Source organism: Mytilus galloprovincialis, chromosome 10 (genome assembly GCF_965363235.1).
Source record: "Mytilus galloprovincialis chromosome 10, xbMytGall1.hap1.1, whole genome shotgun sequence".
In the NCBI taxonomy this organism is placed as follows: Eukaryota; Metazoa; Mollusca; class Bivalvia; order Mytilida; family Mytilidae; genus Mytilus; species Mytilus galloprovincialis.
This window is the reverse complement of record NC_134847.1, coordinates 40142753-40286931: the sequence shown is the minus strand read 5'-3', so window position 1 is coordinate 40286931 and position 144179 is coordinate 40142753. Positions and strand designations below refer to the sequence as shown.

The 144179-nt window shown below is 32.5% G+C and overlaps 4 protein-coding genes and 1 long non-coding RNA gene across 5 annotated transcripts; 4 read left to right on the top strand and 1 right to left on the bottom strand.

Annotated features, from left to right (window-relative positions):
• The first annotated feature begins 40960 nt into the window (after positions 1–40960).
• LOC143047558 (uncharacterized) lies at positions 40961–52388 on the top strand. The gene is made up of 7 exons (XM_076220635.1): positions 40961–42052; positions 43758–43884; positions 44784–44955; positions 45327–46323; positions 46896–47013; positions 48710–48876; positions 49979–52388. The coding sequence occupies exons 1-7, from the start codon at positions 41100–41102 to the stop codon at positions 50082–50084; spliced, it is 2640 nt and encodes an 879-aa protein (XP_076076750.1). The 5' UTR covers positions 40961–41099; the 3' UTR covers positions 50085–52388.
• Positions 52389–65529: 13141 nt separating this feature from the next.
• LOC143047557 (uncharacterized) lies at positions 65530–69419 on the top strand. The gene is made up of 2 exons (XR_012969597.1): positions 65530–65673; positions 67950–69419. It is a non-coding gene; the product is annotated as an uncharacterized LOC143047557 (long non-coding RNA).
• Positions 69420–74357: 4938 nt separating this feature from the next.
• LOC143049481 (uncharacterized) lies at positions 74358–92462 on the top strand. Its single transcript, XM_076223098.1, has 13 exons — positions 74358–74489; positions 75667–75713; positions 77347–77381; positions 78722–78766; positions 79282–79362; positions 81572–81679; positions 82045–82179; positions 83046–83135; positions 84005–84073; positions 85135–85221; positions 85725–85805; positions 90104–90126; positions 91354–92462. The coding sequence occupies exons 1-13, from the start codon at positions 74453–74455 to the stop codon at positions 91698–91700; spliced, it is 1185 nt and encodes a 394-aa protein (XP_076079213.1). The 5' UTR covers positions 74358–74452; the 3' UTR covers positions 91701–92462.
• Positions 92463–96602: 4140 nt separating this feature from the next.
• Positions 96603–98890, top strand: LOC143049149 (uncharacterized). Its single transcript, XM_076222896.1, has one exon. The coding sequence runs from the start codon at positions 96628–96630 to the stop codon at positions 97807–97809; it is 1182 nt and encodes a 393-aa protein (XP_076079011.1). The 5' UTR covers positions 96603–96627; the 3' UTR covers positions 97810–98890.
• A 2174-nt stretch (positions 98891–101064) lies between these two features.
• Positions 101065–127296, bottom strand: LOC143047556 (palmitoleoyl-protein carboxylesterase notum1-like). The gene is made up of 13 exons (XM_076220633.1): positions 126206–127296; positions 118386–118438; positions 116394–116495; positions 113067–113127; positions 112330–112382; positions 111844–111946; positions 111279–111467; positions 109320–109420; positions 108396–108576; positions 107689–107736; positions 107236–107346; positions 106165–106370; positions 101065–102243 (listed from the first exon to the last, which is right to left on the bottom strand). Exons 1-13 carry the CDS (start codon positions 126460–126462, stop codon positions 101948–101950), a joined length of 1761 nt encoding a protein of 586 aa, XP_076076748.1. The 5' UTR covers positions 126463–127296; the 3' UTR covers positions 101065–101947.
• Between the last annotated feature and the right edge of the window lie 16883 nt (positions 127297–144179).

Genomic DNA, 144179 nt, shown 5'->3' with positions numbered 1-144179 from the left:
AATGGAGTGCGATGCAAGTCAATGAGGTTTTTGCTTAGGTCAATAAATCGGTTTAAAATATCTATTATCAGTGCGCATCCTATGCTATTTAATCAATCTCAGCTGATCTTAGGAAATAAACACATCGCTGAAGTCAGATACACAAAAATTACCTTAGCTTTTCACATGTGGTAAAAAACTATAAGAAATTAGGTATGTTTTGATTTTCATAATCAAAAGTCAGGTCATAAATTACGGAAAACGCCCATTTTTAAAGTTTACGTCAAAAATTTAACTCACTGATCAAAAAGAAAATCACTTGATGGTTAATTTCTTGAGCGAGCTTAAGTACCAAGTAAACATAACTACGGTCGATTCTAGGAATCTGCAGTTTTTACGGTACATTCCCACTTGGATGCATGTGGTGTAACAACAGGTTACAAGTTGTGATACTATAAAAATGGAGAATCGAAACTCCAAAACTTAAATCAATTTGTGCTTTATAGACACATGAACGTATATTGGATGAATACATTTATATTCTGTGACCTTTTATATATTTAACTCATGTTTTTACATATTTATATTCTAGATTATTTAAAATGTATACATGTATTTGATCTTGACCCAATATTCATAAAAAAATATGCATAAAAGCCTGATATTTTAGTATTGGTATTGTCATCTGATAAAGTCATGCCGATTATAAGATGTACAGTTTTTTCTGCTTTCAAAATCTTTCTGTTTGAACCCGTCGACCTGGAACTTATCAATTATTGGTAATATTAATTATTTGGAAAACTAAAGGGCCTGGATTGGAGTATTTTTTAATCAACAGCATTGTCCTATATGATTTATCAATAAAGTTGAATTCTTTGATTCTCTGTTTTACGCCATTCCGGGTAACAAATTGGAAAATGTACCTACATGTATACGTCTTATTCTAAGTCCAGATTTTTAGTCTGTCAGATGCGGAACGTACAGATAAGGTACCTGTAATAGGTAACAGGTTAATATACTATTGGTCTCGGTATCGGATTCGACCCGAAACTTGTTAATTGTTGGCAATATTAATTATGTGGAAAACAAAAGGGTCTGGAGTGGTGTAATTTTTAATCAACATCATTGTCCTATATTAGCTATATATAAAGTTGAATTCTTTGATTTGTCATTTTTACCCCATGACGGCTGACAAATTGGACCTCGTTATTTTAGTATTATAGATAAGGAATTAAAGATTGGTCTTAGGAAATTGTGTCACTCCGAATTCCATAAAAAAATATTATTTCCTAAATCTCGATGAATTAATCATTCACTCCCGGTCCCTATAAGTGTAAATATCACATTACCACGAAAGTAAAAGCTCTTTCCCTTATTTCTGCAAAAATAAAAGCACAAATCCGATGTCCAGAAAAAGGGATGCTTCTGTCCCTCTAGGAAGACCATACTAATAAGAAACACCAAGGAAGGACTTTAGTCAACTTAGGGACGACATCAAAAGTTCAATGTAGGATAAAAAAAAACTTAATTCACATAGTTTTTTCACTGACCCCCCCCCCCCCCCCTCCCCCCCTTCGTAATTTAATTTGGGAAAAATTGATTTACCTGTATGGATATAGGTAAAATCGATTTTGGATTAACAAAACTTGCAGCAATGTTGACAACCCCCCCCCCCCCCCCCCCCCACCCCCAAACTATTCGATTTAAGTTTTTTACCCTACATCGATCTTTTGATGTCTTCCCTTATTATTTTCGCCATCGCGTTGTCTTGCATTCGATAAATCGATCATTTACTCCCTAACCTAATAAAAACTATGACGTTCTGTTTACTCCGACTGCTTGGGGGATCTATAACAGCTATGACGTATCGACCGTTGTTTGCCTTCAAACTACGGTTAAACCTGTACAAAACTTATATTCTGAATTCTAATTAGGAGCAATTCAACCAATTACAATACAAAAGGAGATCGAAATGGTAGGGTTCAACATACGGTCAAAAGACAAGGGACCATCCATGTATACCATATATCAAGCTCCATATCGCCTCGAGACTAGACAGGCGGAGAAGATATGCAATAGAGACTATCAAAGGTCTGTCATAAACATAACATAAGTCCATAAAGGAAACGTTAAAAACGAAGAAAAAAACTGACGAGCTTTTTGACTTTGGACAGTTCAACAAACCTATGGTGGCCGGATGCGGCCATTTCGCCTTTTCGCGTTTTTGCGTTTTCTCCTTTCACTTTCACGCGAAATCGAGAAATCGAGAAATCGGGAAATCGGGAAATCGAGAAATCGAGAAAGCGAAATCGAGAAATCGAGAAATCATGAAAGCAAAAACGCGAAATCGAGAAATCAAAAAATCTGGAAATCGAGAAATCGGGAAAGCGAAAACGCGAAATCGAGAAATCTATTTCATTTCCCGTTTTCGCTTTCGCGTTTTCGCGTTTTTGTTTTCTTGATTTTTCAATTTCGCGTTTTCGCTTTCTCGCTTTCCCGATTTCCCGATTTCCTGATTTCTCAATTTCTCGATTTCGCATTCTCGATTTCTCGATTTCCCGATTTCCCGATTTCGTGATTTCTCGATTTCGCGATTTCGCGATTTCGCGTTTGCAAAGTGAAAGGAGAAAACGCGAAAACGCGAAGGGCGAAATGGCCGCATCCGGCCACCATAGTTTAGAAATAAACCGTTATACCGGTATTATGAACGACAATAACACATGGACAAGTATTGTTATATTAGGTGATTATAGTACCATAGCAATGAATGCGTACAATTATTGCAAGCCAGCTAAAAGTACTTAGTATAAAACTGCTGCTAATGATAAAGCCGTCCTCGGTGAGTCCTGCGATGTTATATCTAGTATGTATGTAGTTCTACGAATATTTCATATATCAACAATACGAGCTGTGTTATGATATATGTTCTTGTGCAATGACTAATTCATACATTTGTTGTAAATAATACTGATGAAAAGAAAACTTTGTGTTATGCTATAGTATAGCGGCTTCTTAAAAAATTGTGCACTAACTGCTACAAGCATGAAACTTGGCACAAACCTACATCTAGTATTTCTCTCTGATTTCAGATAGGGAGGCAATCTGAAAAATTGCCCCACTTCCGGTAAAATTCAATATTGCGAACATTATACTGTTACTGTGCTTATCCCTTTTTTTTTTTTTTTTGTCTATCACAATTCCAATTCCTCAAATAATGTACCAAATTGAATTCATCTCCACAAACGGATCAACTGGTGATATAAAGCGATAAGAAGATGTGGTATGAGTGCCAATGACACAACTCTCAATCCAAGTCACAATGTGTAAAAAGCAAAACAATATAGGTGAAAGAACGGCCTTCAACACGGAGCCTTGGCTCACACCGAACAGCAAGCTATATTGGGCCCAAATAATTCAATCAGGAAAACCAAAAGTCTATTTTATAAAATATATGCTTACCATCCATCTTTATTCATTTGATGTCTGTGTAATGAAACGACAGTAAACTAATCACCCACTATAATATAAGGCACTGGTTAAAAAAAGGTCCGACTGACATGAAAAATTCTATCCGAATGACATTTCTTCCCCAATTATTAGTTCTTACAATTGTTTAATTAGTCAATAATTTATTTTGTTTTCTAACAGGAAGTTATTCTGTAATTGTAAGTGGGATAATTTTTTCTATGATAATTACTGATCTGCTGGCATTAAAGGGAAATAATTTTTATTCGGTTATTAAAAAAAAAAAAATTGAAGAAACCAGGCTGATGATATTTTACGACTAACGCAAGTGTTGTCTACAAAAAAAATCACCAGTAAGGCAAATTGAAGAGCACCGATCAAACACAAGTCCGAAAGGTTTCACCTAAAACTGATCATAAGTAATCTTATCCTCGGGGTAGAATATACTTAGTATTTTAAACAATTATATTTTTTTGCGCAGTACATTTATAATTTTGGCCATATGGATGATAGTTCATGGCTGTTGGTGGTGCCCTCATAATTTGAAGAAGAATCAGCATGATTTATACAACTTTGAATAAAGGCAACAGTAGTATACCGCTGTTCGAAATTCATAAATCGATAGAAAAAAACAAATCCGAGTTACAAACTAAAACTGAGGGAAACGCCTGAAATATAAGAGGAGAACCACGACACAACATTATAATGTAACACACATAGAAACGAACTAAGTTTAGACAAAATCCGATGAGAATAACAAATATAACATCAAAACTTTCATGAATTTGGGATTGACAAGTACCGTGACACGTCTTATAGTAAGTGTTGCATTGATATGTTTTCCGCAACAGGTTTTTTTTTCAAAATTTAAATCATCTTATAAATAAGTTTCGGTGTACTTTTAAAAACAAATAACCTTGGAAATAATATATAGAATAAATTACTTATAACATGTAAATATGAAGGAAGTTGATAGTTGATGGAACAAAATTTTGCTGATTTTGATATAAATTATTCCCTTTATTATTAGCAGAGTAGTAATATATAGCTTGAAAACAATATATCGCAATTATTATAACGCTTTTGAGTAGAAAAAAAAGCTATAAATTATTGACCGACAAACCAATGTGTTGATCTAATTATTAATAAAATTTATTTAGAATAGAAGTTTTCAGGTCAAATTTTGACCTTTTTTAAACCAAAGCCTCATATTATACTTAATCATAATTTTGATAAAGTTCAAATTGCAGTATATCAAACTTAATCAGCGATAAGTTTGTGTGATATGTAATAAATCTATTGTATATAAATATTGAAAAGATATAAAACAACAACAACAACAACAACAACAACTTAAGAAATTAACAACAACAACAACAACAACTTAAGAAATTATTTTGAGAGACACATATTGAAGAACAATGTTCTGGTGCAAAAACCAGAACGTGTCATAGCATTTAATTTTTAATTATTGTGTTGATGATATATCTCATTTTACTTTAAAACCTTGTCTTGTGATATTTTTGTGTAATATTATATAAATCTATTGTATATAAATGTTGAGTAATTGAATAAAGATAACAAAAAAAAGTTGTGCAAAATGGTAAAGTTAGTAAACAAACTCTATTGAATAATCACAATAACGAGGACCGAATAGATAGCAGATACAATGAACAAACACCAATAGTGTCAAATCTTATTTTTGAGATACAGTTTTTCAAATGTGACGTCATTTTTGGGCTGTTTCAGAAATTCAAATGTGACGTAATTTTTGTGCCTTTTCACCACTTCGTATGTGACGTCATTTTTATGACTTTTTGCGTTAAGGCCTGGACTAAGTCGGGTGTGTCTATTTTCTGTATTTTTTGGTCTTTGTATTATGTATTCCGGTTTTGTTTTCTGTAATTAGTTAAGACTTCAGTTTTATCATGTATATCTTTTATATTCATTTGATAAAATTTACTGTTTGCAATAGCATAAATTGTTCTAAATAATAAGGATGTTCTTATCACAAGCAGAAAACCCTAGCCGTATTTGGCACAACCTTTTACAACTTTTGATCCTCAGTGCTGTACAATTTTGTACTTTTTTGACTTTCGAACTTTTATATCTTGGCGTCACTGGTAAGTCTTGTGTGGACGAGGCGCGTTTTTTGGCGTATTGAATTTTAAACCTGATGCCTTTTGTTATCTATTATTCATGTGTTCCGTTGCCTAATACGTTCTCCTATTTATTTGTATTGTAGTCCTGTAATATTATGTTGTCATTTTTATGTTATATTTAACATTGCCATTAAAGTGCGAGGTTTGGCATTCCACAAAACCATGTTCAACCCACCATTTTTTTCTTTAAAAATGTCCTGTACCAAGTCAGGAAAATGGCCATTGTTATATCATAGTTCGTTTCTGTGTGTGTAACATTTTTACGTTGTGTTTCCGTTGTGTCGTTTGTTTTCTCTTATATTTTAGTGTGAATTCACATTACTATGAGACGTGTCACGGTACTTTTCTATCCCAAATGCATGTATTCGGTTTTGATGTTATGTTTGTTATTCTCATCGGATTTTGTCTAATGCTTAGTCCGTTTCTGTGAGTGTTACATTTTAATGTTGTGTCGTTGTTCTCCTCTTATATTTAATGCGTTCCCCTCAGTTTTGGTTTGTTACAGCGATTTTGTTTTTGTCCATATATTTACGAGTTTTGAACAGCGGTATACTACTGTTGCCTTTATTTATGAAGTATATGTTATAGTTATTGAATAAAAATTGCGAAATCGCATTCCAGCAAAGTGATGCATACCTCCACATACAATACATCATTTCGTTTGTTATATAACTTAGATCAATATGTCTGATCTTAAACATAAATCTATAATAGATAGGTTTGCACATAATATTTATCGTTTATAACGATAATTTTATTAATGATAGAAACAAAAACGCTGAGCAAAAACGTAGACAGATTGCAATAGTTCTTTATTTTCTCACAAATTTGCTTCGCTTAGCATATTCTGTCTAAGTTCAAATTACTTTCCGAAGGTTGGTCGGTGTGATGTGTAACCTTGGGAATTTTAACGAAAAATAAATCTACAATACGGAAATAAATTCACAAGAAAGAAATTTACTTGATGAACTTCTAGAAACAGGTAGTTCACATTAAACTAAAAGGCGAACAAGATTAATTTGAAGAGACGCCAATTGTCTTTCTTGACGTAGACATAAAGTGTAACGACCATTCTTCTGTACTGTAAAAATATGATCTATAAATAAAATCGAAGAGATTCAACAAAAATATCGATTCAAAATTCACAAAAAAAAATTATTGGACGGATTAAATATAACTACAATAACAAATCCAGGAAATTGTGTAAACTGTATAAAAGTTATAAAATAATGTTGAATTAACTTATCTAACGTTAATGTCTGTCATGTCCGTTTTTCTTTTGGTGTCTTAGAGATATACTAGGCCGTTGCAGTGGCTGATACAGAGAGGGTTCCGAGGGTTGGAACCCCCCTTTTTTTTTGGACGATCAATGCATTTGAATAGGGATATATAGTTGAACCGCTCCCCCTTTTTTGAACGATCAATGCATTTGAATGGGATCATATAATTTTACCCCCTTTTATCCTTGGTTGGAAACACCCTGGATATTCGGTAAGGAGTTTACTCATGGTAGAAGTCGCACCATGACATGTAGTTGCTTTAATCCACACCATTTGATCTCTGGTGGATAATTGTCATATTGACAGGAGATACATTAACTCTATCAGAAATGAACTTATGAGTACGATATTTAATGTTTCAATGAAGTCTTAAACATTTTATATCAGTACAGAATATAACCTGTATTATATGGATTATTGAAGTTCTGCTCTTTCTCCTTTCTCAAACTGTTGAATCAAATAAAGAGTAATTTAATACTCATGGCAAAGAGGACTTTGAAATAAAGAGCAGCTTTAGAAATATCTCTGTTCAGAAAAGATAACTATACATTTTTTTTTTTATAGAAACAAGAATTTCATGAAATGCTTGGAAGGCCTGGTACCTTTTAAAAACGGTGGAAATTACACAAAACTTTCAAAAAATAATCCAATTAAGCAAATTTAATTCTAGTGAATCAATGGGAAATAATTCCCAACAAAGCCAACAATAAAAAGTTAGACGTTTAAATTGTGCGTTTAAATGACCCTGTTGTCAATTTCCTTTCAAAATCTGTAAGGTCCAAGTTCTATATAATTGAAACAGATGACAGTTCATGAAATATCTAAAGATGTAAATCTTTGGGTTAGACAAGAACCACTTTTCCGTACTTTTAACCTTGGAATTTCAAAAAATGGAACAAAAAAGTTGATCGAAAAAAAGCAGTCAATTTTAAGTCATTTCATATAAATCTTATAAGATTATGGAACACATTGTAAACAAACAACCACCTTTATATGCCAAAATACCACCGGCTTGTTTTGCTTAAAATAAATCATGACAAACACAACTTGAAAACAAGATAAGGTATATCGCAAGATAATTACATAAAAAGCAAAAAGTAAATAATTATGCATGTACAAAAAATATCTTAGAAACTTGTAATGTCTTTGAAGCTGGACTTTTTAATGATAATATTTGAAAAAAACAATATTTCCATAAAACGTAGGAATCTTAGAGTAAAGAGTACAATAATTCTGATTCACACATACGTGAATAGGACGCTCAAAAAAGTGCAGGGCATACAAATTGCCCTAAAAATGGTACCTTAGCCATATTTGGCACAACTTTTTAGAATTTTGGGTCCTCAATGCTCTTCAACTTTGTACTCGTTTGGCTTATTTTGATCTGAGCGTCACTGATGAGTCTTATGTAGAAGAAACGCGCGTCGGGTGTCTTAAATTATAATCCTGGTACCTTTGATAACTAGTAACAGTGATGTTCTTGGTGAATAAAAAAGGAGAATGACGAAAATATTGAACTCCGAGGAAAATTCAAAATTTAGAGTCCCTAATTAAATGGTAAATCAACCTGTATGAATATTTGTGTGGTGTGAGAAGTATGAGAAATGTGTTTCAGAAACACTTTTTTAAAACAATATTCTTGTGCAAGAGACTGAATTTGTCATATTTTTGATTATTGTGTTGATGGTATATGTCATTATACTTTAAAAAAGAGGGACGAAAGATACCAAAGGCACAGTCAAACTCATAAATCTAAAACAAACTGACAACGCCATGGCTAAAAATGAAAAAGACAAACAAACAACAGCACACACGACACAACATAGAAAACTAAAGAATAAACAACACGAACCCCACCAAAAAACTAGGGTGATCTCAGGTGTTCCGGAAGGGTACGCAGATCCTGCTCCACATGTGGCACCCTTCGTGTTGCTTGTGTTATAACAAATCCGGTAAATGGTCTAATTCGGTAGGTCGCATTCATGAAAGGGAAGGGGAACACATTGTGTTGTGGTAAAATATGTGATATATCTATTGTATATAAATGTTGAATAATTGAATAAAAATAAAACAAATTTAAAAAAATGTAAGGATTATTATGATACTGTAGTCACTACACTTACTATCTATCACCGAGGCAAATTTCATGAAATGTTATAATTAATGTAGTATCAGTTAATGAGCTAGAGGAGATGATTTCAAACTGCGGTGTGTTTAACTATTAAAGCAATTGATATATGAGACAATATCTGAAAAAAGTCTAATTTTTGGCAATAAGAAAAAACAACAAAAATGTCTTTAGACCCGGTATTTTAATAGCACAAATCAAAGAACACACATTGAGGATCTAGGAACTGTTGTCTGTAATTCAAACAATTCTTAAATGTGGTATCAATGGCAATTTTAAAAATGGTACAAAAATATCTAGTTCTTTCCTGTTACCAAAGTAAATCAATTTTAAAAAGTTTCTAATGGGAATAAGGAATAAGTTTAAGACACTATTTGTGGTTTACTAGTATATCCTGCAATAGTTTATCGAATGCCAATTATTTATTTTAGCATTTGCAATACAAAAGGTTTAGAAATATACTAAAATATAGTCAGATATGTTGGTAACATGAAAGAATCTTGAGTAACAGGACATAGTTGGTAACAGATCGGATTTTTTCTCAAAAAAATGCTTTATTTTATAGTTTAAGAAAAATACATCACTTGAAATTGGTCTCAATTGGAAGATAACAGCAAGCAATGTCATTTATCCTTTGAAACTGTATTTGCAAGATGAAAAATCTTCCTAGGTAATGAAAAAAATCTAAAATAAAAAATAAATTCCTTTCTGTTACTATCTACTATACTAGAATTGCACAATGTTCTCTGCTGTTATCAATAGCAATAAACCTATTTTTAATTCAATATACTGTATATTATTTTGAAATTTATTTAATATGGTGATGATAACTTATATAAAATGAAATGGTTGGTATATAGTAGATTAACTTTTTGATTCATCAGTGAAATTGTCTTGAACTTCCTTCCTGTTACTTATTATGGTTATACTGTTACTTTTAATCAGGTAACATGACAGAACGTAATAGAAAGGAATTACGCAGTACTTTTTGTTCATTTACTTGAATTGTGTTGAAGTTTACTTCCATCTACATATCAATTTGATACGATACTATAAAACAAAACACGTGTACTGTTATAGTACTGACAATGAAATATTCTCAAAAGGTACATTAAAAGGCTGTAACAGGAGAAAACAACAAAATTATTTTTTTTCCAAATTCTGATCTTTAGGGAGTTCAGATTTTTCAAACTGGCTGCTATTCACCTAAAAATATGGATTCATACATTCAGGAAATGATGCTCTTCACGTTACATAACAAGAAACGTGTCCACAGGTGGAACAACTCAGCGGTAACAGGAGGGAAATTACCCCCGGGGACAGCACTTGAAAGACCTTTAAAAATGCCAAATTTTCTTAGTTTTAGAAATAAAATAATTTTAGTTATAACAAAATCAGATCAATAATGGTGAAGTTCTATATATAATCGATCAGATTTGTGAAAATCGGAAGGCTGTTTACTAAATTTTGATATTCTTTGAATGATTTAATTTTCAAAAATAGCACGGGACAATGATTTTTTTGGTGGTCGACCATTTAAATCATAATAATTTATTAGAAGAAATATTAAAAAGAATGTTTATTTGGGTGCAGTTGATGCATTATATACTCTAGTTAATACTAAAACTTAAAATTTTCCAAAAAGATGCCTGAATAAAAAAAATAATTGCTGGTGAAAGGTGGGACATGGAAATTAGACTTTTTCAGATATTGTCTCATATAGTAATATGCCAAACCCTAATAAATAAGCATGTAGTAACAGTGACTCAATGGATACCATATAGCAATGTCCATACACCAATATTGTTAAACAAATCAAATATATGAGATAAAAAATGAATTATAATTCCCTGTTTCCTTATAGATAATATTACGATAAAAAAATTTGCAAATTGATGCATACCTCCACCTACAATTAATCCTTTCGTTTGTTATATAACTTTTTTCTCGATCTCTTGTAAGCTATATAATCATTATGTCTGATCTTAAACATAACTCTACAAGAGATAGGTTCTCACATAATATTTATCGTTCATAACGATAATTTAATTAATGTTAGAAAAAAAAAACGTAGACAGATTGCAATAATTCTTTCTTTTCTTGCAAATATGCTTCACTTAGCATTTACAGTCCAAATAACTTTCTGAAGGTTGGTTGGGTGTGGTGATGAACCTTGGAAATTTTATCGAAAATACATCTACAATACGGAAATCCAATGGCAAAAAACAAAATTACCTGATGAAGATTCTAGAAACATGTCGTTCACATTGAAATTGGCATCAAACAAATACACGACAACAGCTAACTATAAAAGATTGTATTGAGACTAATAAAAGGAAGAAACATAACTATAGCTACAGGGAAAAAATGTATTATGTGCCTGATCGAAAAAGCGGACAATATTAATTTAAAAAGACGCCAATTTTCCTTAAAGGCGTAGAAATATATAGGAAAATCTAAATGGAAACGTTTGGCAATTCTTCAGAATCTGTACTGTCAAAGTCTGTACAGTAAAATATATAGAAGAGATTCTACAAAAAAAAAATGTTTTGGTATAAATTAGGCGTTTGCATAGTTTGATATTTTGTCATGCCAGGATATTTTATGATTGAGTTTACTCCATGTTTAAGCCGTATGGTGTCACATAGATTCTTAAATCCGCGAAATTGGGTCTCTGATGTACACCTGCCACTTTGCAATTATACCACATCTCTTTTTTATACATGTATATATATATATATATATATATATATATATATATATATATATATATATATAAATGCGTTTTGTTAGAATATATTTTTTCACTCATTTGGTCTTTTGGAAAATGTTGTTTGTGCTGTATTTAGAACTTTCTACAACGAAATTTGTTACATGCACAGGTATATAAAAATTGCAGTTTTTATCCAACGCAATCATAGGTTGGAACGTTGTTTTCAATTTTAAATAAACTTGTTTATATATTTATTTCGTTTGGGCTTGTATTATATTTTTTACGGCTCTGGTTTATATAATCCTGTCATCCTAGTTTGACTCTTTAAAATTCAATTGACCATCCTAAATTGAGGTAAATTAAATGACCTTCCAAATACTTTTCGATCCCTAACATCACTAAAGAGACATTAATTGTCGAAATCCGGATTTGGTGTAAAAATTAAAATTTAGCACCTCATGTTGTGGTTTACCATCTTTGCCGCAAGTTTACTGTTTTCTGCTTAGTTTTAGATTAATAAAGAGATCCGTTTTGTTACACCTTGAGATCAATTTATTTTGGCATCGTCAATGGCAGTCAGCAGGGTTTAAGACCATCAGTTGTTCGAGCTGCTGGTCAAATGCGTTTTATTAGAATATATTTTTTCACTCATGCATATATATAGAAATTTAAAGCTCGTTGTCCATAGTAAATATGATAATGAGGTTAAGATAACTTCAAGATACAAGATATAAATACCCGAAAAATATTAAGCACTCTGGTAAAAATACTATTTACACATTGAATCTAGCAAAACGGATAATATGGGTATAACACCAATTGGTCTTCAACTTCGTACTTGTTTGGCTTTATAAATATTTGATATGAGCGTCACTGATGAGTCTTACATAGACGAAACGCGCGTCTGGCGTACTAAATTATAATCCTGGTTCCTTTGATAACTATTGGTACGTAGATATCTAATGTAACAATAAAGAACAATAAAAGCAACATTTCAAAGCAATACAGAATATAACCGATAACATATAGACATATATTAGTTCATTTAACTTCTAATGGCGTTGTATAGTTTCCTAAATACAAGTATAGCTCAATTCATAAAATGTATGCAATTATGCCCCCGTCACACGAGACCACGATCGAACCACGCTCACTACACACACTAAAATAAATTCAGATCGTGGCGAGGTAACGGTATGAGCGGTTTGCAAATGTAGAAATTGTATTTGTTTTCACGATGCTACTACGTCCTTATAAGGTTTCTATAACGATTATATCGCCACGCTTGCTCTGCGACCTCACTACGACAATCACGATCTTACTACGCTCATCAAGTTCACTACGACCATACCACGATTCATCCGATTGCAACATGATCTTACCATACTTCTGCGACTATAGCACGCTCTTACCCCGACCATTCTACGATCTTACTATATTCCTACCGCGATCTAAGTTACGTTCATACCGCGATCTAACTACGCTCTCAGCAATAACGTCAACATCATGTTTCATATAATACTGTTCAATTCCTTCTAATCGTCATTAATAATTAATACGTAGAATTCTCGAAAACAACACAGGTATGCCAACAAAATCTACCAGAACTCGTGGCACTGGTGGTAGGGGTAGACGTAGAATCAGAGAGGCCTCTGTAATGAATCCTGATCTAGTAGGGATGTCGGACCAACCAATCCAACCAGATCAAATGACGATATTTTATTGTACAATAGTGGGAATGATACAGATGTATCAATATAGAAAAGAAGATGTGGTATGATTGCCAAGTAGACAACTCTCCACAAGAGACCAGAATGACACAGAAATTAACACATATAGGTCACCGTACGGCCTTCAACGATGAGCAAAGCGTATACCGCATAGTTAGCTATAAAAGCATTAAGGCCCCGAATAACAATGTAAAACAATTCAAACGAAAAACCTAACGGCCTAATTTATGTACAAAAAATGAATTTTTATGTGACAATGACAATGGTCATGGCTAGAACTCGAAATTTTCGTAGTATGAACGTAGTCAGGTCGTAAGAGGATGAGGACGAACTTACTGCACTCTCGCTACGCTTCTACTACGACCTGATTTCGCCACGACCACACCACGATTGTTTTCAACATGTTCAAAGTTGGCCACGCTCATCAAGATCATGATTACAACACCACGACCGTACCACGACCGTACCACGACCATACTGCGATCTACACTATCGTACTACGATCGTCAAATTTTGCATTTTTGTTAGAGATCGTAGTGCAATCGTGGCCTAGTGTGATTGTGACTACAATAATGGTCATGTTTTGTAGACGATTGTCCCAAATGATTGGAATTCGTGGTAGCTTTGAAAAATGAAATAAAAATCCCAATACGGACAAAGATAACCCAGGCAAACTTAGTTCTTGTGAATAAAGGGGAATAACTAGTGATAAACCCAACAATATAAAGTTAACGATTAAGTTTGTGCGTCTGAATGACCCGTTCATCATTTTCCTTTCAAAATCTGTATGGTTCAAATCAACTACAGAAGAAGCAAAAGTTTACAAAAATAATTAATGAAATACAAATTTAACTTTTGGTAAAACTAGATTTATTTTCGTGTACTTTTATCTCGGAATTTCATATATGTTATTTAAAAAGAAGATCGAAAAAAAACACAGTAAATTTTAAGCCATTTAATATCAATCTTGTAAGATTATGGAACAAATTGTAAACAAACAACCACCTTTATACACCAAAATACCACCTGCTTGTTTTGCTTAAAATAATTCATGAAAAACACAACTTGAAAACAAGATAAGGTATATGGCAAGATAAATGAATCAAAAGTAACAAGTAAATAATTATGCATGTACAAAAAATATCTTAGAAAGTTGCAATGTCTTTGAAGCTGGACTTTAAATTTAATGATAATATTTGATAAAATATTTTCAATAAAACGTAGGAATCTTAGAGAAAAGGATACAATCATTCTGATTCACACGTACGTGAAGACGACGCTCAAACAACAGCAGTTCATACAATTTGCTGTGAAAATGGCAACAGTGATGTTCTTGGTGAATAAAAAAAGGAGAATAACAAAAATACTGAACTCCGAGAAAAATTCAAAATTAAAAATTCCCTAATTAAGTGGTAAAATCAACCTGTATGAATATTTCTGTGGTGTATATATGAATGAGAAATGTGTTTGAGAAAAAACTTTTTAAAAACAATATTCTGGTGCAAAAGACTGAAGGTTTCATATCATTTTATTTTTTATTATTGTGTTGATGGTATATGTCATTATACTTTAAAACATTGTTTTGTGGTATTTTTGTGGAATATGTGATATATCTTTTGTGTATAAATGTTGAATAATTGGTTAAAGATAAAATGAAGTACAAAAATGTAAGGATTATTATGATACTGTAGTCACTACACTAAGTATCTATCACCGTAGCAAATTCCATGAAATATTGTAATTAACCAGGTTCAACCCACCATTTTTTTCTTAAAATGTCCTGTAAAAGTCAGGAAAATAGCAATTGTTATATAATAGTTCGTTTCTGTGTGTGCTTCATTTTAATTTTATGTTTCTGTTGTGCCAAGTTTTCCTCTTATATTGGATGCGTTTCCGTCAGTTTTAGTTTGCAACCCAGATTTGTTTTTTTCTCAATCGATTGAGAATGAATTTCGAACAGCGGTATACTACTGTTGTATTTATTTTGGTATCAGTTTATTAGCTCGAGGATATGATTTCAAACTGCGGTGTGTTTAACTATGTATTAAAGCAATTGATATATAGTAACAGACCAAACCCTTATCAATAAGCATAGTAATAGTGACCCAAAGGATACCATATAGCAATGTCCATACACCAATATTGTAAAACAAATTCAAATATATGAGATAAAACATGAATTTCAATTTATTCAATAGATAATATTACGATAAAAAAAATCTTGAAAATGGATGCATACTTGCACATACTATCAATCCTTTCCTTTGTTATATAACTTAGGTATAAGTTTTGTCTAGATTTGTAGTATGTTATTTAATCTTTATGTTTGATCTGAAACATAAATCTACAATAGATAGGTTCTCACATAATATTTATCGTTGATAAAGATAATTTTATCCAAAACAACGTAGACAGATTGCAATAATTCTTTCTTTTCTTGCAAATATGCTTCGCTTAGCATTTACAGTCCAAATGACTTTCTGAAGGTTGGTTGGGTGTGGAACCTTGGAAATATTTACGAAAATTAAATATACAATACGGAAATCAATCCGCAAATAAACAAATTTATCTTATGAAGTTTCCTGGTATCCTGGAATCCGTTTGTATTACGCTACACTCAAACAAAGAGTAGTAGTCAGCTGAAAACCAGCTTAGTTTCCTGAAACATGTCGTGCACATTAAAATTGTCATTAGACATATATAATTATACCGCTGTCCCAGTAGGCCACGATCGCACTACGATCTGTGAAAAAAATGTAAAGTTTGACGATCGTAGTGCGATCGTGTAGATCGCAGTAAGGTCGTATCACGGTCGTGGTGAGATCTTCAAGATCGTGATAAGCGTGGCAAGCTTTGAACATGTTCAAAACAATCGTGGTGCGGTCGTGGCGAAATCATGTCGTAGTAGAAGCGTAGTGAGAGCGCACTAAGGTCGTGCTAAGATCGCAAAGGTCGCTGTACCATCGTAGCGAGAGCGTAGTGAAAGCGTGATTCTATTCAGAGAGACTGCGCTACGATCTCACATCGATGTTATTACGACCTCACTACGACCATCACGTTCTCACTGCGACCCAACTACGCTTTTACTACGACTATACCACGTTTACACCACGCTGTTAAAGATCAGAGTATGATTCTAGCACGCCCATGTCGTTCTCGTCACGCTCTTCTTACGACCTGACTACGTTCATACTACGACCATCATGCTCTTAATCATTGTCACATAAAATATATAAAAGCTCACCAGGTTTTGTTAGTCTGTATGTAATTTGAACCTCTTGTCCTTTTTCTCTAACGGCTCGACCTAAGGTCGTTAGTTTTTTCTCGTTTGAATTGTTTTACATTGTCATTTCGGGGCCTTTTACTGCTGACAATGCGGAATGGGTATTTGTCTCATTGGCAATCATACCACATCTTCTTTTTTTATATTGACACATTTATGTCATCCCTGATATCGTTCACTTACACATCGTCATTTGAGCATGATGGACCAGCAATAGGTTTGCGATTCAGGTTGGATTGGTCGGTCCGACATCTCTGCTGAATCAGGATTCATTACTATCAAAGCTCCCTCTGCCTCTATCACCCTACCACCACTCCCAAGTGTTCTTTTATATTTTGGTGGCAAGACATGTCGTTTCCGACAAATCTACGTATTAATCAGAAATAGAAAGAATGGAATCGTATTGATATGGAACACGATGTTGACGCTATTGCTGTGTATTGATTGCGGTATGAACGTAGTATAATCGTGGAAAGAACGTGCTATAATCGCAGTAGAAGCGTGGTAAGATCGTGTTGTAATCGGATAGCTCGTGGTATGGTCGTAGTGAAAACGTGATAGGCGTAGAAAGATCTTGATAAGCGTAGTGAGGTCGCAGAATAAGCGCGATGAGAACGTGGTATAATCGTAGCGGGTTCGTTGTAGAAGCGTAATGAGGACGTAGTAGCATCGTGGAGGCAACGAAAATATACATTTTCATGCAGCTTATACCGCGACCTCACCTTGATCTGCATTTATTTAAGATCGTGTTGAGCGTGGTACGATCGGGGTCTAGTAAAGCAACATATTACATATTACAAAAAGAGATTGTTTAGAGACTAATGACAGGAAGAAACATATATAAAAGGTATACCTTATCTGAAAAGCGGACTAGATTAATTTTAAGAGACACCACTTTCCTTCATGACAAAAAAATAGTGAAAACCGTAACGGAAACTTTTGGCAATTCTTTAAAGACTTAACCATAACCTTAATTCTTTCCGCACCAGAAACCGCCTAAGATTTCCACGCTGATATTCCACCCATTTATATCTTGTTCTGATGTTCTAGTCACGTTTTAACTTGTCAATCCGTGTTGGTGTATGAAATTTGTTACCTTCCCGTCTAGTTCTCTTCTTGTCCGGAGCCCATTGTAGTACTACACTGCTGTTGTCTCTTTCACGCCTCAATATGTGTTCTATCTATCCGTCTACTGCTGATTTCATAACTGATGTTTCTGGTGTTAGCAATTTCATTTATTGTCTATTTTGTCATTTTATTTTTAGGATATTTAGGAATAGATTACCTTAGATGTATTTGGCAAAACTTTTAGGGATTTTGGTCCTCAATGCTCTTCAACTTCGTGCTCTATTTGGCCTTTCAAACTTTTATGGATTCGAGCGTCACTGATGAGTCCATTGTAGACAAAACGCGCGTTTGGCGTAAATACAAAATTTAATCCTGGTATCTATGAGGATTTTATTTACTACCACTGGGTCGATGCAACTGCTGGTGGAGTTTAAATTTCCCGAGGATATCACCAATCCAGTAGTCAGCACTTCTGTGATGACATGAATTATCATTGGTATGGTCATATTTATAAATTAGCTGTTTACAAAACTTTTGAATTTTTGAAATACTAAGGCTTTTCTACATCAGGAATAGATTACCTTAGTTGTATTGGGCAAAACTTTTAGGAATTTTGGTTCTCAATGCTCTTCGACTTCGTACTTTATTTGGCCTTTTAAACTTTTATTGATTCGAGTGTCACTGATGAGTCTTTTGTAGACGAAACGCGCGTCTGTCGTATATACAAAATTTAATCTTGGTATCTATGATGAGTTTATTTAGGCATAGATGTTGAACAAGATTAAGTTACCTTAAATTTTCTTCTAGGTTTTTGAGTTTCCAAATTTCACCTCCATACAATAATACAGGTCTAACCAATGATTTATGCAGGTGTATTTTTTTCCGGCCAATTCCTCTTGCAAATTGTTTTAATTCTAAGGTGATCTAATCTAATGAAATGCAAAACTTTGGGTTAGACTAGAACCGTTTCATGTACTTTTATTTCGGAATTTCATTTATGTTAATAAAAAAGGTGATCGAAACAGGCAGTAAATTCTAAGCCATTTAATATCAATCATTCAATCTTATAAGATTATGGAATAAATTGTAAACAAGTAACCACCTTTATATGCCAAAATACCACCTGTTTGTTTGCTTATAATAATTCATGAAAAACACAACTTGAAAACAAGATAAGGTATATCGCAAAATAAATACATAAAAAGAAAAAAGTAAATAAATATGCAGGTACAAAAATGTATAAGAATGTTACAATGTCTTTGAATCTGAGCTATAATTGATTATCTTTTTTTTAATAAACGTAACAATCTTGGAGAATATTTTACAGTTATTATGAAGCATGATTATGACATTTAAACAAGTACAGTTCAGAAAATTTGCCCGTTCTTGGTGGATCATTCTTACAGAAACATCCATCTATTATCATCTGCACTTGCATTTAATGACTCGATGTTCAAGGTTTTAATGGAACTTAGAATTGACAAACGAGAAGGGTATTGGTGTCCAACCACCCGACTAAAGAGCACTAAACAGCCCATTGCTACCAGTGGGTCTTCAACACAGGGAGAAATCCCCACCCACCGGAGGCGAGCTTTGAACAGCTGGCCCCTTACAAAATGCATACTAGTTCAGCGAAATTTTACGTCACACTAAAATCCGAAACATATAAATGAACCAAAATTTTAAAAACATACAAGACTAACAAAGGCCAGAGGTATCTGATTTGGGACAGGCACAAAAAAATGAGATCTTATTCGTGGAATAAACGAACACACAGGAATGCAAACAGTAAAACTCAGTTTTATAGAAGCCGGAGTCACGCACATCACATTTCTTGTTCTTTATTTATATCTCCATAAGTTGAACATTCTAACATGTAAATCATTAAAATTAGAAAACACAAATTGATCTTCTTATCAGGAGTGATTATCAGTTGAATCTACTTTTTGAAAACTTATGAATTGTCGTATCTTTGCAAAACCAAGATATTTCTTTCATGTTTATATTGAATGTTAGCTGGGACTATCATACTAATTATATATGTTATTATAATAGTCCCAGATGTCAGTGTATTTATTTTGTTGTTATTTTTATTCTGCTAAAGTAAGTGACTTAACAGATTAATCATACGTATAAGGCACCAAAATCGAGCACTTAAGAAATTTCGTTTAACATTTGTCATTCAGAGGACAGGAAATGTAATATGCTGGCATCTTGACTGAAGAGCCTGACTCGCTCACCTGTATTTTTTTATTTAATTGTTTCATCAAAGTTTTTCTTTAGCTTTTTTTAATTCTTAATGTATTATTGTTAAGTGTGTACAAGAAAACATTAAGGGGATAATTGACAATTTTTATCATTTGACTTATTAATTAATAGATCTTACTTTACTGAACATTTTTACTGTTTACGGTTTATCTTTATATGTAATGATATTCAAGAAAATAACCAAAGAATGCAATTGAAATTTCCCTTAAATTATCAATATAGGGGTAATAACCTAACTAGAGGCTCTCAAGAGCCAGTGTTGCTCACCTGATTCTACTTTGTTTTGGGAAATCATGTAAAAATTTACAGTATATTTCAATCAATAAAGATACATACATAAAGGTCTTCATCCGCACCTCATAAGAAACATTTATGCCATGTTGGGCTTCATTCCAATCAGTACTCCTCTAGAGGAAGCATTTGTATGTATTTCCCATAGGGTCTTATGTTAAACTAAGTTCCTGCTGGTGGCCCTCTTCGATGATGGTTTGGCTAAAAAGTAACAATATTTGATCAGCACTTCATAAGGAACAATCATTCCATGTTTAGTTTCATTCTATTCGGTACTTTCTCTAGAAGAAAACCTTTGTATTAATTTCCCATAGGGTCATTTGTTAAACTTGCTCCCCGGGACCTTCTGGCAGCCATCTTTGATGACAAATCAACTACAAAGTTACAACACTTGGTCAGCGCTTTAAAAGAAACATTTATAACATGTTTGTTTCCAATCCATTTAGAGATTTTCGAGATGAAGACATTTGTATATATTTCTCATAGGGTCCTTCGTTAAACTAAGTCCCAACGTTGGCAGTCATCTTGGATGATGGATTTGCTACAAAGTAAAAACACATTGACAGCACCTCATAAGGAACATTCATCCCATGTTTGGTACTATTCTTTTCTGTATTTCCTCAAAAAAGACTTTTGTATGTATTTCCCAAAGAGTCCTATGTTAAACTAGGTTCCCGCTGGAGGCCATCTTGGGTTATTGATCGCCTACAAAGTTACAACACTTGGTCAGTATCTCATAAGGAACATGCATGCCATTTTTAATATCATTCCATTCTCTGGTTCTCTAAAAGAAGCCATGTGTATGTATTGTCCATATGGTCCTTGTTTTAACGAGGTCCCCCGCTGGCGGTAATCTTGAATAATAAATCAGCCATAAAGTAGCAACACTTGGTTAGCATCTTATAAGAAATATTTAGGCAATCTTTGGTTTCACCCAATTCAGTGGTTCTCTAGAAGAAGATCAAGATGTAAAAGGTTTTAGAGCAAGTGAGCTAAAAATTAATTATCCAATTTGGCTGAAATTTTCAAGGGAGGTGGATCTTGTCCTAATGAACATTTTAACTCATTGTCAGACTTGCTCAAATATCTATGTTTTAGGGATATAAACCAAAACCCACATATAGGCTGCATATTGTAAATACAGCTGTTTGTCAAACAACGCCTTTTTGGGGAGATATATAATGTTCATAGATATGTTAATTGTTAACGTACTAGTTCACATTTATGAACTCTGTGTTTCATCTCATAGAGACATCACTTGGGAATGTAACCAGTATAGAAAATCATGGTAACGCCTACATTTTAATTCTTAAGAGGTCCAAAACTGGAGGTAAGGGTAGTATAAAATTTTAGTATAGGTTTAACCTCTAAGAAGTTCAGGGCATATAATTGTTGAAAATATGCCGCACAGCCCTATATGTTGACCTTTGAATAAAAAAAAAGTAGTGCAAATTAACATTCCGTGTTGATATAATTTTTCACGGAACTTTATAGTAAAAGTGTCACAATTTTAGACGCAAAGTTCCTATGGGAAATTTACAGGATTGCAACCTATAACTCCAATGTTGTTCTATGTTTTGCCATGGCATCCATTTTTCTCATGAAACATTATATAAAACACAAACTTTATACTAGATACCCTATTAAGCGTAAGTTTAGATGAGTAGCCTCATAGTTTCAGCACTTTAGTTTTAGAGTAGAAGATTTTTTAGAACTAACAATCATGATGAACAAATTGTGTAAAATTGCCTTCAAAGGGCAATTCAACTCCTGAATGGTTCAATTGACAATTTGGACATTTTTGACTTATTTTTAAATCTTACTTTGCTGAAAATTTTTACTATTTACAGTTTATTTTTATCAATGATAATATTCAAGATGATAACAAAAAAAAACTGCAAACTGTCATTAAAATTATCAATTTAGGGTCAAAAATCCCAAAATCGGTTATCTGATTCGTCTATAAAATTCTAGTAGGAAGTTCTTGACCTAATAAACACCTATACTCCATTCCAAATTTGCTTTAAATGCTTTAGTTTTTGAGATATAAGCCAAATCTGAATTTTACCCCTATGTTATATTTCTATCCATATGGCGGCTATGTTTTTTCTAACGAAACAGAAAATAAAACAAAAAATTTATACTAGCTACCATAAGGATCATTCAACTTAGGTTTGGTTGAAACTGGTAAAGTAGTTTCAGAAGAGAAGATCTTTGAAATAGTATTAAAGATACACCGGACGGACGAGGGACGACACCGGACGCCAACTAATGGCAAACGCTAACATTTCCTTTTAGGAAAGTTGAACTAAAATAAGAAAATCGTTTGCCTTTAACTTTTGACCTTGATTTCACGGGAATTGGCCTTCCCGCGAAAAATACAGATGGTAGGTATGCCTTCGAGTGTGTATTTGATATAACCGCATGTTAGATGAGGATATCTAAAAATTATGCCTTATGACACTTCAATCAATTAATATGTCTGACTTGGGAAAGGTAAATTTTGAAAAAAATGGTAGACAACTCTCCCATGTCAGTGAAAAACAGAGGTTTCACATAATAGAAAGCTAAATAAAATCGATTATACGTTTGGTGTTATGTACGGAATTATGAACTTGGAGATACTGCAACAAGCGAATAAAAATTGAAATTAGATGCAGAGGATATTTCGTGAACGTGGTAAATCAAAACCAACAAAATAGTTACGGACAAACAAAAACAAACATAAGATGAGTCAACCCATTTCCAACTGATATTTACAGTGTGTTCCTTGTGTTGTGCTGTTATTCTATCGTCATAGGTAAGGAGAGGGTTATAAGCGTTGAGAAACATGATATTAACCTCGTCACAGTTTTTATGTGCCTCTCCCAATTGCAAGTCAGGATGCTGTAATCAGGAGTTGTCGGTGGTTGCTATTTGTTGAAGGCTAACAGTGACCATTATAGTTGGATAAATCCACTTCATTTGGAATCTGATAGCTGTCTCTTTTGCGCAAACTTTTTTCAATACAGAAAGCTTAAGTTTACGCAATACGAACTAATCTACCTCAATATATATTTCTTGTTGATATTGTTATGATATAAAAATATATATACATATATATATCATGTATTTAGTTAAAGTGATGATACAGTTTTGGTACGTTTTTCAAAAGTTGAAAAATGATAACTTATTCCTTGTCAGATTAGAGCTCTAAACTTTGATGATTCAAATTAGATTTAACAAATAGAGTTATTATTCTTTGTACTGATTTTCTGTCAGCCTATAATATGATTGGTCCTTCATGATAATGAATGTTTTTGTGTTGTGTTTTTAGCATTTGGTTCATAAATTAATGCTTTATTTGTTATTTGACATTTAGTGAGATATACTAGTATACATTATATCATTTTAACACTAGGTCCGGTGAGAGCCGTGGAAAGATTGCGAAGTTTAATGTACAGATATCACAGATAAATATATAAAAATCGCTATTTCTTAACATATACGGGAATGATACACAGCCTTAGGGCGTATCGGGAAATTAGTTCTATCACCCAGAAAACACCAACAAAAGGTAGAAAAAACTGGTTATAGTTTACACGTATGCATCAGTCATTATAATATTTTAATATTATAAACATGTAAAAAATGGTGTATATTTACATCATGGTATTTTGTGCTGTACAAATATACACTACTAAGAATTTACCCACGTTTGTTTGGTACATTTCTTACCTCGTACATATCAGTATTGTTAGGGAAGACTAAAAAATTATAATGTTATACTTTCTATGAATTCAGTACTGATTTCGTCAGTACTGTTTCAGTACTGATTTTGTCAGTACTGATTCCGTACTGATTTTGTCAGCACTGTTTCAGTACTGTTTTCGTCAGTACTGTTTCAGTTCAGTACTTTTAGTGTATAGATTTTATTAGTTCTGTTTTTGTTCTGATTTTTTCAATTACTGTTTTTAGTAAAGAAGTACTTTTAGTGTTTTTTTTTTTATTTATTTTTTATGCATATCAAAAATACTATTAGGTGTTTAGTTATGTATAGCTGTATTAGTTGATTTAGTGTGTATATATAGGAAGATGGGTATGAGTGCCTCCATCCAAGAATGGAAGTATTATATTGACCCTGTCAATATAATACTTCCATGATCCAAGTAACAATCTATGAAAGTAAACCATTATATAACTATTAATAAATGTGTCTTTAAGTGATGCATAAAGCCAAAATATCAACAAAAAAAATAGCTGTTGAAGAGATGGGCCTGAAGCAAAGCAAATCAGAACGATTAATCAGAGTACTTAACATAGAAGCTGGTTAAAACCTTGAAAAAAATGCGCAGCATTGTACTAAAAGGATATTTCTTTTTAAATTCATAAGAAACCTCAAACTAAAAATAATAATGCATATATTTTTTTATAACTCAATGGATAGTTTACATTATAAAACTTATGTACATATACTTTTTTCTGAAGAAAATTCTTTAATTTATTCATATTTAGAAGAAGTTTACTTTATTTTAATTGCTTCCTTCCTTCCAGGAAGCAATTCCCCCGACATATTTTCCGTATGCAAAGTGACCTCAGTGTGACCCATCTCGTAAAAATCCGGTGATCGCAATACGCATGGATTAACTATTATCTGACTTTACATGTTACCCACGTGCTCAATTTCCATGTTTTTGTTGATTGTTGACAAACAGGTGACAATCGTTAAACTTCGGCTTCAAAACACGAACTTTATATATATATATATATATATATATATATATATATATACAACTCGTCTAAACATCAACCCAACAATGTTAGATCTGTAAATTTGCTTTCGCAAATTTTTGTTCTTTCCTCGCCGGGATTCGAACCCATGCTTCTGTGATATCGTGACACCAAATCGCCTGCACTGCAGCCGTCCCGCTAGACCACACGACCACCTGGGCTCTACAATAATAAAGCTTTCAGTGGCCGTGTGTTACCTTTCCTCGTCAGTTTTAATCTAGCGGCGTACTACAGTACATGATATATAAGGCATGGAGATGTTATTGTTACAGATCAAAATTTTACAAATTGAAAACTACGTTCAAACCTATGATTGCGTTGGATAAAAACCGCAATTTTTATACGTGTGCATGTAAAACAAATTTCGTTGTAGAAGGGTCTAAAAACAGCACAAACAACATTTTCCAAAAGACCAAAAAAGTGAAAAAGTATATTTAAACAAAACGCATTTGACTAATAGGTCGAACAACTGATGTTCTATATATGTAATTAACTGGCATATTTTCAAAACAACACTGACCGATTGAAAAAAAATTGACGATTATACGAAATTTATATACATAATTTCTATGCTGTATAATACTTTTATATGCATATTCTATATTAAGAGTGCGGAGCATATTAAAAGTTCTGCGCTACACTTTCATATGGTGACTCTTTCTTTTTTTTTATTGAGCTTTTCGTTCCCATTTAAAATGCGGTGTATTTTTTTGGGGAAAACCTAACCACGCCCGTTTGTTTCTTTGTTGTTGTTGTTGTTTTTTTTTTTTTTTTTTTTTTTTGTTTTTTTTTTTTTTAGCATTAGTCATATTTTGGGGTATAATTGTCAGGAAAAGCCATGATTATTATTTATTTTTTTAAATGTAAACTGGTTAAAAAAATTTAAATAATGTTTTATAGTGTGCATAATTAATTTGTTGTGTTTTATATATATAATATTATTTATTTTCATATCGTTACATTACTGATATTTCAGGATTCTATTATTTTTTGTCTGTTCGGAAAAATTGATTATTGTAATTTACCTGGACCACACGCTTATACTGATTGGTAAGCGGAAGAAGGGATCCCGTAGACCGCCCTACGTCACGATTCATGAATTATGCATATTCTATTTATAGGCTATTTATAAACGATTCTGAAAATACTTATTCTAAAAATAGAATATTCTCAACATGTACAACTATTAAAAAAAAACAATATAAAATCATTAACTTTCATAAAACACGGTGAATTTGCTTTATTTTTTTTTTTTTATCACATGAAAAAAAAAGGAAAATGTACCGCATTACAGTAGCATATCATGCATATATATCATTGTGCAAATATATATATACAGATTCCGTTTTAAAATACACATGATACATTTCATATAGATATGATCAACAGTAGTATTTAGTGCCTTAATTATGTTGTAAAGACCTGCAAATATCACATGCACGTGGTCTTATGGCTTTGGATATACTATGGAGTTACTAATATTTTTATTATCCGTTTAAAAGAGTATTTTTATGTAGGCAAATTGAAAAAAAATGTAGCTTACACATGTTAAACATGTTACACGTACTAAGGCTTTACAGGAGTGTGAGAGGGTGTTTAAACTGGTCTGCGTTTAAACAAACGAATCTGTAATCTGACCCCCTGTTGTCTGACCATTCTACTATAGCTGGACGTTCTATATAGGAACCATTGTTACTTGTTTACAATAAAGCTACTGTTAGCATGGTTAAGGGCTTTCTACATGATCCCTTGGTCGTTCTACATGATCCCCTGTAGTCTGAACCTCATATATCTACTACAGAACGTTCTATAGGATCCCTTATATTGTTTGTTTATCATGTATACACTAAAGGACGTTCTACACATGCTACAGGATCCCTTGTTGTCTGAATATTATATATCTACTATAGTATAGAACGTTCTCTATAGGAACAAGTTTTTGGTCAGGATTCTTCTGAAAAAGCTCATACCAAATTTATGAAATATATTTTTGGTGTAAACAGAAAGTCAAGTTATATAGCTGTAATGTCAGAGATTGGTAGATTTCCTATGTATTTTACTATAATTTTATCAATGTTAAAATATTGTCATAGACTGGAACGTTTGAAAGAAGGATTATTATTTGATGCATTTATATGTTGTAAACATACAGTTACATAGTTCTTATGTAAATACATGGTATTCTATAGTATAGATTATATTCAGAAAGAGATTGAATTACCAAATTTTGACCAATCAATTGTTTTTTTTATGTCAGTATGTTAAAAATAAACTATGTAAAAGATCTTTCATATTTTGGAATAAACTGAAGCATCAAACCATTAACTCCGAAAAAGGGAAAACATTGTTTAAAGAAAGAAAAATATTTAGAATTACAGGACTTCAAAAAAAAGACAGTCAATTTGTAAATTAAGAATAAGCGCTCATTTAAAAATTGTGACAAACAGATATTCAAAAAAAAACATATAGAAAGATCTGAGCGTCTTTGTTCTAATTGCTCATTCGGTAAAGTTGAAGATGAGCTTCATGTTTTATTAGAATGCCCTCTTTATGATATTCAAAGGGACGATTTTTTCCAAGACATTTCTAACAATTGTTATTATTTTATAAATTTAAATAAATCTTCTAAATTTTTATGTCTCTTGACCCAAGAAAATGTTACTCTATGGAAAAACTGGGCTGTTATATTGGTGACTGTTTTGAATTAAGGAGATCAGGTATGAACACTGACACTAAGTCAAGTAAACAATTTGAGAATAAATACATATATAATGTAATTTTATTATTCTTTTATTCACAATATATATGTGGTTTTTGGCTTGATTCTGACCAATGCTTATATTCCAAATATATATGTATATGCCTCTATAATTGTTGTTGTTACCAATTATGTAAATCAATTATATCTGATTTTATGCCCTTTATGGGCCCTGTAATTTTGGGAAAAAATATATATAGGATCCCATATTGTTTGTTTATAATGTATATACTAAAGGGCGTGTTCTCCAGATACCCTGTTGTCTGAACATTATATATAAACTATAGAACGTTCTATAGGATACACTATTGTTTGTTTTTGATGTATCTACCAATCTAAGAGAACGTTCTATAGAATCCCCTGTTGTTTGTTGTTCAGGTTTATGGTATAGGGCGTTCTGCAGAATCCCCTGTTTTCTCAGCATTATTTTCTACTATAAGACGTTCTATAGGATCCCCTGTTGTTTGTTTTTCAAGTGTATACTATAGGGCTTTCTACAGTAACCCCTGTTGTTTGTTTATCATGTGTATACTAGAGGACTCTCTACTGGATCCCTTGGTCAGTCTGTGGGATCCTCTGTTTTCTCAACATTATATATAAACTATAGAACGTTCTATAGGATACCCTATTGTTTGTTTTTGATGTATCTACTAGGCTAAGAGAACGTTCTACCGGATCCCCTGTTGTTTGTTTTTCAAGTGTATACTATAGGGCGTTCTACAGGATCCCATAGGCGGTCTACAGGATCCCCTGTTTTCTCAACATTATTTATCTACGATAAGACGTTCTTTAGGATCCCCTGTTGTTTATTTTTCAAGTCTATACTATAGGGCGTTCTACATGATCCCCTGGACGGTCTACAAGGGTGCCCTGTTGCTTATGAAAATTATGCATTTAAGATAAGACCTTCTAAAGGTTCCCCTGTTGTTTATTTTTCAAGTATATACTATAGGGCGTTCTACAGAATACCTGAGCGATCTACAGGATTCCCTGTTTATAAAAAATATGCATTTAAGATAATACTTTCAATAGGTTCCCCTGTTGTTTGTTTATCATGTATATACTGTAAGGCTTTCTATATGATCCCTTGGTTGGTCTAAAGGATCTTCTCTTTTCTCGACATTATTTATCTACAATAAGACGTTCTATAGGGTCCCCTGTTGTTTGTTTTTCAAGTGTATACTATAGGGCGTTTTACAGTATCCCCTAGGCGGTCTACAAGATACCCTGTTTTCTCAACATTATATATCTACTATATGACGTTCTATAGGTCCCCCTGTTGTTTGTTGTTCATGTTTATACTATAGGGCGTTCTACAGTATCCTCTGGGCAGTCTGCAGGATCCCCTGTTTTCTCAACATTATTTATCTACTATAAGACGTTCTATAGTATCCCCTGTTGTTTATTTTTCAAGTCTATACTATAGGGCGTTCTACATGATCCCCTGGACGGTCTACAGGGTGCCCTGTTGTTTATGAAAATTATGCATTTAAGATAGGACCTTCTAAAGGTTCCCCTGTTGTTTATTTTTCAAGTATATACTATAGGGCGTTCTACAGAATACCTGAGCGATCGATCTACAGGATACCCTGTTTATAAAAATTAGGCATTTAAGATGATACTTTCAATAGGTTCCCCTGTTGTTTGTTTATCATGTATATACTATAAGGCTTTCTATATGATCCCTTGGTTGGTCTAAAGGATCTTCTCTTTTCTCGACATTATTTATCTACTATAAGACGTTCTAAATGGTCCCCTGTTGTTTGTTGTTCATGTTTATACTATAGGGCGTTCTACAGTATCCCCTGGGCGGTCTACAGGATCCTCTTTTGTTAACAAATTATGCATCTGAGATAGGAAATTATATAGGTTCCCCTGTTATTTGTTTATCATGTATATACTATAGGGCTTTTAAGAAGCCTTGGGCGGTCTGCAGGATCCCCTGTTGTCTTAACATTATATATCTTCTATAGGACGTTCTATATTGTTTTTCATGTTTATACTATAAGATTTTCTATAGGATCCCTTGGTCGGTCTGTCGGATCCCGTTTTTTCTCAACATTATTTATCAACTATAGAACGTTCTATAAGGCCCCCTGTTGTCTGTTGTTCATTTTATACTATAGGGCGTTCTACAGGATCCCCTAGGCGGTCTACATGATCCCCTGTTTTCTCAACATTATATATCTACTATATGACGTTCTATAGGGCCCCCTGTTGTTTGTTGTTCATGTTTATACTATAGGGCGTTCTGCAGAATCCCCTGGACGGTCTGCATGATCCCTAGTTTTCTCAACATTATTTATTTACTATAAGACGTTCTACAGGATCCCCTGTTGTTTGTTTTTCAAGTGTATACTATAGGGCGTTCTACAGGATCCCCTGGGCGGTCTACAGGATCCCCTGTTTTCTCAACATAATATATCTACTATAGGACGTTCTATAGGGTCCCCTGCTGTTTGTTGTTCATGTTTATACTATAGGGCGTTCTACAGTATCCCCTGGGCGGTCTACAGGATCCCCTGTTTTCTCAACATTATATATCCACTATAAGACGTTCTATAGGATCCCCTGTTGTTTGTTGTTCATTCACTGGGCGGTCTACACGATCCCCTGTTGTCTGGACATTATATATATACTAAGGGACGTTCTATAAGACCCCCTATTGATTGTTTTGAATGTTTATACTATAGGTCGTTCTACAGGATCCCCAGGGCGGTCTACAGGATCCTCTTTTGTTAAAAATTATGCATCTGAGAAAGGAAATTCTATAAGTCCCCCTGTAGTTTGTTTTTCATGTATATACTATAAGGCTTTTATGATCCCATGGGCGGTCTTCAGGATCTCCTGTTTTCTCAACATTATATATCTACTATATGACGTTCTATAGGGCCCCCTGTTGTTTGTTGTTCATGTGTATACTATAGGGAATTCTGCAGGATCCCTAGTTTTCTCAACATTATTTATTTACTATAAGACGTTCTACAGGATCCCCTGTTGTTTGTTTTTCAAGTGTATACTATAGGGCGGCTACAGGATCCCTTAGGCGGTCTACAGGATCCCCTGTTTTCTCAACATAACATATCTACTATAGGACGTTCTATAGGGTCTCCTGTTGTTTGTTGTTCATGTTTATACTAAAAGGCGTTCTACAGTATCCCCTGGGCGGTCTGCAGGATCCCCAGTTTTCTCAACATTATTCATTTACTATAAGACGTTCTAAAGGATCCCCTGTTGTTTGTTTTTTAAGTGTATGTTATAGGGCGTTCTACAGGATCCCCTAGGCGGTCTACAGGATCCCCTGTTTTCTCAACATAATATATCTACTATAGTTGTTTGTTGTTCATGTTTATACTATAGGGCGTTCTACAGTATCCCCTGGGCGTTCTACAGGATCCCCTGTTTTCTCAACATTATATATCCACTATAAGACGTTCTATAGGATCCCCTGTTGTTTGTTGTTCATTCACTGGACGGTCTAAACGATCCCCTGTTGTCTGGACATTATATATATACTAAAGGACGTTCTATAAGACCCCCTATTGATTGTTTTGAATGTTTATACTATAGGTCGTTCTACAGGATCCCCAGGGCGGTCTACAGGATCCTCTTTTGTTAAAAATTATGCATCTGAGAAAGGAAATTCTATAAGTCCTCCTGTAGTTTGTTTTTCATGTATATACTATAAGGCTTTTATGATCAGTTGGGCGGTCTTCAGGATCTCCTGTTTTCTCAACGTTATATGTCTAAAAAAGGACGTTCTATAGGGTCCCCTGTTGGTGTTGTTCGTGTTTATTTTATAGGGCGTTCTACCGTATCCTCTTTTGTCTGAACATTATATATCTACTATAGAACGTTTTATAGGATCCCATATATTGTTTGTTTATTATGTATATACTAAAAGGCGTTCTACAGGATCCCCTGTTGTTTGAACATTATATACTTGCTATAGAACGTTCTATATGATCCCCTATTGTTTGTTTGTCGTGTATATACTAAGGGGCGTTCTACAGGATCCCCTGGGCGGTCTACAGGATCCCCTGTTGTTTGAATATTATATATCTACTATGGGACGTTCTATAGGTTAGACTGTTGTTTGTTTTTTATGTATATATTAGAGGGACTTATATATATGCGCCCATGGGCGGTCGATATGATCCCTTGTGATTTAATAGTTTTGTATCTGTATAGGGCGTTCTATAGGATCCCCGGGGCGGTCTATAGGCTCCCATTGTTTGGTTATCATGTATTCACTAGATTTATCTACTAGAGAGCGTTCTATGGGATTCCTTGTTGGATCTATAGGATCACCTGTTGTGTTATAATCGTGTATCTGCCATAGGGCGTTCTATAGGATCCCCTGGGCGGTCTATAGGACCCCGTATTGTTTAATAATCGCATATTTGCAATAGGGAATTCTTTAAGATCCCCGGGTCGGTCCATAGGATCCTCTGTTGTCTGTTCAACATGTTTCTTCTAAAGGGTGTTCCATAAAATCCCAGGGTCGGTCTAAATGAGCCCTGTAGTTTTTTTTATCATGTATCTATTTGAGGGCGTGATATATATATATATGCTCCCATAGGCGTTCTTTATGATCCCTTGTTGTTTAATAATTGTGTATCTGCTATAGGGCGTTCTAAAGGATCGCCGGGGCGGTCTATAGGATCCCCTGTTGTTTGTTCATAATATATCTATAACAGGTTGTTCTATACGATCCCCTGGGCTGTCTATAGAATACCCTTTTTGGTTGTTCATCATGTATCTATAACAGGTTGTTCTATACGATCCCCTGGGCGGTCTATAAGATCCCCTTTTGTTTAATAATCCCGCATATTCTATAGTGCGTTCTATAGGATCCCCGGGTCTGTCTATAGGATCCCCTATTGTTTATACCTTGGCGGTCTATATGATCCCCTTTTGTTTAATAATCGCGCATATTCTATAGTGCGTTCTATAGGATCCCTGTGTCTGTCTATAGGATCCCCTATTGTTTAATAACCTTGCATCTGCTATATATATATATATAGGGCGTTCTATGTTATCCCTTTCAAAGGTCGAGGGGGCATATTGTTATTGGTTGTTTTTTTTTCTTTTTCTTTTCTTTTTCCCCATAATTTTATTGTCCCGACAAATTCTCGGAAAAGGATAGACACATTCATCTTTATAGATTATGGATAATGTAAACCATTATATAAAGTTGTGCTTTTTAATAAGGGGATGGTCCAAGATGGTCTCGATTACTATAAACACTGGTCAACAGTATTTTTTTAAAATGTTTTTTGTATATAATGCTAGTATTCCTGAGCATAGAACCATGATATTCAATATACAAAGTAGGTGTCAACAATTTGTATGATCCTCAGAATTACATGTACAGTAGGTAGTTGTGTTTTTTTAGTATAAATTTTATTTCAAAATTGCTGACGGTAACCTAGCAATGGCAAGGTCGTCTGGCAACTTGACAACAGTATGACATCCGCCTTTGCTCGCAATGGCAATTCTATTTGTTTTCGTATTCTTATGGATTTGTACAGACAGGAGAAAAGAAATTGACCCGTCTTTTAATATCCCTTTCCGATATATTGATGATGTACTATTAATGATAATAGATTCAATGAGTATATATGGCAAGCCGTTTTACTATTTATGCTAACTTCAAGATAGCTCATATAATATATCAGATATTTCAAATGATATATAAAATATCTCTCTCATATATAATATACAAGATATCTCATATAATATATAATATATAAGATATTTTATATAATTTACTCTTTATAAGATGTATCTTATCAACTTTAAAAGATAGCTTTTATACTTTATAAGATATCTTATCAATTCAATAAGAAATATTATACACTTAAGAAGATATATTATAAACGAAATGAAAAAAAAAGAAACGAACAATAACAATATAATATGCCCCCTTTGAAAGGGATAACAAAGAACGTCCTATAGCAGATGCACGACTATTAAACAAGAGGGGATCCTAAGACCGACCCGGGGATCCTATAAACCGCCCAGGGTATCGTATAGAACACCCTGATATAGATACATGAACAACGAACAGGGGATCCTATAGACCGCCCTGGGGATCCTATAAAACGCCCTATAGCAGATACACGAATATTGCACAACAGGTGATCCTATAGACCCAACAGGGGATCCCATAGAACGCTCCCTATTAGATACATGATTACTTAACAACGGGATCCTATAGAACACCCTATAGCAGATACACAATTATTAAACCACAGGGAATCCTATAGACCGCCCAGGGGATCCTGTAGAACGCCCTCCAATAGATACATTATGAACAAACAACAGGGCTCCTATAGACCGACCTAGAGATTCTATTGACCGACCCTGGGATTTTAAAGAACGCCCTATAGCAGATGCACGATTATTAAACAATACCAACCAACAGGGGAACATATAGACGGCCCAGAGGATCTTACAGAACGTCGTATACTAGAAACATAATGAACAAACAGCAGGTTATTCTAAAGACCGCCCCGGAGATTCTATAGAACGCCCTTCAGCATGCAAATACACGACTATTACACTACAGGGGGTCCTATAAAACGCCCTCTAGTATATACGTAAAGTAGATACATGTTTAAAAAAAACAGGAGAAACTATAGAAGGTTCTATCCTAGATGCATACAAATCAAACAGGGGATCCTGAAGAATATATAATGCTCAGACAACAGGAGATCATGTAGATGGGCCTATAGTATAAACATGAAAAACAATCAACAGGGGATCCTATAGAACGTCCTATGATTGATATATAATGTTGAGAAAACAGGGCATCCTGCAGACCGCCCAAGGGATCATAAATGCCCTTTTATATATATATAATAAACAAAGAACAGGGGAACCTATAGAATTTCCTATCTCAGATGCATATTTTTTTTAACAAAAGGGGATTCTGTAGACCGCCCTATAGTATAAATATGAAAAACAAAGACCAGTGGAACCTATCTCAGATGCATATTTTTTTAACAAAAGGGGATTCTGTAGACCGCCCAGGGAATCCTGTAGAACGCCCGATAGTATAAACATAAAAAAAAACAATCAACAGGGCATCCTGTAGACCGCCCCAGGGGTTCCGGTAGAACGCCCTTTAGTATATAAATAACAAACAATCAATATAGGGGATCCTATAGAACGTCATATAGTAGATATATAATGTAGAGACAAAAGGGGATCCTGTAGACCGCCCAGGGGATCCTATTGAACGCCCTTTAGTATATACATGATAAACAAACAAAAGGGGATCATGTAGAACGTTCTATAGTAAATATATAATGTTCAGACAAAAGGGGATCCTGTAGACTGCCTAGGGGATCCCATTTAACGCCCTTAAGTATATAAATGATTAACAGACAACAAGGGATCCTATAGAACGTCTTATAGTAGATAAATAATGTTGAGAAAACAGGTGATCCTTTAGAACGCCCTATAGTATAAACATGAAAAACAATCAACAGTGGGTTTTATAGAACGTCCTATAGTAAATATATTATGTTGAAAAACAGGGATTCCTGCAGACCACCCATAGTTTCCCGCAGACCGACTTAGGGATCATATAGAAAGCCCTATAGTATAAACATGAAAAACAATCAACAGGGGATACTATAGAACGTCCTAAGATAGATATATAATGTTGAGAAAACAGGGGATCCTGCAGACGGCCCAAGGGATCATAAACGCCCTATAATATATACATAATAAACAAAGAACAGGGGAACCTATATAATTTCCTATCTCAGATGCATATTTTTTTTTAACAAAAAGGGATTCTGTAGACCGCCCAGGGGATCCTGTAGAACGCCCTATAGTATATAAATGAAAAACAAAGAACAGGGCAACCTATAGAATTTCCTATCTCAGATGAATATTTTTTTTTTAACAAAAGGGGATTCTATAGACCGCCCAGGGGATGCTGTAGAACGCCCAATAGTATAAACATAAAACACAATCAACAGGGCATCCTGCAGACCGCCCAGGGGATCCGGTAGAACGCCCTTTTAGTATATAAATAATAAACAAACAATATAAGGGATCATATAGAACGTCCTATAGTAGATATATATAATGTAAAGACAAAAGGGGATCCTGTAGACCGATCAGGGGATCCTATTGAACGCCCTTTAGTATATACATGATAAACAAACAACAGGGGATCCTGTTTAATGTTCTCTAGTGAATATATAATGTTCAGACAAAAGGGGATCCTGTAGACTGCCTAGGGGATCCTATTGAACGCCCTTTAGTATATAAATGATTAACAAACAACATGGGATCCTATAGAACGTCTCATAATAGATAAATAATGTTGAGAAAACAGGTGATCCTTTAGAACGCCCTATAGTATAAACATGAAAAACAATCAACAGGGGGTCTTATGGAACGTCCTTTAGTACATATATCATGTTGAAAAACAGAGATTCCTGCAGACCACCCAAAGTTTCCCGCAGACCGCCCAAGGGATCACATAGAAAGCCCTATTGTATAAACATGAAAACCAATCAACAGGGGGTCTTTTAGAACGCCATTTAGTACATATATAATGTAAAGACAACAGGGTATCCTTTAGACCGCCCAAGGGATCCTTTAGAACGCCCTTTAGTATATACATGATTAACAAACAATAGGGGATCCTATAGAACGTCTTATAGTAGATATATTATGTTGAGAAAACAGGGGATCCTGTAGACCGCCCTATAGTATATAAATGAAAAACAAACAACGGGGGATACTTTAGAACGTCTTATACTAGATATATATTTTTAAACAAATGGGGATCCTGTAGACCGCCCAGTGGATCCTGTAGAAAGCCCTATAATATAAACATAAAAAAACAATCAACAGGGCATCCTGAAGAACGCCCAGGGGATCCAGTAGAACGCCCTTTAGTATATGTAGTCGTACTTCCCATGTATTTAAATAAACACAAACACGTTGATAGGTCTTAGGTTCTTTATTTCATCAGAATTGATGTTAATATTCTAACAAAAATGACCCTCAGATGTAGTGCAAAGGCCTTTTCATTAACTGATTGATTTGAATCAGTTTACATTCTGTTTCAATAATATAACCTTATAAAAGAATATGAAAGTCATAGACTATTTCAATATCAAATTTAAGATATAACAACTTCCAATAGAGCTGAAGAAAATGGCTACCACTTCATATGTTCATATAAATATTTTAGCCAAGTGACCAGAACAAAGAATAGTTAAACAAAAGATTCCCGCCTAAATCATACTGACCAACAGAAAAGATATAAACAATAAGAAATGTTCTACCTGAGTAAACTAGCATATTACAAATTATAATAACTGTAAATAGAATATATCCAGTATATATTCTAATAACATAAAATCTTAAATAACATAAAACATAAAAATATAGCTCTACCACACATATAAATAATAAACAAACAATATAGGGATCCTATAGAACGTCCTATAGTAGATATGAAATGTAAAGACAACAGGGGATTCTGTAGACCGCCCATGGTATCCTTTAGAACGCCCATTAGTATAAACATAAAAAACAATCAAAAGAACGTCCTATAGTACATATATTATGTTGAAAAACAAAGATTCCTGCAGACCGCCTAAGGGATCATATAGAAAGCCCTATTGTATAAACATGAAAACCAATCAACAGGGGGTCTTATATATAGAACGCCATTTAGTACATATATAATGTAAAGACAACAGGGGATCCTAATGACCGCCCAGGGAATCCTGTAGAACGCCCATTAGTATATATACTTGATTAACAAACAGTAGGGGATCCTATAGAACGTCTTATAGTAGATATATTATGTTGAGAAAACAGGGGATCCTGTAGACCGCCCAGGGGATCCAGTAGAACGCCCATTATTATATAAATTATTAACAAACAATATAGGGATCCTATAGAACGTCCTATAGTAGATATATAATGTAAAGACAACAGGGGATCCTGTAGACCGCCCATGGTATCCTGTAGAACGCCCTTTAGTATAAACATGATAAACAAACAACTGGGGATCCTGTAGAATGTTCTATAGTAAATATATAATGTTCAGACAAAAGGGGATCCTGTAGACTGCCTAGGGGATCCTATTGAACGCCCTTTAGTATATAAATGATTAACAAACAACATGGGATCCTATGGAACGTCTTATAGTAGATATATTATGTTGAGAAAACAGGGGATCCTGTAGACCGCCCAGGGGATCCAGTAGAACGCCGTTTAGTATATAAATAATAAACAAACAATATAGGGATCCTATAGAACGTCCTATAGTAGATATATTATGTAAAGACAACAGGGGATCCTGTAGAACGCCCTTTAGTATAAACATGATAAACAAACAACTGGGGATCCTGTAGAATGTTCTATAGTAAATATATAATGTTCAGACAAAAGGGGATCCTGTAGACTGCCTAGGGGATCCTATTGAACGCCCTTTAATATATAAATGATTAACAAACAACATGGGATCCTTTAGAACGTCTCATAGCAGAAAAATAATATTGAGAAAACAGGTGATCCTTTAGAACGCCCTATAGTATAAACATGAAAAAACAATCAACAGGGAGTCTTATAGAACGCCATTTAGTACATATATAATGTAAAGACAACAGGGTATCCTTTAGACCGCCCAAGGGATCCTTTAGAACGCCCTTTAGTATATACTTGATTAACAAACAATAGGGGATCCTATAGAACGTCTTATAGTAGATATATTATGTTGAGAAAACAGGGGATCCTGTAGACCGCCCAGGGGATCCTGTAGAACGCCCTATTATAGTATATAAATGAAAAACAAACAACGGGGGATACTTTAGAACGACTTATAGTAGATATAGATTTTTAAACAAATGTAGACCGCCCAGTGGATCCTGTAGAAAGCCCTATAATATAAACATAAAAAAACAATCAACAGGGCATCCTGTAGACCGCCCAGGGGATCAAGTAGAACGCCCTTTAGTATATTAATAATAAACAAACAATATAGGGATCCTATAGAACGTCCTATAGTAGATATATAATGTAAAGACAACAGGGGATCCCAGGGGATCCTGTAGAACGCCCTATAGTATAAACATGAAAAACCATCAACAGGGGGTCTTATAAAACGACCTTTAGTAGATATATAATGTTCAGACAACAAGGGATCCTGAAGACCGCCTCGGGGATCCTGTAGAACGCCCTTTAGTATATACTTGATTAACAAACAATAGGGGGTCCTATAGAACGTCTTATAGTAGATATATTATGTTGAAAAAACAGGGGAACCCGTAGACCGACCAGGGGATCGTGTAGAACGCCCTATAGTATATACTTGAAAAACAAACAACGGGGGATACTTTAGAACGTCTTGTAGTAGATACATAATGTTGAGAAAGCAGGGGATCACACAGACCGACCAAGGGATCTCGTAAAAATTCCTCTATTAGATACTTCAAAAACAAACAATAGAGTATCCTATAGAACGTTCTATACTTTATATATAATGTTCAGACAACAGGGAATCCTGTAGAACGTCCTTTGCTATATACATGATAAACAAACAATATAGGAGATCCTATAGAACGTTCTATAACTATAAATATAAGGTTCAGACAACAAGGGATCATGTAGACCGCCCAGAAGATCCCGTAGAACGCCCTAATAGAACATGTAGCTTCATTATAAACAAATAACAGGGGAAACGAAGACCAGCACCCCCACCCCCACCCCCACTATCACCACCCCCTCACACCCTGTAAAGGTAATGTCTCGTTTCTAAGAACGTGTTAGCTACATGTTTTTTTCTCAATTTGCCTACATCAAAGTACTCTATTAAGCAGATAATAAAAATATTATTAACTCCATCATGTCCATAGTATATTCAAAGCCATGGGATCACGTGCATGGGACATTTTCAAGTCTTTACAACATAATTAAGGCACCACTACTGTGTGTAATATATACTAGTATGTGAAATATCATATATATCTTAAAAAGGAATATGTATTTGCTTAATGAGGGCACAATGATATATGCTACTGTAATGCGAAACATTTTCCTATTTAAGACACCATTTCACATTGAACGTGAAATAATTTCTGTCATGAACGTTGCACGAAAAATAAAGACTTTAAGGTGAACCTTTTGTGACTGAGTCACTGTCCTCTTGTATATATGAAGTCTTTGTTTTACTTAATATTCCCTATTTAGTGTGTACACATTTATGATATAAATAATTTACAGCTTTTAAAAAAGTATATAAAGATATTCTGAACTTTAAAAATGCAAATAAAGGAACAACATCATTGGTCTTACCGCCTTATCATTTCTTATCACGGAAACAAAATTATATCAATTTCGTTCTTGTCCATGTTGACGATCCCTGTCTAGTGTTTTTTTTTTTTTTTTTTTTTAAATACTGAGCACGCAAAATAAGCATTTGAATCACGAAGCACGTATAAAATTTACCGTATTAAGCAGAACATGTTGAACACCTCGCTGTTTTGCACGACTGAACGTAAAATAAAAAAGTAAAAACACGTTGAACGTGAAATAAAAAAACACAATCACGTACCACGAAAATAACCCTCTACCACTCTCCATGAAAGTTAATGATTTTGCATCGTTTTTTTAAGATAGTTTTACATGTTAAGAAAATTCTATTTTTAGCATTAGTATTTTCCGAATCGTTTAAAAATAGCCTATAAATAGAATATGCATAATTCATGAATCGTGACGTAGGGCGGTCTACGGGATCCCTTCTTCCGCTTACCATACTGATTCACCTGTATACCCAGACACTTCATCCGCATCAAGGTAGCGATGGTTTTCATTAAATTCGTAAATACTTGCTGTAGTTTAATCACATGAAATATATGTTTATTTCTTATTTAAATTACTAAAAAAATTAGCAATAGTTATTTTACATCCTGATTAGATGTATTACAATGTGTATAAAAGAAAATTTGATGTTTTCATTCCTTTTGAAGGCCCCCGAATACACCTGACTAATACCTGACGCATGCGCAGAATATCAAAGCGTCTCTCACCTTTGTCAAACGGTGAGGGAATTAGGTCGCCATTTTGAAATATAGGAAGTAGACTGAGACTGAGGAAGAAAGACAAATTATGAGTTCAAGATGAAATCTTAATTAATTACGTTATACTGTTGGTAAACACGATGATTTATTGGCGAGGCGCGCTAACGTGCGCCTTTTTGGCGCTGTTTTTTGTGTGGACATCTGGAATTCCAGGTACTGAAAAAGGGGTTTACCGATGGATGGAGAGGGACAATTTCGATTTAATTATCGATAAATTATCAGAAGTTACGGCAGAAAATTGTCGTGCAAAGCCAAAAACAGAACTGACTCTTCCGAAAGAGTCTGTAACACAGCTTCCCATGTACAATAAACTACTAAGCAGTGTGATTCACCAAAATCGTTCTACATTATTGCATCTTCATAATATGGCGCTTAACAGAGCATTTTTTTACAGTTTCATTTATCAAGCACAGAATATGACAGTCGACTTTTTTAACCAGCCTGGTTTCATGTATTTATACATGTCTAATGCGGCTGATGTGACAGCAGGTGCTGGCTTTGTGAACGGTTCAGGTCTTTACTTTGATAATAATGTGTACTATCCAAATTGGTGGACTAAAATTGTCGATTTCAATAGCACTCTTCCATTGTATGGACCAAGAGCTTGGAGAGTTGATGATTATGATGAAGCAACAAATTGGTTGCGAGAACCTACAAATAATACAGTAGATATTCATGATTATGCTGCTGGTCGGTCTAGTAATTACTCGAGCCAAGCTTTCAAGTCTGCTCCATGGTATTCAAACTGGTTACCAGATATAACCGGAGAAACAGATTCTGTTGACAAATATACATATGCACCAAAAATTAGACGATCAAATGAGACGGGAAGATTCGTAAAAGAAGAATTCAGTAGTATTCCTTTCTTTGGACCTCCGCAGCCAGGTCAAACAGGTTCCATCAGACTACCAGTTTTGTGGACACAGCCATACTTTGACTGTGGCCGATCTAACAGGTGGATCATCAGCGCTAGTTCACCAGTCACAGAGTACATGCCAAGATATTCAAACTGGACGCATTTGAGAAGACCAAGGTATAAACATCTATATATTAAGAACTTTTCTTCGGTGTAACTGCACTTCTGAAATGGACATACATATAACCAAGTAGTTTGTATCTAATAGTTATACATGAAGCAGCATAGATATAAAGGGTAAAATGATTTTACTTCCAGCATGTCCAGTGGCAAATATTACACGTCTATCAGAAGGAAAAGCTACTTTTTACTAGACAGTTGTCACACTAAGTCGGAGTTTAAATGAGTAATTTCACTTAAGTTTTAAGAAAGTATGAAAACATGTAAACAGGGGTACTACTTGTACAAGTTATTTTTATTTACTTGAAGAAGTAAAAAAAAATATACACATATAAGAAAATAAATAATGTTTGAATAATCTCCCATTAATTTTCTCAAAAATTTACTTGTGTAAGTAAATTTTTCTTACAATCCCACAAAAGTCCTCAAGTTTTGAGATGTTAAATCATGCCTTTAATGATTTTTCCCAGGTTTGCTCAATTTTTGTTTATTAAGAGTTCAATTTTTCATCTCATTAAGTCACAAAGAAACTGATCTTAAGTATTTGCACAAGGCCTTCAAAAATTGCTCCTGGGGGGCTTGTAAATGAGCAGTGTTTTGAAGATAACAGACAAATAGGATTTTCATTGTCCATGAAATTACACTTAAATGATTAGTAAAGACATCTGCAAAGGGCAGATAATCTAAAATTCTATTAGAGTAAAGAAATCATAAGAATTCAATAAAAGAAGATAGGATAACTTTTTTACTTCTACAAGTTAAAAAAATCTGAATGTCTAAGGGACATAACTCAGCCAATATGTTTTTTTACCTATACAAGTAAATAAGATTCACTTGTATATAAGTATCCTACAACTTTACTTATATAAGTATATTGATATTACTTCATCAAGTAATTAAAAATAACTTGTTCAAGTAGTACCCCTGACTGACATGCATGCCTTTATAAATAAGTCCAACTCTTGAGACAACCTTGGGTTTACTCCCAAATGCTGCATTCTTAGTGGACATGGTGGAGAAGCTGTTAATAACAATTTTTAAATTTAAAAATCAAAAACTGAATAAATATGAATGAATGAAAAAAATTAGATATGAACAATTATAATTGTTTATGGCGTTGGGGACAACTCACCAAATGAAGAACTCTTCCCCAACTGAGTAACAATCCCTCATTTGAGCAATCATTTGGTAGTGCTAAAAAACAAAATTTTCTTACCCGAGTCTTTTTTCTTAAAATGGCACATACATGTACAGTATTCATGAAAAATGAAGCAAATTTTCCAAAAGATGATAATCCCTATCTTGATTTTATACTAAGAAGATATAACATGTACAAGCCTATTAAAAATATGAAAATTTGACTACATGTATTTTCAAGGCTACTTACTTATTTAAAACCCACAATAAAAATTTAGTTCTTTGGCAGAATTTGTGCCATTTTACCTAAAAAGACCCATTTTGAGAAAATTCAGTTTTTTGCACTATGAAATAATTACTTAAATTAGGGATTGTTACTCATTGTTGGAATAGTTCCTCATTTCAAGGGTTGTCCCCAAACTGTTTATTGTTCAATGTAATTTTCATTTGAACTGACCTAAATTATAGCCTTTCAACATGTTCAACAGGATATACATTTGTATGTATCAAAATATATAATTTCTTAAAACACGGCATCTCTCATACATAAGTATTCTACTTTTAGATTTACAGCTGTTGCTACACAAGATATAGAGTTTGAGAGGATTGATATCAACCCCTGTCCAGTCAGCGAGGGTAACAAAGACCCTAATATGTTTGCTGGAACAGCAAGATGTAAAAAGACTACCATTGTAAGTTATCACTAAATAAACCTATAAAGTTATATACAGGGGATTTCCCACTGGGCTGGGCAACCAATACTCTTAAAACCCAGGTTTTTGCCAACCATTACCACAATTAGCAATTTACTGTAGGTACAAACATGTACATGTATAAAAGTTTAACATATTCATAGGTTTAACACTGTAAGTTTTATTAATTTTGTTTGGGAAAAAAAGTAATAGCAATATGAAAATATATGAGATTTTGTATATAAAATTGCCAATGAGATAATCTACAACAGGAGAACATCATTTACATGGACTATGAAAATATTTCTACTCATCATTTTTGGGAAAAGATAGCATGAAATGTAATCAAAACCATATGGTACTGACTAGACATTTACATCTTCTAAGGTTTATCACTACCTTTGTTATACACAAAATATAGTGCATTAATTATAACTCTTATACATCTTATCTATGAACATTTACAGAAATTTATCAATGAAATATATGCTCAGATATTAGTCACAAAATTATGTTATACCTGGCAAGAATATTAGATAACTTCTGCAAGATGCAGGAATCTAATAGCTGTTCTAAAAATATTGATGATGTCATTGTTTCAGTCATCTAAAAATTGGAGTTATCTTCCTTTATCCAGAATTGTACTTGAATATTTGAATACAATGCACTATTTGATTTAGCTTCCCACTGATAAATTAAAGCAATCTTTACCCAAAAAGTACAATTACATGTACATGTATGTCATATCAACATTTTATAGTAAAAGTATAAAAACAAATAAACAATATTTTGATGTCATTTCTATATATATGTAAACTCAATACTACCATAGACACTGACATGTGCCAAAATTATTATAGTGTTTCAAATACAATTAGTATAATATGTTTTTATTTCAGTGTGAGACCTTGGGATTTGAAGGATGGGGCTTTAGAAGAGGTGGGTACCAGTGTGCTTGTCAACCTGGATACTACTACCCCTGGTGGCATGATGGACCCTTCCTTGGGGAAGAAATTGAACAAGCTACAAAAGAAGAATATGAAAATGGATTTGACTGCCTTCCAATTTATGGTAATGATAAATTTATGAAAATCCTTTATCAACAGCTTGTTTTTAATTAAGTAGACTTGAACATTTGCCTGCTCTATTGTTTTTTCTGGAAAGTCTGTTGAACAGAGCAAGGGCAAAATGTAAATAAATGTCATGATTTCTGTAAACATCACCATCTATTTGGAAATTTTGTCCCCTCAATGATATATAAATTTATTAGGTATATTCATCATGTTATGCTTACAATATTTGAGGCATTAAAACAATTTCATTATGTCAAGAAAATAATTATCATACATGTAGCATTTTTCTTACCAGTCTCTTTTAGAAATAAGAATTTCTTGATTTTAGAATTTATTTACTATTTTACATTATGTCATCCTAAATTTCAGAATTGCAAGTACCTCCTCAGAAAAATCCTAGTTTTGTTGACAGAAAGAAGAGATCTACAGCAATAACCCTCAAAGAACAGTTTCTAGAGGAGGTTATGCCTTCTTCTCAAAGCCACAGAGTTAAATTAGTTGCTAAAAGATCATTAGCAGCAATAAGGAAGAAACGTTTTGTTCCACGATTTAAAGGTGAAGAGCCACATATGAGATATAAAAGAGATTTATTTGACACAGATAGATATGCCAGACTGAATAAAATCGTAGACAGAAAAGACACAACAACAAGGTCCAATTGTCATACCAAACATTCCTACGAACGCTTTCTCCCGGGAGATGCTGCTTATGGGGTGGAAGCACAGTTTGAAGCCGAAGGTCGTACTGCATTGCGTTTAGCTCATTTTCTCAGCAATTTCCTACAAAACGTTGATGAATATGAACAGTTTGGTAGTATGGATGGGGATCGAAGACTGAACGAGACCCATGTATTTGGAGAAGTGATTGCTAATGTGATGAGCAACTTCAAGATTGTGGGAAGTGGCGCCTTCTTTGATAGATACAGCTTCAGAATGTCTCCGCCTATTAATAATACTGACCCTAGATTTTCCAATGGAATCACTAGAGAATACTTCGGTCCATATTCATGGGTAGAACAGAAGGCTGGAACAGCTGGATTAAACTTAGATTTTAAGGCTGAAGACTTCGCTGGCCATAAAACATTTTACACGGATGAACCCTGGTTCCGAAACATGAAGGCAAGATGGCAGACAAACTTTGTCATGTTGAAAAAATTTACTCTGAAACCAATGATCAGGTCAGATCCAGCAGGAACTAGTTTGATCCGATTTGAACATTATCCATTGACATTTTTTGCACCTAAATATGAGCATGGTGAATGGCTGAGACCAGAGTTCAAATGTGATGGAAGGGTAATGGATTGGGTGGTTACATATGTTGTTCCTTTCTTTGGATTGGACAGTCTGAAATCTAGACTAGAATTCAAGTAAGTATAAACTCCAGAAGAATAAAAGTAAGGTGCTAATTGCATGCATTTTTATATCAAGTCTCCCAAAAGGGGGAGCCTTTAACAATTGATTTAGATAATTACTATTATACAGAAGTGGGAAATCTGGAAGTCTGCTCAAGCTATCTACATGTATACATGTTAACACCAGTGTTCTCCCCAGGGCCTTTTAACATCATGGTAATGTGATGCTATATTTCTGATTGTGATGCTACTTGAAACGATTTTCTTATAGATTGTGTTATGGATGTGATGCTATAACTTTAAGAAACATGATGGTATTTCAAATTTCCTTTTTTACCAGGATGCTTGTGAAATATCTGGAGAGAACACTGAACACCATAATAAAAATTCTTGAAAAATAGGACAATTCAAATTTATTAGATTGAGTATTGTATTTAAAAAGTTATCAGCAAACCATCTTCTATAATGAAGTTGAGGTTGAAAGTCATTGAAAGTAGGAATGATACAAATATATTATATCAACTATTGTATCTTGAAACTTTATCAGCAAAAAATGTATAATAACGATTATGTCTATTCTTTTTCAGAGGTGTAGTTACAGTAGATGTCAAATTAGATTACCTACAGATTACTCAGTGTCCAGGTCCATTCTACCAAGCTAATGCCTTCAAAAATACAGCAAAGTGTCATTATCAATCTACTTATGTAAGTCTATTCTTAATTACACATGTACATATGTAAGTCTATTCTTAATTACACATGTACATCTTGTGACTATTCTTAATTACACATGTACATCTTGTGACTATTCGAATTCTTAATTACACATGTACATCTTGTGACTATTCTTAATTACACATGTACATCTTGTGACTATTCTTAATTACACATGTACATCTTGTGACTATTCTTAATTACACATGTACATCTTGTGACATGTTTGCATTGTGATGTTAACATTGTAGGGAAAATTCAAATTAAAAAAGGACTGGAGAAAGGGAAAATCATTGTTGTCCTTCAAAAGACCATGTTAAATACAGTAATTAATAGCATATTTTACCCAATATTCTGAAAATCTAGCTGCTTAAAAGTTGATAGATATATTTTAGCAAGAACACTGTAAAAAAAATAGTAGCAAGAATACAAAAAAAAGGTTGGATACCAAAAACATGTGGGAAATGTTTTATACCAAAATATGAATTAAATTGACAGAATGCATTAACCTTACTGGTGAAAATTAGATAAAATTCATGCTTTTGAAACCTGTGTTAACAATGTGAGATGATTGTTTTGTTATTTGTTGGTAATTGAATATATGTTCTTGACTTAACATTGGTGGAATGTTTGGTTTATGTATTGTGTTGTCTGTCCTTGGCACTGGCGGAATAATCACGTGAAATTTACTGTGATTTTTCCCTGGTACCAATAATAGATAGCATTGAATCTTCTTTATGTTTAGTGGTCTGTTGTTGTAACTGTAGATTTTTGTTCGTCATCCTTCAGTACATGTCATGGATTGGGAGGCTTGGGGTGTATAAATAGTTACTCTTGGTGAAGACTTTATAAACCTGTATAAAGCTATATATTTTAAAAGGTTAAGATTTATTAGAGTTTATAGCATTTACTATATGGTTACTATGGTAACAGGGATATGTCACCTTTTTTGTTGTATAGCTATTATAAGGTCTTCATAAGTCTGTGATGTCAAGGCTAATCTAACCTTGACTTCATTTCCACAGATCACATACCAAACTGAGTTTGTATGATACCTGTAGTAAGTTCTTGATTTGAAAGACTTCTAACATTCAGTCATAATGGCTTCAAGCTGTTGAGACATTTTCGTATGACACTCTTGTATTTCTTCTTTTTTCATTCAGTCTTCACTTGTTAATAGATTTGTTTAATCTTGCTCTTACTTATAAGATCTTTTTCAGTTATCGGTTTTGATTTTGTATTTGATAAATGAATTGCCTTTCTTAGCTGCTTTTGTTGTAATTTATCACAAAGCATAAGGCTTTGTAAACAATTCTAATTACTTAGGAACTATTTTGTTACTGGGAACTAGCGGAGTCCATATTTTTTTTTTGCATGGTACCGTTTAATGTGGTACCGAACACCTTCACTAAGATTAATTTGGCTCGTTTAATTTTTCAAAACTTTGACCATATGACAAAAATATAAAAGTTTCAAAAAACTTCAACCACACACTTAATACGATTTTTTTTTTTGTTGGTCAAACAGCAGTTTGACTTGCACCAAATTTTGATCATTGAGAAGTTTAATATTTCCTGAACTTTAGAACGTAATTGAGATGTTCAGCTGAATTTTACAGAGTTATCTCCCTGTAATCTTGTGTACCACCTTAAATTTTATATACAATGCTTTCTGTATATATTTTTAGTGTATTCCTACTCCTGCCAGAATTCCAGATAAAAGATATGACATTGGTAATTACAAATGTGAATGTCGCCAAGGTTATGAGTATATCTTCAATGACAATGCCTGGTTTTATGATGGGCAGACGATAGAAAATGAATATCAGAAAATGGAGGCTGGTTTACCTAACAGGTTAGTAAAAAATAGCTAGCAAAATAATGTGGAGAATAACCATAGTTAGGGGATGGGGAGGAGGAGGGGAGGAGGTGTCCCAGGCTTAAAAACTTGAAATCTAGAGGTCTCAAATTAAAAAAAAAATAAATCCTGACGTCCCGAAATTCGAAAAAAGAAATTCCAGATCCCAAAGGGTCAATCCAGAAATCCCAAGCTTAGAAAAAACCCAATCCTGACATCCTGGAAAAGGTCCTGCCCCCGCTCATAGTAATGATTTGAAATGTGTCTATTGCCACTTGATAATAATTTTCTGATGTTTAAAAGAGCATGCATCAAAGCCGCATTAAATTTCAAAATTGACACATTGCTTAGAAAAAATAAATGTTTGAATTCGTTTCCTGTTGTACATGAACAGTTGAGAACAAATGATTTTGATAGATTCCAGTCACAAATATAACATGCATATTGGAATGACAAAATGTTATCATGGTTATTGTGTTTTAAAACCCTTATTTGTACTAGACTCACAAAACCGAGCTGGATTTATAATTTAATTCACACAATAACCATCTACAAGAAGTTTTTCACTTTTCCTAGAAGCTTCTTCTGACCTAGGGACAACCACTTGTTGCTCTTATACTTCTTGATTCCACATGTTTAGTAAAAATTAAAGAAAAAAGAAAAACCGGTTGTATGGTTGCCAATGAGACAACTCTCCACAAGAGACCAACTAACCCACATGTTTAGTAAAAATAAAATAAAAAAATGTTGTATGGTGGCAAATGAGACAACTCTCCACAAGAGACCAAATAACACAGAAACAGAACTAAACTACCTTCAACAATTAGCAAAGCCCAATATTCAACTTGTAGACATTATGTTGGCTAGTATCAAATCATTAATCTCCCTCACTCAAGTCAAACATAGGACCACAGGTTCAGATTGAACTTCATTCTGCAGTTAATTCACTTGGCAACGTTTTTGTCATACAGACAAACCATTAAAATTTCATGAAAACATGGTTCATATATTGAATAGGTTGATATTACAAAATAAAGCTAAAGAATTCAAAATGTTAAAAATTCAAAAATAAATTTTTACTTTATTTTCTATTATACAGGTTTGACACATTGAAATGTAGAATTGCTGGTGCGTCTGCTGTTGTGGCTAACTGGATTCTGATTGGTTTACTCCCTGTTGCCTTGGCAATACTGAATAGAAGCTAAAGATCTGATGTGTTATTTATAATCTGACATTAATATTTTATATCCAAACTATACACCGAAGTGCTTTTGTGATTATTCCCTTGTTAATTTATTATTCATGAAAGCATTTGGTCAATGAAAAATATATACACAAAAAAAATGGTCATCTTGGAATGTTCCATAGAACATAGTAAACAAAAAAGACTTAATTCTCAAAATTCATTTAATAATATTATACTCAAAACCTTAACTTTATTATTATTATTAAGAAATAAATGAGATTCTATTTTTTATGATGAAAATTTTTGAGATTATATTCTCTCTTCAAAGAGATTCCAATTTTTATGATTATAATTTGAGATTATATTCTCTCTTGATGAGATTTGACTTTTGTATTCTTTGAGATTCTACTTTCTCTAGCTATTAACTTATGTTTACATATTTTTTGTTTACCTATATTTGTAAACTTTTTTTGTTATAGATCTGTCTTTTCTGATATTAAACATATCTTTCTCATAAATTATGTGCATAATGAGTGTGTTTTACAATATTCTATTATTCTATAATCTTGAATTATATACAGGAATTTATCATAGAGTGTCTTTTTTTGCCATTTTACAAGATTTATAATCTCCATTTCAAAAAATAATATTGAAGTATGACCTTTAATATGACTGTCTGTAAAAACTTTAAACAAAAAGACAGCAGTAAAGATAAAATCAAACATCAATATTCAAAAAATTTAGTTGTATCAAAGTCGAGCTTGTAGTAGTTTAAAATGAGCAAATCATACGTAAATATTTAGTTATGTTATTTATATAAAAATTTAATAAATAATTCTTGATTAAAATAAGTCAAATAGAAACATTCTATTTTTAGATTAATTGTTTTCAGTCAGTCATCTGGTATGTTTAATTGTTATTCAACTTTTTTCTAGTCCTCCATGTGTGTCTCAAAACCTGTGAAAGTAAAATTTGGCAGAAATTATTTTTTTCTTTAGTTTTTATACTGGGTTTTGTGTTTTTATGTTAATGTAAAAAATTGGTACAAAAAATAACATAAAATCTTAAATTATAGACTTTTAAAACAAATTTCTCCTCTATTTTTCAATATATTTTATATTCCTTTTCTGAGTGATCAAAGTATAAATAATCAATATATCGAATCAAAATGTGTAGTGTGCACATAAAAATGGCTTTTACAAGTAGAAATTTATCTATATATCATATGTTATGGTGACGAAACACAAAAAGAAAGTGATTTTCATATTTTTTTTTTTTAATTTTGATTAATTGATCTTACTGCATAAGAATATTTTTGATTTCTTATCAATGCAATGTCAATTTACACATTTTTTTAGAAAGATTGCAGATTTTTTTTTTAAATATTTGTATTTGAATAATTAATTTATTTACATAATGTTTTCTGACAAGGCAAAGATTTCATTCACTCATTAAAAATATTATGCAGAAATCATCAGAACTCAAAATTGGAAATTATCATGTGATTTGTATGTCTGTACTGTTGTGTGTTTATTATATATTTTATATATCTGAGTGCAAGAAAATGAATGGTGCAATTGTTTTGTTAAATTTTTTAGATATTGATAAAATGTAAATATGTAAATACTGATTATAATGTAATTATGTGTATATACAAAAACCTTTCCAGATGTGCCATGATTTTGTATATAAAAAATATTGTACAAAATCATACCATATAAACCCCTATGTAGGTAATTAGGTTGTGATTGTTTCAGATTTATTAAATTTGGTAACATTTAAAGAAACCAGATTAATTGGGTATTGGATTAGGCATTCCCTTTTCTTGATTTATTAAAATCAGTTTGAAATGCAAATTAAATCTTGGTAAATTGTGAATTCTCATTTATCCGAGATGTGAACATTTTGTAGGGTAAATGTTTCAATAGATTCACTGAATTTCAGCAGAAATATAATGAAATATTTATTTTGCCATTATATAATTCCAATCGTCAGCATTCCAAACAAAATATGTCTTAAATGAAGAAACATTCTTTAAAAAGGGGAGGGGAAGAATGACGATCTTAAATCTTTACAAGGTTGACCTTTTTTTAGGTTAACAATATGACTACTTTTTAACTACAATGAATCTTACGTCTTTGTTGGTTGTTATAAATTGTTTCACATTCCACATTGTTTTTATATGATGTACAAATGTTTTAATACATATCAAATTTTACTTTGTACAATGCATTTTATATACTATTTTAAGAATAAAATTATTTTTCTATTCAGTGATTTTTATGCCTGCATAAATTACTGAGGAGGAAAAATTTATATATTTCATAGTTGATGTTTTTTTACTATAAAAGAAAAACAAATTATTTATCTATACCTCATGATACATGAATTTTATAAATAAGGAGATTTTGTATGATTGCCAATGACATGTGTGTACTCAGAATCTAAATAAGGCTTGCTTTCTGATATGGCAAAAGAAATATATAAAAAACTTGAAATGTATGTTGCTTCAATCTTAAAAAAGATAGTAAACAATTTATTTTCGGAATAATATTGTAAACGAAGGAACAAAATACATATTACTAGGTATCTGGTTTCATAATTCATGATGACTTGGTATGGGAAATAGTTTGATTTTGTTTACACCAGATCTGCATTGTCTTGTAAAGCACATTTTACAGCAGACATAGAAGAAATTTTAAAATTTGCATACACCTGAATAAAAGATTTTTAAAAAAAGCACAGATATCTGATTATAAGACAATTTTAAAACATTTTATCATGTCCTTAGTTGTGGAGCCTGCTACTTTTGTCGCAGAAAGCTCGACATAGGGATAGTGATCCGGCGGCGGCGTTAGCAAACTTCTTAAAAGCTTTATATTTTAGGTGTAAGACCTAGATGCTTCATACTTTGTATATGGATACCTCATGTTACGAAGTTTCCGTCAGTCACATGTCCAATGTCCTTGACCTCATTTTCATGGTTCAGTGACTACTTGAAAAAAAAGTTAAGATTTTTTGTAATGTTAAATTCTCTCTTATAAGTAACAGGATAACTATATTTGGTATGTGCGTACCTTGCAAGGTCCTCGTGCCTATCAGACAGTTTTCACTTGACCTTGACCTCATTTCATTGATCAGTAAACAAAGACAAGTTTTGGTGGTCAAGTCCATATCTCAGATACTATAAGCAATAGGTCTTGTATATATTAGGTGTATGGAAGGACTGTAAGGTGTACATGTCCAACTGGCAGGTGTCATCTGACCTTGACCTCATTTTCATGGTTCAGTGGTTATAGTTCAGTTTTTGTGTTTTGGACTGATTTTCTAAAACTAATTGCAATACTAGTAGGTCAACTATATTTGGTGTATGGAAATATTTTATGATCTATTTGTCAGTCGCCAAGGTTTTATTTGACCTTTACCTCTTTCACAGTTCATTGCTCTGTGTTAAGTTTTTGTGTTTTGGTCTGTTTTTCTTAAACTATAAGCAATAGCTCAACTATATTTTGTTGTATGGAAGAATTGTCAGCTGTACATGCCTGCCTGGCATGGTTCATCTGACCTTGATCTCATTTTCATGGTTCATTGCTCAATGTTTAGTTTATTGGTTAAGTTTATGTGACAGTTTTATAAAGCTTTATATATAGGACTATCAACATAATATCAATGATTAGAAAAGAAGGTGAGACATTTCAGCCTGTGCACACTTGTTTTCTGGTTTGAATTGTTTTCTATTTGTCATGCAGAGCCCTTTCATTAGCTCAGACATGTCTATATCTGAACCGAATTTATGATTAATTGGCACCTTTAGGGAAATGTTACCTTTCACAGATTTGTCTAATATGCTTAGGTCTCTTCTGGTCATAGAGTTCTTTAACTGTTTCCTTACTCAATTGACTTTAAAATAGTTAGCTTTGAATGTTCCTCAATCCAAAAAACATGTAAACTTTTCCTAGTTTTTTTTGTCACGTTAAATTCCCATTTTATGGGTCGGTGATCAAGATTTTAAAAAACATTGCTACAAAGGGCGTTTCTTTTTATTATACATACGACGGATTTGGTTAATGTCTATTTAAGGTACAACGACAGGCATATATAACCCTAGTTAGAACATCACTAAAAAAACGCAAGCAATATCTGGGACCATCATCTCAAAAAACACATACACCAACTGAAAATGGTCCAAATGAGGGCAGCTAGATTCTATATGCATAAGAATTCTCGAGAAAAGGGCATAGTTATATGCTTGTAATTAGAGGACATAATACCATCACAATTACAGGAGAGACGAAACACATCACAACTTCACTCTCCTTCTTCACAAAGTAATCTACCAACCAATCATAATTCCAGGAAGCTTGATGACACCACCATGAATGAAGTGTCGATTCACTCAAAGACGATTATCTGATTATGATCAGGTACTGAGCAACGAAAACAGCTTCTTCGTAAGAACCATCACAAACTTGAATGAACTACCACCTAGCATATTTGACATTGATGACTGCGGCATTCAAGACCCACCTCATACTGTACAGATAACTGTAAATAAACACATAAACACACAAATATTTTTATCTGCACCAGCACCTGAACATTATACATTGAACACCTGTACACATGATTTTAAAAGAGCACATTTTGGATGACACAACTACATTTTTATTATTTCGTGTGCTGCATCAGCTGACGTATTACAGATACCCCTTATCAATATAGATTTTGAGTTTTCATGTTTAAGACCGTCTGTATCTCAGATACTCGTCAAGAGATGGGTTAAACTATAATGTATAGTGTTCTACTCTCTATTTCGAATATTTCTTCAGGAACAATCTTAATACGAAAGTTTCGTTTTAGATTTAAATGTTAAGATTCGTGTTTCTTTCTTTTTTTTTAATGTGGTTTTAACCAAACAAAACCGTGTCATGAAGTTGTAGTTTACGTTTTCAAAACCGGATCCTTTAATTTTTGACATGATCCAGTTCTTTCGTTTCATATAGATAAATATTCACTCAGGTGCAAATTATGACTTATCTTGAAATTTCCTTGTATAAATATTTCTCATACATTCTACAATTTTCTCAATTTAATGAGAAATTAAACCAACTAAGATCCCGTAAAGGGAGGGGGAGGGCACTGACTATCCTTTCGGGTATTACTCTGCCGACAACACTTGCCAAAATCATACCCTGTTCTAACCAGAAACCATTCAAAAACATACCCTGTTCTAAACAGAAATATTGAAAACATACCCTGTTTTAGATACGCTCACAAAATGTTCTAGACCGTATAAAATAGGTTCAAGACTGTTTCTTAAACAGTTTAATAAGCTATTCTGTTTCATACTTTGTTTAAAAAAGACCCTGTTCTCACCAGCAGGACATGAAAAATCGACCCTGTTCTAACCAGCAGGACATGAAATAGGCACCCTGTTCTAACCAGCAGGGCATGAAAAAGCGACCCTGTTTTGCGGCACACTAATACCACTAAAATTATAGGAAGTAACACCCCCACCCCCACGGACTAAGATCCTTCTATTCATCATCCTGCTGTAAATTTTTACGAAAATAATACATCTCGCATTTGAAAATAGTAATATGTATTTATATTCTTAAATATACAAATAACAAATAAGTGAACAGATATCCAAACTGTTTTCTGCTTGAAGGAGGTCCGTCACCGTGGTACTATTAAAATACTAGATAATTTCGAGTTTAAAACTACAGTTTTGTCATCTTTTTGTATTTTTGTCGTGTGTATGCATAAAACACACCAATAAAAGAGGGCGACAACCTATGTAAACATTTTCTGACAAAGTTTTCTGTTTAAATTTAATTTCAGATAAAAAAAAAAACAACATATATTTATTTCGAAAATTTGTATACATTTCATTAAACAATTGAATGCTGTGCTTTTTGTTTGCCATTCGGAAGTTATATACCGTTAACTGAATCAAAACGAAAAGGAAGTTGAATACACTATTAGGCCAAGTTTGATTTTGCCTATAACTTATGCTGTTCCTTCTGACCCTTGGTTTCCTTAATAAATGGAAGGCAAAATCATTGTGAGCGTCTAATGATGCCTTATACATGGAACTCGAATAGTATTATAGATGGATTGAAATTGTAAAAAGAAAAAAAAGTATCTGCAACACAGAACCTATCAATTGGATCAATTGTTGATGTATTCTCATCATAAATATCATCAGTATGTGTGTGAAATATTTGCCACTGAATGTTCAACTGATAACATCAATCAATAATATATTTGACATAAGGAAGATAACTCTTTATTCTTTAGAATATATTAATCCATTTTAAAAGGTGCAATATATACGTTTGTTACACACAAGTTTGCAGAAATGCTGACGGCAGAAGTAATGCCGGGTGCAAATTATTAAATTTGTTTCCAACATTTTCATGTGTACATACATTTACCTTTTTTTATTGTGGATATGATCTGTCACTTGCAATTATTACGAAGATATACATTCATTGGTGATAGGCTGAGATTTAACCGTGGATGCACGTCATTTATGTATTCTTTAATTCTGTATGTAGTTTTTCTCTATTCTTCATTCTCGATTACCATTATTCTCTATTCTTTATATTTAGCCTTTATCTCCCCTTTTTTCTGTATTCTTTATCTTTTTTAGTCGACTTTTCTCTGGTATTGGTCCTTTAATCCCAACCCAAACCATTCTTGATATTTAATCTTTTTTTATGGTAATAATTTTTTGTTGAAGGTAGATTTTGAAAGTGTCTTTTAATTTATCACTGAAGGCTTTACCGGTATGTTGATCCCGTTATAACTTTTGGTTTATTTATGTTGGGTAGCTGTCTCGTTATCGTATATCGCACACATACTTTTTTCCCTAACTGAATACAAAGAAAAAGATAGATAAAGTCTTTTTTGAAAAACGTCACAATGGAACCTTTTTATTTAAATCAAAAATTATGAATAACGACTTTTTTTTTTTTTTGTATTTTAGAAACGATTTCCAGCAAAACGAGAAAAGAGAATATGAGACAAATCTAGAGTGTGCAATATAAGGAACAAAGGAAAGGAGAGACTGAGAACATCAGCTGCATAGCCTCGAAAAATGAACACTATTGATTAAATCTATACCTATAATAACCGATCCACTCACATTACCAAAATGATAGATATAACATTGACAAATAATATTGAAAAAACAATAGCACGACAGAATAAAGAAAATACCCGACGAATGCATTTAAGGGGCACCATGTGACTTTAACATGGTGAACTGCATTTTCTTTAGTAGACCGACAATTGATTTTTGCGGCAAAACAAAGATCAGATTGTTCATTATATGAATGCGGTAAACAGAGCTTTGATTTTTTTATCAAAAAAAAAACCAAAAACAAAAGTGTCAACAAAGCACTATTGTTGTCCAGAAAAATGTTTATTCTTTGTTTAAAATCAGGTGTCAGGATAAACCAAAAGATATTTATAAATTAAAAGGTTGATAATTTAAAGTTATTTTTCATGCAGGAAAAATACTGCTATCTGATTGGTTAATTACCCCGGTGTAAATAACACCCCACCCTTGTTCACCCCGGGATAAATAAAATTTTGCCAAAATAAAGAAAAAATAAAATGTAAAAAAAAAAAAAAATAATCAAAAATATAAAAAATCAGAACCAAATAAAGGCTAAATTTTAGCTTCATCTGCCGAAAGATTTTGGACTCTTTTTAAACACTTAAGTGTATCTTATTTCTTATTTACGATTCAAAGGAAACAGCAGTTATTAATGGAGGAGGGTATATATATCAAATTTGATCACCTTTGTAGCCATTGCAAAGTAAAATGCTTGAATAATTAGAACATATCAGTGACTAATAACGAGCAGAATTATATAAGAAGATGTGGTTTAAGTGCCAATAAGAAAACTCTCTATCTAAGTCACTATTTGTAAAAGTAAACCCGAACAGCAAACTATAAAGGCCCAAAAAAAAACGATATCCATGTAACTACTTGTATATATATCACAAAGAAATTGAATAAATTGAGGTTATACCGAAGAAAAAAATCAACCCTACTAATATAGCTATAACCGAATATAAATATACTTCCAAAGTAACCTCTCGTTTGAGAACTGTGTAAAGTTGGTTAGATTCAAACAAGCTACCCTTTGGCAATAAATGTATAGAATGAAGATGTTTTATTAATAAAATTATGTTCTCTCCATTCAAATTACTACCCAAGCATCTAAAAAATACTTCACTATATTGAAATGAAAATTCAATCACTTTCTATCAAAGAATCTTTGTCATATTCTGAGATTTAAAAAAAAGTTTCCTTATTAATAATTCATTTTAAAGCAGAAAGATCATTTTGTCTATTTGCAATTGTATGACATTATTTTTGATCTTTTAATTTAAACATGCCTATTTGCTATACTACATGTATATCTATTTTCTTGTTTTTTTTTATAATTTTCTGATGCACAAATAATTCTTAATTTATGTAAAATTGCACTTCAAGTATTACATTATTCTTATGCATATTTATTATAATGATTTGGACTTTTATGTATGTTTCTTTTTTTATCTACATGTACTAGTAAATCACAACCGAAATGAATGACAGACGGACATATATAAAAAACTTAATGAATAATTGAAATCAAGATATTTGCGTTATAACGCAAAGTTTTGCGTTATTTTCGCAAAGGTTTGCGTTATAGGTTTGCGTTATAACGCAACAGGTTTTGCATTATAACGCAAAGATAGGGAAAAAAATAAGAAAAATAAAATGCGTGGCGCTAATACGGTTCCGTAAAAAAAATCTGAATTTCCCCCAAAAAGTATTTGACAATAGCAGCAACATCTACACTGAAAAATTGTTTCACTGAAAAATTTCCTTAAGCATTTTTCAATTTCATAACCCAGTTTAAAAATGAGTAAAGGGATTGTTTCATTCGTCTCAACTCGGCCGATTCCGAGGAGAGTAGCAGATTCTACCGAGGATTGCCGAAAGGGAACCAGAGCCAGTGAGACTACATATACAAGTTATTTCAACAAATGAAAACAAATTGCAACTTTGCAACTCTAGTGAATCAAATTGCTGAATTTGAGAACATCTGGTATAAAGGTTTTTCAATTGCAAACTAACATTTTTTTGTCTGTTTTTTTTTTTTTTTTTTTTACATAAATTTAAGTTGTTTTTTTCAGATTGACGTTTTAACCCAAACTTTTTTTGTGTAGTGATTGTGCGATGTTTAACAATCAGTGGCAAATATTTCACGCATATGCGAATACAGAGCTTTTAAATAAAAAAAAAATTGTTTATTTAAAAAAAGATGTGTTATGATTGCCAATGAGACAACTCTTCACAAGAGACCAAATTATACAGAAAATAACAACCATAGGTCATCGTATGGATTTCAGCTATTAGCAAAGCCCATGCATAAACTGTTCTTAATTGAGAATTGTTACACCCATGGACTCACTGTGTTTGAAACAGTCAGTCCGAGAACTGATATTACCTTTCGAATCAATAGTCATTTTACATTGTGGGAAATATTTAATTACGTCTCTGTTTTTCGTAGTTTGCGTGAGATTTAAAAAGAATCGTGATTAATTAATGTAATCAATTCAACAATAATAAAATATTCATTTCACATTCCAGATTTTACGAGGTTCCATATGGGGAAAACTAAGTATAAATAAGAGTTTAAAATCACTGATCTTAAAAAATGTCACATTGACTTTCGAAAACCACTTCATAGACAGTGATATTTTTTTTTCAAAATAATTTTACTGGAGTAACAGCTAATTTAAAATTAGTACACCATCTGTTCAGGTAAATTTAAATAACACAAGTACATTTGTACATGTATAAAGAATAAAAGAGAAACATCTGTCGATTTGATGATTTAATGTAGATCAGTATTATCAGATTATTAAATAATTTATTAACCATTATATAAAAATGAATTATGTAATTGTTATTAATCAAAGCTATCTCCCGCTAAGCGAGACTATTGTACGGAAAGTGACTCGACACCGTTTTTGTTTAATAGCGGTGGGATGTTTTTGACACTCAACTAAAATTGGAAAGTAGTGAAAAACACAGAAAAATATAGAACAAGGTGAGTTGTAAAATATATCACACACTCGGGAGAGGAACAGTAAAATGAAATAATGAATTGTTGAAGTTTTAACATTGATTCAGATGGTCAACATGCATAAGGTAGATATATAATTGTTTAATTTGAGTTACGGAACCACTGCACCATGTTTCATGTTGTTCTGAATTGATTACAGCTATTCTTGAAATTTCATGAATCGGTTTAAAATATTTATGGTTAGGATTACGAAATATTCATGTATCATAAGCACAGGCCCTTGTCGCCGAAAAAAATCATATATGCCTTAATTAATAAACTCATCACTGATACCAGACTTTAATATTTTTTACGATAGAAGCGCGTTTCGTATACAAAAGACTCACGAGTAACACTCGAATCCAAAAAGTTGAAAAAGCCACAATAAAAGACTAAATCAAAGAGCATTGAGTACCCAAAAAATTCCGAAATTTGCCGCAATAAAAGACTAAATCAAAGAGCATTGAGTACCCAAAAAATTCCGAAATTTGCCGAATGCAGCTATAAGGTAAATACAGGCAACAGAAGTACACCGATGTTCAAAAGTCATAAATCGATTGAAAAAAACAAATCCAGGTAATCTATCCAATAAAGATCTGTCTTTTTACTTTTCGTTCTAAACGCACACTAAGATTTGAACTGCAATACAAATTAAAATACACAAAAAAATAAATAACATTGTCTTTTTAATATTTGCGTAATAGAATAATCATTTTCAGTCGGCACAAACAGCTCAGAGATCGATGTAACTACAAAACTCGATGACTTGAATTTAAATAAAAAAAGATTGAAAACAATGAAAAAACACCATTACCGATAAAACACTACGAAAGAGTGGCGAAAGATACCAGAGGGACAGTCAAACTCGAAAATAAACACAATGGCTAATAAAGGAAAGACAAACATACAAATAATAGTACACAAGATACACCATAGAAAACAAAATACTAAGCAACACGAATCGCACCAAAAACTGGGGATGACCTCAAGTGCTTCAAAAGGGTAAGCAGATCCTGCTCCATATGTGGCACCACATATACAAATGATTTTGCAACAACAGAATAAATACATAAATCACAAATAAACCCTTCAAAACAAAACATAGCAAACATACAAAACACACTAGTATTGTATGTAGTGTAATACAATATTTCCTTTTTTATATCATACTTTTACTAGTTCTAGAACTATTGTGTTTCGATCATAATTTCGGATTGCACTTTTTGTAGGTGTTCTCAGGTATAACATTAAACGTTTTTGTTCTTGGCACTGGCGGAATGATCACATAATGTTTAATAGTGATCTTTCCCTGGTTCCAAATATGAAAACTGAGTATCATCTGCAGAAAATCAGTATAACAAGAAGAACGAAACATTCCATATACCAAGAAGGGAGTTGATGCATGTCGTTGCAACAGGAAACGGTTCTGTAACTGGTAAGCAATACATAATCGTTTGAACCAAAAAAGTGCATCTACGTTATATAATTTTATTTTTTTGTGTATTAACGCTACTTTTAAGCACCACTTTTGGGCTATTTCGTTGCGGCCAGTTTTTGTAGGTGGAGGAAGCAGGAGTGTCTGGAGAAAAACACAGACCTTCGACTGGAAAACTGTCCGACAATCCTAGTCACTTAAGATTGGAGTCGACTGCACCCGCATAAGCGGGGTTCGAACTCACAACCTCAGTGTTGGCTGGCTAGTGATTACAGTAGTTACTACTTAGACCACTCGCCCACCGATGCCCTACGTTATATGAAATCGTATCACTACTGCCTTCTTTAGTTATTTTTTTCGTGTTTGATTTGAAGAAATAACATAGACAAAGACGAGAAATATAATTACTAACAATGAATCCAATGGTATGTTTTGCAGTTGGACGATGAATGCGATGAATGTTGGCTTGTTAGTACACATGTAAGTGCACATTTTTGTTTAGGGGACAGCTGAAGCACGCCTCGGTATGCGTGATTTTCTCGCTGTGTTGAAGACACATTGGTGGCCTTCGGCTGTCTCTTTGACACATTCTCCATTGCAATTATCATTTTTATTTAATTGTTAGTTGGGGTCAGATATATTTCCCGTAGAAACAGTCCATTTACGGACCCCTCAAACAGTTGTTATGTGTAGTGGTGTTTCACGTTCGATTACCTTACGGCACGAGGCATTGAATTGAACATCACAATTGAAACCGGGCGTGTCTATGTATTTGTACATCCCAAATATATATATACAGACACACTACTTTATCTATTATGTTGTATTACTGTTTGATAAGTCAACTCCTTGGGTGGACAACATATATGCATGATTTGTGCCGAAAGACCATACAATTGTATCAACAAAGCTAACAATTTAACACAATGGCTTTTGAAAATTTACCCAATCTGCGTTTTAACACTGAAATAAAGCGGCGGTATTGTTAAACGCGTATACACTTTATGTCTGTTAATTTATTAATTTGCCGTGAATATTGAGTTTCGATTATTTTAATGTTTAACACTTGAAATCAAAGCTATTTAATATATGTCAAAATCATAATTATTTGGCAGTGTACTTATTGGCTTTGTTAACATTCGGATATTTGATGTTGAAAAAATTTGTCGGTAGAGCACACTTGTGTTTTGGGTATGAAGGAGAAGTCTTGAATAAACATGTTTGTTTTTTTTATATAAGGTTTTCAAAAGCACCAATATAAAAAAAGAAGACGTGGTATGATTGTCAATGAGACAACTCTCCACAACAGACCAAAATAACACAGAAATTAGCAACTATAGGTCACCGTACGGCCTTCAACAATTAGCAAAGCCTATACCGCATAGTCAGCTATAAAAGGCCCCGAAATGACAATGTAAAAAAATTCAAACGAAAAAAAACTAACGGCCTTATTTATGTACAGACATGGACAACTTGTCAATCAACTTTAGAAAAACATCAGTGCAACATTCAATTTAGAAAAAATAATAAAGAACAGGAAAAATAAAAGAAGTTGACGAACTGGACTATAGAAAAAAAAAAAAGATCCATACCCGACCGGAAATAAAACTTCTGCATGCTCAAGCTGGCGCTGTTTTACTAGCATGATGTATCAACAACCAAATTCGTGTTGTTAAAGTGCCATGCTCTCTGCAAGTAAAATATCTATTGTAAGAAATCTTTAAGAAGTCATTTTATGGCTAGTTACTCGGCATTTCTACTACTACCTATCTTATATTTCTAGCGACAGTCAGCATATCTTCTCTTCATTTCGGTAGAAATATCTTTTCAGGACCTGTCTAACTAATTTATAATTGTTTAATTGTCATCGTCCTGTATATACAAGAGATATTAGCCACTGTACGTTTAAATATTCAAACACTTTACTGAATCAAAAGGTTCATCTTTTCTGTATACCTTGATGTGTTACCCTTATATATATATGCCCAATGTACAAATAACGTATTAAAACACGTTTCCTCATGCAGCCTTTGATCTTTCTAGAAAAACAATCAAACACATGGAATTGTTTTTGACATGATATAGTTACCAAACAAACAACAACAAAAAAGCACCAGAGAATGGAACAAAACAACCAAATGTGCCAGCCTCGAGATTCCAAATATTATGAATGAAGCAATGCATGTCGAGAGTTAAACTTTCAAATTTTAAGTAGAAAAATTCTGATTTTTATATTCAAATTGTATGGAGCAGCAGGTTTTTTGAGAATAAAATGTGAGACGTACCACTCTGCTTCTAAGATTTATAATCAAGTAAAAGCCACTCCAGACACCCCTATTAATAATAGAAAATAAATCCCAAATGAACCAAGTCATTGACCCAATCTGCGTTTTAACACTGAAATAAAGCGGCGGTATTGTTAAACGCGTATACACTTTATGTCTGTTAATTTATAAATTTGCCGTGAATATTGAGTCTCGATTATTTTAATGTTTAACACTTCAAATCAATTAAAAATTGATCAAAGCTATTTAATATATGTCAAAATCATAAATATTTGGCAGTGTACAAAAGATTGACTTTGTTAACATTCGAGTGTTTGATGTTGAAAAAATTTGTCGGCAGAGCATACTTGAGATTTTGGTATGAAGGTGAAGTCTTGAATAAACATGTTTTTTTTTATATAAGGTTTTCAAAAGCACCATGCAATGACAACTTGGCAATCAACTTTAGAAAAACATCAGTGCAACATTCAATTTAGAAAAAATAATAAAGAACAGGAAAAATAAAAGAAGTTGACGAACTGGACTATAAAAAAAAGATCCCTTCCCGACCGGAAATAAGACTTCTGCATGCTCAAGTTGGCGCTGTTTTACTAGCATGATGTATCAGCAACCAAATTCGTGTTGTTAAAGTGCCATGCTCTCTGCAAGTAAAATATCTATTGTAAGCAATCTTTGAGGAGACATTTTGTAGTTTATTGCTCGTCATTTCTACTTCTACCCAACTTATATTTCTAGCGACAGTCAACATTTCTTTCTCTACGTTTCGGAAAAATCACTTTTCAGAACCTTCCTTGCTAATTTATTGTCGTCGTCCTGTATATAATTGAAATATTAGCCACTGCACGTTTAGCACTTAACCACTACTGAATCAAAGAAGTCGGTTTACGTCTTTTGTTCATCTTTTCTGTATACCTAAGTGTTACCCTTATATATATGCTCAATGTACAAATATTAAAACACGTTTCCTCATGCAGCCTTTGATCTTTCTAGAAAAACAATCAAACACATGGAATTGTTTTTGACATGATATAGTTACCAAACAAACAACAACAAAAAAGCACCAGAGAATGGAACAAAAAAATCAAAGATTTATAATCATGTAAAAGCCACTCTAGACACTCCTATTAATAGTAGAAAAAAAATCCCAAAAGAACCATGTCATAAAGCTATTCCCCACTAACCACATGAAAACAACAACATTCCGAACAGTACGAGTGAAGCCACTCCTAAAGAAATGTAATTTCAGAGAAATATAACATAAACAACTTTTTAAATTACAAATTTACCCCCAAAACCTTAAGAGACGAATGGTATTAGAAAAGAAATATATTAAAACTTAAACCAAGTTGCATTAAAAAACGACATTTTTATCTCTCATTTTAAATTTTATTTAGGATCTTTTGTTACTTTCTATTGATTAATATGAAATTTGTTCTACCCAAAATTAATCTATATTAGTTTTACCAAGTATAAGGACATAAACTTGATATTTTCTATTTGCACTTCATAAATATTTAATAAATTTTCTTGCCATCGATTTCCCTTTTCATTCATATATATATTATATAGTTCTATTTCTGACCATTTAAACACATACTTCAACTACGAAGGATTGTTGTATTTTACTTTTAAAGATTAAAACGATTAATTAATCTCTTAAACTAAAGACTCTCGTCTTAAAAATCAGCCACGTCGCCCCGGTATCAAGTTAACTTGTTTTCTTATATTTACAAATGGTTTAAATTTAAGGTAAGGAATTGTTTATTTATTTATTTCATATGAGTGTTTATTTATTTATTTCATATTAGTGTTTATTTATTTACTTCATATAGATGTTTATTTATTTACTACATATGAGAATGTGTGATCAAAGCAATCTAATTGTTTATTTATTTATTTCGTATGAGAATATGGACTCACAGCATTTCGATTAACAAGAAAAAAACAATAAGTGAAACTTTAACCAGAAAAAAATGTCTTTGGTTTTTTACACCTTGTACACAGCTGATATATACTTGTATGTCAGATTTGATTTGATTTGATTTTTGGTGTTTTTACGCCACTTTTAAGCGCCGCATTTAGGCTATTTCGTGGCGGCCAGTTTTTATTGGTGGAGGAATCCGGAGTGCCCGGAGAAAACCACCGACCTTCGATAGGAACACTGACAATCCTTGTCAATTAAGATTGGACTCGAGTGCACCCGCATTAGTCAAGACCACTCGGCCACCGAGGACCCCACTTGTGTGTCAGTATAAAGCATTTATTATATATCATTAAAATTTTAAGAAGGAATAATACTGTCTTTTGCTTTTGATTGGCAATAACAACATAGTTTATTAACTGGATTGTCAGCCAAAATATTTGATTTAAATCTCACCAGCTTATTTCAAAGTATTGACTTCTGGAAAGATGGTATCCTCACGAATCGATATTCAACCACTAAAAGCGACAACGACCAAATGGTAGTAAACAAAATAAATTATACGGATTCCCGTGCGCACGAATAATCATGGTATTCGTATTCCGTACTATTAAACAATTGTGGCCTACGTCAAACACAATATGAGGACTGTCCTACCAAATATCAACAAGAACATAAAATATAAAATTAAATTCTCGGGTATCCAAAAATTTGTTTTTTGAATATTACCCTATTGATGAATGCTGTTAGGTTGTAAAGCATACGATTTCCCGCAAATTTGTAAATCGGATTACCATAAAGAACAATAAAAAGAATATATGCTCCGTCTTCTTTCACAGGGAAATCCATCCTCATAAAGGAATATTTTGACTACACAATTATTTTGCCTACGCCCAACGATATTCTGCGAAAAAAAATGCTGTTTTTTTTTTGATTATTTTGTTAGCAGTAACTGTACGGTGTCGATAACGATACATCCTTATATATATCTGTATAACATTGACATCTGCTCTTTAAAGCATTCATTTTGACCTCTGTGCGTCTTTTTTTATCAAGGTGAAAAAAATATATAATCATGCAACCCATTGGCGGATCTAGGGGGAGGGTTCCGGGGTTTGGACCCCCTTTTTTCGGACGATCAATGCATTTGAATGGGGACATATAGTTGGAACCCCCCCCCCTTGTCCTGGGTTGGGCCCCCCTTTTCAAAATGGATGGATCCGCCCCTGCAGTGAACCTTACTTTGAAAGACCAAATCAAATACGCCGTCTGATAATCTTATAAAATACTTTGACATAATCATGCAACCATACTTTGAAAGACCAAATCAAATACGCCGTCTGATAATCTAAAATACTTTGACATAATCATGCAACCATACTTTGAAAGACCAAATAAAATACGCCGTCTGATAATCTGATTACTTTTTAGTCAAATTGATGTGTCCATATTCTATGAAACATGATTGATGATTGTGAATGTAATCTTTCATCAATAATCTTGTCAGACATCGCAAATTGTTATTTGATGTAATGTGCACCTTTCCAGAAAAAACTCGACGAAAATATATATAATTGGAAATGAGTTTTTGTCTTGATTGGAACTAGTTTTGGCTCAATGTAAATTAAAGAACAAACGAGATAATTTCTTTCTGATTTGCAAGAAACAAAGGATTGGTATAACATGGACTACTTTTAAATGTATTTTGACATCCAACTTACTGATCACCAAAATCGACTAAAATCTGAAATTATGTGCACAACGTTGTTATAATATTCGTAGCTACCTCTGAACACAGGTCTTTATTGAAGCGAGCAAGATTATACTTCGGAAAGGAGAAAGCATACCTACCAACTATCACTATTTGCGGGTGATTTCTCCCATGGAGTCTCCCAAATGAAAATTTTGAAAGAGTGATTTTGTCCACAATTAATTTTACAATGGCTATAGGCTTGTAAAAGTATGAGAAAGCAAAAATCAATATTAAAAAAATATTTGTAGCCCCCCTTTCCTTTTCTCTAGTTCTTTGGTTCTATTGCATAAGTATTAACAAGAAGTATTTTTAAGTCCGTTATAACATATATTTTGTGTTCTGTGTTTTCAGTCTGTCAAGTTGTGATACGCCATGCCAGTCAAATGGCAATGTCCAGGCTATCCAAAATGCCAGAAAACATTTCAATATGGTTCAGGATTAAAAGCTCACATAAGTTCGTGTAAACGAGCACAGAGTAAGCGAGCGAAGAAGAAAAAAGATGAAATGGAAACCATTATAACTATCATTCAATTTGTCGAGGATAGACAACGCGGAAATATAACAATAGCCCGACGGAGAGTGCCGGATTTTATTCAGCCAAGTGCAGTGCTCGCTAGGATTTAACAAGGATTTCTCTTATCTGCGACTATTGTATTTTACGGATTTCGTTTTGTTCTAGAAAATATGGAAAAGATATGTTTATTCAATATGTTTCACTTTCTAAAAACAACGTTACAATGTCATCCTAAATTGATTTGAATGTTTACATTTGTAATATTTAAAAGTGGAAATATTCAATAAAAGTATCATCATACGAAGCAATACATTTAATAGAACTTCAGACTTTTATAGCTTCAGTTTTTCAATTTAATAGTTATATTGAATTAACTGAATTGAAAACCAAAGACGAGAGTCATTGAACTATAAATATACATTAATTCGTATATCAACTATTTTGGTGTTTTTTCTTGCTATTAAAAGCTTCATTTTACCGATCGAGGAGCACTGTTTTTGTTCATATGAAACTTGTGCGGGATGAGGTATTTTTTATACCCGGCCTAGTTCAAAAAATATTTTGAAACGTTTCCAATGAGACTTAAACTGTATGAATTTAAGGCGCGATTTTTATTTTTTGTTTTGTTTTTGAAATGTATATTTGTGTTACATCAACTCATATGACGTGCTCTTTACTGTGACGTAATTGAGCTAATATATTTTGTGACTGTTTTAATAGGCCAATGATGCTTAGTTTAGTCTGTGTGTATGCCATGTTTTATCATTTATAATTGCATGTACTATTGATATATTTCTTTCAGATAATGTTTTTATATATATATATAAAAGCAGTTAAGAATAATAATAAAAATGCTGAAGAAATTCTATAGGAGTTAACCATTAAAAGGGTTGAAATTCGTTACAATGTATTTGAATGAATATACATCCCAAAATAGAAAATTCAAAACAATTAGAAAATTTATGATTATAATTGAATTTTAACGTTTACTTAACTATTTATTACTTTTTAGGTCTATTCCCAAAATGTATGAACTAATTAGTATAATGAATCATATTAAAATATACATGTAATTTCTGGTCTTTTTGTGTCAATTTCATAGTAGCGCCACACCTACCATTTTCCTTTTTTCATAATGTTTTGTCTTTTATTTTGCTTATACGTTTTAGTATTGTAGTTTATATGAAATATTACAAATGGCATATTATGTGTTTTTCCTTTTCTGAAATGAAAATGAATTAATAATGTATTGTTACTGATACCCTTTGTTTGTGTTGTTCAACAATTAAAATGGCAAATACATCTTACTTTGAGAGCTTAGGTCTTACAGCATAAGTATCTTCTTTTACCGGGTTTGTACTAATATGAGAAAAATATGTGGAACATGATCTGCTTACCGTTCCAGAGCACATGATATTAATCCCGTTTTTGTTAGAATTCGTGTTGCCCAACATTTTGTTTTCTATGGTTTGTTTTGTGTACTATAGTTTAAAATTGAGAATGGAAATGGGGAATGTGTCAAAGAGACAACAACCCGACCATAGAAAAAGCAACAGCAGAAGGTCACTAACAGGTATTCAATGTAGCGAGACATTCCCGCACCCGGAGGCGTCCTTCAGCTGACCCCTAAACAAATATATACTAGTTCAGTGATAATGAACGCCATACTAATTTCCGAATTGTACACAAGAAACTAAAATTAAAAAAATACAAGACTAACAAAGGCCTCTGTTTGTTTTGTCTATTTTTCATTTTAGCCATGGAGTTGTTAGTTCAATATCGACTTACGAGTTTGAAAATCCCTTCAGTACCTTTCCCCTCTCTTTTCTTATTATGAATAAAAAAGGAACATTGAGAAGATTACCAATCATGTACCCTCAGTTATTATCATAATCTAAGTGACTATCAAAGATCAACCATAATTAAGAAACATTTGTTTTACCTAAAAAAAAATCGGTATTAATGATATTTCCTACCATCACAGAATTGCTGAGACTGTAAATGAAAAGTAAAATAACAAAAATTCCGAACTCCGAGAAAAACTCAAAACGGAAATTGGCTAATCAAATGGCAAAATTAAAAGCTTAAACACATCAAACAAATGGATAACAACTGTAATTTTCCTGACTTGTTACAGGCATTCTCCTATGAAGAAAATGGAAGATTAAACCTAGTTTTATAGCTAGCTTAACCTCTCACTTTTATGACAGTCGTAAAAAATTAATTCCATTATATTGACAACGATATGTGAACAAAACAAACAGACATAATAGGTAAAAATGTCAAATATTGGGGTACAGCAGTCAACATTGTGTTATTATTTTAATCTCTATAAAAACAAACAAATATGCTAACAAAGAAAAACAAAAAGGCATATATGGTCGGGTTGTTGTCGCTTTGACACATTCCCCATTTCCTTTCTCAATTTTATATAGACAAATCACAATGAAGGGGTGTATTAGTACCGAGCTCCATCAAATGGATTATACCAAAATACACCAAATGGTAAAATTGATAATTACAAAGACAAATAAAAGAATACTATAACATGTTAGACTTAAGATGATAAACAACGTCATAACCTAGAATCTATTTTTTCAAGACCATTGTGTATTATTTGTTGATACGGAATATTTATCAAAAAGGTCTTGATATATCCCGTTGAACATTTTTGTATAAGGACGAGACATTCTTTGACATTCCCCTGATTCATTAACTTCCTGGTCATTGACGTTTTCAAAGTCGGAGTAATAGCTGCAAGCTCTTGGATATCTAATCAGTTGGGAAATGCATATCCCATATGCAGGTGAAGTTGGTATATTGCATCTAAGATTTGGCAAATTGATAATTTCAAAATTGAAATCGTCTTTTTTGTCATAGATTCTGATACTGACATGACTGTATATGTCAAATTGATTTATAGTCTCAAAATAAGGCAGAGGAAGACGTAACTGTTGTTTCTAAAATTTCTAGTTCTGGAGGATATATTTGTGGAAGCCAATCAGAAAAGTTTGGATTGATAATGAAAAGAACATCATCAATATATCTGAATGTGAAATGGAAGGATTTAGCTTCTTTGATATTCTTGTTATGAAAAGTGTCTATAATAGAGTAGATAGTGATAGTACCCTTGGGGAAGAAACGTCAAGCAGCATTGATATCAACCCACAAAAAAGGTAAGGGTAATAATTTTGTTCGTCAGATGCATGTTTTGTCTACATACTTTTCATCAATAGCATTCAAAATAAATCAGTTGCAAGACATAATCGAAGTTAAAGAATATTGCAGCTACAATTTTGAATTCTTTCAAGGCTTTCTACCGGTTGGTAGACACACCAGAGTGAATCGAACGTGTTAACGTTGCCTTCTTTGCCTGAGGGTAGATAAACACGAGTGAATCGGATATTTATCGTTTTGTGAACAAAATATTAGCATAGCAATAATATTTCATGGCAGCTCATTGGCTCGTGGTAGTCTGAGGTGAGATATAAAAGTTATCACGTGCACTTATTGTCTTATGTATCGTAATGGATGAAAATCGATATCTATTATAGTTTAAGGAAGTTTTTATTTTTTAACCTAATGTGAAGAAGAATGTCAAATATATCAGTAAGAAAATTTTATTTATAAGTTATCAAGATCAACATATCTATCCGCTCCTATCCCTCCAAAACGAGTTAAGATATCAAAACATTTCAACACAGAGGATCATATGTTTTAAAACGATATGAAAACTGGATAGACTTAAACAAGAAGAGGTAGTCCACATTGATTAAATTCCCTTGCAAAAAGTTTTTCCAGGTTTAGTGAATATTCAACACTCTCCCTGTTATCTTTATAAGAAGCAGGATACCAGATAGAAAAAAACTAACTATAAAACATCAAACCTGGAAAAAACTGTTATTCAATTAAATCTGTTTACTTAAAATTCCATTTCAAATAAGTCATACTAGTGAGAGGTTTAGCTAGCTATAAAACCAGGTTCAATCTACCATTTTCTACATAAGAAAATACCTGTACCAAGTCAGGAATAGACAGTTGTTATCCTTTCGTTTGATGTGTTTCAGCTTTTGATTTTGCCATTTAATTTTGGACTTTCCTTTTTGAATTTTCCTCGGAGTTCAGTATTTTTGTGATTTTACTTGTTACAATATAAATAACCTTAGTAAAGATGTCTGCTAGCTAAGTACATATATGTATGTCCACAATGTTATACGACCCGTGAGCAAAGCAGTTGTTATATTTATAAACCTTTAAATTATATATTTGATATATAGACTATAAATTGCCTCGTCTTCAAATAGTTCAATTTAAATATGTGCATAGTTAAATAACGTAACCCATTTAGAAATTTTGAATAACTATAACATATCCTTAAATAAATACAGTATTAGGTAAGATCATTTCATTTTTGACTTACATGCTGCATATTGATTTGAATTAAAAATGAAACCTTGTTGTAAATATCTATTTCGGTTTAAAAAAATGATATTTTAACCGCGACAGGTGGTTTTATCAACTTAATAAAATGCATACGCTGTTATGATATAAACCGAAAATATAAATGAAACAAATGAACATTACACTTATATTGATTAATGCGGCAACTTATTTATTGTCAAGTTTTTTGTTTGTTTATTACCTTTCTGAATGGTGAATTGTTAATTAAATTAACCATACAAAATATAGAATTAAAGCTAGAATCAAACCAAGCTAAAGGTTTTATAAATTACGAAGTTGAAGAGCATTGAGGACCAGAAATTCCGAAAAGTTTTGCAAAATACAGCATAGGTTTTTATTTTTGGGGTAAAAAATCAATTGTATTTTAAACAATTCAAATTTGTGTAAGTAGTTCATTTATAGATATCAAAATACCAGTGACATAGATAAATAAATGCTGCTACTGGCTTGGTGATAATCTTGAGGATGAAACCTCTACCAGCATGGGCATCGATCTATTTGTTGTTAAAACTCATCATAGTTACAACATGCACAAGGTTCATAGTATTGTACGCTAGACGCATGTGTCGTCGATTATAATATCATAGTGATTTTAGATTGACGATAATCTATGTTTATGACGTGTTTATTTATTAAAGAAATAGAAAATTTGTATGTAAATTAATATTTTATCTACTTGAAGAAAAAAAAGGGATAGTGGAATTAAAAATTAATTTCCCCTGACGTCGGGAGATATAAGAATTTGTTCACTTCAACCAGTCATATTTCCCTCTAGCGATCACCTCGGGAAATATGATTTTCTTCGGTGATCAAATCTTCATACGTCTCTCAGGCAAGGAAATTACATGTATATTAGTCTTCTATTTCTCCACCTTGATCATCAGTATATGTCCTTCTTTTACCGTTCATCCAGACAGTTTTGGTTTCCTTCAAATTTAGTCGACCTCTAAAATTAATTAAAAATCAAATAACACTTCATAAATATCGTGCGTCCAAGGTCAAACCTCAACATTAAAAACCAAAGATTTATAAATAGGTAGAAACGTTATTGGACTTTTGTCCAAAAAGGATCTCAATTGAAATGGTAATACTTGTATTTTAATGGTACATGCTGTTTGGTGCACAGTTTGTTGGAAGCTACCTATTTCTCATTAAGATATGACAACCATTAAAGCTGGATGCCCTACACAAGTCGAACCTTTTAAGACTCAAATCTATTTGCTATGCTTTATCCGATGAATTCCAATTTAAGGTATCTTAACATCCATTGGGAATGCTAGGTCGAGTAACAGGTTCCATTGACAGCTGTAATTCGCCTTTTCAGAATCTAGAGGACTATGGGTAATCTCACTGTTTGTACAACAAAATGAAAAAAAAGTTACGTCATTGGTTGAATTTCCATTGTTAATTTCGTTTTAAGTCAATCGCAACGTTTTGGTGTATGCTTTTAAAAATATTACCCAGGATGCATTAGATTTTGAAAATTTGTTTTACGGTATCCTCAAATCTAAAAATATATATATATATATATATATACAAGTAGGTATTTAAACAAATTAACATGATATGTTGCCAAGATTAATAATCCTAATTCTTGTAGTAGGTGATAGACATACACGGTTCAATTAGCTAAGGTTAATTTTTGAATCAATAAGGATATTTTTTAGATAATAATTAGGATAAGATTATTAAATTTTTAAACTAAGACACATGCAACATGTTTAGATATATTGTAAGTATTCAATTTAATTGAGGAATACAATGTGTTAAATGCAGATGAAATATTTTGGATAACCTATAAATGCTATATTGTAATCTTATTTTTTTTTCATAGTTGGAAACACAATCATAGTTCTTTGACAAAAATACGAATATTGGAATGATGGCTGCAGCAAGTGATGGACAATCTAAATTTGGTAGGTTTAAATACTTTAATACGCTATAGCTATACTTGTTTCATATTTTTTATTTAAGGTGTTCGTCGTACTCTTGAAAAAGATATGTAGGTAAGTACAACGAACGGCGGGATTCCGGCCAGTGTTCGTAGGATTAAACTAGTCTTTTAGGACTCAAACGATCTTATTTTCCATTTCCATTCTCAATTTTATTTTAAAAAATATCACAACTGATAAATACAAGTAAGAAAAAAACCAATACAAAATCCTTCCTTAAACAGGCTCTTTTAAAAAATATTTGGAATTGATAGTTTAAAAAAAACACAAGGGAGAGGATAATATCGGAAATTCAAAACTTATTAGCTGAAGGGAAACAGACAACACCATGGTAAAAATATGGAATACAACGAAAAGACAAACACACTCACAAAACACTATATTTACACAGAAAACTAAAGACTGAGCAACACGAATAAACTTCCAAAAATAAAGTGATCTCAGGTGATTCACAAGAGGTGTCCTGCTCCACTTGTGGCACCCGTCATAATGCTCATTTTTAGTACAAATAATGTGATAAGTGTCATTCAACTGAGACGAAGAAAAAACTTTTTTCATGCATCTAATGATCTTAAGAACATTAAGATAACACCTTCTTCAAACACCTAATGAAACCAAAATCAAACCATTTATGATAAAACCGAATGCAACTGCTGATGAGGTACCTTACTTATGACCGACACACTAACTCATGTTAGGTGTTGAACTATTAAATTCTTTCATTTCTGAATCAATTGAATTTTCCCTTCAACTCACAGAATTAGGATATGTTGCAAAGACTTTAGTTATTCTTTTTAACTTTCAACTTCTCAATTTCTATAGCTTGTACTATGGTTCTACTATTGTAATTTGTCTACCTTTGAAAACATTTTTGAAAAATCAATATAATAATCAATAATATAATAAGCTTATATTGCCGTGTTGTGCTTCTGTCTAGTCTTTAATATTTCACAACAACTGTAAAATATACTTACATTTTGATACAATATCGTGCAATATTTGTGTTCCATAGTTTTTCTAGAATAAGAAGAAAGTTATTAATCAATTTTCTAGATTTAGTAGAATAATATAGTATTAACAATGTTTCTGCAATTAGTAGGATATTTTTAACTTGTTGGTTTTTATATTTAATCTTTGATAGATTCAGTAAAACAAGAGATGTTAGGTCTAAGAGGTACATCTAAACAGGTAGGTTATCACGATATATGAGTATCTATCCTGCTTTGTACTAGACTTACACACTGACCGGATTATAATGTGCTATTTCACAAGGTAACAGTAATCCTATTGATATTTATTGCAATAAGTAGTTTATTTGATTAAGACAAAACGTATAGAAAAATTTTCGAACTCCGCGGTTAATTGGCCGATTCAGAATCTAACGAACTATGTGTAATTTCATTGTTCGTACCCCAAAATGAAAATACCGTCACGTCATTGGTTGAATTTCCATTGTTTATGAAATTTTTAACCAATCACGACGTTTTGGTGTACATTTTTGAAAATATTACCCAGGATGCATTAGATTCTGAAACGGCGAATTAAAAAAGGGGAAGTCCATAAAAACTAACAAAATCAATCATTATCAACCAATACAACACGTGGAACAATTTACATATTTCTGAATTTTTACAGGCATTACCGGACAAAAATAGTGGGTTAAACCTGATTTTGAAGCTAACTCAACGTCTTATTTGTACGACAGCTGTTTATTGGTTCGTAATATTGACAGAGCTGGATGAGCGGCCTTAACAGACATAAAGGTTAATGTGACAACCATTCGGACCCAACAGCAAAAACTGTGCAAACATACATCACTCATATACAAAACATCTGACTTAAACATTTAAACAAACGCACACTACGTATTAATTCATTACTATGCATAATACATATAATATGTGAGTCGTTCTACGTTTTATAAAACAAAATAATGATTGTTTGTTTTGTTAACACACTGTTGTCAATATAAAGGAACATTATGCGGCTGTCATACAAGTGAGAGGTTTAGCTAGCTTTAAAACCAGGTTCAATCCACCATTTTCTACAAAATAAAATGCCTGTATCAAATCAGGAATATGACAGTTGTTATCAATTCGTTTGATGTTTTTGAGCTTTTGTTTTTGTTATTTGATAAGGGCCTTTCCTTTCTTAATTTTTCCCTCGGAGTATTTTTGTGATTTTACTTTTTAGACTTCAGTTGTACTTATAAATACTATACTGATACACATGCTGTGGCTGATTATATTATTTTATGCACATTATTAACGTATTGAACCGGTTTCAGTGTGAACACATGTAAAAGAACCTTCATCCGAAGCGTTCATGGGCAAAGTCAAGCATTCTAAAGAAAATTACTAGACAACATGCAATTTAAGTTTTTACAGTAGAATGACATTACTGTTTAACTAGAGATTTACAATAACGATCAATCGTATCAGTGCTGAAGCATTTGATCCAGCAATAACAATATAATCGTGTACTGATCTAACAATCAATCATAAGTAGAACCGATCCGGTGATAGCAAGATAAACGTATTTTACCTGACCTTAGTTGTCAATATTTTGTTATTGTAGACCTGCTAATGATGCTTTCCTACAAAGGTAAAATAACAAGTGATTAAGATATGTTCAGTTTTCAATTCATTAAGAATTTCATTGATAGGAAACGTTCGACATTTGATTAAGACGTTCAGCTGCCATTAATAACTAGAACGGTTTGAAAAAGAACATGCAATCAATTTTTCTTTTAACAAACAGGACGATAGATTGAACTGCAATTAACGATGTTTTTATAAATGAATATTGAAAATATTTTCAGGAAATAAAAAGAAAATACAAACCAAGAGCAAATAGGTATATTAAAAAATTGTTATAAAAAAATTATAGTTCTAGTACAGTAATTAATATATGCGATGTGTACAATATTTATTTAAAATGAGGAAACTGCTGATATATAATAATTATACAATCCATTCCGTAAAATAAAGATAATCAGAACTGTTTTATTTATTACTATTTGATCGTCCTTAGTTATCTTTAATATCAAAAATGCTGATCGACGTCCAATCGATTTTTGAAACTCTGGACTGGTTTATAATATAGGCCTGGCATTTTTTACAAGTTTTGGAGCACAATTGGCCGAGCCGAGCATACTGCTTGATCTTAGGGTATGACTAGCCCACTTGTCTGTGCTCCTTTGCTGGCATCGAAAAAGTAAAATAAAACCTTACCGAACTCCGAGGAAAATTCAAAACGAAATGTCTAAAATCCAATTGTAAAATCAAAAAAATATATAAGTAGATTGCACCTGAGATCACCCCTAGTTTTTGGTGGGGTTCGTGTTGTTTATTCTTTAGTTTTCTATGTTGTGTCATGTGTACTATTGTTTTATTGTTTGTCTTTTTTATATTTAGCCATGGCATTGTCAGTTTGTTTTGGATTTATGAGTTTGACTGTCCCTTTGGTATCTTTCGTCCCTCTTTTGCAACTGTCATATTTCTGATAGTCGCATAAAATTCCATTATATTGACTATTATGGGTGAACAAAACAAACATACATAATAGGTAAACATGTCAAAATAAGGGTACAACAGTCAGCATTGTGTTATGATCTTTATCACTATAACACAGTCAAATATGTAACAAAGAAACACAAAATGGCATAAAGTCAAAGCACATAAGCAAAACTGAAAGACGAGAATACAAAAATATACCATAGCATAATAACACAATGACGGGAAAATGCCATTTACGCGATAATTTCTCTGATTTATATTATTCATTTACCGAAATACTTAGGTTTAGACATTCACAGACGTAAACGTGATACCTAGCTTATTCAAAATTTGTCACAACCTGATGGAAGTTTTCGTTTCCATTTGTTATTTATTACGAGAATAACCGATTAGCGTTATGTAGACAAAAATCGCGCCTTTATTGCAAATCTCTATAAGCCTTGCATTTTTGTCAAGTTTAAAATATATAACAAAACATTTCATTTTTTTTTTTAATAGAATCAATCTTTTAATCGTACAAAATTTTAAACTTTGTATCTTTGAATAGTTGTTTTTGTATCATAGTATATGCAACGTGCTGGTCCGGAGTTAATATCCGACTATTTATGTTACACATTGTAATGCTGATAATACCAATTAACTAACAAAATAAAGTAACAGTTTAACTCTATCTTCCAGAGAAAGCTTCCCACCTGTGTCCCCTGATGGCAGTACAGATATAGAGTAAGTTATCATTCTAAAAATGACTTTATTATATAACAAACAAGATGACGTATGATTGCCAATGAGACAACTTTCCTCAAATGACACAGCAATTAACAACTAAAGGTCAGCCCATGTTTTTTTTTCAATTATTAAGTTCAGGACGACTGCCTTCAAAAGTTGAAGCATCATGTCAAGTTCGACTATTTTTGACTGTTAAAAAGTAACATTTTTGCACTGTTTTGGTCATTAAAGGCTTTATTCTTTTATTCTTTTAAATGTCGATTCAAAGTGATATTGAATCAGTTGCAGAAATGATTTCAGAATTATAATAACAAGCTTTACAAATTGTCAACATGAAGCCCGCCAAGGATTTAGTAAATTATTTGTGAATTTAAAAAAAACTATTTAAAAAATTGGCTAGTTATATTTTTGTTTACCTAAAGCAGAAACATGGTAATGAGGCCAGGTTAATACAATTGTAAACCTATTTCAAAGTTACTTCATAGTTAATGCACAATGTATGTGAATTACAGACAAGACACAAAACAGTTCAACAGTGAAGACTTAGAAAGAAAGCCGCTGACGCGACTAGAAGATATACGTGTAGCTGTCAGGTATGGTGTATACAATTATTTGTATTGTAAAAAATACTCCGTTTTATAGGTTAAGCTAGGCTTGGGATAAAAATGTTTAACGTATTAAAATATCTATAATCAAGATAATTAAGAACTGACAGTAAAAGTTCAGACAATTGTAAAACAAAACACGCAGTTTTGGCCAAAGATGAGCGCTTTGGAATTGTTGCCCCGGTTCTGAAATTCTGGTGTTTATATCTAGATTATTTTGACAATTAATGTATAAAAGAATTCTTACATGCAAAATTTCGAGATTCATGTTTCCCTTTTTGACTTGTCTGACCGTTGCCAAATATTTTTGTCACTGCTGTTTCTCGTAGGAATAATTCACTCTGTAGCAATACAACGTCCGATTCAACTTTAACCCAATTTTACCCTTAATGAAAACAGGCACGCATTCAGTAAGTGAAACTAGAACCTTTTTCGCTTCCTTCTTTTGCTATAATGTCTACTCTAATTACTGCAAATAAAATGAAAATATGTTAAAAAAAAATAAAAATATGTACACATGAATGATATTTGCCTGATTCTGAATTTGAAGTACACAATGAGGTGTTTTGTTTATGTTTTGAATTTGAATGTCAAAATACATAAATCAGTAATGAAGTTTAGTGTTTGTTTTACAGCACATCGCATTGTGTCAATTCGACAGAAAGAGTGGTAAAAACAATAGTGATAAGTGAAACATCTGGTGGTCCCCATGAAATGGCAATACAGTATGTATACATATCTAGAAGATTTTGTTGTTAATGGATTGCAAAAACGTTTATGATCATATATAACATGTTTAATTCCTTTAAACGCTTTACATATGATTTTTTATATAAATACTAAGACATTAACAATAATTTCATGTCATTCTTTTTATAAAGGTCTACCTAATGTATAAAAGAATTCTTACATGCAAAATTTCGAGATTCATGTTTCCCTTTTTTGACTTGTCTGACCGTTGCCAAATATTTTTGTCACTGCTGTTTCTCGTAGGAATAATTCACTCTGTAGCAATACAACGTCCGATTCAACTTTAACCCAATTTTACCCTTAATGGAAACAGGCACGCATTCAGTAAGTGAAACTAGAACCTTTTTCTTTTCTTTCATTTTCCGGAACTCTCCAGTTTAAAACCAGGTTGCCGATGGCTTAAAATGAGAAATTGATAGATCTGTGTATATAAAAAAGAAGGTGTGGTGTGATTGCCAATGATACAACTCTCTACAAGAGACCAAATGACACAGAATTAACAACCATATGTCACTGTACGGCCTTCAACAATGAGCAAAACCCATACCGCATAATCAGCTATAAGGGGTTCCAAAATGAGAAATTTAAATCAATTCAACGATAACGCTAGAGGCTTATTTATATACATAAACATGAACGCATTTTTTTAACACATCAACAAAAGACAGACACTGAATTACAGGCTCCTGACTTGGGATTGGAACATTCATACAGAGTGTGTGTTCATGTATTATCGAAATCAATGTTTTAACTTTTATAATGCATGTATATGAACTTTTTATACGTGCATGTTAAAAAACAAATTTGAATCAATTAACTGACTATTTCAATCTTTAATCAGCAAATGAATGTAGTTCTATATACAAAACAAAATCATGAAGGGTACCAGGCTATTAGTTCTTTTACGTAAGACATTAGAGTTTCGTGTACAAGAAAAAGCAAGTTTAAAGGAAAAAGGAAAAATAAAGTACGAAGTTGAAGAGCATGTAAGGCCAACAGTTTGAAAGATTTTTCTGAATACAGTTAAGGTATAACAGTCCTTGTATAGATTATTTTTTTATTTTAAGCATTTCGAATAATTTCTAAAAAGTTTCCGAAAACAAACCTAAATGCATTGGAGGTACTTTCATTTAATTTTCATACGCATCTACATCGAATTAACATCAAGAAGACAAAATTAATCATTTAATCTTGAATTATTAGTCGACAAGGTTTTAAAAACTATCCCTCCACCTGAAAAAAAAACCGAAGAAAATTAGATGAACTGTTACTTGCTTAATATCATGTATTATTGCGACGAACCATAAAGAAGAAACGCAGTCCACATTTGGAATGAACGGTGTGAATATTGTATGTTGGAATCAATATTGAATAATCATTTAAAATATAAGAATACTAGTACTATAATTTTCTCTTGATAAATGTACATATTCTAAATTCTTTAAAGTGATTCAACAGACGAAACAACAGTCAAAGAAGAGTTATCCGAAAAAGAAAATGGAACAAATGTAACAAGAGTTAAAGAATATATTTTAGATCAAACAAATGGGAACAGGTATTATCTCTCCAGAATTACCAATAATTGTACAAATAGGAGCTTCCCCGAAAGATTAAAAAGCTAGCATTATACTTTAAGTGCTCAATCTGCTATACTGCCAACATAAATAAGTAAACGATTGATTACTATGTTGAACGTATCTATACTACAGGAATTAAGTTTAAAGTTCAAAGTAATTGATTTTAAGTTGAACTCATTTATGCCGACGGAAACTTGAAATGAAAGATGCTACAGATACAGATAAGTCTGCCTCATATCTTTATTGATTGTTATTGATATCAATGTAGGTCGCTTGAGAAAAACTTTAACGACAAAGGAATATTTTTAGCTTTCCAATTGTGAATTTCCTTTATATTTACCAGCATTCCAACATCTCCGAATGTTTTAAGTGGTACATCAGATGAAACAAAAGTCAAAGAATTGTCATCAGAGCAGCAAAATATGATAGAGTGCACAAGGATTAATGAACAAGCATTAGATCAAGCGAATGGAAACAGGTATTGCTTTTTCTGAGTTTTTAATTACGATACGTATCAAACAATACCTAGTTCAATGTTAACCATGTCGTCGGATTCTAGTCAAGTACGAAAAGAAGGGAAATAAACAATATTCCTTGAAAATATAATTGTCAAAATTGCTGTGATCGAAATCATCTTAACAATGATACTCAGGGTTGAACAATACCCGGTGAAATAAATAATATTGACGAACTAAAAAAAAGAAAAGGCAAAGGTTAATAAAAGAGAGACGAAAGATACCAGAGAGACAGTCAAACTCATAGATTGAAAATAAACTGACAACGCCATGGCTAATAAAAAGACAAATAGACAAATGATAGTACAGAAGACACAACATAGAAAACTAAAGACTAATAACATTCACGATACCAATTGTAGGGCATTACCACATGTGCAATTATACATCTTAATCTTTATGTGATGACTGTGGACAGAGACGAACAGAGCTATGCTAATTCAATGTTGGCTTGAATATAAACATATTGTATTAAATTTTACTTAAGTTAAATAATTTGGCATGGGATATAACAATAAAATTGAAATAATTAATATTATTATTAAGTTTGAATTGCAAAGAAGATGCTTAGATAAGATTATGTTTTGAATTTGGATGTCAAAATACAAGAAATCAGTTATGAAGTTAAATATAAAAAAAAGAATATGTGGTATAATTGCCAATGAGACAACTCTCCTTAAGAGACCAAAATTTCACATAAACTATCAACTATAGTTTAACGTAGGGCCTGCAAAATGAAAAAAGTCGAAACCGCATAGTCAGCCATGAGTTATATTGATAGAATCCAGAAAAATAAAATGTTTCTTTATATTTACTTTTGTTTTTACAGTACAGTGTATTGTTTTAATTCGACAGAACGAGTGGTGGAAACAATAGTGATAAGTGAAACATCTGGCGGTCCACACGAAATGGCAATTCAGTATGTATGCATATCTATGACATTTTGTTGTCAATGGAAATGTGAAAAAAGTTCATATCGTGGATCCATTATAATACTAGGGATACCAATTTCCGTGGACTTGTCTTGTTTCTTGTGAATCATATTATAACATGTTCAACGGATGACACATTTCCTATAGTCTTATACGCAGACTTTGGCAAACCCACAATATCAAATATCCACGAAAATGCAAGTTTTCCTTATTCGACGAAAATTAATACCCTAAAAAATAAAGTGATTTACAGTTATCTTATTTAATTCTATAAGTACCCTTTGCAGATGCGCTATTTTTGTCTTAATTACACCTTATGTAAGATTCCTGGATTTTGATTGGTTAAAAGCTAGTTTTTTTTTCACCAATTTCCTGTTATCAAATGATTATCGTTCATTTTTTAACGCCGCCGTGGTATTTACCAAAAGGATATGCTTTTTTTACCCTCTCTGCCGTGGTATTTGCCAAAAAATACCATATCCGACTGGACGTTTGTAACGTCACGACCATCAATGCGTTTTTGAACATAAACATTCGGTGTAATTAAACAGATATAGCATGTTTTTGAGGGGTATTTGCGAAAAATACCAGTCTTGAGAATGAATTTCCATCACCTTACGGCTCGCGAAATTTAACATTCTCTCGACTAGTATTTTCGCAAATACCCCTCCTTAACATGATATAAATATATCAAAATAAAAGATATGTTTAAAATACTAAGATTAAAACAATAATTGTATGTCATTTTATAAAGTTCGACCTTACATGTTGAAAGGAAAATGTTTTCATGTCACATTCACTCTTATTTTGATCTGGTTTTTTTTTTATTTTTAAATTGTTTATATCTATATTATAGACCTGTCAATATTAAATTGGAAGAGCGGGTATTAGTGTTGGAAAAAGACAACAGATTGTTAAAAGAAAGGTATATGCAACTTATTTTATGATATTACTGACGCATGTTTCATTTAAATGTGGAGAACAGTCATTAATTTGGCCCTATGTAATCTAAAATAATAAAAGGGTGATATTGGCGTCAGCTGTATCCAGCCACCTCTATGGTCTCGCGGTTGTGTGGTTGACGCAGGAGATTCCACTCTGACATGTTCAAAGACATGAAATTAGTATGTGTGGCTTCTTCGCCCGATACTAGACATAGAGGAAAAGACTTGGTCGCCTTGGTATCAGACAAATCAGTCCTGGTATAATGACATGTATCATGCAGAATGTTTCATTGCTAACTAGCATGTTAAATGTAAGGCTCAGTGTGTCGGTCTAATACAAAGCGGGATCGGTATTCGAATCACAATTACATCGTCTTGTCCTGATTTTCATGTGATATATTTCTCCGGACGTTAAAATAAAATCCACAGTGATCAACTTTAGGTGTTCTATAGAAATAAGTCCGTCAGATACCGATATCAATATTTACTAGTATGTAATTATGTATTTTATCTGCTTAAATACGAGGTTGTTATTATATCTTATCACTATTATTTAGAATTGAGTCAATAATTAACTAACAAAGCATATTTTGCCAAAGTAGGTTATATGAGTATATTAATCTTTTAAGCAAGGCCTTTATTGCCATTTATTGTTTATTTGCCATTTCCAATCAACTATGTATTTTAAACATGTGTATGACGTCGCAGTGACTCTACCGTAAAATCACTCATTATATCATACTTTTCACTTTTCAATAGATTTGATATTTGAAAATGATTTACGAATAACTGTTTTTGCAAAATCATAAACCAGTAAATAAGCTCGTATCACTTACTATATTAGAAAAGGATCAATTGATATAAAGATAGGAAAAATAGTTGTTCGAAAGTATGCATTGGAGAACAAATATATAATTGGCAAACAGGGGTCTTGCTAATCAGATGCATGAACAAGGAGATTCCAATGCTTAACACATACTTTATCTTCGAGAGTGAAAACACGTAGTTTCATTACCTTTTCCTATATTTTCACATATTGAAGGATAGACGGTTTTAATAGAAATGAAAACGTCCCTTATTTCCAAAGAAATCAGCTCCAGTTAGCTCATACTGAACATGACAAGAAAATGTAAGTAGTCAGAAATGCAATAATACAGTTTTTAAAAAATATTTTAGGATTAAAAGGGTTTTTTTCTTTGTGTGTTTCTTGATATTATTCGATTGTAATCTTAAACTGGAGTAGTTTTAATTTACGATCTTTATAGTTTTGTTTTGATAGATGATTTTAATTAAGCTGAGTTAGCTTAAAAATATATAAATTTAACTTAAATAACAACAATCGTAGTAAATAGGATCATCTAATGTGAGATAATATTTCTAGTCCAGACTTGGTACAGGCTCATGAAATCAAGTGATATGGCATACAGATATCTTCAACCTGGTACACATTTATTTAAGATCCAAATAAGATATAAAACTTGAAAGGAAAATGTATATAAGGCATATCTTTTGACATTATACATTATGATGTCTGCAAAATTAAAATGTTTTTATTTTGCCTCATTATGGAATATTCACACCAGATTCCAGTATCGTAAACGTTTATTATTTCTAAACCACAATTAATTTCAGTAATGGTTTGGAACAAAAATTTGAGTCCTTACAGCTTAGAGTACAGAAGCTAGAAAATGAAAACCAGAAACTAAGACAAAGGTATGCATAGGTAAAGCTCTGATTCGTTGTCCGGATTTGGCTATATTTTTTGTCATTTTGGTTTATAAGATGTTTTTTCAAGTATTTGTTTTTCAAATACTTTTGACTCGAGCTTCAGTGAAGAGGCTACATTGTTAAAATGCGCATCGGATTCAGAAAATTGGTGCCGTTCATATCATATCGCAGTCTTTCAGTCAATGGAAGGTTTTATGAATCTTTGTATGAGTTTTTTTAGACTGAATTACATTGGATTTATTAATATTCGTTGGATATCAATTTTCGTTGATTTCAAGGGTACCAGGGAACCACAAATTTCTAAAGGAATGCATGCGAAAACACGGAATTAAATATCCACGAAAATAAATGAATCCACGGTATACTGTTACACCAGTTAAGCTAGAAAAGATTGATGAAAAAGAATATTAAATTTCCACAAAAATATGAAATATATTGAATCAATTACAGAGAAAAATATAACAGATGACTTGAATTCATAGTGAGACGTTTCATCATCATTATTTTTTAAGCAGTTAAGCTGCTTTATGCGAGCACCCTAGATTTATGTTCTACCCAATAAATGCTGAAATATGTGCCACTTTTATTATCTGGCTGGCTATCATGTTATTTATAACTAATTGGACACTTTTTTCATACTTTTTATTCTGGAATATAAAAAATATTAACATAAAAACGTTAATTGGTCGTCGATTTTCCCAAAAGTTTTGAAGTTGCACTTAGGAAGTAGTGCTCGATAGAAATCCTTCTATAGTTTATTATTCCCTGTGCTGTTGGTTAAGATGTCAAGGAACAATTGTATGGAATATTTGATCGCCGAAAATCTATAAAGATGAGTCGTTTAGATTTCCCAAATGGCAAAAGTCGTAGGAATATTGTTTGTCATCGATACGTATTACATACGTCAGTAGTCTATTAATCAGCTGATATAAGTTGGCGGCAATTTCAAATTACATAGAAGACGAAATTTACGTATCTTTTGAATTGGGAGGATTCTGATGATACATAGTTACTTTATTATTAATCATTTTATTCGTTTTTTGTCTGAAATGATTGAGATTATTTAAATCATCTTAATTCAGTTATCTTAAATGTATGCTCATTTGTATTCTTGTTAATATTATTCCGTTATCTCGCAAATGGACCTCCTTCATGCTTGTCAAATAAAGTTGTTGTTATTGTAGTTTTCTGATTGGTCGATGTCAAGGTCATTTTAAGATTGTTTCGCTTTGGTGTTACAATGTAACATAATGCTACACGTGCTTTGATTTACCTCAATGTGCTTCAATGAATATTGAGATTAAAAATTTAACAACTGTTTTCTAAAGGACGGCATTATTTAACTTCCAAAGTCGCATATTCTGTAAAATATTAAGCCCGAATCTGTGACGCGTACCGCACCGTAATTGTTTTTGATTTACAAGGACTTTTCGATTTCCGGTACAGAAAAATACGACTTTTTTGTTTTTATAATTTTTCACATTTAAACACTCTTTAAAGAATTGCGGTTCCTTCATCAACTTTATGCTGGTAAACGATTTCCCAATGAAAATAATGTGAAACGAAATGAGCGACTAACGAGGCTCGAGAAACGTTTATGCAGTTGAAGTTACAAACAAGTTTTTCTTAATTCCTACTATTTATACAGTTATTTAAAGTTTAAATAAATGTTTTTTTTATTATGATATTAGTAATGGAAGACAGTTAAACCGTAATCAAGATATTTTAATTCAGTTATAATTTGAGACGTTAATAAAATGGCACTGGCTACGGTTACATGGAAATGTAACAATAATAAAAATATTATTGTTACATTGGAGACTAAATGCCGGAATGCATGGTTGGGTAAGGACCTATTTAATTACGAATGTAGCAAAAATTATTGAGGCTATACATTGCGTTATTGTTACATGAAAAACAGTAATGTACGATGGGACTAGAAATATGTACTAATAATAAAAGTTGAAGACATTTATTTTATATTTACAATACATACACTTATTACATACAATTTATTTACTGTAATTTTTTAATTACAATGACAATTTCTACAAATCCAGTAAGTGTTTTTTAAAGTCCGACACATTTTTGATGAACGAAATTACGTCCTCCACTGATACGTGTACATACAAAAGTTCTTAGTATTTAAGTGACAGTTAGCAAACTTTGCTTTTGATGTATCAATTTGCGTTAAATTGTATAGCTGTATGAAATTTATGTCTTGATATTGTTTTAGTTTCGTTTAAAACGCATCCCAAGTTTTAATGTTTTTCACCCTAAATAAATTGGTTCAAAGTATAATGACAGTAATAAGAGAAGGTGTGCAGGTAAAAATCCATTGAACTATATTTTTCGCCTTTGGAACTCCTAATCTTGAGTAGTATCATCAAAACCATTAATACATAAAACTATTTAAGTTATACACCGTTTGTTGAATAATAATATTTATTTTTTATCAGTATCAGGGGCGGATCCAGCCATTTGATAAAAAGGGGGGGTTCCAACTATATGCTCCCATTCAAATGCATTGATCGGCAAACCGGGGAATGGGGAATGTGTCATATAGACAATAACCTGATCTAAGAGCAGACAACAGTCGCAGGTTACCAATGGATCTTTAATGCAGGGAGAAACTCTTACACCCAAAGGATTGCTTTTGCTGGCCCCTTTACATAATAACGAAAATGTATACTATTTCAACTAGTCACTTTGTTCCGGTGGAACTTTTAAATCAGAGGAAGAACAAAGTAACACATAATAATAAGTTCCTCTGGAACTTTTCGGCTAGTGAGTTCTTTCCGCCCGGAACTTTCCAACGTCGGAACAAAAGAGCATTTACATGTACAATAAATTGGACATACACTAAAATCAGAAGTATACACAAGAAATTAAAATTTAAAAATAATGTACAAAACAATTATGAAAAATAAATATGATATACAGCAACAATCACCACATTAGTGGGTCCTCACTATGGACAGGTGCATACAGAATGTGGCGGCTTAAACATCTTAACTGGCACAAAACTCTCTCCTAACATAGGACAGTGTATGTGTATAATCTCAGACATTGAATCTTTATAAATATAAATTGGAAATAACTTTTGAAAGTGGTAGGATTGCATAACATAAACATTACTGTACAAGCATTATTCATGTTATTTGATACTTTAGAAATAGCTGAGAACAATGCCTGAGATAAATATTTTGACTAATTCTTTACACTATTCATCTGAGCTTGGCTAAGTTTGCCTTTGGGTTTTTGATTAACTGCCTATAGCACCCTTTGGTGCTTTGATTTAATTTTAAGAGGCAGCATTAGTTTACCGATGTTTAAATCTTATTACACTATTCAAAAAATTCTAATCCAGGTATACACAAATAATTAGCCCGACGTATTGATACTTAGCATATTTTTTACCTCCATCCTTTTTTCATTCTTTAGATTTACATGAATAGTGTTTTTAACTAATACAGTTTAATGTTAATGGAGAAGAAATTTGACTATGTCCCGTCTTCTTCTCAAGATTAATATAATTTAAAGATTATCATGGTCCCTACTAAACAAATGAGTAGTTATTAAAAACATTATATCATTATTTGAAATATTATGAGTTTCACCCTCGACTCAATATCGTTCAAGTTTTTTTTTAAGATCTTTTTTAATTCAAATCACCTGGAAAATTTAAATCTAAAGCTGTCCAAGGTAACTGACATTTCCACTTTGTATTTGCCATATCTGAATTTAATGGTTAAATATACAGATATCACAAATTTTAATTGTTACCTGACCACAAAAGATAGAATGTAACTTTAAATAACCAGTAAAATAAAACGACACAAAATGATATATTTTCTATCCATTTCCTCTGGAAAAATTGAAATAAAACTGCTTTGATAGGTAGCTAAATCTCTCAAATGTAAGACAATCGCATACAATTCTGCTATTTTTATTACCTGATCAACGTTTATCACTTAAAAATTATGTAAAATGCATAAAGGAATTCATTTGTCTAAGGTCTCAGTAATAGCATCACACTTTTGAATTTGCCTTTTGTGCAGTATTTTTTGTATACCTTTTTCTCAAATTGATTATGTTTCAGATACTGTTTTTTAAGGTAGTTAACATACACCGCGCACCTCATTTAATATCCATATTTTAATATTTTGTTTTGCTAACTGAGCTGATAAGTAATCAATGTTTATTTCAACACCAATTTATTACATTGTTTTAATATTGATTTTTTTTTTTATCTTATCAATATTTCTATTTGTATTTTTTAGCATGCATTTTCCAGCAACAGTAGGTAAGTGGAAACCTTCTATAAATATAAACATTTTGTGGTGATTTTGTTGATATTCATCATCTATATAGTTGAAAAACACAGATGTTTAGGCATTGTGACACAAGAAAACATTACTGATAGCTACATTTACAAAATCTGCCTTTGACAAATATATTAACACATATATGTATCAAGGTGACAAAAAGTGGAACTACCAACAGATGCTCACCAAACAGTATTGAAGATAAACAAAAATTATCGCAGTTAATTGTCCCAGCATTCTTATATTGCCAGTAACGATATTGGTTAGTATCGTCGTTTTACAATGAAAATCATGTATTCTATTTAGTTTGGGGTAAATCCGGGTCGATAGAAGTAATTTTGATTCATTTAAACTCTTTAAATTTTGAATTTCAACAAAGGTTTGTCTGACGCTGCCTTTTATACCAGGTGTGGGGTTGAGACACGCAAACATATTGTACTGAAATTTTCTTAATAAAATGTCATATTTCAAACATATTCATCTATAATTGTTTCGTTTTTTTGATAATTCAGTCTACATATACTAGAAACTCTAATATGTTGAGCTCTATAAATCATAATAAATGTACGGATAATGGATATGCTTTAGAAACCACTTGTGAGTCAGATCAAGAAGTTACAAATCAATGAAACAAATATCAGTTGTGGGAATCGCATGAATTCCAAAGCCAGAGCGAGTTTATAGGGACATAATTCCTGCTAATCATGCATTAAAGCAAACAAGTAATAAAAGATCATTCTGATTCTTATCAATAAAAAAGTAAAATAACAAAAATACCTAACTCCAATAACAATTGAAAATGGAAATTCCCTTTACAAATGGCAAATTCAATACCACAAACACATCAAACGAATTTCGAACAACTGTAATATTCCTGACTTGATACATTTACTTGAGAAAATGGTGATTTCAAAGTCACTTTATTGGCGCAAATACGTCGGTTGTCCCATTCGATTTGGATTTTTGACTTGAAATCTGAATAAAAGCAAAGTAACACTATTTACCCATCGTTTGCTGAAATTCATTTTTCTACACGTTGAATATCTAAAATAGAAAAGAAAATGGAAAAGTGCTAGAGAAATTGTTAAATATGCATCATCAATATTGAGTGGTCACCAGTTGATACATATAAAAGAAAACATTTTGTTTGGCTTGAACATTTTAATTGCTTGATTTTTCTTTTAATAGTAATTGATCTTTTGTAGATGAATGGTTGGGAATAAATATCCAGAATATAGAAAAGAGGTTTTTGACTGACAAACTTGTTACATATTTCAGTAAAGCTTTTATTCCATCGCACCTTGGTATGATTGGAGAGTACTTTGGATTTACTGATAGTGAAGTCTGTCACATTAAGCATGACACAAAGGACAATACCAGAGAATCTTCTCGACATTTGCTCAAAAACTGGTGTAATAAGAAAGGTGAAACAGCAACCATTGGCGCTCTTTTACTGACGCTTTATAATATTTCACAACAGGAACCGTCATGCATTGATGTAAAAAGTATTACCGAAGCTTTGAAAAAAGCAAACAATTCTCAGATCTTGTAGATTGTAACTTTGAATTTTACATTTATTGTTTTTTGTGCAGTGTTACTTGTCAACAATTTGTGATTCTGTAAATGACAATTTTGTTTTCGTAAGAACATTAGTTAACAGAGTGGCGGATTTTAATGGGGGTAAATTCTTTCTTGTAGAAAAAAACAATTGTGCTTTATATTTAGATTCATTCATTATAACAAAGAAATATGTACTTTTTCCAATATATCAACGACGGATTATATTCCTACCTAGTTCATTTGTAGTCATTATGGGTCATATCATTTTAGTTTAAGATGATTTTTGGCTTTTTCAAAATTAAGAATTTAAAAGAAATGTAGCACTTATTGAAGTAATTAAATTTCATGTACATACATCTTCATCAACTTTGTTAGTTCAAATGTTTGAAAAGGCAAGACAAATAAAGAATTTGCATTCGGTGCTGAAATATTGCTTCTGAGGATGGGAAAGTTCACAATAGCAAAAATTGTCATCATTTCTTTTCTTGTTCACAGACGGCTCTAATTGTCAATTTAAATATCTAAAATGATAATAAAACTTAATGACATTTTATTAATTCTGGTTAATTGAATATATATCACTGTTACAGTAAATATAAACTTAAAAGTACATGCAGTTTCAAAATTATAATTGTAATTTGCTCATTTGAAGGAAAAGAAATGTTGATTATTTGGTTTTCTGTCAATTCCTTCACTTTGGAATCAGTTTTGGTAGTTGAATATATCATTGTTGAATTGTTGTTTTATTTTATTTTCTATTGATTTTAGTACGGCTTTACAAAATAACTTCTGCATTTTAATGCATATTTAAGTCTTTCTCTTGGCAAGTAAATAATCATGACATAAAACTAGTTCTTACACAATGCCTTCTGTTACGTAATCTGTCATATTGGCATAGAACGAATATTAATTGTTTAGTTGAACTGAATTGCACATGCAAGTAAAATAAACCTTACCAAATCTAGCAGGGTGTTAATGGGGGAACCTCCATAACCATATAGTGGGTGACTAGTTTTGTGCTTATCGCAACTATTTTAACTACGACTAAAAGTAACCAAACCCCATCTACCAAAATCATATGTAAAAGATGGCTCTATCGATTTGATCAATTATTAGTTAAAATCTGAAATAACAACTGATCGTTTAGAAGAACCATTATTATGCAGCCAATTAACTATTTAGAATTGGATGTAATCAGCAGGATGATGATATTAGATGTTTGATTTTACAAATAGTTATATGTTCATTTCTCTAATGACGCTATTTACCAAGTATCATTTCATTTGCGTTCCTACTAGTTAAGCGATCATCATTCGGATCTTAATTTTACGATGTATAATCTGAATTCATCAATATTCCTAAATCAAATGAAGGATAAAATACCAACGTATATCAATATCATGTTAGACACATTAAGTACAAACTTAAAAGATGCAGACTGGTATAATGAAATGCATAGCTTGTATTGGGAACAGACAATACGCCACAGGAACAGTAAGTACGTTTTAATTTTTGACCTTAACATAAAGATACAATCACGTGTAATAAAAGCGGACCAGGTGCTGAGGTTTGTACGTTTCGTCGTTTTTAAATTCACAATAAGTTTCGTTAATAGTGTTTCCTTTAATTCTAAAATTTCGCCACCTTATTATTCCTTTACGTTCCAATCCGGGCGTTGTATTGCGATTGGATAGTCCGTCCAACTTTCTGTCCATTCTTTCGTCATTCTGTCTGAAGCCTCGGTCACACCTTACCTGATAACACGAACGAACGCTTAACGGATGAAAATAAAAGTTGTCCGTTGACAAAATTGTTATCCGTTGGAAGTCCGTTGTTGTACTGACCGAATTAAACGGACGTGTAATGGATGCATAACGGACACACACCGGATATGCAAGGTACGAGAAACGGACACGTACCGGACAGAACGGATGTCGAACGTACATCCAACGGACGTGTACCGCATAAAACGGACACCTAACGGAAGCGTACCGGATAAAACGGATGAACAAGATATACGGAAAAATCAAAGGCGACAATAATAGTACATGTAAATCGCATATATATTCAAAATTATTCTGTGTAACTGGTTTTGGTTTATTCTTCAAAATTCCGCCAAAGGGCAGTGTCTGGCCTAAATAAGAACTGCTTGATTATGAAAACGTGCCTATACTCTAAGATCGATTATGAATAATAAGAATTCACGAACCTTAAGAAATCTGACATACCAATAATTGGCATTTCTGACGCGAAATTTTCAATTGGCATTTATCCGTTTCAGATCCGTTCATCATTCGTTTTATCCGTTATACGCCCGGTAGAAGTCCGTTTCTCATCCGTTCAACATTCGTTTTACCCGTTAAACGTCCGGTAGACGTACGTTGGTGAATTTATCTTCCAGACCTCCAACGGATGTATAACGGACACGTAACGGATACAAAACGGAAACGAAACGGACGACTACCGTACAAAACGGACGTCTAACGGACGTTCAACGGACATTTTATCCGTTGGACGTCCGTTCAAAGTTTAGAACATGATCAAAACTTTCCACCGGACAGAACGGACGCCGACGGATAAAACGTACGCTTAACAGACATGCAACGGATATGGACGGACGTCTAACGGATAAGAACGGACGTCTAACGGACAATAACGGATTGAAAAAAGTTATCCGTTAGGCGTCCGTTCGAGCTATCCGGTAAGGTGTGACCGAGGCTTGAAACTTTGAATTCGCAACTACTCTCGTTAACCGCTTGACATGATTTTGTTAAACTACTATATTCACATTGCGACCTCTGTACCTTCTATTGAATTTCTTCATCTGAAAGAATTTTGTGGAATTATTATAGTATGGCATGGACATATCTATACCCTAAAACATATTTGTTAACAACTTTGCCTGCTAACCCTTCAGCAAAATCAATTGAAATGTTCACCAAATCTTTACAATAAAATATATTTTCAACACCAAGTAACGTGAAAATAGCCATATCATATATATCAGGTTTAAAATTGTGTACGACAGCCCTGATTTCTTCTAGACTCATTAGTGACGCCCGGATAAAAAAGGTTAGAATAATCAAACAAAGTGCGATGTTGAAGAGCATTGAGAACCCCATATGCAGATTATTCAATCATCTTTTTTAATCGTCTATTGAAATTGCATGTAGCTTAAAATATAGTTTGGCTTATGTTTCTCAACTGTTAGAATTCTACTTCTTCAAAATAATCTCCCCATTACGCCACCTATTTTTTTTTTTTTTCACTAGTGAAAGTGGAAGCCGTTTTCGTGATGACGCGTTGTGACATAAGCTCGTGGTGACTTATAGATTACCCACGGAAACATTGTATTGTTTTAGATACTGCATGAAAAAAATACCAGTAATTTCGTCGTCATAAGCTTTCAGTAAAAAGAAATTACATGAAAAAAATAAAGTATATGCCCAACTTTTAATTCAAAAATGTGTAAACGATACAAGTCGCAAATCACCTCAAATTTTAACATTTGTAGTAGGATGTAGCTTTTAAGATTGTTATTCAAAAACATCTGTTATGTATTGACACTTTAGAAAGGCATTCCTCTCGGCCCGTAAACCCTTTTCTTGGTACTAATATTTTTTTATTTACACGTTACAGGGTATACCCATCTACCATTTTTTTTTTTTTTTTTGGAAAAATGTGTAAACGATACCAGTCGCAAATCACCTCAAATGTTAACATTTGTAGAAGGACGTAGCTTTTAAGATTGTTATTCAAAAACATCTGTTATGTATTGACACTTTCGAAAGGCATTCCTCTCGGCCCGTAAACCCTTTTCTTGGTACTAATATTTTTTATTTACACGTTACAGGGTATACCCATCTACCATTTTTTCTAGGAAAACATTCTAAAAATATACAATATTGCAATATTGCCTATTTCTAGAATGTTTTCCTAAAAGAGAACAGATGCAGTAGGTAGACTTGCAAATTAAGCTTGAATATGTCAATCGTTAATCTTTCTGTGGATTTTTGTTTAGCGAAACGTATGCTTATTCAAAAAACAATAACACATGTATTTGCACCTGTAAGAGGCGAAAATTGCCAAAGGGATATAACTAATTAATAGTTAACACAAGTATACAAAAATAACATTACCATGACAAAAAAAAAGAAAAATGACCAAGAACAAACAACAGTATACAAAACAACTAAGATGATCTTAGATGCTCCGGATGAGTAAACAGTTTCAGGTCCATATGTGACACCCAACGTGGTGATCATTTAAGTACAAACAACTCTGTAATAAATCTAATAATTGTTGAGTTGCGCATTTGGTGTAGTGACATTGGTATTTTTATGTTATTATAACATATCTGACTTCATATGTGTAATAGATATTCCATAATGATCTATCAAGTTGTGATGATGTCAGTATATAGTTTGATTGCATGACTGCAACTTTACCATTTGGAACCCTTGTTTTCACAGCTTTCTTTTTTAATCAGAGCTCGCGGTTTCTAAATACATACAAACACGTCAGAACCTGTAAAATCATAAAGTGTCACCTACGAGGAATAAAGGAAATTTTTACTCCGACAGTAGAAGCATGTATGTCGTCGTCTGTTATTCAGATATTCCATAACGGTCAACCAATTTGTGATGGTGTCTATCTATACTTTGAAAGGATGACTGCACTTTCACCAATTGGAACCCGCTTTCGACCCTCTAAAAATATAAAGTGTTATTTTCATCTACATTGAATCAACATAGTCAGGGAGGGTGTCGTCTTTAAAAAAAGATGATGGAATGATATATGGTATAATGAAAGAAATTTAGCATTTATTAATTGCACTATTTTTAATGTTTTACTCGTTTCTTGTTTCTTTTTGGTTGTATCCATTACTTATTTTTCTGTATTGTTTTCCAGATAAGGAGATGAAAATCAATGCAAATTCAGCAATGAACTTAAGTAAGTCATTAAATTCAACAGACTCAATTAGGATGGATACTATAGAAGGATTTGTGGTTATTACTTTAGGCTTAGTTTGTACAATTGGAAACTTTTCTTGTATGGTACTTATTGTTTGTCACAGAAAATTCCGTAAAACAACTATAGTTATTCTATGTCATCACTGCTTTCTTGATTTGATCAAATCTCTGTACCTCTTTCCTTACGGATATAGTTTAATGACGTCACTTCCCGCTCCGTACTGCAATTGGATCGGTTCATCGTATGTGTTCATAGTCACAACGTCTGCTTACAACATGATGGCGCTTGTTGTCAACCAGGATTATGAACTCTTGCTTCCAAGATATAGGCAAGATGATTGCTCGTGTGTTTTATTTGGAATATTTATTATTTGGTTTGTAAGTTTCTTGCTAAATCTAGGAATTTCAATTATTCCATCAAATACAGACTTTAATGCTGAAATCGGCATTTGCTTATTTCTTTATGGGTATAATTACAGTTATATTATTCATGTTCTGTGGATAATCTTAGTTACTATAGCTGTGTCCTCGTCGTTAATGTTTTTCTGTAGGATGCGTGGAAAGTTAATCACTGATATAAAAAGGTACAAATGGCGGAAAATTCACGAGTCCCTCACAGACGAATTCGAAAACATTCTAGATTTTAACATCGAAGACGGAGAGACAGATGCTAGCATGAAGGCCCAGCGTAAAACTATTCTTTCGCAATTACGGACAACGAGAATTTTCATGCTGATTGTTATTTCATTTATAGCTTTTTGGTATCCTCTTTTCATCCTCACACTTGGCGATTTCCATTTCAAAGTCACTCCATCAGTATATCGAATACTAACGATCATTGCATGGAGTCATCCTATCACAACGCCAATATTGTGTAGTCTTGTTTTACGTGATATTGAATTCAAAGGATATACTCTACGTGATATTTCCTCAAATTTGATTCCCTTGCGACGGGTTTCTTTGCGAAGACACCATTATAAGAATACAGATGTCTTCGACTTCGACTGTAAATCCCGTTTAGATAACGAGGAATCAGAAGATCATTTACAATCAGAAGATGAAGAATACAAATGCATTGGATTTGCAAATCAACAATTAATTCCAGATAAGGTAACGAGCACGGTATGAAAACAAAGTTATCGATCTTTTTACAGTAGTATCATATGTCGACACAGACGAAATGTACAAATGAAATTGTGTGTTAAATATGTACAGGATCTAAGTATACACAAAATGCCATACAAACATGGATATAGTTTGTGAAATGTGTCATAATATTTTCGCGCAACAAATTGTCATTGTGTAAGGAGAATTCTTCGATGTAAAGTTCTTGGTGATATGGATCTGTTTTGTTTTTTTTTGTACAGCATTCAGAAAGCCGATTTGTTGTAAATATAAATATCGTATTTGGCTAGGATCATGCTCGGTGCGATAAAGAACATTCAGAGGCGGATTTAGGGCGTGACCCAGCCCTCCCCCCTTTTCAGAAAAATTTTGGTTGGTTATATAGGGAATCAATGAAGCGTGACGGAATCATGAATCTGTAAATATCCGATATTGAAACTTGTAACAATTGATAAATAAAAGACATAAAAACCGTCAAGAAAGGACTTACCAGAAATATGATGTTAACAACTAAATTGTAGAACATAAAGAAGATTTAATCACAAAACGTATTAAAATTCACATCTATTATATTGTTCTTTCAAATAAAAATCTTACGATAGTGCGAATTCGCTAAATTCCTTCATCTAGTTCCCTAGTTATCAACTGTCTGTCGCGGGATTTAATGATGACAATAGAGCTAAATGATAATTTTCAGAGAATATTTACAGAATAAAACATACAAAATTATTGTTAACGAAAGGTGAAAGTAATGAAACTAGCAGCATCAGCGAAACTAGAAACTAGTCTTGATACTAAACTGGTCACAAATTCGACTATCTTGGCAAATAAAAGACGTATGCTTACCGATTACGCTAATAGATCAGTGAAATCTATTATTTCAGTTAGAGCCCAAAAACCAATCAAAATATTTATTTCCGTCGGACTGTTTTCTAAAAATTACAAAATCTGTGTTGTAATGTTGCTCTTAAGAGTTTCTAAATCGAATCAAAAAGTGCGCATTTTTATAATATTTCACGAAGCTGGTGAAGTTCTAGAATACTATAAGACGAACTAGTCATTTACTGTTCCACAGTATGTTGTGTTACCCGTATGTTGTGTCAACGAATGGACAAGAATATGACAGCTCTTGTCCATTCGTTTTTGATGCGTATTGTTATATGATTTTGCTATGTGATTATGGACTTTCCGAATTGATTTTCCTCTAAGTTCAGTATTTTTATGATTTTACTTTTTAGTGATAGATAAATGGTTGAAGAAAGAAATGGCGATTGTTCAGAAATTATTGTAAGGTGTTCGCAGCGTGGTCATCTCGTATTTAGATATAATAGTGATAGTAATAATTATTCTGAACGATTTTCTCCGTAAAATATATTTCCACAAATGAAGCAGAATTGTTTGTGATTTACATATTCTTCATTATAAATAATGAAGTATATCTGCACAAGCGATATAGATGTCTACCTTTTTGGAAGCATAGCTTTATACAAAAAACGACATAACCCATCAATAACAAATCTACCACAAGGACAAGAGAATGGATTAGAAAATGTAAAATAATTCATAAATGAAGCTCGTTATTCACTAATTGTTGGTTGTTCAGTAGAAAACACACGTATACCAGAATATTAAGGACAAATACAGATAAAACAGTAGTGTTGGCATTTTTTGCAAATGTTTTTTCCAATAGTTTTATTTTCAGAATTTGCGCCTCTTGTTGATTTGGAAGTTCAATAGACAAATGTAGTACAAATCAATAAACACTTTAATTCCAATGGGACGACAAAAAAAGTGGTCTACCACCTGCACTAGTTGTCAAGAAAGTTCATTTGGAACTTTTGAGATGTATTTTTCGTTAAAAAAAAAAGCACATAATGAAAAATTGACCATTTAAAAAAAGTTAAATCACTTCTCAGTTGTAGATTTCACCTGCATCAGAAAATAAAATTATATTTAAAGTACAAATATACGGAATTGACACAATAAACAAGAACGTTCAAAAGTCATAGTAGCCGAAGTCAGCATCTTTCAATACAAATACGTTTAGTTAAGAATGAAAATCCGAAGTTCTAAAATTGAAGGTTTTAATGTAAAATCCATAACACAAAGACGTAGGGCGAAGTTACCAAAGGGTCAGTCAAAAACCATTAATTTTAACAAACACATCATTTGCCAAAAGATAAAAACGACAAAACAACAAAAGTCACCAAAAACAATTTAAAAATCCTAGAAGAATGTTACAGATTGAAATAAACAATTAATTTCCCCATTGGCGACAATGGTAGCCTTTTTCGAGATACAGACTTTAGAAAGTTGATTTTTTAACGAAACCTTGCTAGAATCAAAGAAAAGTTATTAGGACAGTATTTTTTGGTCCCAAAAATATAGGTTCGCGTTGCTTTTCTTAGCGTATTTTGTACTTATCTCCCATGCCTATCAATTTTACCCATAAAAATACGTGTCTTGTCCTAGCGTTGAAAAGTCATCTCAGTGCCTTTAGGGCTACGGAATAATTTTTATTTTGCCTTTTGTATAAAGCAGAGTCTCCAAAAATAAAAAATAACGGGCGCACATATCGACCAATAAAATCTAATGGTGTATTGTAACCTACAGAGAAGACACATAATTCTGAATACCATGTTATGCTCATAAAATGGCTGCGCCCATAAAATCTAATGGTGTATTGTAACCTACAGAGAAGACACATAATTCTTAAAGCTCGTCTAAATTATTATGATTGTATACACCAGATGCACGTTTTATCTGCACGATACTCATCGGTACTAAAATCAAAACAGCTAACCCTTATCATGAAGTTTCGGGTTATAAAATGGATACATTTTTCCCGCACACTCATATTTCTTCGTTTTTCTTAACGGTATATACTTCCATGTCTTACATTTATCTTATTCATTAGTATTTAATTGAAATGGTGACCCTTTTTAATTATTTCTGGTCTAGGGTGCCATTTTTCACACGATCAACAATGAACGATATTTACACCCATATCTTGCATTTGTCTTATTCATTAGTGTTTAATTGAAAATTGTGACCCTTTTTTATTTTTCCTGGTCAACGGCACCATTTTTCACGGATGATACCTCCCATTATTGCACTCATTTTACAGACAATGCTACATGATAAATAACAGACATCTTCTATGTCATCTTGACTCTTGTGAAGAGTTCTCTCATTAGCAACCATGCTACATCTTTTTTTCTTTTTTTTTTAAAGAACAAACTACAAGAATACAAATCATCCAGTTTTAACTTTTAATTATTAAAAAAAAGTTAACACACATAAGAATTAATTACAACATTCTGATAAAAATAAGTAAAAACAAAACATTATATAGAGTCTACAATCCATCAATAAGAAATCATAACACTCTGGCCATTTCCTTAAATATATCTTGTTGTCACTTGCATCTTCCAAAATGATAGTAGTTTGTATTTGTTTGTAAATTTTAACAAGCACTCGATTATCCAACAGCTCATATAAGATGGATACTAACGAAACTGTTAATTTATACTTTCTGGGAATAACCCGCGATTTTCAAACTAAAAAAGACCTTTTCCAGATAAGGCAAAATGATTTTACATTCCGAGGTATATATTTATTTAACTGCATTAAGTATTTTCTTAAAGTGATTTAGTATGTTATATGTGTAATTTAATTTGCTGCTTGCATATTGTGTTCCCAAATTGCAAACAAGGAATTTCATACTCCAAAGTAAGAATCTAAGAGTACTAAGATATTTAAAAAAACTCCTGTTTATATACAATCTTTCAGTTTATCCAAAATTTACACTTTCCAAGCTAATTCAATGGATGGTCAGCATCACCAAGTCATTGCCTTATAATATAGTACTCAATTATGTATAAACTCTTTCCTGTAAAAAAAATATATATCAATTCTCCTCTTGCAATGTAAACAAATACTATGAACTTATTAGCACTTTTAATTTTGCTTTGCTTCCCATCATATGCTTTCTGTAAACAAATATATAAACTTAGTACAATAACTGATGCATCAAAAATATTGCTCACGCGCGACTTCACAACCTTTATGAAATACTCGTTACACCGACAGCTCATTACATCATTCATATGACGTTTACATCATTAAAAAAACATGTGGGTCACGTCAATGAAGATCTTTTCCTAAATTTCTTCTCTAACAATTTGGAAATCTCTTCTGGATTTGAATTTTCCTCAGCAGAAAGTTTTTTTCCGAGAATTTCTGCTATGCTATTTCTGTCAATATCAGAATCAGCAAATAATTTAAAGAAGTCAATAACTTCACCCGTGAACTGGTTCCTGAATGCAGGACAAAAACTATTACACCACTGAGGTAGAGGACATGATTCAATCACGTGATGATTACAATGGCCGACATTTTTTGCAGACCTTTGTGCACGACTTCGCTTTTTTCCTTCTGAAAAAGAAAAAGAAAATTAAATACAGGTTTTCATTATTTCATTAAACTCATCATCTGCTTATCTTTCAGGAGCACCTTTTTGTTGAGTTCATGCTGCTGATTATTTAGTTTCCTAAATTAAATTGTGTGTATTGTTGTTGGTGTTTTTGGTCGTTTTTAGGGGGTTGCCATGGTATTGTCAGTTTGTTTTTGACTTACAAGTTTGAATAACTCTTTGGTAACTTTCGCCTCTCTTTTAACGTCCAAAAATAAACGCTAGATAAAATTGTAGACTTTATAACGACAACTTTATCAATGTGAATGGTCACTGGAGTACTATATTGTTCAAATTACTTCCATTAAATGATGAATGTGGAATAATGTGTCAATGAAACAACAACCCAATGATAAAATATGGAACGCCATGACTGCCTTATGTTAATGATCAGCATTATATGCAGTGCTCACACCATTATATTAAGTGCTCACAACATTATATTAAGTGCTCACACCATTATATGCAGTGCTCACATCATTATATTAAGTGCTCACAACATTATATTAAGTGCTCACAACATTATATTATGTGCTCACAACATTATATTAAGTGCTCCCAACATTATATGCAGTGGTCAAAGCATTATATGAAGTGGTCAAAACATTATATGCAGTGGTCACAACATTATATGAAGTGATCACAACATTATATGAAGTGATCACAACATTATATGAAGTGCTCACAACATTATACGTTTTTTGTTGTATGATGAGATTGTTGTATGATGAGATTGATGTATGATGAGATCATTCGGTAAACATCGTTTTTTAGCGGAAATTACCGAATCCATAATTTGTAAATTACGGTAATGCCCAGCAAACAAATTTAAACAGTTATTAAAGTCATGTGATCATAAGGCAGTATACAATATTTAAAACTGATTGAAATAAGTAAGGAAAAGATGAAACTAAGAAGTGAATGATTAAAGTAGTTCTGTTCGTCGTAAGAAATACGAATGGCAAAATGTAAGTGAAATAATAAAAAGCTTATTTAATGAAATATCGAAGGGAAATTTGTATGACATATTCCTCGAGCTCATTTCCTACTGAAGAACTTTAGCAAGGTGCCACTTTATAGTCCGTACTCAGTTTAAAAAAAGCTTAATTACATTTTAAATAAAACAGTCAGCTTTCTATAACACATAAGCGTTATATTACGCTAGCTTATATATATGTCATGATTGAGTCATTTTTGGCATCCATTTTCAGAATTTGTTATTTCACATGAATAAGTATCTAACAGATATGGAAAATGCAGTTTAAAGCATTTCATTGTAAGTGTTTAACATAACTGTAGGCAGCAACCATTTAATTTTTTTTTTTTTGGGGGGGGGGGGGGGGGCTATTGATTTTTATTTTTCTCGCGACAAGTCGAAAATATTTTTTTTTAATTCAATTTTAGCATTACATATATTGGCAGCTAGGGGTGAATCAACCAAATTTTTTTTCTCAGAATCAAAAACAAATTATTTTTTTCTCCAAAAACTGGAAACACACTTTTTTTCAAAAAAATCCATAAATATAACCCTTTCAAGACCCAGTTTAACATTATTTTCATTTAAAGTTATCATCTCTTATGAAAACTGAGTTTGTGGGGATGAAAAACGTTTACTACGTTTGTTCGCCATTTTGCACGGTTAATATATATAAAAAAAGTGGTATGCTTGATAATGAAACAACTTTCCACAAGAGACAAAATGACATCACAGAAATTAACAACTAAACGGCCACAGTACGGCCTTCAACAAATGAGCAAAGCCCATACTGCATAGTCATGCAGCTATAGAAGGACCCGAAATGATAAACGTAAAACATTCCCAATTTATGTACAAACAAACGATCGAAAAACTAACATGTATATAACACATTAACAAACGACAACCACTGAAATAAAGGCACCTCCTGACTTGGGACAGCCACATATACAGAATGTGCGGCGGGTTTTAACACGTTAGCGGGATACCAACCCTCCGTCTAACCTGGGACAGTGGCGTAACAGAACAACATAAGAACGAACTATGAAAATCAGTTGTAAAAGGCTTAACTCATCAGATGGGTACAAATATAAATCCATCTACCAGAAAATAGAGTAGACGTGGGCGGGTACTTCTATATCCCAACAACAAAAAGACACTATAAGTACTGATCTGAGAGTACTCGCAATTACTGACAGCCAGTTCAAAGCCACTAACAACTAATAAAAAAACATGCATCTAAGTTTTGCATTTAGGTAAAGATTGAAACAAACTGTGAGTAAAATAGAATGATTTACTATTATTGGATAGTAACGATTGTCCATGAAAAAGGAGTCATTTTCAATTTTCTTCAACTTTGTACTTGTTTGGATGTATAAATATTTTGATATGAGCGTCACTGGTGAGTCTTATTTAGACGAAACAAGCATTTGGCGTACTAAATTATAATCCTGGTACCTTTGATAACTACTTGACCTAAATTAATTCTGGTTAAGGTACATTAAGATACAAAATATAATCAACTACAAGTCATAGAAGAATAATATCTTTTAGATCGCACTTCTTTGATAACAATGGACCTCGAAAAAAGATTCAAATTTGTGTTTAGGTCAAGATGATAGCAACAACACAAAAAATAGGAATGCTATTTGTTGCTGAGCACTTCTTTGATTTTATTTAAAGTCCACACAATTTGTTTTGTAACGGAAGCACAAAAAAAGATACTCATTATTATGTCAATATATAATTGTAATATAATTATATTAATGGAGACCTTCTAGTATTGTTTTACTGTGAATTCTTCTCGTTGTTGTGATTGGCGTTCTAATTCTTCTCACATACAAGCTTGTCTATAGTCTGAGGATTTCTGTTATTTTTGCTACCAATTTTTTTCCATATCCCATGTTAGGATCAATCTCAAAGGTTGAAAATTTCATATCTGAATATTTTTTTCGTTATCTGGAAAGTTACTTTTGACGGCGGATCTTGATTGTTTCTGTGGGGCTTCTTTCTCATGGATAGGGATCACTCACGGGGAAAAAAATGGAAAATTGTCGAAACTAATTTGACTTTTATGTATAGCATAAAATCGAGAATGGAAATGGGGAATGTATCAAAGAGACCACAACCCGACTCCATAGAAAAAACAACGGCAGAAGGTCACCAACAGTTCTTCAATGTAAAGAGAAATTCCCGAACCCGGAGGCGTCCTTCAGCTGGCCCATAAACAAATATATATTAGTTCAGTGATAATGAACGCCATACTAATTTCCAAATTGTACACAAGAAACTAAAATTATAATAATATAAGAAAAACAAAGACCAGAGGCTCCTGACTTGGGACAGGCGCAAAAATGCGGCGTAGTCCGAATTATATTCTTAAAAGAATTTAAATTCACAAACTAGTTATTTTGCACCAAACATTAATAACTGTTTAAATTTGTTTGCTGGGAATTACCGTAATTTACAAATTATGGATTCGGTAATTTCCGCAAAAAAACGATGTTTACCGAATGATCTCATCATACATCAATCTCATCATACAACAATCTCATCATACAACAAAAAACGTATAATGTTGTGAGCACTTCATATAATGGTGTGAGCACTTAATATAATGTTGTGAGCCCTAAATATAATGTTGTGAGCACTTAATATAATGGTGTGAGCACTGCATATAATGTTGTGAGCACTTAATATAATGTTGTGAGCACTTAATATAATGGTGTGAGCACTGCATATAATGGTGTGAGCACTTAATATAATGTTGTGAGCACTTAATATAATGTTGTGAGCACTTAATATAATGGTGTGAGCACTGCATATAATGCTGATCATTAACATAAGGCAGTCATGGCGTTCCATAATAAAAAGCACAATGTATTTAATATGCCTTGCTCATTCTTACTTTTTCTCCTGTTCCGTTTTCTCACTCGACGTCTTCGTCTTTTTTCTTTATCGAGTCTGTTTCTTTTTTTATTTTTGTTTTTATTTTTATTTTTCTTCTTCTTTTTCTTCTTCCTCTTCTTTTTCTTCTTTTTCCTTCGACGTACTCGTTTTGGTTTCTTTGTAACTGATGGTCCATCTTTTAGAAGAGGATCAGTTTGAGGTATACTGAAATAAGAGATTGTTCAATCTAGAATATGTTTATAAATTTCACCATACCAATGATGAAGATTTTTAAATTTAAAATTTCCAAGTTTTTTTTTATATTCTATCAAACACATATATTCCCTTTCATGAATGTGACCTACCGAATTAGACTATTTACCGGATTTGTTATAAGATGAGCAACTCGACGGGTGCCACATGTGGAGCAGGATCTGCTTACCCTTCCGGAGCACCTGAGATCACCCCTAGTTTTTGGTGGAGTTCCTGTTGCTTATTCTTTAGTTTTATATGTTATGTCATGTGTACTTTTGTTTGTCTGTTTGTCTTTTTCATTTTTAGCACTGGCATTGTCAGTTTATTTTCGATTTATGAGTTTGACTGTCCCTCTGGAATCTTTCGTCCCTCTTTTATTTCTCGTCTCCCTGTCGAAACTGACGAAGTTCATTCCAGAAACACAGGTTTTTCAGACAGAAATGGCTGACATGCAATTTTCACATCTTGCATAAGATTATTTGCATTGATATTCTATTCCCTGTTTTTTCCTATTTTCTTCGGACCATTGCAGTTTATTTTAAATTTTTTTCTGTTGATAGATGTAGACAAACGTTTTGTTTTGTCAGGTTATGGACTCTATTTTTTTTAATTTATCTTCGATGTTTTTTATTATACAATTTTATTGGGTCTATGAATCCACTATTTTCGTCATAAGAAAATGTCTGTCTGTACCATGTCAGGATTATGACAGTTGTTATCAAATCGTTTGATGGGTTTGAGCTTTTGATTTTGACATTTGACTTGCTGTTTGGAATTTCCCCCGGAGTTCGTTTATATTTTATCAGTTTTCTTTTTTACTTCTACTGAACTATACCTTGGAGAAGATGAGGTTGTTATGAGACATTTATCTTTTTCAAAGTTATTTTCCCAGCAATATATAGATTGTGCCAGTGTAACACCATTCACTGAGACAGACTGCCAATCTCTGGAAAAATTCATTATATCGAGGTTCAGTAAATATTTGTATTAAATGTCAATATCACATTGAAAAGAATGTTAGACTTATATCTTATTGTTTACAAAAAAAAATAACACACTGAAAATATTGAAACATTTGCAAAAATAAAATGGACTTGATTCATCTTTTGAACATTTTCCTTACAAAAAATTACTGAACAAAAACCATAAATACCAATGACTTCAAGAGGATTTGACCCAATTTCGTCTAAAACAGATATTTTATTGTCCCCATTTTTAGATATTTGTTAGTATGCTAGAAAAAATCATTTAACACTGAATTAAGACATTTTCATTTAACAAATCATACCTTTTCGTCAACGAAACGTGTGACAGACACGCCGGTGCAAATACAGCCCTACAATAAAACGTACAAGTTGTAAGTATAAGTAAACATATTTAACTAACAACTGGAAATATATAATAGAATTTCAATTTCTGGCAAGTACTTATTTCCACAAATAAATTCAGTTGAACTGCATTAACGTACATGCGTTTTCTCTAATATTTATATTGTTTTGGTTATGATCAGACGGGGATCAAATCCCAGATCTTTTGAACTAGAGGCGACTACGCTACGTTGAGACCACTTAGGCGGCCAAAAATCGAAACGTCTATACTGTGAAGTGACCTTCTTAGTTTAGTGCTCGATAAGCATGCTTTACTGTTTTAAAGCCTTCGAATAGATTCTTTGTTTGTTTAGTTACCGTTTATATTAAGGCAGCAGTAGTATATCCTATTCAAGAGTAATAAATCGATTTAGTAAAAAAAAAAATCCGAGTAACACACATCTCAACCATAAGAGAAAAAAACAACGAAACAACTGAAACACTGACCTGGAACAAACGCCAACATACATAGAAACCGACTGTTTGATACCAACTGCCAAATTCCTTACTTGGCATATTCCTAACAATTTGTAATTAAGCAATTTTAATCTTTGAGAGATATGGATATATAGATGTGACATAATTGATCGTTAAATAATAAACATAAGCCATAATTCAAATAACTTACGATACGTTGTGGAGAGATTTTTTTACTTCCTCTCCCAAATTATGGAGGTACTGCCATTGTTCTTTTGACATAATACCAGCATACTGGTTCTTGGAATTCATACTCAAATGAGAAATATCAAGTAAGTTCATAACTGATATTTGAGCTTCATCAAAGAGGTATTGAACAATAAATACTGGAGCTGAAATAAAAAAATAAGATTATCACAAATAATTATAGATAATAAAATTGAGAAAGGAAATGGGGAATATGTCAAAGAGACAACTATCCGATCAAAAAGCAAAAACAGCTGAAGGCCACCAATGGATCTTCAACACAGCGAAAGAATACCCGTACACGGAATTGGTTTGTCAGTTGGCCCCCGAATACAAATGTGTACTAGCTCAGTGATAATATGTGTCTGGTTCAAGATTAATGTTCAAATTCGCAGACAAATGATCAGTATTGTTTACGCATTAAATTTTAAGCCTGGTACCTTTTGTTAGCTATTATGCGTGTGTCTCTGTCCAATATGTTCTCCCATTTATTTGTATTGTAGTCCTGTCATGTAATGTTGTCATTTTAGTGTTATATTTTGCATTGCCATAAAAGCAGAAGGTTTGGCATGCCACAAAACCAGGTTCAACCCATGTTTTTTTTCTTAAAAAAATGTCCTGTACCACGTCAGGAAAATGGCCATTGTTATATTATAGTTCGTTTCTGTGTGTGTTAAATTTTAATGTTGTGTTTCGGTTGTGTCGTGGTTCTCCTCTTGTATTTGGTGCGTTTCCCTAAGTTTTAGTTTGTAACCCGGATTTGTTTTTTTTTCAATCGATTTATGAATTTCGAACAGCGGTATACTAGTGTTGCCTTACATTTTAACAATGTTCGAATTGTTAGGAACTGCAAATATGAGTTCTACTGTTCTGTGATTGGTTGACTTACTTTTTAAGGTAGGGTACATTTTATACCCAAAATAACATTTCCATTGTTCGTCTTCTGGGTATTCTTTTCTACATGCTTCTGGAACATTTCCCTTCCATAATCTGTTAGCAAAGAATATTATTTCTATAATTAATGACCGACTTGATTTAAGATTTAGACTGTATAGGTGTATAAAAATGCGGGGAAAAGGAAGTCCAAATAAGGACTTTTAGTACCACGATTTTAACATACTCTGTAAACTTCGCGAAAATACTTACTTAAGTTTTTGAAATTCAGTATGCATGTTAATTTTGCCACTGAACGTTAAATATACTGCTATCAGCCGTTAAGCTTGTTATAAATGAACAGCATCCGAAATTAAACTTAAGCTTTTTTTGGCATTTTTTTTTCTGTCTTCAGTATGCATGTAATACTTGCCACTGAATGTTTAATTCACTTCAATCATAGGGAAGTGGTGTTTCCCTATAGAAATACAAAGAAGTTCCCTTTTTAAAATATATGCTGATTAACATAGTTGGGGAAAACTTGCAGGCTATCAATCTAACAGGGTCGATATAGAGTTCTAGTATTATAATATTGTAAAACTATTTCGTCAACCGTTTATTAAACTGTGGTATTCAGGATATAGAAAAGTTTTTTCTCTTAAAGCCATTATAATTAATAGTACTTTCTCTTTTATCCTTGACCTAGTAAATAATCACCTTTAAGCTATTTTCTCTATCAAAAGAAACAATCTGGACCACACGAAGTCTTTTGTACCCAGAGTACAAAACATGAAAATTATTAATTCATTTTTACTTTTTAATGAATCAACTTTGATTTTAATCACAGGTAATTTACAAATTTTATCAATTTTATCGGTATAATTAAGACTTTCAGATATAATCACCTAAACATGCAGTGCGTATAGGAAAGTTAATTGAGTGTATTATAAAATACCCCGTGTGCCAATCTATGTTACTCGTTATTACCTATTGTTCCCTAATGAGGCATAAAGTGTTCCATCCACGGGAGCAATCGATTTCAACCACTTGTAACTTTCAATTTGAATAATTTTAATTTTAGTAAATTGTGTCATATCATGAACTCCTGCAAAGCTACAATGCAATACGAAGACCATAGGTATGTTTTGACATAAAATCGTTTAATCGGAGAAATAATAGGTTTTCTTCCCTCTGTGTTATTTGACTTCGGAATGACGGATTGCATTTTTATTGGGTTGTGATAAAGCTTCCTACACAAGCTAAAAAAGCGTCCATGCAATAAATTTACTGAACAAACATAATTCGTATAGAATTAAAATCATGTGATAAAAAATAAGGAGAATATTGTTAAGCCGGATGCAATTATTGAAGCCTACTATTGTTAAATCCAGTATTACCCCTTGAATCCATTTTTTCTGCCATGAACATGCAGTGTGTCTTTCATGATTTAATAACATTGAGCATAGTCTTCAAAGTATTATTGAGACACATAAATTTAATGGCGGCGGTCATTATTTGAAATAACAAATAAATTCCAACTATAAGTAAATGAATACGAATATAATATAATGTTTCGTCCTTGATTGTCCGGATGGTTTTTTTCTGTGTGGAGAATTGAAAAAAAAAGTGCCAAGGGACAAGTAGGGCCATAAATGTTAACAGTGCCCTTTTGTGCCGAACGTGAGCCCAAAGCTAACGGCAACATCTTTCTTGATATTTTCATCAATATAAATAATTTGACCGTTTCAGAATCTAAAGGACTTTATGGGTCATTTCATTGTTCGTACCCCAAAATGAAAATAACGTCACGTCATTGGTTGAATTTCCATTGTTTATGACTTTTTAACCAATCAATACATTTTGATGTACACTTTTGAAATATTGCCCAGAATGCATTGAAACGGCGAGTTCTGATCAAATACTTACTTAACTCCCCTTTGTATACTATCTACAGGAGTTCTGATCAAATACTTACTTAACTCCCCTTTGTATACTATCTACAGGCGAACACGAAAAGGAATCGGAGCATTCTCCTCTTCGGAACTGTGGAATGTCGACAAACCATCCGGAGTCTGCTAAACCCCGGACCTCTACACCTGGTGCTAACTCAGACATCAAGTCAGCCACGCGGTCTAGATTCATTAAAACACCCGTACCACCAGCACTACAAAAGTATAAGTCGTTTTGCAATTAAAATTTTATATCCGTATTAAAATGTGATTTTTCCGAGAATGAAAAACATCAGAAAAACAAACAAACAAAAAATCATGAAATCGTTGAGCTATGCTTCAAATGCAGTATTATTACAACTTATTATATAACTTCAGTTATGAAAAAAAGACCATTTTCGCCACTCTTTCGTCGTGTAAATAATGTACGTTAACGCAATTATTGCTAATAAACCTTTGAAGTCTGCAAATTGATTTAAACCTTGTTTAAGAAAATAACTTTTATTCTTTTCATTTTAATCTTAAAGAACTAAAAACATGATATGCCTATTGAATAATACCAAAATTAGCATTTAAAAACATTGTACAAACCTGCTTCCGGCTAATATAAGCCGTTGTGCTTTTTTAAGACCTCTAGGGACTAGTTCTTTGATTACTTCTTCGATTATATAAGAACCTAAGAAAGAATATCCATCTGGAATGAGAAAAGCATGATCGGATGACATATATACGAGAGTATAATAACTATATATGTATAGAGCCTAGATGGTCTAGCGCGTTCCGACCGTGCAAGGGCAGTATAAACAGTAGAGGTCATTAAAAACTTCCATCATCTAGCGCGTCGGGCATAGAACAAGGCGATTTGGTGCCACGATATCTCAGTAGCATGAGTTCGAATCCCGGCCGGGAAGAACAGCATTTTGCTGTTTCTTGTTCTTTGTCCGGGTTGTTGTTTCTTTGACACATTCCCCATCTCCATTCTTAATTTTTCATGTATGTTCTTATTCATTGCTTTTATCTGATTTGTAGATGATGATTTAAACTAACAGACAAGATCTGTAAATATATAAAACATACCTTCATGGACAACTGTTCCCGTCCAAGAATCACTCGAACAATAAGGAATATAACTGAAAAAAAAAACAATAAAATTAGAGTTATGGAATTTACAACCAAAGTAGATTCCAAACCAACATTAATATTATCAAAGTTTATCTATAACACTGAAAATAATAACGTTCTTAAAATTATCTATGCATCTCAGTTCTTATTTCTCGTCCTGAACATACATGAAATATTTGCCATTGGACGTTAAGCAACCAACAATCAATTAATCAGTTCTTATTTCAATTGGTTAGCTGTCAGTAAATATGAAATTAAAATAATAAGAAAGATTGTGACCCTTCCAGGGCACCGGATATAACCCCGGTGTTTGATAGGGTTCGTGATGCTCGGTCTTTTTCTATGTTGTGTTTTGTATACTATTGGTTGTCTTTCGGTTGTTCTTCGGTTTTTGTCATGGCGTTGTCATAAGTGTTTCCGACTTATGATTATCCTTTTAGTATATTTCGCCTTTATTTGTTCCTGTAGACATTTAACAAACTATGTCAAATGAACTTCTGTCAAACAACATGAGAGATACGATAATGCTTCTATGTTTGTATTTGTGTTGTAACTTTATAGAATTACGAAATAATGTAAATTTAGTGATTGAATTCATGGTTAGGGCTTCAAACACATTCTAGTATGTCTAGATTCAAAAGCGTGGTATGACAGTGAATACGTTCACAAGACTAAAAAATATATATACTTACACCATATTTGCATTGAAATAGTACGAATTTTCTTTCGGATCAGATGAAAGTAACCCATTTACTGTAACAAAAAAGAACATATTAAACCATTAGTAGTTTTTGAGCGAAATGTTAGCCTTTAAAACAGGAATTGTATGTTTCAAAATACCTTTCCATTTCCACAATTTATTAAAGGAAGCTATTAGTCGTCAGCTGTTTTCACTTATATCAATTCTGTAAAACGCGTGATTGGGTTCCAACATTTCAAACAAATCTCTCGAAAAGCTTTTACACAGTACAAGACAAAGATGAGACAACAATGGAAAAAAAACTAAAAGAAACAACCTAAACTCCCTAGAAAACGCAAAACTATTCAATTTATCGTCCTAGTATATTTTTGTCTTTGAATTTAAAGATATTACAATTTAATCCCAGGTGTTTAAAGTAATCATAAATCTTCTGGTTCTTCTTTTCATATTGCAAAAAATGATTTTTATAGTTCAACTTTATCAGACTGATGGAGTTTTAATATTCACATTATAAACTCTTAAATTATAGGTGTTCAGCATTGATTGAAGTCTCGTTCAATTTATCAAAACACGTGCGATATCGATGACGCAATAAACGCCGAAACTACCAAACGTGCAGTGTTTGCGATTATAGCACGTGCCCTGCAAGATAACAAGATTTAAATTCAAATTTTAATCAGTAAAAATCAAAACATGTTGAAAATGTTATCTTGTAAAGTTCAATCAGTAATCATGATTTAATCTATCGAAACCAATTCCATCATGATTTATTCATTAAATTCACTGCAAATTTAAACTGAATGATATGTGGCTATTAAAAGTGATTTTTTACAGACCACACTTATCGATCTCTTTGATGTTGATCTTTATGTCTCTTGTCTTAATTAAACACGATTACATACCATTTTACTAATTAGATTTTCATGTAAAATATTCCTTAAATTACGGACCTGTTACACTGCTATCTAAACCTTGGCTCTTTTATCGTTGTTTGTTGTTTATTTCAATGATAAAAAACGGTTCTTAAATTTTACGAAAGGATTGACTTATAGTTAATCGGGTATACTTTTATTTTTTCAAACATTTTAATACAATGACACTTCAAAGAAAATTAAATCAGCATTGATAGACGATGGTATTAGTTCAATGCCAAAAGTCTGTTGAAATGTTATCTTAGTCTGTTTTTCTCTCAAATTCGTAAGTATTTGAGAATAAAAGGGGTATTGAAGTCTTATTCAATATTAAAGTTAACTTGATATTTGATGGAAAGAAACATCGGAACACAATGAGTATCAGGGAAGAGTTTTGTTTGTTGTACTTTTGTATTGTTTGGGGTTTTAATTGTATTGCATATACCTACTCTAAATAAAGCTTTATTTCTTATGTCTTATGTCTAGCCCTTATTTTGATAGATATCACTTTTCAGTTTTGGAATCCGCGTTACAGTTTGACAAATCTCCAATATTACATTTATGCCATTAGGCCTCGTCAGGTCACTCCCCCCTCCCCAAAACAAAACAAAAAACAACCAGAGCATTTCGTTTTCAGGTATCAGGCTTATAATTCAGTACGACAAACGACTGTTTCGTCTAGAAAAGACTGAACTGTGATCCCTATATCAAAACCATTGGAATACCAAATAAATAACGAAATAAGTTACGCGTATTGAAACACCAAGCATGTTACCATACCTGACTTAGACCGTCTATGTGGAAGGAGTAAAAGTAGAAATAACGTTTAACATCACTGTTTCAAATGATTCATATGGCGTTACATTGAGATTTTGGGTACTTTTCTCCAAACGCACCTTTATTCCAGTACATAAATAGAGATTGCATACCCACGTTTGCCTTCTCTGGTTATTTGTCACATATTTCGAAACCCGATCATTCCGTTACAGAGGCTGAAAGAAATTTAACTTGTATACTAATGAGACCCATTTTTATGTTTTTATAACAAGAAGATCTTTGAACAACGCGTGGTAGATAACTGAGAGTATATAAAGTATTCATTATAAATGTATATAAAATTCGGGATGGGTATGATAATACCCTTATACACTTCGTAGACCACAAATTAAATGGATTAGTTTGTCAATGAATTACGTATCTTAATTCCTCATTAGAATTTTATGTACTTGAACGTTGTATAGAAGGTGGAATAAAAACCTACTGAGATTTTTCAATGTAAAGAATGCTGTTGTATTTAGTGAAACAGCAGTCTGATTAGTAAGAAAATAATTATCTGGCATTAAATCTTATTTTAGAATTATCAGGTTTTGTTAATCTGTTAAACCTCCCAATCTCACAAGGGTGGTCTATAACTGAACCGAAAATTCCAATGTATTTTTTCATGTTCAATATATATGAAACTTCCCTTAAAATTGACGTTATATAGTGCATGATTCTGGTGACTGTTGTAATCAACATTAACATATACTTTATTTTGAACTTGTAAAATAGATATATCAGCTTACGAGTTCTGCTCTGAACAAAAATAAAAAATCTTTGATAACGATTTCCAATTTTTATAATATATCACATACCACGTTTTCCATACAAAAAATAATGGAGAAAAAAACATTGGCGTGAACAATGATTTGAAAAAAAGAGGGACGAAAGATACCAGAGGGACAGTCAAACTCATAAATCGAAAATAATTGTAAGGTGGAAGTGTATATGTGTTTTCTATCATTTTCTGACTTATAAGTCAATGCTTATTCTTTAGTTTTCCATGTTGTGTCATGTGTATACTATTGTTTGTCTGTTTGTCTTTTTCATTTTTAGCCATGGCGTTGTCAGTTTATTTCCGATTTATGAGTTTGACTGTCCCTCTGGTATCTTTCGTCCCTCTTTCAATGAAGATTCAATTGTAAATGCCTTTTTCACAGCCATTTTGCACTTTTAACAGTTATGGTATCAAATGTTTGACTGATATATTACTTAACATAGTCATAACATTCCAAACTCTGTTGAATGATATAAACCATGCATATGACAGGATTTCTTTGTAAAGGTTAAAATGCATGGTCGTAAAAATATGGAAGCAAGAATGTCGACTAAACATTCCATATTAGAACAAAATCATTTTAATTTTTTTCTGTACTTATCGTATATTTCAAAAACTTGACAGATTTGGACCTTCAATCGTTATATATGATCTCAAAGAGACATATAACCCTACCTAAACTCTTTGATTTTTAACTTTTGATGATCATAGATATTAAAGGGATATCCTCTTAAGATCGCTTGTGATCTTACAACTATGATAGTGTGACCTTATGGGTCTTTCTGCCTTTCAAGTAGACTTAACTTATTACCTCTACGCAGGTGCGGCCAGCTATTACTACTCATATATGACCTCCATCCGGTATTTTGCCATCGTAATCGACAGCTCAAATCGTCAAAACAGTACCAACCACCTGTCAATCAAAAAGATATCAAAGAGAAATCAGCTTACAGGTAAACATCTATATTGATTTGATCTCGGAATATTTATATAACATGCATTTTTGCATTTGTTTTCCATATCTATGTTAAATAAAAGATTAATAACAAATACTTGGTACATAAACATGTATTCAGGTATTTTAATTTCGTTTTCTATTTATTAGTTTTCAGTAGTGAACTTGAGCTATTGCATTCTATTTGCTCAGTGATTAACTGGAAGAGGAAAATACCTAAATAATACAAACAAACATTTTATACTGATCCTTTTTAAAAAGCATTTGCATGCATAATTACAGCCGAACCCCGTTTTGTCGAAGTTGAAGGGACCGCACGAAACTATTCGACTCAACCAAGGTCGAGTGTGTCACAATCAAATACTTATTTAAAGACGGTATATATAAAATGATGCATGCCAGGATTTAATTCGTAGCCACCTGAAATGTTTAATAGTAGAATAGTCAACCAGTTGACGGCTGCCGCTTACCGGGGAAAAGAAGAAATAAAAGGTACTAATGCACGTTATATCAGAGACGGATTCAGGGAACATGGATGCCTAGAGCCCTCCTCTTAATGGAGCTACATATGATGTATAGATTTCTCTGAGAGATTTCTGTTCATTTGTAATCAGATTGATTATTTTCGTTTTAGAAATAAAAAAATTAATTCATTTATAAATGACTGACCAGTGGCAAATATTCCATGTATGATCATTACGATGATAAATTAACTGTTCATACATTAGGTAGGTCCTGTAATTGGGATCGACTAGGATGAAGGGGCTTCCACTGGATTCTGAGGGTAAAATAAAGCTTTGCAAATAGTCACAGATGGACTCCCCAAAGGGTCAGTATTGAAAGGGTTCTTATATTTAACTTCTCCATCTTATCAGATGTGGTCGCGTACTTATACATCCCTCAAATTGACGTCCTTTTTTGGCAATGGTGTTTTTGCTAGTCTAGAGAAGACTAAAAGTGATCCTTTTTCTATCCCCCAGTTAGCCTTGAACGAAATTTATGAACAAAATTTGTTATACAAGAAAAATTCGTAAAATATTTTTTTGATGGATGATCTGTGATCGTGTGTCTTCGTGCTGCTCAGAAGTGTTTTTTTAAAGTGGGGGGGGGGGGTTGTTCGTCAGTCATGGTTTTGTCGGTTTTTCATTGACTTCTGATATGTTTTGTCCCTTTTGTGTCCTCTAATTAATTTTTGGAAACAATTCTGGTCCAGTTGGAAATGTAGTACTGTCTTCTTTTGTTTGATTTTGGGGATATCTTATAGCTTAATTGGAATTTGTCCATGGTACAAATGTGATGAACTCATTTCGATTAAGTCGCTTTCATTTTCACACACATTTTTTTTTTAAATTTGCAAGCATTAAATCTACTTTTATCGGCTTATTTCAATGGTTTCCTCTGTCAAAATATGCCTTTTGTCATTATTTCACTCGATATGATTGATTGGTTGCTTTTTTTTAATAACGCCTAGTGGCAAATATTGCATGCATGTTAAAGACGACCACCCATATGTGCCATACGATTAAAAGTAGCCGATTAGAAGCAGCGAAAAAATAGTATCTTCGATAAAAATATTGATAATCAACTAGCCTATACGTCTAAATATTCCGATATTTTACACGGTCTTACATTATCCATACAGATTTATATAATAAAAAGTGTGGTATTATTGCCAAGAAGAAAATTCTTTACAAGAGACCTAATGACACAGAAATTAACAACTATAGGTCACTGTACGGCCTTCAACAATAAGCAAAGCCCATTTGCCATTTTCTGTCTTTCAATTCCTACGCTGATATAGTTCTATTCAGACAGCCGAACTCATATCCGTCTTATATCATTACTCACCTTCAAGAAAAACTATCCACTTTTTACTACCATACGATTTTCTCAGGTAATATCTGAAATGGATTTAATAAAGCTTTTAACTTTATGAAATTATTAGATTTATATGCTATAAAATAGTAACACGATCAAAGGAAACTGCTCAGATCAGAGCACACAAGGTGTTTTGATATCTTCATTCATGAAATGAATTGAAACTGTCAATCAGACGATTAAGATTGACCTCAGGGTCAAGTACTGTATTTACGTTGATGGATAAACGTGATCTTTAATAGAACTTTATATTGCTATTAAGGATGATAGTTTTGTTTAATGTTGTTTGTCTACGTAATAAATTTATACCAATGTATAAATCATTTACTACGCTTCTCTACTTATATAAGCACTATACATGGCTAGAATAGCTTCCCCGCAACATTCAAACTCTTTCAACAAAACCTACTACATGCACATGGTATAACCATTATTTATGAAAGTAGGTACATCACCTGTATCATTGATTGATTTTTGGTTGGTTAACGTTCAGTGGCAAATATCAATTGTGCTCAGGACGATAGCATATTAACAATAAATACAGCATGTAGGTCCAGTAAACGGCAAAAGATGCCGTTCGAAATTATGAACGGTGAAATTTTGACTGCCACCTTAAAATGAGGATAAATGGGATAAGGACGGAAATTATGCTTGGCAAGAGACCACTGACGGACCTCTCAATGACTTGTTGCAAGGGTTCTTAACTTTGCAGAGATTTTGGCACTCTCTCTACACGAAGCATCGACTTTAACGTCTCCATTTGACCTAACTTGGCTGCATACTTGTTCATCCAACCATAGAAGTATTATATTGACTTTCAATTTACTTCTATAATCCAACATAGCCAAACTGATACCTCACTTTGGGAAGGGTTTTCGTGTAGGTCGGAAGAGAACCAAAGTGATCAACATCATATTATATTATTTTATAAGTGATCGTCGTTGCATTTGTTAGTTTCGGGGGGGAAAAACTGTTTTAGTGAAAAAGACAACATGAAAACGATGAACACCCTAAAACAGATAACAACAAAAAACAAATCATGAAACGTGCATGTACATATACATTGGAACACTTATATTCCGTTTATACCTATTTTCACTGTAGGGTAGCTTAATAAGATTACATTATGCATGTCTCCGACTAGATTTTTGTCATTCCCTATGCCACTTGTCAATTTTAGCTTCTTATATTCTATTCAATTACAATTCTTCTTTGCTTTAGTCAAACTAGACAGAACAAAATTGGAATTAGGTGACGAAACACACGTTATTGTCAGAATGTTTTAGGGAAACCGACAAAACATGGAATTTATTCAATTACACCTGATTGTCTTTTTATCTTTGAGAACAATAAGATTAAAAAAAACTGGCGACAAGTAATAATTGTATAAATCAATTCTGGAATACTGCACATTTTTGCTGCAGTTTCCCCATTACTTCAATAAAATATAAGTAATTGTTCTGCGTAGACGGATGGGTATAGGATCAGAACATACAATTACTAAACACTAGAGGTCGGTAACATCAAAAGAAAGAAAATAATTTGTCAGAGAATAGCTACAAAATAATGATATAGATTCTCTTTGATGTCGGTAAACATCAAACGCTAATTAGTACATACCCCCTATCATGCAAAGTCAGTATAGTACTTGCCTGCGTTATGAAAACACTGTCAGAATTTTCACTACTTGATACGAAGAGAGCGATTAAAAGGTTCAAAGGAATTGTTTGTGATTATCAAGAAAAATACCTATTATATTTATATTCGCTATGTTTATATTTTGATAACAAATATTTTGAAGTAACCTTTCACGTTGTATACGATAATTTCGTTTAGTTGTGATACCTTATATTTGAATTATTGTAAGAAGAAATGTATAAGCGTGTAATACTTGAAAAATTGCAAAATAAAGAGGATTGATTTCTGTTGTGTTTTTGTGTTTTAACGCCACTTTTAAGCGCCGCTTTTAGGCTATTTCATAACAGCCAATCTTTGAATGGTTGGCAAAGCAGGAGTGCCCGGTGAAAACCACCGACCTTCGATAGGGAAACCGACAATCCTAATCAATTAAGATAGGAGTCGATTGCATCCGCACGAGCAGGATTCGACCTCACATAACTAGATTATAGATGCAACAACGTTAAAGACACAGAAAAAAAAGCGTAACAAACAAGAGTGAAACAAGTGTAAACATACCATTTGAGATATACAAACAGTTAGACATCAAATATACTGAAACACTTCAGATTTTATAACATAAACTAGAGTTGATACCGGGGGTACATGTATTAAGAGCCAAACATATAGATAATCGGTGACCCAGCAGAGTTTTCAAGTACCAAATCGTATTATCATATTATCCCCAAACCGGAAAATTACAAAAGAAGCATGCTCCAGGAGTTTAATTTAAACAATACACTTCCTTGAAAATCATTTAGGGAAAATTTATTTTACAAAAAAAATATAAAGACCACCTAATATAGCTGTTAAAATAATAGTGAGAGAGATCCCATATGTCGTTCAAGACGTAATCGCATTTTTTGTAGATGAAAATATGTTTGAATTCCAAGGTTCACTTGCTACTTAGTAAGGTTACTGATTTGTAGTGATGTTAACACGCTTCATATATCTTATCCCACTAGGTAGGACAATACATTTGATGTGATGAATCTTTTAATTACCTGTTAAAATAATCACCCTGTCAAATTAGATACAATTTACATCATGTTTGTCTGTTTGGTTTACCCAGTCACCTTGTAATGAGATGGAACCCGAAGCGCAGACGAACGGAAGTTGTTTTTTATTTCGTCACCTCCATTGAGTTCATGAGGTACATTTGTATAGGTACTACAAGATCTGATTATTTTTACAAATTTGCAGTAAAAGCCTTTTTTTTTTAGTTGTAGTTTAAAAATAACAACGTTTTCTTGTGATGAAAATACAATATAAGGTGCCACAATGCTTCTCTAGGAGAAATATCATGATGTCGATAAAAACTTTTGCAGTAAATGAAATGCATTGTATTTAAAATTCTGCAAATGTCATTACGAGGTAGATTATATTTGAAAGATGCAGAGGAGGCATTCCTATATAGAAGTCAAATACTTCATTGATGCATTACGTCCAGCGGCAAATATTACATTCAAAGAGAATTGAGAATTAGGAGCTAAAAGTCTATTAATTAACTACAACCACAATTACATAGTTTTAATTTTGAGATCCTGGATCTTGTCCCATACGTGTTTTCTTTCTAATGTACACAACATTAACGAGCAAACGCTAAGATTATTTTTGTTCACTAAGTTGTTTTTTTTGTACAGGGCTATTTAAAAGTTTAAATACAACAGAGCTAGCCTTGACAATACCCCATGAAAATTGACTTGAAACATGTAGAAAGTTCATATTGATCATTTTTTTTTCTGTTATTAAAGTACTAGTATATTGACTTTAAATTGAGTCACTGTATGAAAAAAAAAATCTTCTCTGCTTTTCTCTTTATGAAGTCCCAAGTAATTACAATTCTTTATTTCGACCCTTTTATCTTCGTTTATTTCGACCCTTTTATCTTCGATATTCTTTATGTATCTAAATCATACGACACGGACGAAGGAAAATGGTTCCCTTAACTTGGGTCTTAAGGGTAAATACATCAAAAACGTGTTACCAATCACAAAAGTGTTCAAAGACAATATTTTGCTGTGATGTTTAAAAAGTTATTTGTTATAAAGAGTGGCTGATCATTCGTCCATTTTGATCGCAATCCCATCTATAAAAGATCCAGTTAAGAAGAGCAAATTATAAACCTATCGTTTTATTAAATGAAAGTATAAATATATCAGATACAAACACAACTATGATTGAAGTTTTTATAGTATAAAGGATACGGGATTGTTTGATTGACACGACTAGATAGAAAATCTTTTTGATATATATTACCACTGTTTACCGCCTAGGATTTTGCACCGGGTCAGAATAATTAAACATTTTACAAAGCCAACATGATAAGGTAGCATCGATCTTTAGTTCATATTTGATCTTTGTCTTTGTGCTTTATGAAGGCGTTAACTATTGATGTATTTGGGGATAACACTGGCTCTTGGCTCTTGACTTCAACCTAGTTTATCGGTGGCTCTAGGCTCTTGACTTCAACCTAGTTTATCGGTGGGCTCTAGGCTCAGCATTATTGATTTTGTGCTCCTTTATTTATGTTTTGAGTCGTATGTCAATATTATTTGTTCCCGGCGTGCTCCTTTGAGTAATGATTTTGGGGGCTGAAGATATGTGAGCTCTGGGTGTCTAAGGAGCTCTGGATCTTACTATTCACTTGTTTTGCAACTGATTCAAAAGTAGTGAATTAAATGAAAGATACAGGCTTCATAGCACACAATAGATGACTTTGGAATATATAACCTTGATCGAGTTCTCTCACAACCAAACGTTTCGGAGCAAACTTGAGTATCAAAATGGATAGCCCCTAAATGTAAGAGGCAACGCAATTCAAAAGGTAATTTTATTGTCTTCTAAAATTATCTCAAATCAAAATAAGGAAGAAAATTACCGAAACAATTTTGAGCTGACGGCTAAACATAGAAAATAGGGCTCCGAGCTCCGGGGATAAAAAAGACAAAACCTTTAGAACATTACATGTGTTATCTGCCAAATTATTATTTATAAGGTGTTTATTATTTTTACATTTTCATTAAAATATCAGAATGTTATCGCCACATGGTTAAAGGTTTCCGGTAAATAATTTATTTTGAAGCATGAAAAATTATTAAAAATAGTAATGCTGGCAATTAGTTAGATATTTCATATCTTTTTAGCGGAACTATCAAAATGTGGGATATGGTTGACTAGCTTTACAGACAAATATTGAATGTACTTATAATCTCGGTTTCCGCAGTTATACAGGATAGATGCATCCTCCGATTCATCGATCCCACCATTTGTTGTTTTAAAAGTCTTGGTCGTTGAATAGCTTGAAAATAAGATTTTTGAAAAAAACAAAATGTGAAGACGTCATCCTAATTTTTTTTTTTTTTTTTTTTTTTTTTTTTTCTGTGATCAATTTTAAGATAAAACATACTACCCAGTACAGAACTTGAATAACTTTTAAAAAAAAGCGGAAGCAGGGTCAAAAAATGAAGTTGTTTATATCATTGCTTTTTGAAAGGTATGTATCTCCGGCCAAATATACAGTGCATAGATATAGGAAGATGTGGTATGAGTTCCAATAAGACAACTCTTCATCCAAGTCACAATTTATAAAAGTAAACCATTGCCATAGGTCAAGGTACATGTACATTCTTCAACACAGAGTCTAGGCTTACATCGAACAGCAAGCTATAAAGGGCCCAAAAATACCTATCTACAATTTGCCAATCTATAAGGATCCCGTTTGGTCACATAACTACTGAAGTTTTCTAAAACATTCATTCATCCTTACCTTTCAATATTTTTGTTTTAGTTTTAAGCGTTTCTAAACAAAAACAAATTTAGGAGAGCGTTTCGAACGCACCAAATTTGTCGAGTGTTATTTTCGTTAACTTAGAATTAATGTAACTTTATGAGTTCTTTAGAAAAATATACAATATGGTTTTTGTAATCTCTTCTTCTGTGAATTGAAAACTCGGGAGTTTCCCCCTAACATCCATGAAAACAGTGATTCGGTTGAATATGTTAGAACTCAGTCCTATAAACTATTGGAGAACTGTCAAACCTTTGAACACAAACCACATCTCCTTATTTTATACTATCAGTTACTCCTTACAAGGGCGACCATACTTGTACCTCTTTGCCATGATTAAAATAAAAGTCATAATATTACCAGTGAATGTTTTGTTGTTAGACTTATTTTTCGAAATGTCAAATAGTTCCGCTTACCATGAAATCCGAACTCATTGATTATATATCTTTATTTCTCAACAAACTAAACTACATGGGTACAGAGATTTGTAGTCCATCTAGAATTAAGTCATTCAGTATAAACGCAAACAGACATTTTACTCTATAATATCACAACTTTATTCTTCGAACTGAACAAAAAAAATATAAGTGGGCAGTTTGTACCCTCAGGAATTCCAAAATACTATATACGTCTCAAGTAATTTTTTTTTTTTTTTCTGAAATATTCACACGACTCGTTTAAAAAATTAAGCGTAATGTTTCCATTAAACGAAGTAAATCGACACAAATTATGATCAAATTGCATTAATTTCGAAGAATAAAGGCCACTAAAACATCAGTAAATAGAAAAGCGGATGTGAACAGCATTTTTATTTATTCATAGTCACGAAATATTCTAATGATCTATAACCCATTCATCACTGTAGGAAATTCTAACTGGTGTCTTAAAATAGCTCTTAAAGTGTATATAAATAAACCGTAATCCCCATCGTAAAAATATTACCTGATGGAAATAGATTGATATAACGCTGTTATACCCTAGTGAGTTGACAAAAAGTCAAGAATGCCTTTGATTCTTGTATTCAAAGATAGTTTGGTATAATTCTATTAAGACTTTTATCTAGAAGAATTGGTTTTTGGTTGATCTGTAATATTTTATAATTTAGGTGAAAATTTGAGTTATTGCTGGAATGTATCTTACTATGTTGTGATCCTAATTTTATCTTTTACTTTTAGAAAAGGAATCTGTATAATGGTCGCGATTGTGAAGAAAGGTTATTATAACAGTCACGATTGTATAAAACTGCAAATTAAATCAAATTTACACTTTTAGAATCTAAATTGAATGTGCATTATAATTCGGTAACACATAACAATCATGCTTAATGTTAATAATAGCACCAAAGGAAATTAGAATAATACAAATATACTCTCTGAAACATTTGTTTCTCAGTGTTCCTTGTAGCTATTTACCTATATGTGGATACCATATTACAGACAGAAACAGTTCTTACGTTAATCTACGATAAAGCAATAAACGACCATAAAATAATTTAAAACTTTTATTTTGGCGGTTTATTGCACAACAAAGTTTTGGATAATGCAGATTCGGTTTCCAGTCAAAAGTCATCATGATTTATTTAAGAAATTCTTTTCAATTTACATTAACGCTTACATCAGTAAGCCTAAAACGATAATATGTTTAAGCGTACACAGTGGCTTCTTTCAAACGAAAGCGATTGTGTTTATCGAAATATTTCGATATACTATAGTATATTTATTGCACCAGATTCCATGTGAACTTTGTTTTGCATCAGGTTTATATCAGTTTTCGATTAGCTGTTTCTTATAGTCTATTTGTCCAGTTGTATTCGTTATACATGTTATACAAGCCATCTCAGTACATACCATCGTTTATATTTTCTATTCGTTATTTTAAAAACCAATATTTTTGAAAAACCTATTCTAAGTCCTATTTTAAAACTTTTTCTCTATTAATATCGGACCAAAACATTTTGAATTTTGTTTTTACCTAATTTAAAATAGTTGGCAAAAGAAACAAACATATAATTTTAACGGATACGTTGGTCATTAGCAGCATCAAACATATCATAAAAATCAGACTTATAATTATCATTTAATAGTTATTTTCATGTTTATTGTGATTATTACAGCAATAATTATCATATTAACAATTCAGAACTTCTTTTCGTAAAGTCTTTTTAGTGCATTGACCAGTATAAAACTTTCTTTGAACACCCTTTATAGAATACCTTTTTGGCATGCTTATATTTTGGACGTATTTTCATTTCAGTGAAAACAAAGATCAGAGATAATTGAACGCACTTCTATAAAAGTACATATAAATGAAATATTGTACATACCCTGCTGGCGAGCCATCATTGCACGTTACAGTTTTATTTTTTAGAAAGTATCGTCTGAATTTTGGAACTTCTTTGACTCCACAATCATGTGACTTTTGAGCTATGTCTTTAAGCGCTTTCATGAGAGAATCGGAGTTACCCAGACTCTCTAGTTTATTCACATCAAGAGGCATGTCATGGATTCTGTTATATGGTTGCTGAACACATGATACAAAAACTATAGGCAAAATCCAAAAAGTATAAATATATTTCTTCATTGTTTGGTAAACAAATAATGTAAATAGTTTATATTTAGATTAGGAAATATGTCCACATGTGCTTCCATTCCGTAAATATTTCATCGCTTGTAAAAATAAATAATTAATTAGAACCAATCGCTTAAAATAAAAACCGTATCAAAAACGATTCGTTTAATCTAATTGATATACGAATTAGAGGTCAAAACGAAATCAATAAAATAATTAACACCATAACAGAGGTATTCACGTTTTAATCCACCAATGTCTTTCACTAAAAGAGGCATACAGCCGGATTTCAATTTTTTTTTCTTCCAAAAAATATTTTCATATATTCATGTTTAAATCTAATCTACACGTAAATAAATTATAAATAATAAATCCTTGTGTTCACGTATTATTTATGTGGCATTCCTTAGTTTTCGTGTACAGTGTAATCCGTATATACGCTAAAACATATTTTCGTTCAATATATATATCATATGGTGAAAATCAGTGTGAAAAACAGTTTGTATAACTTGCGAAATTAAAGAAATTATCACTATATCCTCCCAATCTTTTTTTCCAATTTAACATCATTCATTCAGGTATAATCGTTTGCCCATTGGCTAATTCCTTTACACCACGCCTTTCTGATTTGCATTGAATTAACTTGATTAATAACCTCTATGTTTTCTTCCGTTAAATGATGACAGAAATACAAACGTTTTAAAGATCTCTCTACCTGGACCGAGAACAAATCCGTAATTGCACCGTTTAATATCCGTGTTAATTAGTACCTTTCTCTAAAATCACAGTTGTTCGATTCACGATAAACTCGTTAAGGTAAAATAAAACCTAAATATTTTGTTTAGACAATTCTCTTGGTCGTGGTAGTATAGTTTACCCGATTAAAAATCGGGCTTTGATGTATAAAGTTCTCTGTGAGATCAAAGGCACCGCGCTTGGCAGTTACGAAGAAGATTCTACTGTGATCTCAACGTAAGAAGATAAAAACTATAGGTAGAAAGAGGTGAAAATACGCAGATTTGTTTTGCATTTTTGCTATAGATAAAATATGATAAACCTTAAAAAATCTCGTGGAACAGGTAAACATCAAAGTAAACTATCATAGGAACATGTACATACGGTGAACTTATTAATCGCTTCAATAATAAAAGTCACGGCACTTTTATAAACACCTTGCTACAACAATTAACAACTTCGATTTTCTCTTTGATAGTAGATATAGTGTTATTATGAAGAGAACAAGCTGTTTTTGTCAGAGAAAGAGTTTTACCTGTGGAGTTTTCATGTCTAAAGTGATAAAAGCTTCACATTGCTTAGTAGTAATCTGTATACACTTTGTAGGAAGAGTTTGATGTGTTTCTCACAAATACGTTAGATTAATATATTGTTTTTCTGATTGATTGTAAAATACTATATGCACAAGGCAGAATATCGCTTTAAATAAAACACTGTTTGTTTCTAGTCTGCCAAAGAAAACATTGATGATTTTTTTTTCAATATCAAGCTAGCTCTTTATTAACGATGATAGTATCAACTTTATTACTATTATAGTTATAATTGTTATTTGAATTTACAAAATGGAGATCATGCCGGTTCTAATTCAACATTTGTCTTCCAGCTATAAAATAGATATGTGTTTCTTATTCAACAGGTTTCTTCCAACTACAAGATAGATATGTATTATAATTGAAAAGAAGTTATTTCTAATCAAGATAATTTGATATACTAGTATTTTATTTCATACCCTTGTTTCAGATCAAATCATAGGTAAATTGTTTTGCCAAACATTTGTACCATAAAGCATTTCTATATATTCATTGCGTTAATAAAACTATTATATAAATGACAAATGAACTAAGTTTTGTCAATTGATAACGAGAATCTTTTAAACAATAAAACTACAGAAAAACCAAACTCCAAGGATATTCAAAACTGAAAGTCCTTTATCAAATGGCAATATCAGAAGCTCAAACACATCAAACGAACAAAAAACAACCGTCATATTCTATTCTTGAATTGATAAGAGGCATCTCCTTATGTCGAAAATGGTGGATTGAAATAGGTTTGATAGCTAGATAAACCTTGTATGACAGTCGCATATAATTCCTTTAAGTGCGACACATCATTTTATGTTTGTGTTTTGTGTAGAAGTAGTAACTTTCTGTGTGACATGAATTATCATTGCTATGGTCATATTTATAAATTAATTGTTTACAAAACTTTTGAATTTTTGAAATACTAAGATTTTTTTTCAACCTCAGGAATAGATTACCTTAGATGTATTTGGCATAATTTTTAGGAATTGTGGCCTTCCAGTGGCGGATCCAGAAATTTTCATAAGTGGGGGCCCACTGACTGACCTAAGAGGGGGCCCGCTCCAGTCACGCTTCAGTGATTCCCAAAAAGGGGGGCCCGGGCCCCCTGGGCCCCCTCTAAATCCGCCTCTGCCTTCAATGCTCTTTGACTTCGTACTTTATTTGGCCTTTTTAACTTTTTTGGTTTCGTGCGTCACTGAGGAGTCTTTTAAAGACGCAACGCGCATCTGGCGTAAATACAAAATCTAATCCTGGTATCTATGATAAGTTTATCGTAAAGAGGGGCGAAAGATACCAGAGGTACATACAAACTCTTTCATCAAAAATAAACTGACAACGCCAATGCTAAAAAAGACAAACAGATAAACAATAGTACACAAAATAATACACAGAAAACTAAAGACAAAGCACCACGAACCCTACCAAATACTAGGGGGTGATTTCAGGTGCTCCAGAAGCCTCAACATGTGGCACCCGTCGTGTTGGTCATGTTATTAGAAACCTGGTAACAAATTTTGTTCGGTGGGTCACATTATTGCAAAGGGGATTGGATTGTAGTTAGATATTCTATTATGTTCAACCAACTCATGGTGGCGTCCGTACAATTAACGATGGGATGATTTCAACTTCACCATTTGAAACTCTTGATTTAACAGCTTCCTTGTGAGCAGCATCAATAAATCATGATAGGAAATACAGGCCAGGGAATATCGTATTAATTGGGAGATATATACTTCGTATGCAGGCATCGGTGGAAAGTTGCTACATATATATGGAAAGTTCACAATTGGAAAGCTGAAGTCATCTCTGTTGTCGTTAAGTTTTGTTGTCAACCGACCCTCATTGTTAATTTCTAGATGTATGTCAAGATATGAGACAGACTTAACTGTATCTGTTGTATCCTTTATCTGAAGTTTGATTGGATAGATGCGTTCAACATAAGTAACCAACTTTTGAATTATTTAGAGAGAGAGAACGTCATTTATTTAGCCGAAAGTAATGATGAAGGATATTGCTAACTTCTTTTCTTTCTTCCTAAGAAGTTCCTGTTCGAATTCAGCCTCATAAGAATAAAGGATAAAGTCGACAGGAAGAGGGGAACAACTGTTCCCCATGGGAATGCCATTAGTTAGTTGAAAAACTCGTCCTCTAAACATAACAAATATGTAGTGAATCAAAAACCAAGCATCTTTATAATGTCAGTTTGTTTGAATCAGAGTGATGCTTTACAAAGTAGGATATATTCCTCCCTAATACAAGATATTTGTATCTTCGTTGGCCATACTTTTTTATGCAACAAATAAAGGCAACAGTAGTGTTCAAGAGTTCTAAATCGATTGTGAGAAAACAAACCGGTTACTAAGCTGTACCAACTTTTTCACATTGTCTTTTAGTTTGAAATGGGAAATCGTCGCTGGGCTTCTAAAATGTCGTATATGACTTTTTTGGCTAAAAATACTTTTTGACACCTATGGTCTGGGCGGGAGGAAATCTTTAGTATCACAAAATAGCATACAGTTAGACCAATCAAAATGTGTGAAATAAGACATATTACAAAATTGCCAATGTCAGTTGTTTGTAAAGTTTGCTTCCAAAATGTTGTATGAAAACTTGAAAATCGTTGTAGAATGGCTTTGGGAAAAAAATAATTGTACATTTCTTTATTTTTGTGAAAATAATTTAAGTTCTTGGATGATCCAGAAATGTCAACGTTTTTATTTCACTGCTATTTACAAAAATGTTCAAGTTCACATACGACATTTTGGAAGCATGCATTTTACCAAAATTTTCAAAGCCTGTTTGTAAGAAAAAAATTTCTTGAAAATTTGTAATATACAACATTTTAGAAGCCCAGCGACGAAATACTTGTGTGAGGTGTAGAAAAGTATAATATTTACAAACTAAACTAGATGAAAGATGCCTCTAAAAAGATCTTTCAAAATTTAAGTTCCCACATCTGATTCACGCTACCTCTAGAATATGCAGTTCCACATTAACTTTAAAGCCCATAAGGACTTAAATATAGTTTAGGTATTCAATACAGTGATAGAAGTTCCAGTTCTACATCTTTGGTTGAAATCGATTCAATATCTGATATACCAAAAATTCAGCATTGATAAAATGTATGCGAACAAATCTAAGTACTGCAATACCTGTAAAGGAAAACATTTATAAAAACACTATTTGTTGGACAGTATATACAGAAGACCACCTCCACACTCATTTATAAAAGCTGAGTTTAAAGGGAAATCCGAACAGGACCAAACCAAATGGACCAAACAAAACAAGAAAATCAAAAGGAACTTCAACAAAACAATTTAAATACACTTGAATAGGAGAAAAAAAAGTAAAACCACAAAAATATTGAACTCTGAGGAAAATTCAAAGTGGAAAGTCCCTAATCAAATGGCAAAATCAAAAGCTTAAACACACCAAACGAATGATTAACAACAGTCATATTCATGCCTTGGAAAAGGCATTTTTTGAAGTAGAAATTGTGGATTAAATCTTAGCTAGTTAACTTAACCTCTCACTTGTATGACAGTCACATATAGAAGAAAAACATCAAAAGGAAAATATCCCCTCCCCCCAAAAAAAACCCAACCCTCGCTCACTCTCCGCTAAACCCAAGAAGACATAAACCATTAGAAGTGTACATGGAAGTTTCATAACTATATAATTCAGACAATGAAGAAAGAAATTGAAAGAAAAATATATCTCAAATGAAAAGAGCCACGCGAGCCTCCAAAGGAATAAACCAGCCTGGAGATTTGTTCAATTACTACTTTGGCTGTTGTGCAATTACATATCTTTTTAGCCCAGTAGTCAACACTTCGGTGTTGACATGAATATCAATAATGTGGTCATTTTTATAAATTTCCCGTTTACAAAAGTTTGAATTTTTCGAAAAACTAAGGATTTTCTTATCCCAGGCATAGATTACCTTAGCCGTATTTGGCACAACTTTTTGGAATTTTGGATCCTCAATGCTCTTCAACTTTGTACTTGTTTGGCTTTGTAAATATTTTGATATGAGCGTCACTGGTGAGTCTTGTGTGGACGAGGCGCGCGTCTGGCGTACTAAATTATAATCCTGGTACCTTTGATAACTATTTACACCACTGGGTAGATGCCACTGCTGGTGGACGTTTTCGTCCCCGAGGGTATCACCAGCCCAGTAGTCAACACTTCGGTGTTGACATGAATATCAATAATGTGGTCATTTTTATAAATTTCCCGTTTACAAAAGTTTGAATTTTTCGAAAAACTAAGGATTTTCTTATCCCAGGCATAGATTACCTTAGCCGTATTTGGCACAACTTTTTGGAATTTTGGATCCTCAATGCTCTTCAACTTTGTACTTGTTTGGCTTTGTAAATATTTTGATATGAGCGTCACTGGTGAGTCTTGTGTGGACGAGGCGCGCGTCTGGCGTACTAAATTATAATCCTGGTACCTTTGATAACTATTTACACCACTGGGTCGATGCCACTGCTGGTGGACGTTTCGTCCCCGAGGGTATCACCAGCCCAGTAGTCAACACTTCGGTGTTGACATGAATATCAATAATGTGGTCATTTTTATAAATTTCCCGTTTACAAAAGTTTGAATTTTTCGAAAAACTAAGGATTTTCTTATCCCAGGCATAGATTACCTTAGCCGTATTTGGCACAACTTTTTGGAATTTTGGATCCTCAATGCTCTTCAACTTTGTACTTGTTTGGTTTTGTAAATATTTTGATATGAGCGTCACTGGTGAGTCTTGTGTGGACGAGGCGCGCATCTGGCGTACTAAATTATAATCCTGGTACCTTTGATAACTATTTACACCACTGGGTCGATGCCACTGCTGGTGGACGTTTCGTCCCCGAGGGTATCACCAGCCCAGTAGTCAACACTTCGGTGTTGACATGAATATCAATAATGTGGTCATTTTTATAAATTTCCCGTTTACAAAAGTTTGAATTTTTCGAAAAACTAAGGATTTTCTTATCCCAGGCATAGATTACCTTAGACGTATTTAGCACAACTTTTTGGAATTTTGGATCCTCAATGCTCTTCAACTTTGTACTTGTTTGGCTTTGTAAATATTTTGATATGAGCGTCACTGGTGAGTCTTGTGTGGACGAGGCGCGCGTCTGGCGTACTAAATTATAATCCTGGTACCTTTGATAACTATTTACACCACTGGGTTGATGCCACTGCTGGTGGACGTTTCGTCCCCGAGGGTATCACCAGCCCAGTAGTCAACACTTCGGTGTTGACATGAATATCAATAATGTGGTCATTTTTATAAATTTCCCGTTTACAAAAGTTTGAATTTTTCGAAAAACTAAGGATTTTCTTATCCCAGGCATAGATTACCTTAGCCGTATTTGGCACAACTTTTTGGAATTTTGGATCCTCAATGCTCTTCAACTTTGTACTTGTTTGGCTTTGTAAATATTTTGATATGAGCGTCACTGGTGAGTCTTGTGTGGACGAGGCGCGCGTCTGGCGTACTAAATTATAATCCTGGTACCTTTGATAACTATTTACACCACTGGGTCGATGCCACTGCTGGTGGACGTTTCGTCCCCGAGGGTATCACCAGCCCAGTAGTCAACACTTCGGTTTTGACATGAATATCAATAATGTGGTCATTTTTATAAATTTCCCGTTTACAAAAGTTTGAATTTTTCGAAAAAATTAAGGATTTTCTTAACCCGGGCATAGATTACCTTAGCCGTATTTGGCACAACTTTTTGGAATTTTGGATCCTCAATGCTCTTCAACTTTGTACTTGTTTGGCTTTGTAAATATTTTGATATGAGCGTCACTGGTGAGTCTTGTGTGGACGAGGCGCGCGTCTGGCGTACTAAATTATAATCCTGGTACCTTTGATAACTATTTACACAACATTTTAAAAGTGACACAGATTGTTTCGAATGTTCAACTCATTGCTATCGATCGCTGCGACAAATTTTTCGTGCTGATATGATGTAAAGCAATCATCTATCAATCACCTATCAATCACCTATCAATCAATCAATCAATTATTTTTATCAATCATTACACTTTTTGAACCACAACTTGCATTTGTGTCAAATGATTTTTGTTACATTACTTTGATGCAAGTCGCCAATATAATGTCTTGTTAAGAAAATTAAACTGGTATATTACTTTGTGAATTTGCACACAAAGCCAACCATTGTAGAAAAAAATCTTAAACTATTTAAAATATCCAAAAACCGTTTGATTTAGATTTAAATAATTGGAATATAAAATAAATGTAAAATGAATATCTAATTTAAGGACCTAGTCAAAAAAGTAAAGAAAACCGAAAATTGTAATTAGAACACTGAAACCAATCGGGAAGAAAGATAAAGTGATGGTAGTTTACCGGTTTTGCAATCTCGAAAATAGATAAGAAAGAGATAAGCCAAGATAGCGACAATAAAAACTGAGGCCATCGAATGAACTCTCAAAGGAGAGCGGCAAACCAAAAGAACCAAAAAAGGCAGAATCAGACGAAAAAACAACATAAAAATGAGACAGCAAGATAAATACAAAAAATTACATGAAACAAAAATAGCCCGAAAGCATAAATATTATACAAACGATTTGACATGATGGATTGGATGTAGAATATGAAGATTATTACAGAAATATAGATTCCAGTGCAAATATTGTATCTTTTTATAAAGAATCAGCATAGGATTTTCAAGGGAGTAGAACTTGTTATGGTAGTTCGTTTACAACTATGAACTTAGAGTCGAAGTAGAAGAGTCATTGGAAACCAATTTATGTAAGGAAACAAGAACAGTTATATAATGAATAGATGGAATATTATCTAACAAAAAAGGATAATGCCAGCTTCCTTTTATTCTTCATAAGAAGCTCATGTTTAAAATCTGTCTCATATGAATAAATGAACAAGTCGATAAGAAGAGAAGCACAATTGGTTCCCATTGGAATGCTGATTTTTTTTATTGAAAAACGTCTTTAAAAAATGTCTTAAAACGTTACAAATGCATAGTCAATCTACAAATCAAGCATCTATTTGAAGATAATGACAGTTTCACAGTTTTGTTTTATATGAATCAATTAGTATATATTACATTAAAGACTTAAGGTATTTGAGAACCTAAAAAATGACTCCTAAGTGTAAAGACTAAATTTTTTGGGGGGGGGGGGGGGTTGAGGCGGGTCATGATACTTAATCTTAAGTTTTCTTTGTAGTGAAGTTCGTTCTTTTTGACTTTATTGCTTTTTTTTTTTTGACATATTTCTTATTGTTTCTTCAGTTCAATCGCCCACTTGTTTGTCCCTGCAAGATTTTTATATAGTATGCCTTAGTATACAAATTAATCCTTTGTCCCTGTATATATTTGTACGCCCTCTTTTTCCTTTTACTTGTGACTTATAGTTTTAAAGTCAAATAAAATTATTATGAAGTACATTTTTCTTTTGAATTATTTAGATTTCCGTAAGGTGATAACTGGGTAAATAATCGGTTTGCTCGTTTATTTGGTTTTTTTTTTTTTTTTTTACTTTTTAATTAAAACATATATTTTCAAAACCATAAATGCAAGGCAATTATTTTATTATATTTAAATTTTATATACCTATAATGGATTTTGTTTGTAATCTGGCTGCCCAAATGAATTCATAGACGCTTTTCTTCATTTCCACAAGAAAATCAACAACCTGTTATAAAAATAATATGTACAATTATAACATTGACTTTTTTAATGGTTTTTGTAACCCTTGTTGATGTTGCTTTTGCTATAAAAAGTATAAGAATTTAAAACGAAAATGGATTTATACAATATTTATATTTGCATACCATGCACAGGAAAAATCATAAAAACAACTGCATATTATAAATCAAAAATAAAGTTCCTACATGTGTCAAAGTGTTGAGTTTCGGACCACGTGGTTAGTTCGTTTAAGATCATAATTTTGTACAATTAATGTTTCAAACCTGCCCACCTGTAGATCACTCAGGTCGAAAATGGATATTGTTGATGGGTAAATGACTGTGATTAAAAGATGGCTAATGAACACCATCAAACGGTTTGAATGATATAAAATTCAACCCTTTCCTTTTTAAGTTGTGCTAATCACAAGGTATCTTGACATTTTCATGCAATGAGGCTTACCATACGACAAATCGACAAAATCGCTCTCCTGTGATGGAGGAGAGAAAATCGTTATTACATCTTCTGATCTTTAATTTAAAGTCGTTTTGTCTTCAAATTGTACTTTGAAATTTGTATCTAAATAAACACATGGAGTTTCAATCTTTTTTTAAAAATAAAACTGATTGAAGTTAGATGTCTTTTTAATTAAAAGACCCTTTTTATTTAAACAACTTTGAACTGCTTATTTAAAAAAGCTTAAGAAAAGCTTAGCAGATCTTAGATGTTTTTACACCTACGGAATAACAAAATAAGACCCCTATCCCTTTTTTACACAGGCTTGTTCCCCAAAGAAAAAACTTAAACGTATTTTACTTTGTTTAAACAAACAGCCGTATCATATACGAGTACCCGTCTAACACACCTGACTTGGAAAATAGAAAAAACATAGAACAGTGTAAGTATAAAATCCGGAGGTATCCTGGACAGGAACGCCACAACCTTTACCTGTATGTATACTTTAAGCAGTGTACTTCCAACAATTTTGGTTCCTGTTGAACGTCGGTATATATTGTTCTTTGCTTATGGATTCATGTTCGTTTTCTTCACTCAAGATAGTATAATCGTCTTTTTGTCGAGGCGTTTATTTGTAGTTTTAGTTTTGTAGCATATATACTAGATACTCAAAAGTTAATATTTCGGGAAACAGTAAATTATAAGGCGACGTTAGTTTTCACATATCGCAAATTGATTAGGAGTAGACATATCAAGGTCGCAAACAAAAAACTGAGTAAACTGAACTGCGTGCACTCCAAAAAAAACCGAGACCGGAAGTGTCAATAGTGTAAATTAGATATTGGCCATTCCTACAAAAGCATACTATCAAACATACATGTTAATCTTTAATGCTTCCTTTTTTTGTGCGTTTTTCCCTTTTAAAGACTTGATAATTGTGTATAAAATGTCATTGACGTTTTCAACAAACATGAAGTGATATATTATCTATCATTTTATCTATTGAACGCTGAATATAATTAATAGAAAATGTTTTATGTAAGTTCTATTTTCTAAAATGGCCGCTTTCGACTACTATTTCAAAAGTCGAAGCATAGTCTTCCTTTCATTTAACAAAATAATTTGCAGATTTAGATTATTTGACAGACTTTTCATAGTGTTAGAAGCGCGCATGATGCTTCGTAACAAATTTTGTTTTCGTCTTATTTTTGTAGATTACAATTATATTTACCTTACATCAAACACCTTTCTGAAATGGAGTTTGCTTTGTAGTTAATGCCTATGAAGCGTCTAAGTCTTTGAAATTTGAACTACAAAGAGCTTTACCTTAAACAGGTGGTTATTCAACAAACGTTCATTGTTTGGAGGTAGAGATGTATTGATCATGTCAGTCTACCGAATTGACCAATTATTGGTTGTAGGAAAATCATTATAGAATTTTCGGTTTATATTTTTCTACATGTTTTATTATAGGGAGTAATAAAGTATAGAACATGAAATAGTGGAACAGTTTTACATATTAAATTTCCCGCCAAACTTTATTACAATTATTTTGGTATGTGTATGTGACCCTTGTATCTAAAAAGGGGAAGGTATGCAATTAAAAAAGAAAAGTCGAAATAAAACAGACAATAATATTATCAAACAATTTGTATAATGTGTCTGTATTTTTTAGAATGAAATTGTCGGGCGCGTTATAACAATATTTGTTCGTTAATTTTTTCTCGCACTTCTTTTTCTTACTGCACAGATATAACGTTATAGACAACAAACAGACAATTCCACTCACAGTGTCGTTCAAGTTTTCTATGCGGCAAACAATCAAAAGAGTATCAAAATAAAAGGTATCAGTGTTATGGCTTTGATTTCGTCAGGTGAGTATAGGAATTTGTATGCCCCATCTATGGGCATTATGTTTTCTGGTCGGTGCGTCCGTTCGTCCTGATTCAGGTTAAAGTTTTTGGTCGAGGTAGGTTTTTCTTTATGTAGTTGAAGTCCAATTAACTCGAAACTTATACATGTTCCCTATGATATGATCTTTCTAATTTTTATAAAAATTAGAGATTTTCTCCAATTTTCACGGTTCATTAAACATAGCAAATGATAGTGCAAATGGGGCATCCGTGTACTGGGGACACATTTTTGTGTATCATGAATTTATACATGATACCCTTTTTTTAAACGGAAAGTCCCTAATCAAATGGCAAAATTGAACACATCAAATAAATGGATAACAATGTCCTGTTCATGACTTGGTGCAGGCATTTCTTTTACAAACAAAGCACATAGCAATACGAAAGACGAGAATACATTTTTTTTACAATAGTACAATGACACAATGACGGGGTATATAAGTACAGAGTCACGTCACATGTATCAAAGAATCACAAAAAGGCATATATGTTAGACAAAGCATATTAGAAAAAAAGGAAGACAAGAAGACAAAAATTATCATAGAATAATAACAAAATGACGGGATGCTTAAGTACAGAGTCACGTCAAATGGATATCACCAAAAACAGACTTTAATATTGAGTTAATTCAAATGAATAACATCTTTTTATTTTTATATGAATCTACGATACTATAAACACAGCATAGGAATAAAACTAAATGTGAGATACAAGATCAATGAACTCTTAGACATGAATTAAACACGCGCATCTCGAGCCAACTGACAAAAGTACACTCCATATAAATGAGCCAAAAAAATACAACTAAATCAAAATGTAGTCCCGATTGCCAGAAGTTTTGGGAGAAGGGGATCGTGAGAAAGTCTAAATGCAGATTAACAATAGAAATTAATTCTTTCCATTTCAACTACCAGAAGTTTCGAATGAGTTATTGTTGTTTGAAGGGTTGAACTGGACACACAAAATAAAGAAAATAGTTGTCATGTCAGTGTTTTATTTCACAAAATAATATTCATTGTATTTTTTCAAATGCATTAGCAATATAACAGAAAATTTCGATTTTTTATTGGCCGTTAAATAAATTTGGCAAACAGGTTGAAGAAAAGAGTAGAAAGTTGACACATACAACAAAATATATCATGAATATACTTAACACAGGAACAATATTCTTAAATATGCTGATGAAAGGATTGGAAGCAGGCTATGTTGTTAACTCGTTGTTGAGGGCTGTTGTATTACCATGAGTTGTGTTAACGTCTTCGCCATTTGGTCTCTTGCTGAGATTTGTCTCATTAGCAATCAAAGGCCACATCTTCTTAAAAATTAAATTATATTTGATGCGACTGTCATACAAGTAAGAGGTTTAGCTAGCTATCAAACCACAATCCACCCTTTTCTACATAAGAACATGCCTGTTCCAAGTCAGGAATATGACGGTTGTTATCAATTCGTTTGAGGTGTTTGATCTTTTAATTGTGCCATTGATTAGGGACTTTCCGTTTTGAGTTTTCCTCGGAGTTCAGTATTTTTGTGATTTATATTTTTTCCTAAAGTACGATACACACTTTTTCCTACGACGACCAAGAATTCTGAATTTTTCCATTGATTATTAACTTACCCAATGTTTAGTGCAGGAAAACATTATATACAATTAAATTGTCATAAATTGATTTGCACTCTATAAACTATCAAGTAATATATAACCAATTTAACACAAACATTTATCATATTAAACTTCAATAATTACTAGAGAGGTCAAACTTCACATCAAAGAGTGTTACAAATATTAATTATATTTCTCATTAACAAGCCCTCGTATAGCAAATATGTTATAAACACGGATAGAATGTTGTACTAAATATTGTTTAACAAGGCAGGAACACACGTTTATTATTATATCCCCTTTGTTCTTTTCACAGTAAATGTTTGTTGTCAACATCAAAGAAAAAGATCCCACAAAATAGAACAGTTTATAGTAAGAGATTCGATTGTAGTATTGATTCGTGTCTTCTATCTGGGAATCATGTGGAATTAGTCCGATTGTACTACGCAATCTTGTACTATCTAATAAATGACAAACAATATCCAATCAGTTTGCAAATATTTATGCAATATGTCTTATTGCCGGTATACAAATGTATGACAGTTTATTTTTCGAAAGTACATTAAAAACGGTTCTCAGGATATTTGGAATCAATCACTGGCGAGTGTCTTGGAATTAGATGGAAATGTTATGAACTTAAGGACCAAAACTCTCTACGGTTATAATTTTGGAGAGTGTTTTGAAACTACTACACCGGCATGATTTACAAAACAAGGATATAACATAATTACCAACAAGCTTTCAATCGACATGTGAAGTTTTTAACCGACATGTGAAGTTTTTAACCGACATGTGAAGTTTTTAACCGACATATTAAGTTTTAACCGACATATCAACTTAAAGCTTTTAATCATCATATTAAGTTTTTAACCGATACCGTCTCTTTTTTTCACAAATTGTAACGGTTCTGGTTGTCAATTTAATGGGTTTTTAAATTGAAAGATTTTTTTTATCATTTATATCATCATGAACATAGATTTTTTTCTTTTTTTTTTTCAAATTGAGTTTTGTATATTCAGGTCAAAGCAATAATTTGAATGCTAAAAGTAGATTGAATACACAAGCGGTAAATTGATTTCACATTTGAGAGTTGTGATGGAGACATGTCACAAGAGTTATCGAACCCTTTTTTTGACAGAGTTGTCAAGCCAATATGATTGGAATAGTTGGATATGATAATTCAACAGATTCTAAATAACAGTCACTGAAAGTACCTGGCCACCAGAAATTGTCATGAGGATTTTTCGTCTCGATGGATACTAATGATGATACATTATTTGAAAACAGTTTTATTAAGAATTTGTATCCTTGGTATTATATAGCTGTAACGTCTGAAGCTGAATAGCGTCTCTTTTTCTGTGGTTCTATTATAATTATCAAAACTAAAATTATCAAAAATATAATTATCAAAGATTTATATCATGTTAACATATATTATGATACCTTTACTTTGATTTGTTATTGTTTTCGTTTAATGATCAAGAACAAACAAAACCTTTCACCTGCTATGAAAAAAAATACAACCGCGCTAAACAAGTCGTGTGTACCTACAGAGGTTTCAAGTACATTTAAAAAGAACTAGACGAATGCATATACTAACATGTAGTTCATAAACATTTTTAGTTAAGATATATAAAATAAGAAAGTGAAAGTTTTGGGTTTTTAGATAGATATGAATAATTAATAAGTTGTGTGACATCATCTGTGGGCGGTAGTTGTGCGAAAAGCGTATGCTTAATATCCTTTGGTAAATATTATATGCATATTCGGAATATTAAATCCTTTACCCTTCTTTAAAAACATCAAACATCAGACCTCAAAAAAGTTAATTAATGTTAAAAAATTTAAAAAAAAAAAAATGAGTTCATGTAACATTTTACATACTCTTTACATATTTTTGCATTTCGAACCGAACGTCCATTTTTCCATGCTAAATTTTTCGTATGATTTATTTGTACACTGTGATCCTTTACCCTTCTTTAAAAACATCAAACATCAGACCTCAAAATAGTTAATTAATGTTAAAAAAAAAAAATTTTAAAATGAGTTCATGTAACATTTTACATACTCTTTACATATTTTTGCATTTCGAACCGAACGTCCATTTTTCCATGCTAAATTTTTCGTATGATTTATTTGTACACTGTGATCCTTTACCCTTCTTTAAAAACATCAAACATCAGACCTCAAAATAGTTAATTAATGTTAAAAAAAAATTTTTAAAAATGAGTTCATGTAACATTTTACATACTCTTTACATATTTTTGCATTTCGAACCGAACGTCCATTTTTTCATGCTAAATTTTTTGTATGATTTATTTGTACACTGTGAACACGATTAAATCTCGAGATAGTCTTTCGAATATGGAATTTACACAGGTTTCGAAAATTTTACTGTATGATGAAAACGTAACCATTTTATTTTTTGTAATGTTAATGTGGTCTAGCCTAAGGAAATCATTTTAGGAGGGGTTTGGTATCATTAAACATGTTTAATCCCGCCACTTTCTGTATTTGCTGTCACAAGTCAGAAACCAGTCGTTTATTGCTGCATATCATATTGTTTTCCGTTTATTGTTTTGTACTTAAATCAGTCCGTTAATTTTCTAGTTTGAATTGTTTTGTATTTTTCATTTCGGTGCCTTTTATAGCTTACTGTGCGGTATGGATTTTACCCATTGTCGAAGGCCAACGGTGATCTATAGTTGTTTTAACTTCTACGTCATTAGGTCTTTCCGGTGGAGAGTTGTCTAACCGAAAATCATACGACATTTCATCTTTTTATTATCGGAAATATTATTAGACTGTAAGGAAACAATAATAATAATATTATAATTGAAGGTATATTTTTTTTCGTGTAAGCAATATAAGTTTCCGTTCTCTACGAACTTTTGATTTATATTGATGTCTCTAATAAAAAGAAAAAAATCTTTTTTGTGTTTTCCTTTTTTTCGTTCTTTCCTTTGTTTTCATAATATGTAACAACCTTAATGCACCTATTTCATTAAAACATAAAAATTTCTACTTAATATAAGTATTTTATGTGACTATACCACAGAGATGCATTTCAACTTTATTCTTTCTACTTGAAGATGAATATTTAAGATTAAATACTCTAATCAAGGTACAAAATATAACACTTTCTGCTCTTATATACTTTAATTAACATCTATAAACCAAAAGGATATTGTTTGTTTGAAGAAATTACAATTTATGAAATTTGTTTGATGTCTTAATAATTTTGTAGTACATAATTTCCTTGTCGCCATGTTTTCTAACTTTTTCTTTTATGATCATATCGTTACGTTTAATAACAATTATAATTTTCTTTTAATGTGAGGCGTTTCTTTGAAATGTAGCTGATTAATTTTAAATTGATTTTCTTAAATTGAAATTTTTAAATTTGAAAATTGAGTGATTGGTTATATTAATGACTCAAAAACAGAAACCAAAAAGAAAAGAGTTTATTTTTAGAAAAAGTGCATTTAAAAAATACATAGTCCTCTCTTCGTATTTTATCTTAGATTTTACTTTTTTAAAGACATTCAAGAATTAATCGGGTTTTAGATTAAAGTAGTCATTTTGATCTGTCTGACCAAGCACAATATATCTAAACAAGAAATGTTATACAATTTTTAAACCGAGGTCAGTCTAAAGTGTAGAACAATATTCGGTACAGTTTAGGCCATTTTTTTGTCGTAAATTCGGATCGGTAAATATATACCTCTCTGACCAAGCACAATATATCTGAACAAGAAATGTTATACAATTTTTAAACCGAGTTCAGTCTTTAGTGTAGAACAATATTCGGTACAGTTTAGGCCATTTTTTTGTCGTAAATTCGGATCGGTAAAATAGCTTTTAGTTTAAAATTTGCCTCTACGTATTGAAAACTATGAAAATGGACTAAACTCATGAAAATTGAGTATATAAGTATATTATTAGAATAGTTCTTTTATTGTCATATAAGTAAAATGATACTTGTGACTTAAAACCAAAATTAAATGATTGGAACACACATATATACATAAATACAAGCAAATATAACTAAGAGTCCCCTGTCCTCAGCTCTAAAGATTGTTTTATTTTCACTTGGTTTACATTCAAAGCATTTAGCAGGACAACTAGTTTTCAGTATTAGACAAATTTGGAAATATAGGATTATCTATTGCGATTTCATTAAAAAGTTTTATACGTAATTTATTATTAATTTGACGGTAAAGCAGATAATGGTTTTCATCTTAGATCTGATGATATGAAAGGTTGCTCGTAAAAGACTACCACATATTTATTCATAATATCATATTTTACTACATGTGCAACATATGAAAACGACTGTTACATATGAAAAAAGACTGTTACTTATGAAAAACGACTGTTACATATGAAAAAAACCTTAACATATGAAAAACGAATGCTACATATGAAATACGACAGTTACATATTAAAACAACTCACTGTAACATACAAAAAACGACTGTTACATATGAAATGACTGTTATATACAAAAAACGACTGTTACATACAAAAACGACTGTTACATATGAAAAACGACTGTCACATATGAAATGAATGTTACATACAAAAACGACTGTTACATATGAAATGACTATTACATATGAACAACGACTCATTGTTACATATGAAATGACTGTTACATATAAAAAAACGACTGTTACATATGAAATGACTGTAAGTTACATACATAAATGACTGTTACATATGAAATGACTGTTATATACAAAAACGACTGTTACAT

Excerpts from the sequence above, each read along its gene's own strand:
- LOC143047558 (XM_076220635.1), top strand. The coding sequence starts at position 41,100 with ATGATTTATTGGCGAGGCGCGCTAACGTGCGCCTTTTTGGCGCTGTTT. Across the intron at positions 42,053-43,757 it reads ACGCATTTGAGAAGACCAAG|ATTTACAGCTGTTGCTACAC; the intron begins GTATAAACATCT and ends TTCTACTTTTAG. Across the intron at positions 47,014-48,709 it reads GTCATTATCAATCTACTTAT|TGTATTCCTACTCCTGCCAG; the intron begins GTAAGTCTATTC and ends ATATATTTTTAG.
- LOC143049481 (XM_076223098.1), top strand. The coding sequence starts at position 74,453 with ATGATGGCTGCAGCAAGTGATGGACAATCTAAATTTG. Across the intron at positions 75,714-77,346 it reads TAAGAGGTACATCTAAACAG|GAAATAAAAAGAAAATACAA; the intron begins GTAGGTTATCAC and ends AAATATTTTCAG. Across the intron at positions 83,136-84,004 it reads CCACACGAAATGGCAATTCA|ACCTGTCAATATTAAATTGG; the intron begins GTATGTATGCAT and ends TCTATATTATAG.
- LOC143049149 (XM_076222896.1), top strand. The coding sequence starts at position 96,628 with ATGAAAATCAATGCAAATTCAGCAATGAACTTAAGTAAGTCATTAAAT.
- LOC143047556 (XM_076220633.1), bottom strand. The coding sequence starts at position 126,462 with ATGAAGAAATATATTTATACTTTTTGGATTTTGCCTATAGTTTTTGTA. Across the intron at positions 112,383-113,066 it reads TATTTCAATGCAAATATGGT|TTATATTCCTTATTGTTCGA; the intron begins GTAAGTATATAT and ends TTTTTTTTTCAG. Across the intron at positions 102,244-106,164 it reads AAAACGGAACAGGAGAAAAA|AAGGAAAAAAGCGAAGTCGT; the intron begins GTAAGAATGAGC and ends TTTCTTTTTCAG.